At 42.8% G+C, this 112,008-nt stretch overlaps 1 protein-coding gene across 1 annotated transcript; it reads right to left on the reverse strand.

Annotated features, from left to right (window-relative positions):
• Positions 1–30,795: 30,795 nt before the first annotated feature.
• Positions 30,796–101,896, reverse strand: SECISBP2L (SECIS binding protein 2 like). Its single transcript, XM_088472800.1, has 18 exons — positions 101,646–101,896; positions 60,835–61,013; positions 59,241–59,565; positions 55,252–55,390; positions 54,941–55,170; positions 54,571–54,595; positions 53,672–53,787; positions 52,584–52,718; positions 49,582–49,665; positions 49,279–49,446; positions 47,122–47,263; positions 46,433–46,602; positions 44,255–44,387; positions 43,736–43,886; positions 40,488–40,708; positions 39,536–39,690; positions 36,257–36,476; positions 30,796–34,525 (listed from the first exon to the last, which is right to left on the reverse strand). Exons 1-18 carry the CDS (start codon positions 101,661–101,663, stop codon positions 33,960–33,962), a joined length of 3,177 nt encoding a protein of 1,058 aa, XP_088328926.1. The 5' UTR covers positions 101,664–101,896; the 3' UTR covers positions 30,796–33,959.
• Positions 101,897–112,008: the final 10,112 nt, after the last annotated feature.

Consider the following 112,008-nt stretch of genomic DNA (forward strand, 5'->3'; position numbering starts at 1 on the left):
CTAAGGACTATATGACTGTTACAGCCCACTGGGTAGATGTACCACCTTACGCAGCAACAGCAGCAGCGTCACCAGTCGCAGCATCTCAGAAACGCCAGTTCGTTCCAAGGCAGGCTACACTGTGTATCACCGGTTTCAGTAAGAGGCACACCGCCGACAACCTCTTAGAGAAACTGAGGGAAATCATCGCCCAGTGGCTTACCCCACTTAGACTCTCCTGGGGATTTGTGATATCTGACAACGCCACCAATATTGTGCGGGCATTACATCTGGGCAAATTCCAGCACGTCCCATGTTTTGCTCACACAATAAACTTGGTGGTGCAGAATTTTCTGAAAAGCGACAGGGGCGTGCAGGAGACGCTTTGGGTGGGCCGAAAAATTTCTGGCCACTTTCGCCATTCAGCGACTGCGTGCCGAAGACTGGAGCGCCAGCAAACACTCTTGAACCTGCCCCGCCATCACCTGAAGCAAGAGGTTGTGACGCGGTGGAACTCAACCCTCTATATGCTTCAGAGGATGGAGGAGCAGCAAAAGGCCATACAAGCCTATACATCCACCTATGACATAGGCAAAGGAGGGGGTATGCACCTGACTCAAGCGCAGTGGAGAATGATTTCCGTGTTGTGCAAGGTTCTCCAGCCCTTCGAACTTGCCACACGTGAATTCAGTTCAGACACTGCCAGCTTGAGTCAGGTCATTCCCCTCATCAGGCTTTTGCAGAAGCAGCTGGAGAAAGTGAAGGAGGAGCTAAGACGGAGCGATTCCGCTCGGCATGTGGGACTTGTGGATGAAGCCCTTCATTCGCTTTGCCAGGATTCCAGGGTGGTCAATCTGTTGAAATCAGGCCACTACATTTTGGCCACCGTGCTCGATCCTAGGTTTAAAGCCTATGTGGTGTCTCTCTTTCCGGCCGACACAAGCCTGCAGAGGTGCAAAGACCTGCTGGTGAACACACTGTCAGCTGAAGCGGAACGTGACACGTCAACAGCTCCTTCTTCATTTTCTCCCGCAACTGGGGCTGCCAGGAAAAAACTTAGGTATCCTAAGCAACCCGCTGGCAGTGATGCAGGGCAGGCAGGACCAAGTTTGGACTTCTGGTCCGGACTGAAGGACCTGGCAACAATTTCTGACATGTCTACTGTCACTGCATATGATACTGTCACCATTGACAGAATGGTGGAGGATTACATCGGTGACAGCATCCAAGTAGGCATGTCAGACAGTCCATACCTGTACTGGCAGGAAAAAGAGGCAATTTGGAGGCCCCTGTACAAACTGGCTCTATTTTACCTGAGTTGCCCCCCCTCCAGTGTGTACTCCGAAAGAGTGTTTAGTGCAGCCGGGAACCTTGTCAGCGAAAGGCGTAGGAGGTTGCTTCCACAGAATGTGGAGAAGATGATGTTCATCAAAATGAATTATCAGCTCTTCCAGGGAGACCAGCCTCCAGAACGTACAGAGGGACCTGTGGTGGTGGATTCAAGGCATGACCGTGATGGGCTTTTTCATCCCACGGACAACAACTGTCTCCCCCGGAGCCTGATTTAAACAAACCACATCACCATCAGAATCCTCTTCGCCAACTTCCTCCTCAGCGCCAGCTACACCAGTATCCTCATCCTGTTGTACTTCAACAGTGACATCTTCAATTTGCATATCAGCAAGTGGACTGTGGGTGCTCCTTTCAGCACTTGCAGGGGGCGTGCAAATGGTGGAAAGAGCCACCTCTTCCCGTCCAGTGCTGGGAAGGTCAGGCATCGCAACCACCACCACACTTGGACTCTCCTTGGGGATTTGTGATATCTTCTTAGAAAGCACAGTTCTTCGCTGTGCTTTTGCCAGCTTAACTCTTTTGATTTTTTAGTGGGAGGAGGGCTTCCATCGTCATGTGAAGCTGAACCACTAGTCATGAACATACTAGGGATCGACCTTAGCCGTTCCTTGCCACTCCGTGTCGTAAATGGCATATTGGCAAGTTTAGGTTTCTCTTCAGCTGATTTAAATGTGTTTTTCAAGGTCATTTTCCTGAACTTTGTCATTTGGGATTGTATGTGCCCTCTATTATGACATTGGGCATCGGCCTTGGCAGACGACGTTGATGGCATGTTATCGTCTATGTCAAGACTAGTGGCAGCAGCTTCAGCACTAGGAGGGAGTGGTTCTTGATCTTTCTCGATTTTATTTTTATCGGAGAAAGTTTGGTCCTCCATTTATGTTATATCGATTTGATATATACGTGCGGCTAAACACAGAAAATATTTCTTTATTTTTGCTGGAGAGTAGTGCACTTTGTGGGTTACACCACCCTTTAAGAAATGAGCCAGCCGGCTCTTTACTTATGGGACACAGGCGCACGCTTGGCGCTGCTCCTTTGTTGATGCACGTGCGGCTACTGCGCACACAATTCACAAACACAGAAAATAATTTTTTTTTTGGTTTGGACTGGAGTGTACTTTGGGGGTTACAGCACCCTTTAACGGTCAAGCCAGCTGGCCCTTTACTTATGACACAGGTGCACACTTGGCACTACTTTGTTGATGCACGTGCGGCTACTGCGCACACAATTCACAAACACAGAAAATATATAATTTTTTTAGCACTTGGGGGGAGCACCCCTGATGGACAGAGCACCCCCTGGACAACACTACAGCACCCCTTTAGGACTGGGACACTGCACAGGACTTTGGAGTGGACACAGCCCCTATGGAGAACTGACTGCACAACACAGTCCAGCCAGCCCCTATGGACTTTGAAGTAGTGGACAACAGCAGCACAGCACAGCACAGCACAACACTACTCTGCACTACACTACACTACACAGCCCAGCCAGCCCTAACTCCCACCCTCCCTCTTCACTGCCCACAGCCGAGTGAGAAAATGGCGCCGACGCGGGTACCTTATATAGGATCCAAAACCTGCGAGACTCGGAAGGCGGGATGATGACGTTTTGCCTCGATTTCAGATCCGAGTCAGGCGGGAAAAGTCGAGCCTGACTTGGATCTGCCTCGGATCGGGGGGGCTCGGGGGGGTTCGGATTTCAGAAATCCGAACCCGCTCACCCCTAGTTGTGAATACACAGTTTAGTGCATTGGGTTGCACCAACGCAAAGTAGCGTCCTAGCAATACATCATCCGGATCATTTACGACTATATATCCACAGATAATAAGTGTACAACGATGATAACCAATTATTTGAATTTGACAGCGACGTGGGTGGGTGAGACAGAAAGGCGTGTAGAGAGGGGAAGATTAAGCAGTACAAATTGATGCAGATGGGTGGAAAACAGTGGTGCGGATGGGGGGGAAACAGAGTGGCATGATTTGTGGGGACAGAGCGACGTGGATAGGGGGTACAGAGTGAAATGAACATGGGAAGACAGAGCAGTGCAGATGGGTAAAGACAGATAAGTGCGGATGAGGGAATACAGACTAGCACAAATAGAACACACAACAGTAGGGATTGGAGAAGACATATTGGTTCGGATGGGGAGAAAGACAGAGTGGTGCGGGTGGGTGTGGGGTGACAGAGTTGCACGGTTGGGGAGGACAGTGGTGCAGATGGAGGAAGAAAGAGTGCCACAGATGAGAGGAAGACAGAACGGCGTGGCTGGGGGGGAAACAGTGGTGCAGATGGAAGGAAACAGAGAGGCACGGATGCAAGGCGGTGCGGATGGGGAAAGACAGATTGGTGCAGATGAGGGAACACAGACTAGCAGTAGGGATTGGGGAAGATATAGCAGCATGGGGGTGTATAGGGGAAGAAAGTGTACGTGCATAGACAGAATATGACAGTTTTAGCAATTAGGGAGCTGAATGTGTATTCTGCATTATGTGGATGTATGGAGTGAGAAGGATGTTGGAACCCAGTGAGATTGTTGTGATCCAATGGGAAGATTGTGGGCACTGAGTGGAATGTGGATTCCACATAACTGCTCAGAGCTCAGTTGTGTATTCCAATGAGCACACAATTCTGTGAATTAGCAGCTCCACCATTTTGTGAATGACAGCAATTTCACTCTGAGTGCTGAATCTACAGTTAACCACAGGGTCTAATGAAGCCTTAATGGGACATGTGAAACCGTAAGGTTTTTTGTCTATGGCAGTGGTTCTCAAACTGTACACCGCGGCACCCTGGGGTGCCTCAGATTGGTGGTCCAGCACCAAATCAAATTATTTATGATCAATGTAATGTAAATATGTGCACAAACAGAAGCGCAAACCTGTCACCTACTACATAACTGAACCTAAGGATGCAGGTCAGCACAATTTACTTCACTTTACTACTTCACTAAATTTTTTTCTGAATTTCTCAAAAACAAATTTTTGGCTTAGGGATGCCGTGAATACAATTCTGATGCACTAGGGTGCTGCGATTCAAAAAAAGTTGGGAACCACTGGTCGGTCTATGGAATATATATATTCAGTAAATAGATAGATAATTTATATTTAATCTTGCAAAGCTGTTCAACCTGCCTTGGGTGCCATGACGGGTCCGGCAGGGGGGGTTACTGCCCTCAGGGTAGTAAAGATGCAGACGCTGGGATCAAATGTCAGTTCCCAGTGGTGGCAGTCAGTGGCAGCCTACGCTGGGAGCAGGTGTCTGCTCCCAGCACTAGCCAAGAAGCAGCAGCGGGTGAAACTTGGCGCCGGGCTGCGAACCCAGCAGCCATTTGAATTTGGTGGCGGCTGCAAGCCAATAACAGCTTGCGGACTGGCAGCCAATCGCTGAGCGGTGGAAGGAGACCGTTCCCCGGCGGATGGAGGAAGGAGAGGACGTTCCGAGAAGAGCTCCAGAGGCTGCGGAAGATGCCAGAATACTGTTTATAAGGAACACTGCTACTGCGGGGCACATTGTTTATAAGGAGCACTGCTACTGCAGGATACATTGTTTATAATAGGGGTGGACAATACGCGGCCCCCAGATGTTGTAAAACTACATATCCCAGAATGTCCTGCCACAGTTTTGCTATTTGGCCATGCTAGAAATGTTGCAATGCATGCTGGGATTTGTAGTTCAACAACAGCTGGAGGACCGCTAATTGCCCACCCTTGGTTTATAAGGAGCACTGCTACTATGAGCACATTGTTTATAAGGAGTACGGCCACTGTGGGGCACATGTTTATAAGGAGTACGGCTACTGTGGGGCATACGGTTTATAAAAAGCATGGCTACTGTGGGGTACATTGTATATAAAGAGCACGGCTACTGTGGGGCATATTGTTTATAAGGAGCACTGCTACTGTGAGGCAGGGACGTGCAGTCAGGGTAGGCAGAGCCTCTCTGTCATACTTCTGAGATTTTATATAAAAATGATTACAATAAACAAGATGTTTATAAGTTAAATATCTTTGTATTATTCTAATAATTTTTATAGTTAACATCAACCCTCATTGTGGAGCTCCCTGGGACTGCAGGGAGATAAGAGATGAGGCAGCAACAGCTCAGCCTCGCTTCTGTATAGTCAGACACTGCTTGCAGAGCTGGGGGCTGGGCCACACCACGGACGGTAAGCTGCACAGAAAGATAGATAATAGAGGCATGCTTCTGAGTATAGCAGGGGGCGTGCCTTGAGCACTGATGGAAACCTTGGATGTGGCATGTGACCAGGAAGTGCACTGCAGTGTTTAGAGATCGGAGCTTAGTCAGCAAGAAGCAAGAGAAGACACAGTGATGCAGGTAGGAGAATCAATGGACACTGAAACTTAGTTTAGTGAGGGGAGAGTTACAGTGAGTAGGGGGTGAGACAGGCTTCCAGCACTCAGACCCATTTCCATGTGTGCCTCCCCAGCCATTGACTTCACCACACGTCACTGCTGTGGGCACATTGTTTATAAGGAGCACGGCTACTGTGGGGCATGTTGTATATAAGGAGCACTGCTACTGTGGAGTATAATGTGAATAAGGGGCATTTTTATGTGGTGAGATGTAAATATCGGGATATTTTTGTGTGCCATGTGAATTTTGGGCACTGTGTGGCATGTGTATTGGGGGCATTACATTACAGTACATATCATGCAGTGGCGTAACTATGGGGCCCTGTCAGACTGGCGGTACAGGGGGGTCCATTTCAGTGTAGTGCGGATCGCAGTGAGTGTGGTCCGCACTACTCAGTAAAACAAACACTCCACCGCCGGCGCTGGGTAGTACTGTTTTAACAGCCAATGAGAGTCAGACAGACTCGCATTGGCTGCTGCACCCACAGCCGGAGCCGGGCTGGAGCTCACTCATGAGCTTCGCCTTCCGGCTCCTGCAGTGGTTGAAAGAAGAGACGTCATGAAATCTCTCCCATAGTGCCGAGCGGGAGGACGGAGGAGCGGACGGCAACGGGCGCAGGAACGGGGATTCAGCCAAGTATTGTGTTTTGTGTGTCTGTGATGTATGTAAGGGGCATTACTGGGGGCATTGTATAAGGGGCACTGCATAAGTGGACCACTACTGGAGGCACTGTATAAGTGGCACTACTTGGGCACTGTATAAGGGGTACTACTGGGGGCACTGCATAAGGGGGACCACTACTGTGGGCACTACTAGGGGGGACCACTACTGGAGGCACTGCATAGGGGGATCACTACTCAGGCCACCGCATAGGGAGCACTGTATTTGGTGCACTACCGGGTGCGCTGTATTTGGGGCACTGCTTAGGGGGGACCACTACTAGGGGCACTACTGGAGGGACTGCATAAGGGGGACCACCACTGGGGGGAATGCATAGGGGGGACCACTACTGGGGGCACTGTATAACGGTGCACTACTACATGGGGCACTGCATAAGGGGCACTGCTACTGGGGACATTGCATAAGGGGCACTACTACAGTGTGCATTGCAAGAGGGGCACTACTACTGGGGGCATTAAGGTGCATATGGAATGAAAAGGAATGTTCCCAGAGTGACAAGAAAAGGTGGTGTCCCCATTTTTCATTGTCCACGCCCCTTGTGGCATGTCATTATTTTTCCATTTGCCCTGGGAGCCCAAAACCCTAGTTACGCCCCTCTAGTCCCAGGCCCAGCAATTTGTCTGCATCAAGAAATCTTTACCTGCCGGGACACATTCTGCACACGGCCAGTAAGGTAATGTGTGATAGGACACAGGCTACATGTAGAAAGAAGAAAATTGTTTATTAAAAAAAAAAAAAAAACGTTCCTGCACAGGGATCTCTGGGCCTGGTTCAGCAGTTGCTAATATCAGTGGTGAGATGTAAATGTTTGCATTCGCATTGCGATCGCAGCCTAACATAAGGATGCCCACTTCCCCATACGCAGATCCGTAAACTTTGGCAACATAGTGAAACAATCGGTAACATCGGACCAATACACACAGTTAAGGCAGGTCAGACCTCACTCAGGAATTGCTTACTTCAGCACACGCTATGAGTCTTCAGGCTTAGTATGGTATCGCAGTGGATAATTTATGCACGCCCATGCAACACCATCCCAGCGCACTTGCACGCCTGCGTTCGCCCGACCACCCCCCCGTCACCACCCGCAAACACCACTTTCTGTCAATCACTCTGCCATGGGTTTGCGTATCCTCTGTGATCGCAGTCACAATCACAATAGCTAGTTTGCGCATGCGCACTGCGAAGCATATGCATGCGCAGTACGCAACAATCGGCCGATTGCATGCACAATGAATCAGACCCTCTGATCGGTGAGCTGCTTCTATAACTCAGCAGAACCGCGTGTTCCTATGCACAATATTTTCTTCACAATGAGGAGTTGAGTCAGAGTTGCGTACTGCTGCGACTGCTTTAGTGTGTTTGCCGTAGTCACATCTATGACTTTCTCGATGCTAGTATCAGCCCTTCCCCACTTTGTGTGTCAGACGCAATGATCCTGCTTCGCGCGTTTTTACATGCTACTATCGGAACCTCAACCAGCCCCATGTTAGGTGCAGATTCTCCATCATGGTATGGCCTCCAATGTATGTGATTATTAATTACAAACATATAAAGCTTTTATGAATGATATATTAATGATATACACCTGTTTCTAATTAAGCCTGTAAAAAGATTGGCTTTTTTTATGGACCTCCACCAGTCCAACGCTTACCTGCTGCCTTCTTAGGAAACAGATGGATCTGACAGATAAATGCATGAAGGCAAAACTTGGTCAGCGAATGATCGATTGCACAACCATCTATTAGTGAGACACCACGTGCTTCCCGTTAGAGCTGTTGCATTACTCTCCCAGGATGGCACCATGGCTGGAGGACAGAACAAGCTTCCCGAACAGGCATTTGATCCCTAATACAGCCCATATAGTAGATCATAGGATACAGTACCAGTCAGGAGTGCACCTGATCACTATCTCACATTAGCGTGAGAATCTATGTTGTTGACAGTTCTCTATTTTACTCTGTTGCTTGACTCATTTTGGGTGCTTTATACATCTACCCATTATCGTCCGGAGAGCTCATTCACTTATTTTAATACTTACTGTGTGTAGACCCCTAAAGCGGGCTGCTTTATACATCTAAATGCATGCATTGTGCAAAAAGATTGTGCTTTGAAATTTATGGAATTGTGTCAACCTGACAATTAGTTTTTGTCAATTTTTACTGACATTTAATATATTACATAAAATATGTTTCTATTTTAGTTATTGAATGAATCTTTTTATGAACCATTCAGTATTTTTATATTTATGATTCCACATTTCCAGGAGATGATATTGTGTTTATTAAACTAAAGATATTTTAAACACAAGTCTAGTAAATTGATTGTATTAGAGATCCATATCACCACTATACCTAATTTTTAGTCTTGTAGTATCTCCCTGCAGTTTGAACCAACCATCTGTCCTTCAATTCTAAAAAGATGCCCAGAGGCCCAGTCCCTGCTGAATAAAGGCATTCCCACAACATGATACTGTCAGGATGGTGTTTGCTGAGGAATGGACAGCGCTAGGTTTTGTTGGGGCTAAAAAGCTAAATTTTTTAGGTCATCTGACGACAAAACCTTATCCTACATTTTAGTTGGGTCATTCTGATGTTTTCTGACAAACTCCTGCCATGCTTTGATGTTTTTTTCTTTCTTTTTTCAGTTATGGCTTCTTTGTAGCCAACCTTGCATACAGGCCTTTTGTATGCAGATCATTGTAACACCCAGAGGTGTAGCGTGGAGCCATGGCACCCAGAGAATGCTATTGGTACGCGCCCTCCTCTACTGTATTTTGCTAAAGTTGGCGTGGCTAGTATGTGAGGCAAATTTGAAATGAAAAACAAAATCAAGAATTATCTACAGAGAACATCTTTTGCTGGATAATAAATGCACCCTTTGCCGCCCCCAACCTGATTCTGGTTTCCCTGTGGCTTTGTTACCCCAACCCTCTCCGCCCCAGGGCACACAGCTATGAGGGATGTGGTCAGCTCACCTCACAGCTGGCAATATAAATGGCACAGTTATAAAAAGCCTCCCCATAGATGTTTGGTATTTGCGCCTTGGGATAGCAGCAGAGGGGGAAAGAGACCAATAGAGATAGATAAATGGGGGGAGAGAGAGTTTGAGCAAAAGAGTGAGTGTGAAATAAAATGAAAGAAGGTGCAGAGAGAGACATATAATGCCACAAGGACTGGGTAAAACAGACAGGGAGAGAAATAGTAAAAATAGTATATAAATGAGAAGATGATGTATAATTAAATCATTCTCTGGAACGCATGGAAGCCTGATACTCCAGTCCAGTTACCCAAACTTTTATAAGGTTAAATTGCCAGCCTTTGTATTAGTTTATTAAAAATGCCTTCTATGACATCTGTCAAAACAGGAGTTCAAACCTACCAATTGCTCTCTGACTGTCAGGCCATGAAGTAATTACAGTCGCAGGTGGAGAGGCGGGGAAGGACTGGAGGCAGACAGGAAGGCAGGTGAGTAGGTGGGTGGGGACAGGAGTTGGGCGAAGAGATGAGTGAGGAGGCCGGTGAGGAGGCAAGTACAAATGTGTCCACATACATCTATCGTCTTTGTGCCACAAGTCACATTACACAACGCGTGAGTGCTGTGAGACTCTGTAGCATCCAGCGTTTTTAAAGCGACTTTTAGCTTCAAATGCGTCTTATTCACACAGGGATGTGAATGAGAAATGCTACGTTACCGTGTCAGCGGCTGTGACACAGTGTATCTGCATGCAAAATGCTATCTTACACTCAGTTCCACACATAATATACAGTAGGCATGCTGCATATCATTTTAATCAGCAGAAGCTGCTTGTGCATGCTATTCACAATGCCGTGCAAATAAGACACATCTGAAGCACCCCTTTCCTAGCGTAGCACCCCTGGCCTCATCCAGTACCCCTTTCCTAGCACTCCATGCCTCATCCAGCACCCCTTTCCAAGCACAGCACCCCCTATCCAGCACCCCTCTCCCAGCACAACAGCGATGGCCTCATCCAGCACCCCTTTCCCAGCACAGTACCCCCTGTCCAGCACAGCACCCCTGGCCTCAGACAGAATGAGCTTCTGCACCCGTCAGACAGAATGAGCTTCTGCTGCGGCAGTTCTAATCCGCTGCTGGCCCTAGGTTTGGGAATCAAGATGCTCCTAGGGCGTTTGCCTATAACGCATTTGCATAGGGACGGCTCTGGGGCACTGGCTAGACAAAGCTGTCCTTCATAACATCAGAGCAGATTTGTGAGGGAAGCCTCCAAGATGCCAACTATCACTTTGAAGAAGCTACAGAGTTCAATGGCTGAAACTAGAGTGAAGGTGCACTTGTAAGCCATGTCAAGAGATCTGCGTACAAATGGCATGTGATACCCCCAAACCAAGTGTTTTCCCCAGCATGGAAGAGGTTAATGGCCGATAGTTAGGACCCTGCTGATCTCCTGGAAATGGTTCTGCCAGCCTTAGGAGGGAGACTAGAGAGAGGCTGTTGGGGGCAGAGCTAGAGAAGCCTAGTGAGTAGGGATGGCCATTGGTGGTGTAACCATCGATAATAAAATAGCAAGTAACCATCAATGGTTACAAACTATTCACTGAATGACCATCAATGGTTTCACCAACCGATGGGTCATCCCTGTCTTTTGACTGACTGGCCCATATGCCAATCAGAACATGGGGTGGGGCTTCGATGTTGCCAGGGGACAGAGCTATGCTCAGTGTCCCGAAACTTGGTTAAAAAAACCCCATTTGATTATGCTTTTACATCGATGGAGGGAAACCATGTGGTTCTCCCCCATCAATGTTAAAAACATTAGACATTGGCCATAAACCATCAATGATTTTGAATTATCGATGATCAATGGCCATCCCTACTAGTGAGTCCTGCACAAGACTGGGAGAGGGGCAGCATACTGTGAGCAGAGGCTGGGTTTCTGGACACGTGATGTCTGAGGAGAGCTGCAGTAGTGATAGGAGTTACACTGTCTGAGAGGATCCCCAGAGACAGATTGGCCTGTGCTGAGAGCTGGCAGAGGACAGAGGGCCTGATTCAGTGGGTCGATGGTGGTCCAGTGCGCATGCGCACGACAGAGGCGGCTCCGTCATGCGCATGCGCGAGACCCGGTTAGCGATGGGCAAGCCGTCGCTCCGGGTCTCGCTACAAAGGGGGCGTGCTGTCGATGTTGAATGACAGCATGCCCCCTTTGGTGGGCGGGCCAGGGGCGTGGCTGCCCAGACGGAGGCGTTCCCATGGGAACGCCTACTGTCTGGGGCCGGCCCCACTGACATCAAGTGATGTCAGTGGGTGGACTTCTTGCTCTGTAAGCAAGAAGTCCACTGGGACTTGCGGCAATGAGACCCTACCTCAAAGGTCTCGTCGCAAGCCCGATGGTCTTTACCATCGCGACCATCATCATGGCCGCTCGCTATAGCTGTGGGTGGTCACCCACAGCTATACGAGCGTCCATGAGGCCGCTCTAAAAAAAACAGGGACGGCCCTGATTCAGAGTGAGCGCTCTGTCAGAGCGTCCAGCTCTGAATCAGGGCCAGAGCCTCCTGCACAGTCTGACAATTACAGCTGTCAGCTTTAGAGAGCCAGATATTGCTGCGGGGGACTGGCCTCTTGCGGGGTGTTGGAAGCGGCACCCAATTTTCGTGAGGCTCCAGACAGTCCCGGGAGAGTAGGCAAGTATGCTATACAGACAAAGTGAGCACATAGAGAAGTGAGCTCAAGAGCTGATTCATTTGTTTCTGCAACAAGGACAGTCCCAGTGCACACAGGTGCAGGACAGAATTATACCAGTGTGTCAGTGTACCTGCTGCATCAGTGAGCAGCTATCCAGGTACAGCAGCAAGCTATATTGTACCCTGGTGCAGTAAGGGAGACAGCATCATACTGCAAACACCAGTGTACCACAGTGCATGTTCTGAGTGGCCACAGTTACAGGGACAGCACAGCCACTCCAGCATCTCAGTATACAGTAATTCCCTGCACCTCCTTTATATTTATGTGTACCAACAAGAGCCTGTATAGGGAAGACTAAAGGTGGGTACACACCTGAAGGATATATCTGCAGATAGAGTGATCTGCAGATATATCTTTAGATGATGCTCGTTCATACACACTGAACTGCCATCATCTATCAGACAGCCGCGGGTCCTACTGGCAGGGAGGCGGGGCCGCCCCCCTCCCCGCAGCTGCCGCTGTGTGGATGAGGCCAGGGGTGCTGTGCTAGGAATGGGGTGCTGGATAAGGCCAGGGCTTCTGTACTGGGAGAGAGGTGCTGGATGAGGCCAGGGCTGCTGTACTGGGAGAGGGGTGCTGGATGAGGGGTGTTTTGATGGGAAATGAGTGCTGGATGAAGCCAAGGGTGCTATGCTGGGAGATGAATGCTGGATGATGGGTGCTGTGCTGTGGGAGAAGAGGGGCGCTGTGAGGCGGGCAGTGAATAGGGCAGTATGTGGTGCTGTGAGGAGGGTCAGTGAGTGCTGTGAGGTGGGCAGGAACTGGGTCAGGGTGTGTGCTGTGTGTGTATATATATATATATATATATATATATATATACATACATACATACATACATACATACATACATACACACACACACACACACACAGTATTCACCCCCCTCCACTTTTTAAATTTTTTGTTAAATTACAGGTTGTAATTTATTTTTTTTAATCTGAACTTTATGTGATGGATCTGCACAAAAGTCTAATTTGGTGAAGTTAAATGAGAAAAATATACATAAAAAAGAATTTTTATAAATAGCATTCTGAAAATGGTCATGTACATATGTAATCACCCCCTTTGCTATGAAGCCCCTCAAAAGTTCTGGTGCACTAGATTACCTTCAGAAGTTACATAATTAGTGAAATGAAGTCCACCTGTGTGAAATCTAAGTGTCACATGATCTGTCAGTATAATAAACACACTTTTTCTGAAAGGCCCCAAAGCTGCAACACCACTAAGCAAGAGGCATCACACCATGAAGACCAAGGAGCTCTCCAAACAAGTCAGGGACAAAGTTGTTGAGAAGTACAATTCTGGGTTGGGTTATAAAAAAAATATCCAAATCTTTGATGATCCCCCAGAGCACCATCAAATCCATCATCATATGGAAAGAACATGTTACCACAACAAACCTGCCAAGAGAGGGCCGCCCACCAAAACTCACAGACCGGGCAAGGACGTCAATAATCAGAGAGGCAGCACAGAGACCAAAGGTAACCCTGAAGGAGCTGCAGAGTTCTACAACAGACTGGTGTATCTGTGCATGTGACCACAATAAGCCGCACACTCCATAGAGCTGGGCTTTATGGAAGAGTGGCCAGAAAAAGTCATTACTTAGTGATAAAAATAAGACGACCCGGTTTGAGTTTGCCAAAAGGTATGCCGGCGACTCCGCAAATGTATGAAGGAAGGTGCTATTGTCAGATGAGACTAAAATGTAACTTTTGGCCACCAAGGAAAATGCTATGTCTGACGCAAACCCAACGCATCACCCCAAGAACACCATCCCCACAGTGAAACGTGGTGGTGCAGCATCATGCTGTGGGGATGTTTTTCAGCAGCAGGGACTGGGAAACTGATTTGAGTCGAGGGAAAGATGGATGTTGCTAAATACAGGGATATTCTTGAGCAAAACCGGTTTCAATCTGCCTGTGATTTGAGACTGGGACGGAGGTTCACCTTCCAGCATGACAATGACCCGAAGCATACTGCTAAAGCAACACTCGAGTGGTTTAAGTGGAAACATTTAAATGTGTTGGAATGGCCTAGTCAAAGCCCAGATCTCAATCCAATTGAGAATCTGTGGTCAGTCTTGAAGATTGCTGTTCACAAACGGAAACCATCCAACATGAAGGAGCTGGAGCAGTTTTGCCTTGAAGAATGGGCAAAAATCCCAGGGGCAAGATGTGGCAAGCTCATAGAGACATATCCAAAGCGATTTGCAGCTGTAATTGCCACAAAAGGTGGCTCAACAAAGAACTTACTTTAGGGAGGTGAATAGTTATGCACTCTAAAGTTTTCTGTTATGTTGTCCTAAATGTTGTTTGATTCACAGTATAAAAAAAAAAACACAACTTCACAGTTGTAGGCATGTTTTGTGAATGAAAATGATGCACGCCTTCAAACAATCCATTTTAATTCCAGGTTGTGAGGCAACAAAACATGAAAAATGCAAAGGGGGGTGATTACATTTGCAAGACACTGATTATATATATATATATATATATATACATACATACACACACACACATATATATATATATACACACACACACACACACACATATATACATATACAGGGGTGGATTGGGATGACCAGCCCAGGAAATTTCTGGAAGCAGCCCTAATGGGGGTGGGGTCTGTTGAGGGGGGTGGGATACTACCTCCTCATAGGGCCTGATTCTGAGGCAGTCGCTGCCTTTCATGTTTCTTTTGTTGCAGTTGTGTCAGACTTATGCTAATGGAGCCACAAAACTGGCATATCAGGAGCCAGCCTGTTAGTAGAAGGCACCGTGGGTCAGATTTCAAACTAGGAACCAGCTTCCGATATATCCTCTGGAGGAAGCGATTTCTACTAGCAGGTATGTTTTCCCCTGATATGCCAGTTTTTATTTTTTGTGATGTAGGTATGTTTTCCCCTGATATGCCAGTTTTTACTTTTTGTGATGTAGGTATGTTTTCCCCTGATATGCCAGTTTTTATTTTTTGTGATGTAGGTATGTTTTCCCCTGATATGCCAGTTTTTATTTTTTGTGATGTAGGTATGTTTTCCCCTGAAATGCCAGTTTTTATTTTTTGTCATTTATCCGAAGTGACCGATTGTGCTAATTGTGCTTAACATACTACAGTCTCTGCCCCCCTTATATCAATACTAGATTATGTAGGTTTTACTGACTATGGGCCTGATTTACTACGAATCGCTATTCTGCTTATACGCATGCACTGCAGTTGCTAATATCAGCGGTGATATGTAAATGTTTGCATTCACATTGCGATCACAGCCAGACATAAGAACGCTCACTTCCCCTTACTCACATCCGTATAGTAGCGGAACAAAGCAAGACAATCAATAACATCGGACCCATATGCACACTTGCACAAGCCTTGACATTGCACAGAAATTGCTGACATACACGCACGCTATCAGTGCTTTGGCTGCTTACGGCCACGCAGTGGAAAATTTATGCATTACCCTGCAACGGCGTTGAAACGCACTGGCACGCCTGTGTTCGCCCGACCACCCCACCCCATCACCACCCACAAACGGCACTTCCTGTCAATCACTCTGCTCTAGGTCTGCGTAGCCTCTGCAATCGCAGTTCCGATCGCAATTGCTAGTACGTGCATGCGCACTGCGATGCACACGCATGCGCAGAACGCAACAATCAGCTGCTTGCATGCATATTAGCATCTGCGTTCCTTGCTGAATCAGGCCCTGTGTCACTATTAACTGTGTGATGCAGTCAGATCAGTGCCAGCCGCCCCTTACCTCCTGTGTTCCTGCTGGAGGCGTGAGGTATGACTCACAAAGCAGCTCCTCACGGCCATTTCACTAATACAATAAGCTTCCCATCCCCGTGTCCTTGGCAGGTACAGGTAGGATTGCCAGATCATCCCTTTAATAAGTCACACATACAAATTACACAGGTTCTATGGTTGATTAAAACAAGCTGAAATGGAGACTTGAAGTCAGCCAACCACAGACTTTGTGTAATTGATATCTTTATTCTATTAAAGGTATGAGGTGAAACCATAGGTACGGTCTATTAAATAAAATTAAAACAAACACTTATCAGAACTTTTTCATGGATCGGGAAAAAGAAAAGTGGCAATAAAGTAGGAAACGTGTTGGTGCAGAGAACAAAACCATTCGCACTACCCTCTTTGCAGTCTGTAGTACTGTATATACGGCGTTAACCAACAGCAGCATGGTACATAGAAGCCGGCACATGAAACAGCTGTATCAGCTATGGCAATCTCCAGCTTCTAACAGCAGCATAGTACATAGAAGCCGGCACATGAAACAACTGCATCAGCTATGGCAATCCCTGGCTTCTAACAACAGCATGGTACATAGAAGCCGGCACATGAAACAGTTGCATCAGATATGACAATCTCCAGCTTCTAACAGCAGCATGGTACATAGAAGCTGGCACATGAAACAGCTGCATCAGCTATGGCAATCTCCAGCTTCTAACAGCAGCAAAGTACATAGAAGCCGGCACATGAAACAGCTGCATCAGCTATGACAATCTCCAGCTTCTAACAGCAGCAAAGTACATAGAAGCCGGCACAAGAAACAGCTGCATCAGCTATGGCAATCTCCAGCTTCTAACAGCAGCATAGTACATAGAAGCCGGCACATGAAACAGCTGCATCAGCTATGGCAATCTCCAGCTTCTAACAGCAGCATAGTACATAGAAGCCGGCACATGAAACAGCTGCATCAGCTATGGCAATCCCTGGCTTCTAACAGCAGCATAGTACATAGAAGCCGGCACATGAAACAACTGCATCAGCTATGGCAATCCCTGGCTTCTAACAGCAGCATGGTACATAGAAGCCGGCACATGAAACAGCTGCATCAGCTATGGCAATCCCTGGCTTCTAACAACAGCAAAGTACATAGAAGCCGGCACATGAAACAGAAGCTGGAGATTGCCACAGCTGATGCAGCTGTTTCATGTGCCGGCTTCTATGTACTATGCTGCTGTTAGCTGCATCAGCTATGGCAATCTCCAGCTTCTAACAGCAGCATAGTACATAGAAGCCGGCACATGAAACAACTGCATCAGCTATGGCAATCCCTGGCTTCTAACAACAGCATGGTACATAGAAGCCGGCACATGAAACAGTTGCATCAGATATGACAATCTCCAGCTTCTAACAGCAGCATGGTACATAGAAGCTGGCACATGAAACAGCTGCATCAGCTATGGCAATCTCCAGCTTCTAACAGCAGCAAAGTACATAGAAGCCGGCACATGAAACAGCTGCATCAGCTATGACAATCTCCAGCTTCTAACAGCAGCAAAGTACATAGAAGCCGGCACATGAAACAGCTGCATCAGCTATGGCAATCTCCAGCTTCTAACAGCAGCATAGTACATAGAAGCCGGCACATGAAACAGCTGCATCAGCTATGGCAATCTCCAGCTTCTAACAGCAGCATAGTACATAGAAGCCGGCACATGAAACAACTGCATCAGCTATGGCAATCCCTGGCTTCTAACAGCAGCATGGTACATAGAAGCCGGCACATGAAACAGCTGCATCAGCTATGGCAATCCCTGGCTTCTAACAACAGCAAAGTACATAGAAGCCGGCACATGAAACAGAAGCTGGAGATTGCCACAGCTGATGCAGCTGTTTCATGTGCCGGCTTCTATGTACTATGCTGCTGTTAGCTGCATCAGCTATGGCAATCTCCAGCTTCTAACAGCAGCATAGTACATAGAAGCCGGCACATGAAACAGCTGCATCAGCTATGGCAATCCCTGGCTTCTAACAGCAGCATGGTACATAGAAGCCGGCACATGAAACAGCTGCATCAGATATGACAATCCCCAGCTTCTAACAGCAGCATAGTACATAGAAGCCGGCATATGAAACAGAAGCTGGAGATTGCCATAGCTGATGCAGCTGTTTCATGTGCCGGCTTCTATGTACTATGCTGCTGTTAGCTGCATCAGCTATGGCAATCTCCAGCTTCTAACAGCAGCATAGTACATAGAAGCCGGCACATGAAACAGCTGCATCAGCTATGGCAATCCCTGGCTTCTAACAGCAGCATAGTACATAGAAGCCGGCACATGAAACAACTGCATCAGCTATGGCAATCCCTGGCTTCTAACAGCAGCATGGTACATAGAAGCCGGCAAATGAAACAGCTGCATCAGATATGACAATCCCTGGCTTCTAACAGCAGCATAGTACATAGAAGCCGGCACATGAAACAGAAGCTGGAGATTGCCATAGCTGATGCAGCTGTTTCATGTGCCGGCTTCTATGTACTATGCTGCTGTTAGCTGCATCAGCTATGGCAATTTCCAGCTTCTAACAGCAGCATAGTACATAGAAGCCGGCACATGAAACAACTGCATCAGCTATGGAAATCTCCAGCTTCTAACAGCAGCATGGTACATAGAAGCCGGCACATGAAACAGCTGCATCAGCTATGGCATTCCCTGGCTTCTAACAGCAGCATAGTACATAGAAGCCGGCACATGAAACAACTGCATCAGCAATGGCAATCCCTGGCTTCTAACAGCAGCATGGTACATAGAAGCCGGCACATGAAACAGCTGCATCAGCTATGGCAATCCCTGGCTTCTAACAGCAGCATAGTACATAGAAGCCGGCACATGAAACAGCTGCATCAGCTATGGCAATCTCCAGCTTCTAACAGCAGCATAGTACATAGAAGCCGGCACATGCTGCAGGGAGAGGACTGTGCAGAGTGAATAGTGCAAGATTTGGCAGCCAGCTCCGGAGTAAAGTAGAGAAAGTTGTTCATACGGATGCCGAACGCTAATTCCCGCAATCACCAGTTGCACATTGGAGAAGTTTACCCGCAACTAGTTCAGAAAGGAGCATAAACAGTATTGATAGTTTTTTTTTTTCATGTAATTATCCAGTTGGATTGTTTTTTACTATTAGACCTGCCTAAGGCAGGCGAGTTTGGGAAAAGAATCACTATGATCTGTGCAGGCTTCATTAGGGTAAAATGTTAACAAAGTTTTAAAAATATAAAATGTGTGGGATCCGCCGCAAATCGCTAACTAGCCCCAGACCTCTCAGTCTGAGCTGGTATTGGAGAGCAGGGAGCGAAACCAGCATGGAGTTCCCCTTATTTTCCAATAGCCAGCAATGGGCTGAACCAGCCGGGGGGATAGTGCCATAGCAGGGTGACACAGTGTGGGTTATTTCTGCCATCACATTAACCAGCACCAAATTGATCAGCCCAAGGCTGGATTTCTATGGAAACTGGTGACCCCAAAAATAAAATTCAGTTTCCCCTCCAGTGGAACAACCAGCCCTGTGATGAAAGTCCAGGGCAATTCCCTGCACCCCTAGTGGCAATGGGTGCAGACTTAATGGTTAAATAATATTTAATGATATTGTTAATTACAGGTGGACAGCAAGTCAATGCAGCCTGCCCTGGCATGCCCGCACATTAAACGCCTGCTGGCATCTATAGTCTGGTCACAGAAGGGGGGACCTTACTTTATTTTTTGGGTCCCCACTTTGCGAGGAATTCCAGTTTTGGGCTGATTAATGTGATGGCCGGGAGTCCCCATGCTGGTGTCCTCTTGCTCTGCCATTATCCCCCTGGATGGTTCTGCTGGTTGTTGGAATATAGGGAGAATCCCATGCCATTGTCCCCCTATTTTCCAATATCAGCCCAGGCTGAGAGGTCCGGAGCTGGTTATTAATTTTCTTTCTTATTAACATTTTACAGTAACTAAGTTTGAACAGATCAGTTGTGCAGTGCTATTTGGACAGGTTTTCTGTTGTTTTTTAACTTCAATTTGTCATAGGTTTTTAACTGACAGCATTTAGAGCTGCAAACTCCGACTGACACTGATGTTGGATTTCAATTGAAGCTGAGACCCGACGAATGCTAAATAGTTTTTTTTTTTTTACAGCAACACAACGGTGATGTCCGTCATTTACAGTTTGAGGTTTAGAACCAAAACCTTCCTTTAGTAAATTTACCCCTGAAAGAGACAGGGATAGTACTCTATAGATAAGGGGCAGCACAAAGCAGGAGTGCGACGTGGTGATCAGGAGGGAGGAGAGACGTCAGTCACAATCTGACCGGAATGGGCCAAAAGGAGTGTAGAGGGGGAGTTGGTTGGAGCAATAGGTGAGAGCGTAGAGTCCGAGTGCTTTGTACAGGAGTGTGAGGAGTTTAAAATTAAATTCTAAATGGGCTAGTGAGCGAGTGCAGAGATTGGCAGAGTAGGAAGGCAGAGATAGTGCAGCGTGAGAGATCAGTGTAGCAAAATTGTTAAGGAATAGGAGAGAGGCAGTTGAGGGGAAGACCAGAGGGAAGTAGCCTGCAATAGTTTTGGGGAGAGAAAAGGGAGTGGATCAGTATTTTGTTAGCATTGGAGAAACTGTAATCTTGGTGATATTCTTCCCAGGTCAAGATTTCCGTCTGATAGATTCTAATTTAGAGGTAAAGAAAGAGGTGAAAGAAGCCGGAGGGAGGGAGAACAGGGGGGGGGGGGTCATGACAGAGAGGGAGTTGGAGATTGCGAAGAGACACAGAGGGTCGCTGGACTGGGAGGAGATTACAGCCTGAAAAAGTGACTGTTTGGCTATTGAGTAAATAAAAGAAGTCAGCAAGAGTGAAAAATTTCCTCCATAGACATTCAACAGTTTGAGAGCATTTTTGAAGGAAGTGGGCAAGTTTAAAAGTACTAGTGTCAGGGTTTAGAAGGCCAGAGACTGGCATTATTTATTTTCCAATTTACTCATTGGCATTAATTATTTACACCTCATTTGATTTTGTACATGATTCACTTTGACTTATATGAATCTTCACCTCCTTTACATTTATCTTTAAACCATGCTTGCAACTGGAGCTTGCAAACGTGCCTCCTTAATTCAATTGGCTGTCAGGCTGCGGCCTCGAGCGGTCAGACGCCAGGTGCGGCGGCGAGTGACGCACTGAAGATTATACCTTGGGTCTCCTAGGACATCCATGTGCTCGCTCCGTGATTTGGTTCCTGCAGTTACCATCATGGGCGCAGCCATGACAGTCTACAGCACCTGATTGCCCTTTACTCAATGATAGCATTGGTTGCAGTCAGCTGACACTATCCTCCAATGGACTGCTACCTTAGGCAGGGGCGGGCTGGTCCGGGGGGCAGTGTGCCATCTGCCCTCCGGGCTGGTACGACTGTAGGGCCCCCGCTGTGCTCAGTATTCATATACAAGTGACAGCCGAGGAGGTTCCTGTGCCTGCCTCCCGGCTGTCAGTGTGAGGCTGCCCGACCATAACGCCGGGTACACGGTCGCATAGAGCGCACAGTGATAACGGCGGCACCATGCGCAGATGGGGCATTTGGGACACAAAGTGAATAATGTGGAGGGGGCATGTCCTATACAATAGGGTCATAAGGAGGCATGTAGGAAAAATGCTGAAGGAGCAGACGCTAGGGCATGGGGCATATGTGGAACATGCTGTTGGGGGGCACAGCTGGGGGCATTTTGGCCACAGGGGGGCATATACTGCCCGAGGTGAGACAGACAGACCCTGTGCGCAATTGTGGCACAGAAGGCATGTGGGGAGGATGCTGCTGGGGTTATATGGGACAAAAAGTGGGGCATGTCAGATATTTTGGGCACTGGGGGGCATGTTACAAACATGCTGCTGGAGGGTGGTAGATGCTGAGGCACACAGGTGGTAAATAGCCAGCTGTGGAGGGGGCATGTAAGGAGGTACCATGTGAGTCAGATAGCATTTTGAGGGAAAATCTGGTGGGCCATGCATTTGAATGGTTGGGCATGTCAGAGAGAAGGTGGTCTAGACAGGGCTGTGTGTACAAAAAACCGTCTTGCATGCCACCTCTACCCACTATCTTATATATGCGCTCCACTAACCATTCCACCCACTATGTATACTACCACAGTTTACTCTTGTGTTTGTCTCTATATGTAACCCTGTATGTGTATGTCTCTTTTTATAGTATTGGACCTATTTGTTTTGTTTATATTTTCATGTGAAGCCTATAGGGGGAATTGAATTAGGTGCGAGTTTGGTGCCGTGAGGTGAATTACAGAAAATTCGCACTGCAAATTATATTTGCATTTCAATTCCAATCTCGCATTTCTTTTTCAGAGTAAATTTTCCTGTTTTTGTTCGTACCACTCTGAGGATGTGTAAAGGTAGGGAAAATCTTTATTGTAAAGTAAAAATGTCGGGGCACAGTGCAGAACTTTTTGGACACCCCTCTAAATGACTTAATAGTCATTTGAAAGTTTTCAATTAGCTTAATTGGACCAATAATTACATGCCATTTTTGGGGTGAAAAAAAAAAATACACTCTTGCTGCGAGTAGTGCGAAAATGTGTGTATCTCGGGTGCGCGCATGAAGGTGAAGTGTGCAAATTTGAGGTGAAGTGTGCGCATTTAATGGCTTTTACAAACTCGCAGCTAATTGAATTCCCTGTATGTGTTTTATTTTTTCCTACTGTACAGGTATGTGTTTGTTTGTTTTTTTTCCCTGTGTTTTATTACTAATATTGTATGGTCTGATGTATATTGGAACACTTTGAAAAGGGAACCCAAATTTATATAATATTACTACCACCTAGAAAGAGATAATTACAAACTACTCAGCCACAACTATTTATATTGGTTATGCATTCCAATAGTTTAGTTCCAGGTCCAAATTTAAATAAAATGCGATAAGAACATAAATATTAGAGTTTATTCCACCAAGGCGCCCTAAACTCTTTTTTTACTTAACAAAAAATTAGAACTAGAACGAGGAGGGGCCAGGAGACACAGATAGCCTGTCTGAGACAGGGCCTTCAGGGGGTTACAGGTAGCTCTAATGATCCTGACTACAAACTGCTCTTGTGAAGCAGTGGCCAGGATCATTGGTGCCTGCCCTGCTGTGAATCTCCTCTCACACACAGGTTCACTCCTCAGGCCACCCCACCAGATCAGCTTTCCTTCCTTGGCTACCATTGGACCGCACAGAAAAGGGCTGATCCTTGTATAGCTGCGGTGCACACCAAACATAGGTACTCCCTTTCCCCTGCAGTCTCTCTCTCTGGCCCCTTCTCCCCTTCAATTTCTCCCATTGGCTCCTTCTCCCATGCAGTCTCTCACACTGGCCTCTTATCAGATGCAATCTCTCCCACTGGTCCCTTCTCCCCTGCAGACTTTCCCATTGGCACCTTTTCCTGTGCAGTGTTTCCCATTGTCCCTTTAGTCACTGCAGTCTCTCCCACTGTCCCTGCCTCCCCAACAGTCTCTCCCACAGTCCCCTTTCCCCTGCAGTCTCTCCCATGGTCCTCTTTTCCCTACAATCTTTCACTGTCCTCTTATCCCCTGCAGTCTCTCTCAATGACCCCTTTTTCCCCCTAGTCTATCCATCTGTCCCCTTTCCCCTGCAGTCTCTCCCAAGGTCCTCATTTTTCCCTGCAGTCTCTCCCACTATCTCCTTTTCCCCTGTAGTCTCTCCCACTACAGTATCTACTGTCTGCTGTAGACTCCCCCACTGTCATCTTTCCCCTGCAGTCTCTCCCACTGCCTGAATAATTTGAGCTTTACCCCCCTCCCCATCTATGCCTCTGCCCTTCCCATCTGTGTCTATGTCCCCTACCAGCATGTTTGCCTTAATGCGGATGTGATAAATATTTTATGCCCAAATTCACAATTTGTAAAATAATATTTTCATGCAAATTTACTAAAATTTACTCTTGCCAGGAGACTGGTTCCAATAAGAGCCTGTCCTGGTGAAGAGCTGGAAGCAGTGTGATAGCGTAACGCTATCACACGGCTTTCTGGTTTGGGGCCTCTGTGCACACTGTGTATGTGCGGCTGTCAGCCGACGCATATGTCACTGTGGGCTGACGGCGAGTGATCCGAAGCACCCCTCTCTGGAAGAATTTGCTAATAGTAGCGCATAGACTACTACAGGATAATGTCATCTGGAGATTACTTTAGCCTATCGGGACCAAGCTCCACAATATGCTGGTAGAAAAGCTGGGGCCACTTGCTTGTGTTTGCCCCCCAGGTGGAAAGTTGCCTGCCAGCCAGCCCCTGACCTTAGGGTATTTAGCCAGGCTCCAGCCAACAGGGTTGCCTGTACAACTTCGTTACTTCCAGTGTATACTTGCTGTTTCAGTGTTCCAGGCTTTCTTCCAGTCACACTCTCCTAGTGTTACCCACGGTGTGGGTGCGTGTGTACTCAGTACGTCATCCAAGTACAAACTCCTAGTGCCATTCTCCTGTGCCAGTTCTGCGTCTGAAGCCACAGTGTGTGTACTTAATACATCATCCAACTACAATCTCCTAGTGCCATTCTCCTGTGTCAGCCTTGCGTCTGGATCAACAGGGTGTGTACCCAGTACATTACCCAAGTGCAAAACTTCTAGTATTATTCTCCTTTGCTTTCCCTGTGATGGTGTTCTTCCATTTCCCACTTGTGCCGGATATCTGACCACAGGGACGCAACCTGCTTGCTGGGTGCAGCTTGAGCCCAAATCCCGCTTGTAGGGGTCACTGGTGAACACCTCCCAGTAAGTTAGACTCCGCGCCTTTGGTCAGATCTAGCCAACATCTGATACTTGTGGATGAGGAAGGCACATATCCAAGCCCCTCGCCTCAGATTCCATTCTCAACCTGGATCCACGTCTTCTAATCCTCCTACAGGGTACAACCATAGCCCGAACATAACAGTTTGTGCAGGCCCCTATGGAAGTCTCATCTACAGTTAACCTTTTCTGAGCGCTTTGATGGAAACCCCAGACGCTGTTGGGGCTTCATCAATCAGTACGAGATACAGATCAAGTGCCTGTCCCAGAATTTCCCCACTCCAAGGTCAAAGGTGGCATACATCATCTAGCTATGATCTGGAACTGCCTTGGATAAGAGTTTGACGAGGGACACGTACAGTGGGCCAGTACGTGGTTCAATCCAGATGATCGCTTTCGAGTTAAAGTGGAACGATGAGGTGCTTAGGGCAGCATTTCTTCACGGATTGTCCGAGAGAATGAAGAATGAGTTCATTTCAAGAATCAATTTACACCAACTACACGTTCTCTCTCTCATGTACCAACTAAAGAGGAACCTATGCAGGTCAACAGGTCTCGTTTGACTTCGGCTGAGTGAACCCGCTGTGCCTCTACTGTGCAGCCCGACCATATTCTTTAAGTTTGTCCGCTCCTCTCGGAAAACGAGACCCTAACTGGTTTCGAGAGCGTCGGCTGGGGGTGTTAACTAAGTCTTCCCATTGATTGGATAGTCTTTTACCTGTGTTTATTCATTTCAAGACTCAAAACAAAAATATTAAAGCCTTGGTGGACTCAGGAGCCATCAGGAATTGTATTTCTGAATCTGACACATGAACTAGGAATTACAGTTCTTCCTCTTCCAAGTAAGATGGCGCTTTCTGGAGTAGATGGCAATGTTATCCTAGGAGACGTTATATCTTCAGTGACTCTACCTGTTTCACTTCGGGTTGCCTACATCAAGAGTTAGAATCTAGGTTCTACCTAAAACTCCCTATTCTCTAGTCCTAGGTCTACCATGGCTTAAGACTCATAACCCCACACTGAACTGGTCCACCATGCATGTACTGGCTTGGGGATCCAATTGTTTTCATCATTGTCTTCCTCGTGTTGTTCCAGTGCGAACCCAACAAGTCTCTACTGAATCTTCCCCAAAGCTTCCTACATCTGATCAATTGACTTCTAAACCAGATTCTCATCTGCCAAAACCATATCAAGATTTCTCTGATGTTATTTGTGAGAAAGCTGTGGACAAATTGCCTCCCCATTGCCCCTGAGACTGCGGCATCAAATTAATCCCCGGGAAGATGCCACTTCATGGCCGTATACACCCTCTTTCGGTTCCGGAAACAGCTGCTATGACCGACTACATAAAAGAAAACCTGGCTAAGGGTTTTGTAAGACCATCTTCAGGTCCTGCTGGAGCTGGATTTGTCAAGAAGACGGGGGTCTCAGACCCTGCATAGACTACTGTGGGCTGAATCAAATCACCGTAAAAAAATAGATATCCTTTGAACCTCATCTCAGAGCTTTTTGATAAAGGTCATGGAGCGTCCCTTTTCACTAAATTGGATCTCCGTGGAGCCTATAATTTAATCCATATTAATGCAGAGGATGAGTGTAAAACCACTTTTAATATGCGAGATGGCCATTGTGAGTACTTGGTGATGCCTTTTGGTTTGTGTAATGTGCAGCAGTCTTTCAGAGCTACGTCAATAAAAATTTCTGAGATGTCCTTTACAAATTTGTCGAAGTCTATCTGGATGACTTTTTAGTTCTTTCAGAGAACATGCAACCCCATCATCTACATGTCAGAGAGGTTTTGTCCCGCTTTCAAAGTCATCATCTGTTTGGAAAATGTTCTAAATGTCTTTTTGAACAGACTTACGTGCTATTTTTGGGGCACATCCTATCAGGAAATTCCCTTCAAATGGATTCAGACAAGCTAAGAGCCATCCAAGACTGGCCCCAACCGAACTCCTTGAAAGCCATCCAATGGTTTCTTGGCTTCTCTAATTATTATAGGAGATTCATTTTAAACTTTTCTACTATCATTGCCCCCATCACAGCTCTCACTAAGAAGGGTGCTACTATGTTTCGTTGCCGTCCTACAGTGGTGGCTGCCTTCTAAGCACTCAAAACAGCCTTTTCCACAGCTCCAATTCTTTGTCAACCACAACTTGAGAAACTCTTCACGTTAGAAGTCAATGCCTCTTCGGTAGGAGTGGGAGCTGTACTGTCTCAAGTGGCTGAAGATGGGAAAAATCATCCTTGTGGTTCTTTCCTCGTAAATTTTCCCCGGCCAAGAAGAATTATGGCATAGGGGGATCAAGAATTGTTGGCTATGAAATTGGCACTAGAGGAATGGAGACACATTTTGGAAGGTGCATCATAAGAATCTCCTTTATCTCAAGACAGCTCATCGTTTGAGTGCCAGACAAGCTCGCTGGTCTCTTGTTTTTCCAGGTTCGATTTTAAAGTCCAATTTCGTCCTGGCGTACAAAATAAAAAGGCTGATGCACTCTCCCGGTCCTTTTTTGGTTCCACAAGAACAACCACCTCAAGTTCATTATATTCTAGATCTTGTTTTTGGTCAAACTCAGTTGTTTACTCCTCCTCCTGACAAGATCTTTGTGGAGCCTCTGTTACATAACAATGTATTAACTTGGGCTCATGCCTCCTTGTTTGCTGGCCACTCAGGCATCCTCAAAACATTTACGTTTTTACAATGCTCCTACTGGTGGCCCACTATGATGGAAGACATCCGGAATTTTATTGTTTCCTGTGACAAGTATGCACAGCATAAATCCATTCGCAAAAAAATTATTGGCCCTTTGCATCCTCTGTCTATTCCTGATACTCCTGGGACTCGTCTGTCGATGGATTTTATTAGAGTTACCATCCTCTAAGAGAGACAATACTATCTGGGTGGTAGTAGATAGATTTTCAAAGATGGCCCATTTTATTCCCTTGGTTGGACTTCCTTCAGCTCCACAGTTGGCCAAAATGTTTATTTGTGACATCTTCCGTTTTCATGGACTACCCTCGGAAGTAGTGTCTGATTGAGGTGTTCAATTTGTGGCCAAATTCTGGAGGGCTTTAGGTGCCTCTTGTGGAATTAAACTGAAGTTTTCTTCCGCCTATCACCCGCAAACAAATGGCCAAACCGGGAGGGTGAATCAAGATTTGGAAACATTTCTTAGACTCTTCGTATCTTCTTCTCAAGATGACTGGGTCGATTTATTACCTTGGGCAGAGATTGCAGACAATTTTAGGTACCACTTCAAATTCTACACCATTCTTTGCAGTATATGGAATACATCCACGTGTTTCAGATTTCCAAGATTTAGGTCCCATGGAAGTACCTCTTGTAACAAATCTTGTGGAATAATTTTCTGATATATGGAAAAACATTCACTCCTTGAAAAAAAAGCTTCTAGCAACTATAAAAAGTTTGTGGATCGTAAACATCTTGCCTTTCCTCTTCTAAAGATAGGGTGTGGCTGTCAACAAAAAACATTCGACTGAAGGTTCCAAGCATGAAATTTGCTCCACATTTCATTGGACCGTATCATATTCTTTAAGTCATCAATCCGGTGGTGTATAAATTGGAGCTACTTCCTCAGTTGAAGATTTCCAACACATTTCATGTTTCTCTTCTACAGCCATTAATTCTTAATCAGTTCCAGCATTCTCCACAAGTTCATACTCAATTGGGAGTTGAATTTGAGACTGAGAAGATCCTTGACTCTCGACATCTGTTGAATCAGCTTCAGTATCTCATTGATTGGAAGGGGTATGGACCTGAAGAACGAGCATGGATCAAGGAATCCGATGTCCATGATCCACAGCTTGTTCAAGCATTTCATGAAAAAATTTTTGTGGGTGTCCGGAGTCCACCCTGACGGGCTGATTATACCTGGGGTCTGCTAGGACATCCATGTGCTCACTACAAGATATGGTTTTCTGCAGTTACCATCATGGGCGCAGCTGTGACAGTCTACATCATCTGATTGCCCTTTACCCAATGGTAGCATTGGTTGCTGTCAGCTGACAATATCCTCCAATGGACTGCTACCTTAGGGTATTTAGCCGGGCTCCAGACAACATGAAGTTGCTTGTACAATGTTGTTACTTCCAGTGTATACTTGCTGTTTCAACGTTCCAAGTTCCAAGCTTTCTTCCAGTGATGTTCTTATAGTGTTACCCACAGTGTGTGTGTACTCAGTACGTCATCCAAGTACAAACTCTGAGTGCCATGGGGAGGTATGTCTTGCATTTTAATAATAGAATATGGTTATTTTAATTTAATTTCTTTAACATTTACGTGGATATAATGTTTCTATTGTCACGTCAAAGTTTGAACATCTCCCATCAGATCCACCATAAGCCCTCAGACCACAGAAAACACAACTGTGACCACCACACTATAACCAAACCTAAGGATGGCAGGTAAGCACAAATTTTATGTTTGAATCATTTTGCTGAGTATCTGAGAATACTTTTGCCCTAGGGTTTACATGAAAAATGTTCCATGACTCTAGGGTGCCATTATCCGAGACAGTGCTACTAAACTACAAAACAGCACATCAGTTTATAGTTTATACTAGAGATTACTAAACTCTGTTCTCAAGACACCCTAACAGTGCAGGTTTTAAGGATATCCATGCTTGACCACAGGAGACTTAATTTGTACCTCAGTCAATTTGATTTAACAACCTGTGCTCAACCATGGATATCTCTAAAACCTGAACTGTTGGGGTGCCTTGAGGAACATGTTTGGAAACCTCAGGTCTATACTATGAACAGTCATCTGAAGTCAGTAGCTAGAACTGGGTCTAGTACTCTTGCAGCCTTCAGCTGGTTTACAGCTATTTCACATACTGAGGACCATACCAGCTGTCTGGTATACTATTTTTTTAGATATTAAGTTGGATGAAGATGGATTGGGGCTCGACGATGGAGCTATCCTAGCACCCAAACTTGCAGTAGTAGGTGGTTTTCCCAATGAAGACTTGTTTCTGGTTGGAGGGTCAAGGCCAGCTTTGGTTGGCTTGGGACAAATTTTAAGTCCTCCAACCCAGGTATAGCACCTCCGCCATTCCTATTGCACATGTTTTAATAGACTGGTCTCACCTATATGGTGGAGGACTTGCACCCAAGTATCACAGAAAATAGGGAAAATAGCAATTGGTTAAGCCTGAGCAAACCCATATCAAGCTTCCAGGTGGCGATCTACCATCCTCTGAAAGGTGGATGGGACAATCTTCATCTTGAAGTAAATGAGGTGAGAATGGTGGACCACTGTTATGCTTCCTGGGAAGGAGTCTGTTAGTACCCCTAATTAAGATCCATTGTGGACACATAGCAGGACCCCTCCAGTCTATTAACTTAATGGCATATTTTATGTATTGGCTACTATCACCTCTTTCATTTGGTGGTAGTACTTGCAGAACCAGATAGTCCATAATACTCAAATAATAGGTCACTTTCAGCAATCTATGGTTTTTGCTGGTCATAAAACCCTTGACTATTTAAGTTACCAGAAGTGATGAGAGATTCACCTAAAGTAACCCCCATTCCTATAGAACTTGATAGGCTCACCGGTATTTGGTTGTTTCCATGACGTAATCTCAAGTAGTGATAACTTAAAAAGTCAAGGTTGGCACAATAGAACACCATCAAAGATGACAGACTCACTTGAGAGTAGCACTTCTCAGTGCCATGAAGGTAATGACACATGATGCACTTAAAATCGCTGATATGCAGGACACTGGAGATTTTAGCTACACCAACCTTAAGTTCAGACAAATCTGTGCACATCCCCAGGAAACATACTGAGGAGGTGATGTAGGGGATTTTAAACTTGTCCGTACTTTTGACTAGAAGTGAAAGGAAATAACCTCTTATTTTTGGTACTGCCCTGAGAATGAACTAGAAATATTGTTTTTTGTTGTAACAACTTTGTAGACCGTATTGCTTGTTGCAAACTATACCAATTATGTGGGGTTTTTTTATTTTTCAACACAGTCCTGTGAAACTGGGTTTAGTTTTTAGATATTCATTTACTCAAGTGTTCCCAATCAACTCAAAAGGAACTGGAATACACAGAACACAAATCTACAATCATTCTTTTATTAGATAAGGAAGAAATTTCACTAGTATTTACATAGTGCAAAAAGCTGTTATTACTCCAAAAATGAATAAAAATATAATTATCCTTCATACAGAAAAAACCTTCATGTTTTGTTTAATTAGGAAATACATGTTCCTATATAAGGATGAGAAGATTTAAATATTTTGTATCCCCCCCATTAGGAGCAAGGTGATGAGAACAAAGCACAAGTATACAGTACATGCTAGAAACATTTTAACAGTATTTTAGTACTGAAAAAAGAATAAAGCCAGCACATAAAAAAGGATGAAATACAGATAAAAAGAGCAAAAAGCAAGAGAGAACTATATCACAATATAAAATGTTACCCCTAGAAATTAATGTATATATTTTACAAAGCATGCCAATAATAAATGAGCACATTTTAAAATGAAGGACTTGTTGGCACTGCTAATGATATTGCCTGTTTATTGTACCTTATTTATTAATAATTTGAGTATACAGTCATTTATTTCTGGCTGAATTTGCCACACCATGTCTGAGAGGTACAATAATACTTTGCAGGATTACAATTCAGTAAACAATACCAGTAACACTTATGTGAACAAGAGACTGATGTCAAGTTAATTTAATTAGATTCATCCTCAACCAGCACAATCGTTATACACTTTAAGAAACGTATGCAATGTTACACTAATTCATTGACAATCAACATGTAAAAGGTTTAATATAAAAATTTGATCAAAGCCTCTTAGGATTTGTCTGTTTTACCTTTTACAGATACCTTCAACCCTTCACACTTTTTATTTTTAATAACTGCCAATGCAACTATAACGGAAAAATATGGAAGACTATGACAAAACGAACATTCAGACGTAATTTAACTATATACATACAACCTACTGAAATGGATCATTTCCAAATCACTAAATTATATAACATATGCATACTTCACAGAAATAATTAAAGGAGATTGTAAGAAAGGGTTATTTTCTACTGCACTGAGCTGTGATAGAGGTCCTGATACAGCACTAAGCGCCAATTTTCCCTTAAACGGCATTTGCACACCATGCTTAGGGCTGGTAGCAGTGAAGCACAAAGCCCTTTGTGGAGGTCAGATATCTACCGTCCAGCTGGAGTAGAAGGGGGTTCAAGGAGAGGCATACAGGTACATTTGTAAAAAGATTAGTTCATTTATTTTTCATTTAATTTTACATCCACTAACTTACACTGTAAGTAGTCACAGCTCTTTCCCTTTTCTGACATAGTTGCCAAAATAAGGAGGAAAATTGGTTGAAACCATAACCTAGCTAAATATTGCCACCTCTTAAGATCAAGAATTAATTGAACCTGTAGAGACAAAGAAAACACAAGCTGATTTTCTGATTTGAAATGTTACTGATCTGTGTCGCAGATTCACAATTCTATCATTTCTACAAGCAAGAGGACACTTGAAATATACAGGGTTAGGGTCTGTCATGTACCACTTCTATTTAAAATGACCTCAATCCTTACCCTTTGCATTTTCAAGACTTTATTTCTAGTGTAGGTATACTTTAGAAAATCTGTACAATAAAGAAATTGGAAAGTAACGTTTACAAGTGTTCCCATAGGTAATTTAAGAATGCTTACATCCTAGCACCTTACATTTATTTTTCAGATATTTAAATACAGACATTTATGAAAGGTGTAAAAAGTAGAATAACTAGCAAAACACATCTGAATTTTTTTTATTTTTACGGATTTTGAAAATTAGCTTTGTTGAAGCTTGTACTGACGTATTATGTACATGTGTTACATAATTTTCCTTTGTTGATCAATAGCTAGCATCCAACAAGCATGGTTGATAGACAAAGATAAATCGGTCAGCTTACATAAACCGCCTTCAAACCCATTTCAGGTTTTGATACAGATAAAAAAAACAAAACCATAACACGGTGCTACAGGAACCAATTACCAAAGGTTAGTCTAAGAGAGTCAGTCACATTTGGTAAAATATATATTTTAAAACTGATTGCCAATATTTGTTGTTCAGATCTGCTGAATAATGGCATAATGTTTATGGTATGGCATTGAGTAGAAAACACTTTTCTGTTTTTGGTATGGAAGCATGTCTGGTTAATAGGTTAATAATGCCTGTCAATAGCCTAGTTGTATTTGAAAATTATTTACCACTAGTTATATAAGAAGTGCGTATAAATCGAGAACCTAAATGGCTTTAGGGCCAATTATGGGAGATACTGCGGTTACATTTTTATAACATGACCACAAGACTATTTTAACATAACAATGACAACCTAAAATATAAAAATCATGACAGAGGTTAAAAGGGGACAGGATTTTTCAAAGTTGTATTAACAATAGACAATTACAATAAATTAACATTCAATGGGATCAAAAATAAACATATTGAAATGTTTGAATGGAGAAAAATCTCTAGATTTTTCATCATAAGGGAAATGCGCAGGTACTATAATATGTATTCTAAATTCCTCAGCGCTGCCAGACTCATATGATCAGACTGTTCCAACTAACAAACATATTGAGAGCTACACAAAACTGACAGTTAAAAACAAATAAAAAGGAAAAATATAGATGCCGCTCATTCATATTTTACCTATATATTATCTGATTACTTACCTAAAAGGAAACAGGAGTTGTGTATGGGGAATAGATTATTAGGTGCAGCCACATAATCAAACTAAAGTGTAAACATTTATATTTTAAGATGCAGAATTAAAAACACAAAACTCAATTTGTCAAACTATGAAGTCGCTTAATCACTAGTTATCTCCTAGCATGTAAGATGCAAACAGTAAACTGCAGGAATCTTACACTATGGAAGGACCATTGGTGTAGTGTGTGGGTGAGAAAACCTTATGTTCAATAAACAGAAAAAAAAAGCACCCTTTAGTGCTGAAGTACTGATATAGTAGCAAGGATGCAACTGAACAATTAACAAAGAATATTATTTCAATGAAATTAAATATAGATTAAACATTTAAACAGTGCAAAACATTGAGATGAAATAAGTATGGGGATGGCTGCAACTATCCCAATATTTAAGTTGTGTCAGTGGACCAATTCCTGAGTTTCTGGAGCAATGGGGCGTTTCTAATTTTTTGCATTTTTAGTATTTTGTTTTACTTAAAGTAGAGTTAGAGTTCTCTTTTAATAAAGACCTTCCATCACTTTGCTATCCATTTCTGGCAAGCTTTTCTGCTGTCCGTTCCTTGCAATCAGCAACTGCATCCACTTGTTCTGTGGACTCCACATCATCCTCCTCACTCTGCTCAATGTTATCTTCCTCTGGGCTATTCACAAGTTGCAGGGTTTCCATAGTTCGCTGGGTCTCTGACACCCAAGACTCTATCCTGCTGACTGATGTAGGCTCCTGATACGCATCCTCATCTTCCTCCTCCTCCTCGTCCTCATCATCCTCCAGCATTTCTGGCACCAAAGTGCTAGTTGTACTTATAATGGAAGAATTGAGGACGCCTCTACCACTCCCCCATGAACCAGTTTCAGTACTCTGCTGAGAAGCCCGTTCCAGCTTGTCATCTGGTTTTACCTCTTCTTTGTCAATAGGTGTTACCTTGCTGGGTTTCGAAACAGAGGTACTCACATCAATTGCGGTCAACAGTGGTTTATGGGCACTGCTTTTATCAGATTGGGAATTAGTTGTGTGCTCAGCAGCCATTGTCCTCACAGAACAGTCTTCAACACCATCAGATGTTTCTACCATGCTTCTCCAATTTGTTTCTGTGAAAACAATTAAAAATGCACAAAAACACATTAGGTAATAGTCAATAATCCGCATTATAAAATGCCAGTGCTTCCAGACCCGATTTAAAGTCCCTGAAACAGTAAAGTTTTGTGGATATCCTCCCAGAACCTCATGTGAAGCGATCAGTTAGATAGAATAAGAATTTATGCAGGAGGAGAACAACAAAAGATGAATCGGTGAGGAAATCATAGGATAGGCTTGGAGAGAATTCAGAAACACTATCAATAAAGATGCACATAAAATAAATGTAAAAAAGGATATGGTTTTGCCTAAGCAAATTAACATCAATATTCTGCTTCTGTTGAAGATCAAGTGGCTGAAATGGTTGAAATAAGGACATTTTCAGTGAGTATTAGAGGGTCGAACTTAGTGCTAAATTAGGAATCTCATATTCCAGACATATAGTGACACTCGTGTCTTACAAAAAAGCTGTAAGATGTCATTTGTAGCACTAACTTTTTGGCATAGGATGTCCAGTTTTCTCAAACAACATTTACTAAACAAACACTATGCTTGTTTTGAAAAAAAAAAAACATACATACATGCAACCTTCATTACACAGACAGGCCCAACATTCAGTAATTGTACAAACATTAATTACTCTGCTTACTTGGTTTATAGAATAGCACTTCTATAAACAACAAATATATTCATGGTACCATACATTTTACATTTGCTCTTAACAATGATTAAGAAGTGTTGAGCTGCTGCAAATGTATCATAATAGGTTTATAAATACAGAGATACAGTGTGGCTGTATGGAATGCTAATACAAGTACTAATAAAATAAATTTTTGGGGAAGGTCATATTTGACCTTCTATTTCGGGTCAAGTCAAGCCGATATATATTACATTGCATATGTAGGGTGATTTTGACATGCCATAGAATATTTTGCAAAGTTTTTATTTTTGGATATTTAATAAAATGTATTAAAAGGGCGCCATTTTTGTCTTTTGATGATTTTTGTCAAGCCCTGCAGATAAAAGGGTGCTTACAGGGCTTGAGGGACTTTTGACAAGGAAGTAGCTGAATATTGTGTATTACCAGAGTACGACTGTAGATGGCACTGTAGACGAATAAGCCAAGTACGGATAAAAGGCATTTTAGCCAGACTAGGATTGTCTGTCAGTGTGGAGCTATTTAAATAAACAGTGCTGGATCAGCCTGCTCCTCCCCCGCTCTCTCTCTAGACAACACCGAGATACACCTAAACACAAACCTGAGCAGGTGCCTGCAAGAAGTAAATGAGAACTCTTTCACTATAGACAGAAGTGAAGGATGTAGTTGACAAGGGGAGGGCACAGCAATTCCCACAACAGTGAAGCAAGAGTCAAAGTTTGAATTTGCGCCTTTGACTTTGTGGAACAAAGATTTCCTGCTTACAAAATAATTCTAAGCGACAAGATGCAAAAGTTTAGACCTGAAAACATGAGGAAAATGTTGGTATAGTAACATTGGTTTTGTTATAGCAATAGTTTCTATAGTTCCCAAAATCATTTGCATAGTAACTAAACCCTACATATGGGAAAATAGAAGAAAAAAAAAGTGAAATAATAGTGTCAGTAAATAACAGACTTACATTTTTGCTGCATAGACTGTTACAGTTGTGGCAGCTTGTTGCGCGCTTATTTTGGGCAATAGTTTTTGCATAATTTCCTATGTCTGACCATAACACTACATCGGTCACGTCATGGCAAAAACTCACCGTAGTCCTTCTCGTTGACTTCCGAAATAGGCTCAGAGATGACACTGCAGAATGAAATTGCGCTGGCTGCAGAGGGGTTGCGAGAGTGACCCATGTGGTGTGAAACCTTTTTAACATTCTTCAAAGCTTCCTCAGCTTGCTCCTGCTCCATAGATGCCACCATATCTTTATACGCCTTTCTGGCTTCTTCCGTCAGCGACACCAGGTTATTGAAAAAGCTCTAGAAAGAAATAGTCAGTCAATGTCAGCAGTGAACATGGCACCAGTAAAGTTTTATAACCTGGGAGTGATGCAGCGTGTTTGGTATTGCCATAAACATGCATGTGGCTTACACTAGTAAATAATTGGTAAGCAGGGATCTCCAGTTACTGAGCAGTGGTCAGAGCAACGCTGTACAAAGGGTTATGCACACAAGAGGATTGCACAGCGCTTTACTTCTCTTGATGCCAAATCTTGCTCCATTCACTCAAATAAGCAGAACACACGCTCACTTTCTGATCGCCAAACGACCACATTTCTGTGTAACTACATCAACATCCATTGTCAGCACCTTACAATTAGATCGAATGTAAGCAGCTCACAAGATGAATAATGAATGATTGCTTCAAACACACTACAATTTATAGAACCAATAGTCTCAGTACATGTGCATTGCAGGGCAGCTGTGACATGGTGTTTGGTATCCAACAACTGACGTGTCTCTCACCTAAAATACTATTGCTTTGTATGAAATTGTAAAATGAAAAACATGATTAGCAAAACATTTTATCATTATCTTCACTTGGAAGGTTCCAAAAATGAAATAATTCTTTAACAATTTGATTAACAATCGAATTGAAGGATTAAACTGGAAAGTGTGTGGCTAGATTTATTTTGGTCCAGTCTGCTTATCACTAATAAGCAGTAGATGATGTGTAGGCTAATAAGCTATCCATTGCAACAGTGACAGTGACAAGATATCTAAATTGAGCAACAAAAACAACAAATCTTTGATCATGGAAAAATACCTCCCAAATAAAATCATGATGCTCAGAGCACACTTCCCATATACAGATGTGTCCTCATACATCTAGCCTCAATACGCCACACAGCATGACTTGCCTGGCATGAGTGAGCCGGCTGGTCTCGCACTACTCTGCCAGCGTTTTGCCTTTTTTTTTTTTTTTTGGGCTGAAAACACATTTAATTCTGAATACGATGCAAGTAGGACGCACCAGCAGACTGTGGGGGTAATTCAGACCCGGTCGCAAGAACCGATGTGCTCACAACCGGGTCGATGGGTAGCCCTGTGCACGCGCAGCGGCTGCACTGCGTGTGCGCAAGCTCCGGAGCTAAAGAGAAACTCTCTCGCTCCGGAGCTCGCTACAAAAGGGGCGGCTGTCGATGTTGATGGATAGCTCGCCCTGTTTTGTTGGCGGGCTGGGGGGGTGGTTTCCAAAAAGGAACCCCTACCGTTTTGTGGGCGGCAGCATTGACATCAGCAGTGATGTCAGTGGGGAGCTTCCTGCTCGATCAGAGCAGGAAGCTCCCTGGGGCTTGCGAGTGCCCAGACCCAACCTTAGGGTCTCGTTGCAAGCCCCGATGGTCACGATGCTCTTGACCATCGCGACCATCAGCCTGGTCGGTCGCTAGAGCTGTGGGTGGTAACCCACAGCTTAGCAATCGACCAAGAGGCGGCACTACAAGATGCAAGTGGCCGCCCTCATTCAGAGCGACCCAGGATTATAATGATTAAAACCCTGGGTATTACAGGATTCAAAAAACACTATGGATTGGGATGATACTTATGGTCGGTTACGGTTGCGTAGCCCAGTCCTCTCAGGCTCTCCCGGCTACCCATGGAATAAAGGGGGAGTCCCATGATGCAGCTGCTATCAGTCTTTGATAGCCTGGAAGTGTTTTGTGCGGTGATGTGATCACTGCATGCCACCAGCCAATCAGTCACTGAGAGCAGCCGCATTACAGGACTCCAGCTCTTCTACTGTAGCTGGGCCTGGGAGAGGACCGGGAAGTGCTCCTGCCAATGACAGGTCCTTGAGAGGGGATGTAGTCCGGAAGCAGACGGTCGAAATCCCGACTGCCGTCTTCCAGACACTGTCCCGGTGTGGTACTAATGACAGCGTCGAAAAGTCGACGCCTGTCATTAACCAGACGCCGGAAGACAGAAGCCCAGCATACTGAACGAAGACAGCCGCGGGGGGGTTAGGTTTAGGGCTCCCGAGGGGACTTAGGGTCAGGCACCCCCCCCCAGGAGGGTTAGGCTAGGGAAAGGGGGGGTTAGGGTTAGACACCCCCAGGGGGAGGTTAGGGTTAGGCACCCCCCCGGGAGACTTAGGTTTAGGCTGCGGCGAAGGGGGGGGTTAGGTCTAGGCACTTACAGGGGGAGGTTAGGGTTAGGCACCCCTAAGGGAGGGTTAGGATTAGGGGGGGGGGGGGGGAATTAGGTTAGCGATACTTACCTTAGGACGATCGGGATTTTCACCCTTGCCGGGCAGCCGCTGTCTGGATTTGAGCCGCCGTCCATGCGTCCGGCGGTAATACTTACCACACCACTTGAGAGAAGCATTATGTGAATAAGGTAAGTGAAGGGGAGGAGGGAGAGGATGATATGTGGCACAGAGGGTGGGAGGTAGGATGGCAGAGAGGATAGGAAGGGGGTGATGGATGGCAGAAAGGACAGGAGGAGGGAGATGGATGGCAGAAAGGACAGGAGGAGGGAGATGGATGGCAGAAAGGACAGGAGATGGATGGGAGAGAGGAGAGGAGAGGGGGGTGGATGGCAGGGGTGAAGTAAAAATAAAAATATATTTAAAAATGTAATACTTTTATTGCCCCTTTTTCCTTTAATCTAAAACCCGAAATCTCGAGATTACAACACTATTTTGGGACTGGAATCCCTACTCCCGAGTCACACTTACTTTCCACTCCTCACAATTATGAACATAATGATTTCAAATCAGACAATGGGCTAGTAGAACGGTTGATTTGGGGCTAAATGACCAATAACTGCTCGCAGTATGAAGGGATATAAATAAGTGTAGCAGCAGTTTTATTGCCCATGCACTATGAAGATGTGTTTGTGGACAGCAGACTAGCTTTACAATCAAGTGTAGCCTCATATTATGTAGTTATAGATAAGAAATTATTCACAATCCAGAACCAATAAAAGTGAAAAAAATCCTCATTAAAGAGATTTAATGCATTCAGGCATCATTTTATGTAAGCACATAACATTTCATCATAAACATGTTAAAAAATACAGTACATTTTCCATCTCACCTCGGCACCAGAGAAGCTGAAGATACCCACAACACTGACAGGCACCAATTTGTTTACACAGCGCCCCAGCGCTTTCCGTCCCAGTGCGAACACAAAGGGGATTTCTTGCTCCCTGGCCATAGCTATAACATTATACAGCGCCTCATCCAGTCCACCTGTGGGAAAGCACAGCAAATCCTCAGTCTACTAAAGAGTCTGCAATACTTCTCCCTATTGGCACATAATGAGAAATGATAATCACAACGCAATTTTTAATTTATTTGAAAACTCTGCTGCATAGTGGATTATTGCCCATGTACATATAGGTCCCAATACTGAGATGCGCACAACTTTCCATGCGGCCAATTGGGGAGTTTTGTTGCTCCATGTAAATGCATCCCGGGCTGCATACACGTCTCCCAAAAGAATGCACAAGTCACTGTAGCAAAGATCTCAGCCGTTTCTCTGTGGAAGTGAAATGGGCATTTCTGGGTGGCAACTGGGCAGCAACCATGCAATCTCTCACACGTTACACACTATTGTGAGTTGTGCATAAGCCTTCTGGACACCATATTCAGAAGGATCTCCTGCACTCAGCACGGGGTTGGTGTAAGTGTCAATAATAGTGATGCCGGCTGCTCTCGTGTACTGCGTACTAGGACATGTGTATAGATGCATTAGCACTCACTTTGCTATCCATATGCACTCAACCCGTGGCTCAGAATCAGGCCCATAGCTTCTATGTATGTATGAGATGCACTAGATTTGTGGAAAGGAACCATCGCCTTTATACTTCCCTCGGTGAAAGCTCGGCGACACACAGAACTATACCCTGTCCAAGTACAGTGTTAAAAGGAGCCTATTCCAAATTTTGCAATTGGTCTGGAAAGCCCTGGCCGTTCAACTTTAATACCAAATAAAAATCTAAATATTATTTAAAAAAAAATAAAAACCCTAGCAAAGTAGAACAAACCTTTTGACTGTATTTTCTCACAGTTTGGAGAAATAATAACACACTTTATCTTATTTAACTTCATATGCTTGGTGACTTCTCGCAGACCCATAACAAGTCTCCTCTTTAACTTGGCTTTTGTGGAGTCTTTTGTGTACTCTTGCTCTTGGAAACTGACCAGTTCTTGCAGTAACACAGTCACACATTCATCAATTTCCTTACTTAGGACTTGATTGCAATACCTGGTAAGCAAGGGAAGGAAAGAAGTGTGTGAAAAGAGAACTACATTTTCGAATGTAATATCTAAACAGAAATATATATATATATCTACAGTCAGGTCCATAAATATTGGGACATTGACAGAATTTTCATATTTTGGACTCTAGTCACCACCACAATGGCTTTGAAATGAAACAAACAAGATGTGCTTTAACTGCAGACTTAAAAAGTGGGAGGCACATATAGAAACCGTTGTAATTCCTACACCGTTCACCTGATTTGGATGTAATTACCCTCAAATTAAATCTGAAAGTCTGCAGTTAAAGCACATCTTGTTTGTTTCATTTCAAAGCCATTGTGGTGGTGAATAGAGGCCAAAATATGAAAATTCTGTCAATGTCCCAATATTTATGCACCTGTCTGTATATAAATGCAGTGGTTTGCAAAAGTATTCAAGCCCCTAAAAAATTAACAGATTGGACGCCTAAACCTAGGGGCATCTTCTCTCCAGCAATAACAAGCCATCTAGATTAAGATGCTGCCGTCTAGCTTAAGACGCTGCCAACTAGTAGCGGGGAAGAGTCTTAAGCTAGGCGGCTTGTTATTGCCAGGGTGAAGATTCCAACAGGTCCAGGCTGCCGTCTAGTTTAAGACGCTGCCCGCTAGCAGTGGGGCAGCGTCTCAAGCTAGATGGCTTGTTATTGCCAGGGAGAAGATACTCCCAGGTCCAGGCTGCCGTGTAGCTTAAGACGCTGCCGAGACAGCGTCTTAAGCTAGATGGCTTGTTACTGCCGAGGTGAAGATGCCCCCAGGTCCAGGCGACCAGAAATAGCGGGAGCACAGGGAGGGGGTGTCCAGCAGAGCATGGGTGTGCCCAGCAATTAGGGACAAGGGCTGCAGGCTGGATGTTGGGGTTTGTATTGCCAGGAGCGCTTGCAGGGATGTAAGGGCTGGCTGGGACCTGTAATGCCACGGTTGAATGTAGCGGCAGGGGATGTGCTATTAGCGGGGCAGCATCTTGGATGTATCCATTTTTGTATTGTCTAACGTGTCGATCATTTATTTGTCGATCTATTAACTGTCGACCTATTTAGTTTCAATCTAGGACTCGTCGATCTTAGATATGTCTATCTATTAACTGTCGAACTATTCGTGTGTCAAACTTGGACTCTTTCATATGTCGATCTATTAACTGTTAACCTATTTAGTTTTGATCTTTTATTATATCTATCAAGTTTGTTGTCGATCTTCATATTGTCGGTATGCTATGTTTCGATCATATGTAGTGTCGATCTCATGTCTGTGTCGATCTCGTGTTTGTCGATATAGAGGTGCGGCAGATCTATAGTTTGTCGACCTCGATAGATGGTGGTCGATGTATGTATTGTCAATCTAACTGAGGTCGATCAGACAACCGGATGCCAATTTAACCGCAGCAATTAATTTTCTCCCAAAAAAATATTGCTTTTTATCATTTTTCCACACATACAAATATGCATATAACATCCATTTGACACAATTTAAGAACCCCCAAATACTTTTATTAGGGCCACTAATACACTTCTAAATTGATATCCTATGCCAGTTACCTATTTTAAGGGGTACAGACAGATTTCCCCAAATCCACCTGTACTTTTCACAGGATACTCCACAAACAGTTTTCACATGACTTGTAATTGGATAGTGCAAAAAAACGGGAGCTGACATAGACAAAAGACGTGAAAATATCACACCAAAACACACAAACTGTGCGAAAACTTCTCCGATGTTAACTTTTCGCTTTATCGCGTCGAATTTAATTCCCCCTCAGTATGCTGCAACTTCCCCATTTGGCGTCATCTCTTCTAGGCATTGCCTATTCCAGCCAGGGTAACCTATGTAGCGCGCCAAAGATGGCTGTCTCATCTGGTACCTCTTTTGGGTGTGTGATGCAACCTGTGGAATTTATTACCCAAAACGGCTGCACCAGTCATGCATTAAGTACTTTGTACCCATTATGTTCATTGTTTCATCGGTTTGTTTTCTTTTTGCTGTAATACTAAACCTCTGTACTACGCTTTTTAAACCTATAAAGCGACTGTCCTGCTGCAGAAATAATTATATAAATAATAATAATAATTTTATTACTTCCAAGACCCTGATGTGCTTTGCAAGAAATTACTTAAAGTATTATTAATCTACACATAAGTAGACACCCCTTTCTAACCCATTCACAGTACCAAAGCAATATGCAGTGGCAAGGTTAGTGCAGAAGGACCTTGTGCTCATTCATTCTCATTAGGCTTTGCATCCTCCATTCACAAATTACCACTAGCAATCTCTCTTTTGGAAGTGACTCTGTCCCCATCTAGCAACGGCAGTTAAATGTACTGTTGTTTTCCTGAGGCAGATTAAGCAACACATTAGTGAGCTCTAGCAGATCAATTTGCCAAAGGAGATATATGGTAGAACAGAAATAGGCACTAGGGGGAGGGTTAGGGATTAGGTTCGGGGACAGGAGGAGAATACTAACGATAACCGCCACTCCGTCAGACATCTGCGCCGGAAGAGATGGTCACTTGACCACCAGGACCCGGAAGCCACACTAGATGCAGCCATCAGAACCGGGTAAGTGACCGCTGGGCCACTAGGGATGTTATGTGGACATGTCACCCGTGTAGACATGATAAATGTCGACATGATGTATACAGACATTTCGATAATGTTGATCTGATGCATGTTGACATACAACTGCTGACCTATCATACCACACCCAATGGAAACAAACATTGTATTAGTGACCTACTGTATTCTCATGTTTTGTTATGCAATCAAAAGATTATATTGTAAATGGTAAACCGCAGGTTCTCTTTAATCCATAAACTGTATATTGCAGCTGTCTTATGTTTTCAATGTTGAAAAGAAAAATAGCTTCCAGGAACGTAAACCTTAAATCACACAATTTATACATACAACTCACAGTAACCACTTAATTTATGTGGTTACCAAAAATAAAAGCTTAGTGTTTTCTCTTTCACATATTAAAATAAATTCATGCAATATTCACTTACTCTCTGAACCTCTTGCTGTGGATTTTGGTAATGGCAGAGGAGGCCATGGGACTGCCAATGCCGGAACTTGCCGGGGAGCCCTGAGATACAGGAGTCATGCAGTAGGGGGAGTTCTGACTTGCTGGGGACAGAGAGGTATCACTTGGTGCATCTGATGGGAAATACAATAAAAAAGATCAGCATGCTTAATTATGGAGCTTGATTGAAAAACAAAAATGATCTTACAAAAAGCATAACTTCTTTGCAAGAGTATTAACTGAATAACAGCAATACACAATCTGCTCTGGAGAATCCTCTACTCTCCTAAATTTGGTAATGATGCGATCTCCTGGTAGGGCCACATTAACCACACAATATACATATAGTGTTATCTAAGACAAATGTAAAAACTTTCTAACGGAAGGGTGATTTTATTTTCTTAATAGGAAACTTGTAGTCTCCAGAATCACAGGAACTGAATAACCTGGCATTCTAACATGAGAGCGTTCACTCCACTTTTAGATTTTTCACTCAGGTTACCTTCTTGTGAAGCCAATTCCTCAGACTGATCGTCAGCAAAACTTAAAGGGATATCTTTTTGTTCATCTGAACCTAAAACACTTTGATCCACTGTTAAACGTACTTTCTTTTCTTCCCTTTCTTTTAATATAATCTATAAGGAGACATAATTACATCACATTATGGTTAATAAGTTTCAGCTCTGTGCCAGCCACCAGCGGAATGCGTCAATTTAATTATAAAACCAACAAAGCCCCATGAGCCACAAGGATATACAGATAAAGAAAAAAAAAGCTAGGGTGGAGTATTTATGTTAAAATAAATGAAATTGGGGAGCCTATCAACTTTCTACAGAAGGACTACTGTATGCTTATTCATTAAGATACACACACTCATAGGCAAATGCAGGGGGGGGGATCAGGTTGCCTGAAAACCCCCCTCCCCAGCCTACACTATGACCACAAAAGAAATAATACAATTTTACTAGTGCTACATGTTCTCCTCAGTATCACAAATGAAATAATTAGCACCACTAGTGGATCTTTTAACATGTGTCAGCAAGTAATGAATACATGTGCACCAACCAGGAAAACATGCAGATAGGGTTTCACTGCAATTGACCATCTATAACAGTGGTTCCCAAACTGTGCGCAGCAGCACCCTGGGGTGCCTCAGGACACTTGCAGGGGTGCCTCAGATTGGCGGTCCAGCACCAAATCAAATTCTTTATGGTCAATGTAATGTAAATATGTGGACAAACAGAAGCGCAAACCTGTCCCATCACATAACTGAACCTAAAGGCACACATCCACTAGACTATTAAATTGAGCGAGTGAACGATAACTATATTGTTATCTTTCGATAATCGTTCAATAATCATTTGAAAATAGCTTGTTTAAAAAATTTCTAAAACGACCAGCGATGCGCACTTCCAATGGTCGTTTAGACATCTATCATCATACAAATATGTTGTACAACCTGACGATATGGTCAGGGTCAACATGTTTGCAGATGATTGATGTGCCTTCCACTGAACGACTGCTCGTTTAGTGAAGGCACATCACAGACAGACAAACGACTGCACAATTACAATGTTGTAATCGTGCAGTCTTTTGCCTATCATCTAGTGGATGTGTGCCTTAAGGATGACAGGTCAGCACAATTTTCTTCACTTTACTACTTTCACTAAAAAAATTTTCTGAATTTCTCAAAAACAAACTTTTGGCTTAGGGGTGCCGTGAAAATAATGCTGCTACACTAGGGCGCCATGATAAAAAAAGTTTGAGCACCTCTGATCTATAGAGTTAATTATTAATACTGTTATCCAGTGCATAAGGACATCAATATGTACATATATGTCCGGAGCAGTGCTAGGTTCTTCTGCTGCTCCCCCAGACTCCCGTTTTGCTCCCATGCTCTGGAATGATGCCCACATGTGAAATAAAAACAAACATTCAGCTCAGACAGGATGGCCCTACTGCAGCATATAATGATTTACTGGGATTGCTGGTCCTGTATATGTTGGAACTATGACGCACAGTAACTTTGTATGATGCATATTAAAGCTGGATAAGTGCTAATTATGTCCTCTTCATGGACTGGCCTCTAAAATCAGGCATTTGGAAACCCCCTCTGGAAATCCTGCGTTTGCCCCTGAAACTACATATATGTCAAATATATATGTTACTAGAATGTGACCATATCCTGGCTTCAGCAGATAAAAATGATTTGGCAAGTGCGCCTCTAGTTGGTAAATAATATCTGAACAGGCCAGGAATTTACATCTTCTATACTACTTTGTCTTAGGGGTCTTCACAGATGTCAGTGCAAGTCCCCTTTGGAGAAAGAATTATAGTTTACAATATATTTGACTACTAGATAAAATAAATAAGTCAGTAGTATGCTTTATAAAAAAAACAACAACAAAAAAAAACAGTCATACAGTAGGCATATCATTTAGAATACAGATGAGTGAAACATGGTGACATGCTATTCAGGCATTGTAACTTGGAAGCCATGCTGTAACATTGTAGATAATCTGTAACATTCACAGGCCACATGTCTGCATACGCTCTCACTTGTACATATGTCGATTCGTTTAAACTAAAAAGACATTCTTATTTAAAGATAATTGCAGTATCTGGTTTTATTTTTAAGTAACCCTGGAAGTTACTGTGCACATATCCCATGCTAAATTACCTTTTTTAGTGCAGTTGGACGTTTTAGTTTTGGAACTTCTTTTTCTTTTCCTCTTTTGACCCGTGGAGCAGTGGAGTCCAAAGGGTTAGGGGAACCCACCAGTGTCTGTGCCTTTGTGAATAGGTTTCGGTTTGTATGTTCTTTGGTGTGAAATGGGACCGCACTACCAACTGAACAAAGACATTTGCTTGTAGTCAATGTATCACAGTACTTTTAAATCAGAGTACAAAATATCTAAACCAAAAGCCAACTTATGAGCTCAACCAACCAATTCACTAGCTACTTCTGTAGTCCCGTCACGAGGTACGAGGCACAGAGTGAAGGCTGAGATGTAATGTTCTCTCATAGCATTTTTGGAAGCCGCATATGTTTGGAGACCACATGTTTTCAATTAAGTACTGATAATAGTAAGTCGTTTCTAAAATGACAATGTAATAAACTCTACTAGATTTTCCTTTAGCTATTCATCTGTACTGTAACTATGACTGGAAAAAAAATCCTCATAGGAGCTGTGTAGTATAATATACAATTTGAAAATATAAATCTATACTATACGCCATGATTTGAAAAGATAAAAGCATAAGCAAATAAACACGTTGGATTTTTTTATCCCAGACACAGAAATATAGGAAGACACATAACATACCCCCCCCAAAAAAAAGACAGATAAAATAAATAACATGTAATACCAGTGTAGGATAAAGGTCTGGTGTTAGTGATCTGACGAGCCTTCATAGCTTGTTGCTGTCTCTCCAGTTCTGCCAGCATGTCCCCTAGGTCCAGCTGTACCGGAGTCTTGCTCTTCTTTCCAGATGCTTTGGATAAGGCTTCCTGCAGTACAAACATCAAGGCCATAAAAGTCACAATACTACAAAGAGCTATTCTTTAAAGGTGCTCAGTTTGCATTAATCAACATTATATTAGGACACAATGTGACTGTTAGTAATCTGGAAAGTCAAGCCTCAAAACAAACAAAAAAAAAAATCTACTATATGTTAAAGACTTAGGGCGGGATTCAATTAGCCCCACTAACTGGACGGGTGCTAATTGATCGCCGGCCCGTATTCAATTAGCCCCGCTTATCGGGGGGAAATTTCTTTTCAGGTCTTCTGAGACCCGAAAAGATATCCCCGTTAACTTGAAGTTGTCGGGTGATAACTGGCAGTTAACGCACAGGTCCGTTAAGGATCCATGATAAGCTAACATGGTGCGTTTACACCCGATAAACCGTGTCTAACGTGTGTTAACAAGGCTATCTGGCAAATGTAGGAGGCCAATTGAATAGAGTCGGGCGTTAAAGTCTGAGGCTACCTCCCGTTATTACCCACGATAATTTACTGCGGGTAATTGAATTCCCTCCTAGGACTGAAGGTTTTTGATTGAAATAAACATGAAGGAGACTAAACCATGAGGTGTTTCTCTTTAATGTGTTGGAGTGGTTTACCCTTTAAGATTGAGAATATAAATTGTGGTTTTCTCCTGTCCTATAGGACTGTTAATGGCAGGGCCGGATTAAGGCTTGTGGGGGCCCCATATACTAAATTTCCACTGCCTCATGCAGCGACTACTATGCCCCTTAAGCTGGGTACATCTATAGTGCGGGGGGTCCGGCATTGGTACCTCTCCATCTAGTTCACCCTCCCTATTTCTCTGTCTTGTGTATTTACTATATTGGTTCAGCATACTCAAATGAAGACCACAAGCAAAAGGAATGTGAAATGATACCAGGGGGATTCCCTTTATAATAGGCTTTTTTTTTTTTTTAGGAAGTCACAGCATAATAAAAAAATAATCTATATAATAAAAACCTGTGCGTTAACTGCACAGTTAACAGGGATTTCTTTTCTCGTCACAGGAGACCTGAAAAGAAATCACCAATAAGCGGGGCTAATTGAATATGGGCTGGCGATCAATTAGCACCCGTTCAGTTAATAGAGCTAATTGAATCCCGCCCTTAGTCTTGCTCTCTTTTGAGAGGAAACAAGAGCAGAAAAGGATGTAGAGCCAAGTGCAAAGGCCTGTAAGGGCTAAATTTACTAAAGTGAGAGTTTTTAGAAGTGGAGATGTTGCACATCGCAACCAGATTCTAGCTATTCTCTTCTAGAAGGTATTCGTTCAATGTTAAGTAGAATCAGATTGGTTGCTATGGGCAACATCTCCACTTCTAAAAACTCACTTTAGTAAATATACTCCTAAGTGTTTAATGCCAGTGGCAGGCCCGTGCCAATGCTTTTTGGATGTGTGTTTCTCTGAAAAGTGCTTTTGCATTTTCCATTTTGTATTACTAATCAGATTAATAAGTAGGACTAATGCTTAACATTAAATTACTTTTACTTTCAATTTCATCTATATCTGAGTGTACTTTGTATGTTTTAATATGTTTAGTCTATCTACATATATTCAGATGTAATAGGAATAATAAGCAGTAAAAAATTGGTTTTATTGAAAGGTAAAAATAAATCATATCAAAGCTTAATAACCTTGGATTGTTAATGTTAGAAAACATTCAAACATGGCTAATCAAAAGGTTTCCAATAACATAGCAATGTTTCACAGTATTAATATAATAAGCAGGATTAATTTTTTTTCCATTAAAACATTAATACAAAAAAAATAATCTTTTTTTCTTCTAAAAAAATTAAATAATTTGTTTTGTTTTTTTAATCTAACTCTGCATTGTTGGCATTTACACACCACTGCAACTCTCTCCCCACGCATGCTGGTGTGAGACAATCACACCTAATTGATCTCTTCTTTCCAGCAGGTTAGCTGTATTAAGCAATGGAAAGTTGTGTGGTTAGAGAGTGATGACACTGCAACGTTTTTAGGACGCATGTGCGACAAACCTGGAGTTTTTTCTGTTCCATGCTAATCTCAGAGTATTCCTGGGCTGTGGCTAATGCAGCAGCAAGTGCCTTCTTCTTCTGACTTTTAGCACGCTTTGGTACAGAAGTGGTAATGGGGATTGGGGTCTGAACGATGTTAATGGGGGAATTGTCAGGTAAGTCATCCAACTGAAAAGAAAATGAACAGAGTTAATAAATGACTTTGGATTTTCCAGTGTATATTCTCTGTTTACTTTTGCACAAATGTAGAAGAGGTTATCTAAAGGTTACTAAGAAAGTCACATCATGGCTACCGCCACTTACCACTTTAGCAGCTATCTTTGGCTGAGGGTTTTCATTTCTAGAACTCCCACTGCTGCTGTTTAGTTCTGGAAATTCATCTTCATCCTAAACAAGGAAAACAGATGATAAATTGAAATAAAAATGACACAAAATTGCTCCAATAAACGCCAATTCCTAACTTTTCCCACCAGTAGCATAGAAAAGTGAACATGTCGAAAGAAACATGAACACAAAACAATAATAGTTAATATACTAGTAACATAATAAACAGTTAAGTGTACAGCTCAAAAGTAAGGCCATAATCGATCCCCAAACAGAAACAAAAACAATTAACAAGAAAAGAGGTCTCTCTACATTATATAAATCAAGTGTGTGACCCAGAAGAGTGAGCATTTGGAATATGTAAACTATGAACAAAATCTATGGCTTATGAGGATCATCAAACATATGAGAGCGACCATCAAACCCTAATTTTTGGTCAGGAAGGGAACAGAAGTATGTGGTTATCAAGCAGGAATTTACACACCTGAGAAAATGTCCTTCTTTGAGAGACAGAGGCTGAAAAGTCCTGAAATATCAGGATCTTGTTGCCATTAATACGAGGGGTGGGGGGGGGGGGGGTGGAGACAGGGACACCTTGTTTTCTATAGGAATGGAGCACCAGTTGTTTGTCCTGAAAGTTAAATATTTGGCTATCACCAGTACGGGTTTCATGTGCTCTACACATCGTCCCCGAATAAGCAATTTAGCATCACTCCTAATTGAATTGGTCCCCTAGATTCAGTTCTCATAAATAACAATGTAGTATGAAATGCCTGTATAGGAGAGAACTATGGGTGTGTGAACTACCTGACAGTCAGACAAAGGTATTAGATTTTATAGCCTGACTTTAGTCAAATTAAGATATATTTATGTCAATAGCTGGCACTACAGGAATTGATTGGTATAGTCTATGCACAGAGGAATAAACTATTTTCCATTTGGGTAAATTTACTATAATAAAGTTTAAGGACTTAATTTTATTAAATATGCATGTTACTTGTGACAATACACAGACTATGAAATATAATATCCTACCGTATGTTTAATTTTTAAACTCTTCCAAACTGAAAAAATAAGGACTGTGGCCTTTGTTGACAAGTGACTTTTATTTAAAACATTTACAGTGAATCCAGCCAATCCTCTTCCATTGTGCTGAATGGACCTTCTCTGTTTAGGAGGACTGGGTGGATTCAGGCATCCTGAGCTGTAGATCCTTGAGGAAAATTAGGAGAAAATACAATCTCTTATAATAACTCCTTTACATCGATTTTACTTATTTTATGGTGCATTTTTGTTGCCTCTTGAAACATAAATACAGTCAGGTGCATAAATATCGGGATATTTACAGAATTTTCATATTTTGGCCTCTATTCACCACCACAATGGCTTTGAAATGAAACAAACATGATGTGCTTTAACTGCAGACTTTCATATTTGATTTGAGGGTAATTACATCCAAATCAGGTGAACGGTGTAGGAATCACAACGGTTTCTATATGTGCCTCCCACTTTTTATGGGGCCAAAAGTAATGGGACTATCAACGCAAAAGCTATTTCATGGACAGGTGTGGGCTATTCCCTCGTTATTTCATTATCAATTAAGCAGGTAAAAGGTCTGGAGTTGATTCTAGGTGTGACATTTGCATTTGGAATCAGTTGCTGTCGACTCTCAATATGAGATCCAAAGAGCTGTCACTATCAGTGAAGCAAGCCATCATTAGGCTGAAAAATCAAAACAAACCCATCAGAGAGATAGCAAAAACATTAAGTGTGGCCAAATCAACTGTTGGAACATTCTTAATAAGAAAGAATGCACTGGAGAGCTTAGCAACACCAAAAGACCCGGAAGACCACGGAAAACAACTGTGGTGGATGACAGAAGAATTATTTCCCTGAAGAAAAACCCCTTCACAACAGTTGACCAAATCAAGAATACTCTCCAGGAGGTAGGTGTATATGTGTCAAAGTCAACAATCAAGAGAAGACTTCACAAGAGTGAATATAGAGGGTTCACCACAAGATGTAAACCATTGGTGAGCCTCAAAAACAGGAAGACCAGATTAGAGTTTGCCAAACAACATCTAAAAAAGCCATTACAGTTCTGGAACAACATCCTATGGACAGATGAGACAAAGATCAACTTGTACCAGAGTGATGGGAAGAGAAGAGTATGGAGAAGGAAAGGAACTGCTCATGATCCAAAACATACCACCTCATCAGTGAAGCATGGTGGTGGTAGTGTCATGGCGTGGGCATGTATGGCTGCCAATGGAACTGGTTCCCTTGTATTTATTGATGATGTGACTGCTGACAAAAGCAGCAGAATGAATTCTGAAGTGTTTCGTGCAATATTATATGCTCATATTCAGTCAAATGCTTCAGAACTCATTGGACAGCGCTTCACAGTGCAGATGGACAATGACCCGAAGCATACTGCAAAAGCAACCAAAGAGTTTTTTTAAGGCTAAAAAGTGGAATGTTATGCAATGGCCAAGTCAATCCCCTGACCTGAATCCGATTGAGCATGCATTTCACTTGATGAAGACAAAACTGAAGGGAAAATGCCCCAAGAACAAGCAGGAACTGAAGACATTTGCAGTAGAAGCCTGGCAGAGCATCACCAGGGATGAAACCCAGCGTCTGGTGATGTCTATGCATTCCAGACTTCAGGCTGTAATTGCCTGCAAAGGATTTGCAACAAAGTATTAAACAGTGAAAGTTAGATTTAGGATTGTTTAGTTTGTCCCATTACTTTTGGCCCCTTAAAAAGTGGGAGGCACATATAGAAACCGTTGTAATTCCTACACCGTTCACCTGATTTGGATGTAATTACCCTCAAATTAAATCTGAAAGTCTGCAGTTAAAGCACATCTTGTTTGTTTCATTTCAAAGCCATTGTGGTGGTGAATAGAGGCCAAAATATGAAAATTCTGTCAATGTCCCAATATTTATGCACCTGACTGTAAATACAACTATAATACCTCAAAGAAGAGGTTTTCAGGGCTTTGATCTGTTCTGTTTAACTGTGCTGTGGTCCCTGCTTTATTGTCCGGCTTCCTCTGGGTATTCTGTCTTCTTTCTGATGATGTGCTCTGCCCTCTCATACGATATCCAAGCTATGGTCAAAAGACAAATACTAGTACTTTGTGAAGGAAAAGGAAATGCATACAAAATAAAATAAAGCTTGTGTATAATAATCATTCTCTGTCCATTTTCATGGGGGACAAAGGAAAACACTGTCACTCACGTTTGTTTCTCTCTCAATGGCGAATTAAGTGCAACAGACACACCTATAGACTTGTGACTTGATCGCAAAAGACAAATGGTCCACCTGCATTAGCTAATCACAGAAACATGCCAAATGCTTTCACAAGACTGGTACATAGCATGATCTTCAACTAGCGACCATTGGCAATCAATGTAAATGGACTGTCTGTAAACAAGTAGCAGTGGAAACTCATGGTGGAGCAAATACTTGTAATAGGTTTTCTTCCATACCCCAATTGTGGTTTCATTATCAGTGAGCAAATAAATATCAGAAATAAGAAGAAACTAAAAAATATTTCACAATGTTGCTTAAAGTGCTTCCTAATCCAAGTAATAGTTATACAGGTTAAGGCTACCATATCCAAAATGCTTGGGACCAGGGGTATTTTGGATAACGGAATATTTGCATATCATAATGAAACGTCTTGGGAATGGGACCCAAATATACACACAGAATGCAGTTATGTGTTATATACACCTTATACACACAGCCTGCAGGCAATTTTATACTATATTTTCAAAAAATGTTGTGGCTCAAGCAAAGTGTGTACAGAAATTAAATTCATTTATGTTTCATATGCACACAGCCTGAAGGTAATTGTATACAATATTTTTAATAATGTGTGCCTTAGACAAAGTTTGTGTACATTGAACCATCAAAAATCAAAAGGTTTCATTATCTCATTCATGCCAAAATAATTCCGTATTTTGGAATATTTGGATATGGGAGACTCAACCTGCATTCTGCAAGCATCTGTAATTGGCGAGATGCAAATATATTTGCCTCATGTTAGAATGTTACCTGATTATTATTTCGTAGTTCAGCCTGTCTGCCCCCTCTAGAAAAAGCTTGGCTTTTCTCATTCCAAGGCCTTTTCTGAGTAGCTTGTGAGGCTACAATTGTCCAGTTTCCTCCGGCTTTGGAGAGAGAAAGAGAGAGAGCGAGAGAGAGAGAGATTGTAGTCATACATTTATGCAACCTATTATTCACTTTAGTTTATTTCTAAGATATTACAGTACTCACGGTGCAAAAACAATGGGAACATGGAGCACACTTATGGTGCATACACACGGTCAGATCAGACAACGATAAAGCATGTTCTGGATAACAGTTATCGAACATCCAGCACAGCACCAACCCCCAAACGACTAAACGTGATCGCGGGTCCCTATAGTAACCTGGTCGATATCGACCAGGTTGTACTGCATGCACGGGCAATGGTCGTTATCGACCATCCGTGCCAACGCATCATCTGTCGTTTGAGGGTTGGAATGCGCTAAACAATGGACGATATAAACGATCTAACGATAAAAGATATCGTTTATATCGTCCTGCTAAATCTAACCGTGTGTATGCACCATTAGAATATGGGCATACAAGACAAAATAAAGGCAGATGTAAAAAAAACCCCAACAAAACAAAATCGGAGGAAAATGAAAGAACTTACAATACAGAAAGTACAGTCTAGTACGAATAGTCATTAACAAAACAAAACCCTTCTAATATCTGCTTATAAACAAATCATGTCTATGAGGGCTGTCCCTACATTATGTACTTGCTCCCCCTCCTTCCCCATTTAGCAAATAGTGAGGTTTCTTACTTAAAGCAGAAACCCCAAATCTTTACAAGAACAAGCACTTTCCCGAATGGAAGCCTTATTTAGACAGATCAGTGTTATACAAGGGAAAAGGTAATGTTACCTGTACATACTGCTGGTTCTGCTATCTGGAATTAGAGAGATGAATATTACAACCAACTGATAAGAAACAGACACTGCTATATAGGAATAACATATAATCAAGCCTTAACATGGCTATGTATTTGAGATTTTAGAACACAGCATAATACATATTGAAAATATCTTGTTTGTAAGACAAGTAAGAAAATATTAGCTTTTGTGTGCACACCTAAAGCAGAATGGATATATCAGGTGCCTAATAAAATGAGACAATAAATATAATGCTGAGCAATACTGGAATTGAACTTCTGATTACAGAGTGACTACAGTTTATTATATAAAATACATGCTATTTAATACTGTGCACTGGAGACAAGTTAAATAGAACATACGTTGACAGCAGAAGCAGTACAATCTGTGTGCCTTGAACACATTGCCGCTGCCTGGCAGTGTTTCGGACTGCAGTACCCACTGTCGCTGTCAATATCTGCTTCACTTGCGCCCTGCTCACTGGAAGATTCTGCGGTGGGGTGAGAGGATCGCCTGCGTCTTGCTTTAGTTTTCCAGAGTGCTGCACCCATACTTTCAGAGAGAGATTTGTTGGCGATTTCACTTGGAAAATCTAAAGTAATAACATTAAAAAAGAATAAATGTAGTCTTTAGATTCCAACAGTCAACTGTCTCAGCAGCGAGAGAATGTTACCTGTTTGCTGACAAGCATCCATCAAGAGAACAATTTTGGAGCGAGTTTCTCTTACAGATGAACAGGTTTCCTTCTGTACGGCCACACTTTTCATGGGAGGCCTCTTGCAATTTATTTGTGCCATTAATTGTTGTGGTTGCTTCAGATTAAAAAAAAATATATATAGATTTTTTTTAATGAATATTTAGGTTGTAGCCATATCATTATGGATTATTTTCTTACTGACAAGGGATTAACTGTAGGTGCATGAAAATTCAAATAGTTTTCCTGCAGGTATTTTTCCAGTTTTGACTCTACAAATATTTTTCAGTCACATGTGGGGAATGCGGATCTGCACCATGTCCACCTAGGGAACTAGGTCCAGTCAGTTAGTGGATTTTGCCGCCTTGAAATGGTAATGTGTAGTCCAGAACGGCTTTCTTAAAATGCAAATAAAAGCAAAATCCTATCTGGTGCAGTTTCCACCATATTAAAAATTAGTAGCAATTCTTTAAAACCAGTTTATTTATTTAACAGTCATCACAGGCTAATGATTCAATTTAATCTGTAATATATAGAGGACCATCAGATACATCTTACAGGAAGCATGCATAAACTTGTATCTGATGGTGGAACCTGCACCAGATAGGATTTTGCTTTTATTCAAATATTTCATTAATTCAGTCTGGTTATTGCAGTTTCTTGCAACATTTAGACCTAGAATTCTGCCACAAAGTATGAATTAAAATTCTACATTGCTAAATACTTAAGAAACAGCCAATGCTATACTGTACATGAAATATATTAGCCAAGGAGCAAACATAAGAGTCCCACAATATGTCCTATAAACCCATATAGAGATGAATAGAAAGGCTCTTCTAGTCTATCCCACTTTATTCCAACAGCATAATTAGGTTAGTCCCTTAACTATAATCTGTGAAAACTGTCAGAATTTGACACGCCTTCCCTTATACAGTATATCACACTGCTATCAAGTAATCAGAAGCTGTATTTGCTAATAAAATACCATCTGATAGATGACAGAAAACATGAAAACAAGAACTTAAGAAATATTCATTCTAATCTCAGTGGAAAAAAGGGATGGCAATGCAAGAATCAGCGAGGAGTACAAAAATCCTCTGTACACTCACAGTTTTAGAGACAAGGTTTGATTATGCAGCATAATGTAGTTTTTTGTATATGTATAATGTTCTCCCCATTACAATGCTTGGGTAAATCCAATAGTAATGTCTGCCAAGGAGTCTTGAAGACGAAAACTGCACATTATACCTGTACTCAAGGATTATTCCTTATATTCCCCAGTACTCCATGGCAGCCCAGTTTTCCCACCTGTGGTTTTAGATGTTAGACGTGTTAAGAGGGGAAGTAGAGGAGCTGCATGTAACGCAATCCAGGGTGCATTTCTATCTACCTGTCTCTACCTAACTAAGAAGGCCATCTACCCATTATAAAGGCTGCCATGTAATATAATTACTAACTAGAATTCAGTAGTTTCCATCAACTGCATAGGACATAATTTTGTCCAATTCAGGACTGAGGGGATAATTCAATTAGCTGCGAGTCTTTCTTGAGGCTTTTAGCTCCTGGGTTAAGTGCCCAGAAATATTCAATTCTAAGTCCCGAGGCTAACATTTAGAAAGGCATAGATTCTTAACCCCAGGAGCTAAAAGCCTACAGCAAGTCCTACAGCTAATTGAATTCCCCCCAGAGATTCAAGAATTTTTTGGACTTTGAATCAGCTCCACAGAATCTCAGCTCAAGTATCCGCCTGGCAGCCACAAACAAATTAGGGATTCTGGACAGGAAAGGCTCAGAAAAAACAAACAAAAAACCACTAAAGCTGCACACACACAACGATTTTATTACCAACGATTTTATGAACGATTCTCTGTCGGATTATCCGTCAGATTTTTTGAAGTGTAATGAACGATTTTTGTAACTTCCCTTAACGAAAATCGTTCAGTTGAACTACAAACGGGAATGCGCATGAACGATAATCGATTATAACGCAGAAACTGAACGATTTTTTCAATGATTGAACGATAACGACGTCGTTATAGTTAAATCGTTCAAAAAATCGTTACGTGTGTATGCAGCTTAACTCATTGCTACTCTTATTGTAAAAAAAATACTGACTCAACGCTACTCATTCAGTTTCAAGGTAACTATCAATTTCAACACAAATGCACATCATTGAACGGAACAGATTACATTCCATTTCTTCTACATTTTCCATTTCCCTTCGTAACTTACAATCCTGTCTGTTTTCTAACAAATCTTCCCAGACTCTTCCAATTCTACCTACTTTCTATCCTAACACTTGTCTTATTTGGCTCTCTCCTTCCCTCCCTAACTCCTTCACATTCCATTGTACATATACTTTAGCCCACTTGCACAGTCTTTAAAAGTGATAGGTGACAGTGCTCTTGGTTGCCTCTCCTCTCACACTTCATCAACAGTAAAGCTTCCCCACAACCATACAGATCCCAACTCCGGCTCGATATCCCCCCAAAAAGAAGTCTAAAAGTACATCAGGAAACTACACACAGCGGCTCAATGGACCACAACAGCTAATCACTTTCTTTTATTCAGTTGGAGGACACTGGCCTTATTCAGCAAGGATCGCAGTAGCAAAGACGCACGCAAACGATCGATTAATTTGCATTGCGGAAGCATCGCAGTGCGCGAACTAGCAATTGCGATGGGAATTGATTGACAGTAAGTGCCGTTTGTTGGTGGTGATGGGGGATGGTCGAGCGAACGCAGGCGTGCTAGTGCGTTGCAACACCATTGCCGAGGTGTGCATAAATTATCCACTGCAATACCATACGCAGCATGAGGGCTCATAGCGTGCGTTGAAGTAAGCAATTCCTGAGTGAGGTCTGACCTGCCTTAACTGTGCGTATGGGTCCGATGTTACCGATTATTCTGCTATGTTGCCCAAGTATACGGATGTGTGTAAGGGGAAGTGGACGTCCTTATGGGAAGCTGTGATCGCAATGTGATTGCAAACATTTGCATTTCACTGCTGATATTAGCGGTGCGTGCGTTCTAGCAGAATAGCGATCCTTACTGAATCAGGCCCACAGTGTGGATAAAAATTGTGTCTTTTTAAATTTTGCCTGAAGAACTTTGTTAATCCTATACTCTTCGAATGCATACGAAGAGATGCTGAAATGTTGTAATATATATATATATATATATATATATATATATATACATATATATACATACATACACACACACACACACACACACACACACACACATACATATACACACACACACATACGCCCACAATGTCTATACTTCAAAGTAGGGATGTGCAGGCTCGGATAGGTTCGAGTTTGCACGTGGAGTTCGGATTTTTCCCTCCAAAAAAACGGAACTCAGAACGAGGCAAAACGTCATCTTACATGGACGAACATCATCATTCCTGGTCTTTTGTCCAGGAATGATGATGTTCGTCCATGTAAGATGACGTTTTGCCTCGTTCTGAGTTCCGTTTTTTTGGAGGGAAAAATCCGAACTCCACGTGCAAACTCGAACCTATCCGAGCCTGCACATCCCTACTTCAAAGACAGCCTCCCATTCTACAATAGTGGTCTATTTACATGTCTCTTATGGCTTTCATCTGTGTTAGCAAGTCTTGTGACCAATGTGTTTCTTTATTTGCGATGTGGAACGGATGTTCTATGTCCTGTTTCGTATGGGTGCATATTTAGCATTTTTTACTTATACAGTATAACTTATAACAATAATACACTTTGTGGATTTCTGTTAATTTCTTCTCATTTGAGGTTGTTTGTGACACTTGAGAAAATCATTTGTTCCCCAGAGATGAAAACTGCGAATATCTGCACTAAAAAAAAAACAAAAAAAAAACCTTCTACTTTGGTGTGTATATTACTGCTCAAAATTTCATTATCCTGTTTTATCCCCTAAAAAATAAATTAGATATTTGTGCAAGGAAGATGGTATATACATACCTTGTGAATAAGAGGTGGTCTGGTGGCATTTCGGCTCCGCTGACTGGTTAATACATTGATTTGAGCCTGCTGGTTTGTGCGGTCATTGCAATCAATAGATATTGCATTGACAGGGTTTGTTGTTTGAAGGGGAGTGCTGTAGGTAGTGGGAAAAGGATGGTAAAATCCCATGACTTGAGCACAAGGTGCTGGCATCAGTTGGTAGTACATATACTCCGTGGACACAGGTGGTTGTGTAGGAACAATGGGATAAGCAAGATATGGCCCAGGAGGGTTTGAGCTAGACTGTTGCCACCTTACATCATTAATGTATAGTGGAAATTGTCTACAATAAATAAAAAAGGAAAATTACTGGCATTTTATCAGTTTTTATGACATTTTAACTTTTGATACAAAAAATGGAAAGAACAAAATGTATACAAAACAATATGCAGCAAATTTGCACCACAAACACAAACTTTTTCAAAGTGGCTAAATTATTGTACACAACATTTACAAGGAGATTGCGAGAAAAGGAAAAAAAAGGATAGAAAATGGCAAATTACAGCATGTCCAAAAGGGAGAATAATACCATAGTTATGGGATAGAGAAATGGGAAAAAAAAACAAAAAAACAAAAAAAACCACAAAAAACGTTTATTAGAAGCAAAATATTTTTTTCCTGGCAATTTAGATGTGTTCTGCCAAACTGCCTAGATATTGGTCGGTGTGCAGCCTAAAACAAACCAATACCTGGAGCTGTCAAATATGCCCACCCACATTTTTAAAAAGGAAGAGAAAAAAAAAAATAATAATAAGGGCCAAAGCATCCACTCTACCGGTATAACTGGTAAAGCCCTGGATGAATCATTTCTTACAGTTATATAAGACCTTATATGAAGATCTTATGGGCAGCAGGATTATTATTATCATCATTTATTTATATGGCGCCACAAGTGTTCCGCAGCGCCTTACAAAGTACATAAACAAATAAGTAACCAGCGACTTACAATACAATACATGGACAAGGATAATAAACATTGCTATATTAGCGACCTTTACACCCACATAAGCAGCCAAGTGTTAGTTGCCCTAGTGGGGAGTAAGAGATATATGAAAATACAGTAGGGAGAAGCACAAGAGGGTAGAGGGCCCTGCTCAAAATAGCTTACATTCTAAAAATGTTGATAGAACACTTAAATGTAAGCACATTTTTTTCCAATGTTTATGTAGGGGAGACTCCTACGTCACCATGAATGGCAGACTAGAACTGCTTAGGAATGCATAGAGATCACTTTTATATGCAGATTTATTAGTATTTTGAGAACATTTCAGATTTGGTAATATTCCTATTATCTAAAATAGGCTCTGAAAACGCACTTATGTAGTGACTAAGCAAATACAATCTATTTTAAATTGAAGACATTAGCATATTATTTACACAGAGAAGGAAATGAAGTTCAATTATTGTCAATCATAAGACAGAACTTCAGGTGACCTATGCCTGGAGGAAAAACAAGCTATAGCTCCTATTTATAGAATTGTCAGCACAAGTCATAAACAGCAGGTATGTATTTGCATGCAGTTTATAGACTGAAGAGAAGAATGCAAATTACCTATTAGACTGGTTTTCCTGTACAAATGGGTAGCAGGTTATAAGGTAGCTTGGAATAGGAGTAGGTTCCAGTCCACCTACATTTCCACCATCGCCAGAAATAGACATTGGAATTGCAATGGCTTCAGCCCCCTTCTTCTGAGGAACGAATGGCTCAACCTCGGCAGATAGTTTTCCATTCTAAAAATATCAGAATGCACAATCAATTCATTACTAAGCCGTGATGGCACAGAGACATTTTACGGCTACCATTTCTGACAGGTGACTTTAACATGAGACAGCTGCCATACTTCTTACTCAAACCCACCAAATGGAACAGTGTCTTTACTGGCCAAATTATTAAGGTAAATTATAGACCACTTGTTCATCTTTACTAAATTATTGAACAACAAAAGATCTACAAATACCTACTATTTGGTGTGATCCCCTTCAGATATCTAAGCATAAGAATTGCGCTTACCAAATGGCAAAATATTGGCTAGCAAGGCATTAACCCACAGCTTGCACCATGGCACAGACAATTGTTATGTGAAGCAGTGGTACTGCCCACTTAAATTCATTTTCCCTTGAGACAGCAGCAAGTGGTTTTATTTAGCTGAAATGGTCAATGCTATTCAACAAGTCAAAGCTGCAAGGTTCCACAGGAAACCACTGTACATGAAATTGTTTATTTGATTGAAACCAACTGCAATTTAAGTGGACAGAAGCAACTGACCAACTAGGGGACTGAAAGGAGGCACGGGTCATTAATAGTGGACATAGGCTGCATAGTTTGTACAAAATGGGCCATGGTGGGCTTATGACTGAATGGAGGTTAGAAGAGAATATTTTTAGGAGTAGATGACTGCTTATGGTGGTTATGGCATGAGGTAGTTATGTGGATACAGGGCAGGGGTCATGTGACTGTGGAGGACCCAAAAGTAATGGTGGGTACGAAATTATGAATGATAGGTATAGTGCAGTTATTCTTGGCTATAAATAATGGGCACAAGAATGTAAGTGATGGGCATGTGACTTCACAGATGTATATTTGTATATGATGGAATATGGTGGAATAGGCCTGGTGAGCAGCAAGTTTGCTTTTATGTCTTGCCATGCTGTGCATGCAAAATATTTAAATATTCTCTGTATCCATATCATGCAACACACAAAGTACACCCATCAAAGCATGCATGCAAAACGGTTACCTTCCCACTGTTCTATGATCCATGCAAAACTAGTTATTTAACTGCACTACAGATGCCATTTAAAAAAAATAAAAATAAATTACAAACCAAGATCCCCGGTTCTCCGCCATATGGGATTAAAATATAGAGTTATGGTAGACTTACCTAGATAACTCCTTTTCTTCTAGGTCCATAGAGTCCACAGGGATACCATGGGGGATATTATGGTTGGAAGACCAGGCACCAAATAGTTAAAGCTTTGGCTCCCAGAATGCCCTGGGTCCTCTTCCATATATACCCCGTCCCTAGCCATAGGACTTCAGTTTAGTTAACAAGCCTAAAAGGCAGGAGAAGGAAAGAGGAGAAGGAAGAACAATCGTACTCCAGAAACACACTTACAGAAGATGAGGGAATTTGTGACCGAAAGAAAAATCACCCAATGAAGCCAGGTGCGTCAGGGTAGGCGCCCCGTGGACCCTATGGACCTCAAAGAAAAGGAGTTACGTAGGTAAATCTACCATAACTCTATATTAATTCTTTGGGGTCCACAGGGATCCCATGAGGATGTCCTAAAGCAGTTCCCCTAGGGTGGGGGACGCTCCTGAGCAGAAAGGAGAACTTGTCGTCCAAAGGAAGCATCCTGGGAGGCAAAAGTATCAAAGGCAGAAAAGTGTGGACAGAAAACCATGTGGCAGCCTTGTACTATTGTTCAGCAGAGGCACCATGACTGTATGTCCATGATGGCCCTACAGACAGAGTAGGATGTGCCGTCACTGTGCTTGGGACAGGAAGATCAGCCTGTGTGTACACCTGAGAGATAGTCATGTATAGCCATCTCGCCAGAATCTGCTTATTAGCTGGCCATCCTCGTTTGTGAAAACCATGTAATACAAAAAGAGAATCTGATTTTCTAACAGTTTGTACGCTCCACATAAAAACGGACAGCACAAACTACATCCAGGGAGGCTTCACCTACAGAAAGGTTTGGAGCCTGAAAAGCTGCAACAACAATTTCTTCATTTACATGAAAACGGGACACTACCTTAGGAAGGTAACCCTCCTTTGTACGAAAAACAGCTTTATCCTGGTGAAAAATTAGAAATGGGGAGCAACAAGAGCGCTGCCAAATTAGAGACTCTGCGAGCAGAAGAAATGGCAAGAAAAAGGGTCTTTGCTGTCAACTATTTAAAATCTAGAGTCTAAAGGTTTAAATGGGGATGCTTGTAACCCCTTAAGAACCAAAGACAAATCCCATGATTAACATGGGGCTGAACTTGCAAAACTCCTTCGAAAAAAATTCTAACATCTGGTAATGAAGCAATCTTCTTCTGGAACCAGACTGACAGTGCAGAAACCTGCACTCTCAAAATGGCCAGTCGGAGACCATTGTCTAACCATGCCTGCAGAAATGCAAGTGTCCTGGAAATCCTAAACACCTTATGATCATATTCCTTATGAGAACACCATTGACCAAAAGAAGAATGCCAAACTCTGTATTAGATGCGGGCAGAAGTAGGCTTCCGTGCTCTAAGCATCAATTGAATTACAGAACAGGAAAATGCCTTCGCTTTTAGGATGGAAGATTCAAGAGCCACACCATCAAAGCCAGACGGGGCAAGTCCGGATGTTGGCAGGGACCCTGCGTTAGCAGATCCTGCCAGAGGAAGAGGATATGGACTGTCTACCGACAGATTCTGTAGGTCGGTGAACCAATGACATCTGGGCCTAGCCGGAGTCACCAGTATTACTGTTCTGCCTTCCTGCTTGAATTTCCTGAGAACTCTTGGGAGCAGGGAAATTGGAGGAAAGAGAGAACTCCAACTTGAAGTCCACGAAGGCTGCTGATGGGTCTCTGAACCTGGCCCTGTACCTGGGGACCTTGTGGTTGTGGCGTGACGCCATTGAGATCCATCTCTGGTAGTCCCCATTTGTTTACCAGGAGCTTAAACACTCCCGGATGGATAGACCACTCTCTCCGGCGTGTATGTCCTGGCGACTTAGGAAGTCTGTTTTCCAATTGAGTACTCCCAGAACGAATATTGCTGAGATGGCCGGAAGATGACGTTCTGCCCAAATGAGATCCTTTATCACTTACTTCATGGCCGCATAACTCCTTGTGCCTCCCTGATTGGAGGTAGGTCACTGTAGTCGGACTGGATTTGGACAGGCCTGCCCTGGAGCGGGTCCTGTGCCCTGACAAGTGCTGTGTATACTGCTCGCAGTTCCAGAATGTTTATTAGCCGACAACTTTATTGACTTGCCCCCCATCTGCGAAGACTGACGTCCATGGTGAGAAGCACTCAATTTGGAATTCAGAATGGACGCCCTTTGTTTAGATGCTCCTTTCTCCAACACAGCAGATGGTACATCTGGGAGCATTTCTAAATTCTCAGGCACAAAGGGTGTTTCTGCCAGAGGACAAATTTGGGGCCTTATCAAAGCGGATACACATGTTGCTACGCAAGAGTATCCATTCTGTCAGCAATGCAGGTGCTTGGATCAATGGTATCGACCTTCGACATGGTGGGGTATGCTCAGTTCCATTCCAGGCCTCTGCAAAGGTTGATTCTCTCCAGGTGGAATGCACAGCATCATTTAATACGGTCCCGATAATCTCTCTCACTCCAGAGGTTAGTCACTCCCTCCTGTGGTGGCTAAAAAAAGTGATGATTTCTTCCAATGGATGATCCAGCCGTGCCTCTGTAGGCGGCTATGGTCAGTTGAAGATGGTGTTGCAAAACCACCGGAGTCCGTGCCAATATCAGAAGGTCATCCAGATATGGCAGAATTCTGACTCCCTGATGCTTGAGATAAGCCGTCATGACTGACATTATTTTGGTAAATACCCGGGGAGCCGTAGAAAAGCAAAAGGGTAGAGCCTAAAATTGGTAATGTTGCTGACGGACAGCAAATCATAATTTGCTGGTGGGATGGGATAATTGGAATAAGCAGATATGCAACCGAAATATCCAGGGAAACCATGTAATGTCCCTGCTCCATAGCCAAAATAATTGACTGGAGAGTTTCCTTGCGGAATTTGGGAACATGGATAAACCTGTTGAGGGTTTTAGATTCAATATAAGGCGATATGTCCCATACAGCTTCTGGACCAGAAATAGATTTGAGTAATAACCCCTTCCTTGTTGGGACAAAGGAACTGGGACTATTACCCCTTCCTGTAGCAGGGAATGAATGGCTTCCTGAAAAGCCAAGGCCTTGTCCACATCTGATGGAGGCTTTGTGGCAAAAAACTTTTGGCGGCGATGTCTCTTGAAAGTGATGGCATACCCCTGAGAAACCACTTCTCGGACCCAGGCATCTGTAGTTGTTTGATGCCAATAATCCGCAAACTGGAGAAGTCGGCCCCCCACCCTGGCCCGCTCCATGAGGCCAAGGGCTTGTTGTCCGGCTTAGAGTCTTGCCTTAGTTTGTCGTTTTGACTTACGAAAACTAGTCGGCCTAGAAGAAGTCTGTACTTTACCTCTTCCCTCAGGATGGAAGGACTGAAAAGCATGGTTGGCTGGTTTAAACCAAATTTTTTTTTTTTTTCTAAACACACTTTTTTTTATTATGTTGTGACTACTAGCACAACACCGTGACTGATATTATTACACATTCTCGTTGCTTGTGGTCTTTATCTGAGTAAGCTGAACCAATGCAGTACATCACACACACTACAAAGATTTAGGGAGTATGAACCAGATACGAGTTGCTAAACTTGCCTTGCATCAAGCAAAGACTTCTCTCCCATCAATCCGATAGGGCAAGAAAAAAAAAAAAACACAGCTAACATTCTCAATCTTAAAGAGTAAACATCAACACATAAAACAGGCAATATACAGAAAAACACCTCATGGTTTAATCTCCATGTTTAAAGAGGGAACCAAATAAAAGTTATATTGTAATTATGCATATTTCCTGATTTCAATTATATCAATTAAGTTATTATAAAAGAGTGCCCCACAAAGGAATCACTTTCTGCACATTGGCCGAGGCCAATGGAAGGTTTTTTTCTGAGTACTTGATATTCGATTCCAGGGAGCACCTCCAGCTATATACATAATTTGGTAACTAATTATTAGAATGTACTAAATTGCTGGTCTATAAATTTAATTACATTTTTGTCCTCTGCATTATATTATTTGTGTTTCTTGTTAATCTCCATGTTTACCTTTGTATTTCAATTCAAAACCTTCAGTCCTATTGAGATGAGTGCTAGAAAGAAAGACTTACGCTGGCCACACACTAGACAACTTTCATCCAACTAGTTAATTGGTTGGAATGAAAATCTGGTAACGTATGGGAGTAAATGATGATCAGGAATTTGCTCCTGAATGCCAGAAAACAGATGAAAATGGTCGTCAGACAAGTTTGTTAAATGTGTGATCTAAACAATTTATTCAAACAACAGTTTTTGTTCATTTTCCAACGTTTGGGAGCAAATTGCCGATTGTCATTTGCTTTCATACCTTATCAGATTTACATTCCAACCAACTAGTTGGCTGGTTGGATGTAAGTTGATCTAGTGTGTGGCCAGCTTTAGTCTCTGTGGTGTCACAAGTAACATCTTATGAATGGTGGACGGAAAAGTTAACTTCTGACTGCTCATGTATCTTCAGCTAGTGTAGAAAGAAATTTTTCATCTTTCGGTTTAGTTCATTCGAAGCTTCGAAACAGACTGGGAACTGAGAAGTCCTCTAAACTAGTGTTTTTATTCAAAATGTTTAATGCCAGTGACATTTCCAGTTCTAATCCTTAACTCCTTTTTTTGTGTTTGTGTGTTTCTCTGAAAAGTGCCTTTGCATGTTTTAATTATGCTTAGCCTAAAATTGGTTTTATTGAAAGATGTCACATAAATCATATCAAACCCTATTAACTTTGGTTTGTTAATGTTAGAAAGCATTAAAAACGTGATCAAGGTTACATAGCAATATTCTTTTTTCTTTTTTTCCCATTTAAACATTAATGCAAAAAAACGGGTTTAAACCAAAAAAAACAGGGTTTTTGTTTTTTTTTTTAAAACGGTTTTTTTTCCCAACCCTGCTGAAAAGAAACCTGCCTAGCTCTAGTATTTGATTTAGATGGCAGACCTGCTGACTTTGAAGCCGCCAGAGTAGATATTAAGTTATCCAACTCTGCTCCAAAAAGTACCTTTCCATGAAAAGGTAATACTTCCGGCGCCCTCTTTGATCCTGTATCAGCTTTCCAAGAATTTAACCAAAGGGTCCTGAGTGCTACTATGGATGCTGCTGATGCCTTAAGCTGCCCATCCACTAGCAGACCTCAAAACGACTGCACGATTACGACATTGTAATCGTGCAGTCGTTTGTGTCAGTCGGTGATGTGCCTTCACTGAACGAGCAGTCGTTCAGTGTAGGCACATCAATCATCTGCAAACATGCTGAACCTGACGTTATTGTCAGGTTGTCCAGCATGTTTGCCCGATGATAGATGTCTAAACAACCAGTGGGAACGCGCATCGCTGGTCGTTTTAGACATTTTTTAAACAAATTTTCAAACGATTATCGAACGATAACGATATCATAATCGTTCAATCGCTTAATTTAATCGCCTAGTGGATGGGCACCTTAAGAAGCTAAAATTCCAGCATCTACTGCAGCTCCTCCCAGATAGGAAGCGCTTCCCGTATGTGGGAGATATACATCCTCTGTTCTCTGGTAGCATTTGGAAGAGAATTTTCCAATGCCTCAATCCATTCTTCAACAGTCTTGGCTACCCAAGCTCCAGCTATAGCTTAGACAGGTAACAGCTCCAGATGACAGGCTTCAATCTTTTTATATGTGGAATCCCTCAGAGAAGATGTTGATGGAATAGGCAATGTAGCATTTCTGATTAAAGTCCGTATTCAATTAGAAGCGAAAAGCAGACATCCGCGAGAAAGTATCGCCGATTACGACTTTTCGCCAGTCGGAAACTTATCTCTGTATTCAATTCCAAATACTTTTCACGTACGCGGAAAGTCAATGCAATGTAATACGCGAAAAAGATTTGCCTCTGAATAGCATAGAAAAGAAGTGCATTTTTGTATTTTGGGGTGCAAAGGTGGGGAAACCACTCAGAACCTTTGGGACAGCCCCCCAAAGGTTAACCGCATCAAAAAATCCCTAAAACAAAAAAAAAAAAGTGAGGAACACACCTAAAAAGTAGTTTGAATTTGGTTGCGAAAAAGTACAAAGTGGGGGTACAAACATAAAAAGTAGCGAAAGACTTTTTGGGGGTCTGAAAGTATGGATGAGATGTTTTTGGATTGCAGGTGCTTGCTTCAGGTGCGTTTTTTAAAACTTCTCTTTAGCGACTGTAAAATATGCTAGCACCCATTTTAAAGTACCCCAAATTTGGCAGGACTACTTATTTTCTCCAAAAAAAAAATGCTTAATGCTATTCTTCACCACTTGTGCAAGGACGCTAATTAGAAGCAATTGACAACTTAAGTACCCCAAATAGCTTTATTAGGGCTATTCGGGCACATCTATATCGATCCCCAATGTTAGTGCATCTTTTTGGGGTGACAGGCTGGTTTCCCCAATTCTGTCAGCACTTTTCATCTGTTTCACATTCGCCAGGACGCTTTTTTGAGTCTTTTAGAATTGAATATGGCGAATAGAGGATGCGCACAATAAGTTTCCGTGTCCAAAAGACGCGATGTAGGCGAAAAGTCCTGTAGGCGGAACTTTATTGCGTACGCGAAACTAATTGAATACCGCCCTAAATGTGTTACACGAGTAGCCACAGTAGGAGGTACCTCCCACTTAACACATACAGAAGGTGGGAACGGATACAATGATTTTATCCGCTTATCTACATAAAACTGCTTATCAGGGTTACCCCATGCTGCCTCAATAAGCTCAGTGAGCTGTTCAGACACAGGGAACTCAGTTTTGACCACCATTCGGTGGTGATTAAACACCGGAGTCTTCTTACTATGAGTTGGTTCATCATCCTGAATATCTAGGGCTGATTTAACTGCTCTCACCAAAAGCAGTAACATCCACAGTAGATGGATGATCCTCCTCCCCAGAAGTAGATCCTGAAGAGGAATCCTGTGCATCATCAAATTCCTCTGATGATGCGTCTAAATCCATATGTTGGGCAGACTGAGAAAGACAACTTGCGTTTAGGCGCTTTAGGTCACTACTGGTCTGTTATCAACATTAGATGATGACTAGAATGGCCATCAACATCCCCTAATGCGGAATGCATATGAGGTTAAAACATATGTGGACACTCCATCCAAAAAGGTCTTGTTCGAGTAGCCAAATTATCCACCACCTGCATCATAACCTGGGACAAAGAGGTAACCCAAGATGGCTCTTGTCCAACAACAGGTAAACCGGACTGGTAAGGTGGTACTTTATAAGTGTCAACACACTAACCCTCCTTTATGTCCTGTGAGAACACACAAGCCTTATATAATTTACATGACACCAGCACAGGTGGCTCCCCCTCCTGTTTCCTTTTATCTTTTGACACATTCAAAGCAAAGGCACAATCACAAAGTTAAGTGACAGCCTTCACAAAATCTCAATGAATGTGATGCACTTCAGAAAGATAGTTATCATTGACAAATAGAAATAAAAAACAGTATCAGTCAGCAGCTAGCAAACAGTCACATACAATGCACATGTAATATAATTACAATTGGCTCTAAATCAGCTACAGCAAAGGAATAGTAGGACATAGAGCACCGTATACCTTAACGAAGGGAAAGGTATACAGGGAGACTGAACCAGACCCTCCTGAGACCAACAGCTACCGGGTGCATTGCGTGGACCGTGAGTGTCTCATACACGTGGAGGGTAGGCGGAGCAACCCAGACGCGCAAAACCCTTTGTAGGGACTGCGTATGGGTCGGAGCTGTTGGGGAGCACCTACCTTCCCTAAGCTGCATTAACCAGCTGGCCTTGTGGAAGCAGATATGCCTCTGCTGCCGATCCCTGGCGTTGGACGATAGGGCCCCGGTTAGTGTAGTAAGGAAGCGGACAATCCCTGGTCCTTACAGCAGCGGCTTCTGGTGCATCTCTGACACCAGATGCAAGGACTGCCGCGCCAGATTCCCCATAAGCAAAGAATCTCCTTACTGACATCTCCGGGCATCCGACGTAGTCCAGGTCACAGCATCGTTGCTAGCTAAGCTCAGCCACGACCCGCCAAAATCACCAGAACAATTACTGATGATGCGGCCCGGCAGAGGTAGATGGAGTCGCAGTGCATGCGTCTTAATACAGATACTGCCAACTCAAAAAAAAGAAAAAAGGCTTAGGACTGCCTGAGCAGTCCCCTGTTAGAACAGTGCGCCTGAATCCTGCTGCACCAAACAAACTGAAGTCCTATAGCTAGGGGCGGGGTATATATGGAGGAGGACCCTGGGTATTCTGGGAGCCAAAGCTGTTTGGTGACTGGTCTTCCAACCATAATATCCCCCATGGTATCCGAAGTCCTCAATACAAGTTAAAGAGTGGTTCATAAAACGTGGATAACCTATATTCAGAAAGTGACTTGATGTGTAGTAGTTTGGTGTAGACCAGCAGTTCTCAAACTCGGTCCTCAGGACCCCACACAGTTCACGTTTTCCAGGTCTCCCAGCAGGTGCACAGGTGTATTCATTACTCACTGACACATTTTAAAAGATCTACAGGTGATGTAATTATTTCACTTGTGATTCTGTGAGGAGGCCTGGAAAATATGCACTATTTGGGGTCCTGAGGACCGAGTTTGAGAACCTGTGGTGTAGACAGTGACCTGAACTGAAGACACTCTTTACTAACAGCCGATATTTCATGGTTCAGCTATAATACATCATTACACACTTCTGGGCACACCTAATATTAGTTATATTAAAAAGATTACTCTGAAATCACTGTAATCCATAAATGGATAAAAATAACCATTCTAAGCTTGTCTTGGTTCTAGAAGAAAAAATGAGCTGGTATTAGTAATGGCTGGATATTTCCTTATTCCTGTTAGAATAAGGAAATACCCAGCCATTAATAATACCAGCGCTATTAAAATACCTGTGGTGGAGCTGTGGACCAGAGACCTATTGGATCTCCATTCTGGACTGCATTGTGGGAATCCTGGCAGTGGATTAATAGGAGAGACTTATTTCATGATATATGATGGTCAGAAAACAGCGTTGATTACACCATGTATGGTAATTATAAAAGTTCAAAAGAGCATGCTTGAATATATATTGGACTGACAGTTTCTTACAATTGCAAGTTGGATTCGCTCACCAATTCCCATTAACTGGACTGAGACTACTAACATACAGGGGCTGAGTGGCTGAGATTACTAATATATAGTGGCTGGACTGACATTAGAAGAACAAATATATTAAATTATTATTCATCATTAAGAAGCTTGTTTTAAGCCTAAGATTTATAGTGGTCTTATTTAAGGTTATTAACAATTATATGTACATTTTATGTGAAATTGTTTTAAATTGTTTTTATGTATATTGAGACAATGTCAATAAATGTTGTATATTAATAATCATTGTAGAGTGAATTATTTGAACAGTGCTTCTTACCACAAATAATTGTTTGTTTTTTCTTACAGTCGGTACAATTTTAGCAAATACCGACCATTTAAAGCAGCAGCTCAAATAAAGTTGACAATTTAGCAGAATAGGCGCTGAGTGAAATTTGTTGTTCATTTTAAGTATAGTTAAAACCTATCTACAGCACTTCAGTGTGGAGAACAAAGGGACTCGTCTTCAGCATTTCTGACGCACATGCTGAAGGAGAAATTGTCCTTAGCACTTAACCCCTTAGCTGTTAAGGACGAATGTAGCTCATCCTTAGGATATACAGCAAAACAGCAATGGATGAGCCCTACTCGTCTTCTGCAGCAAGGGACTGCATTACAAAAAAGGATAAGTGGGGACTCTCAGCCAAGACGTGAAGTGCTGCCATCGCAAGCTTGCGCGCCAACATGATTTTTGAAATGAAATACAATCAATAAAAAATGCTGGGGGGAAGGGACTTTAAGGGGGCGATGCAATTGCGACACGCGCCACTTGCTGGGCGTCTATGCGAATATGCGCCTGACGGAGCTATTCAATAGTTTCTCCGTTTGGATGTCCATTAGCATTTACTACGCCCACAAGCACCGGGTTTAGCCACACAAAGCGGCTAAACCCATCTAAAGAGGAGGTTAGGGCGACCAAACGGCATTTCAGACACTTTTTTTCTCGCACCTTCGGAGGCTGTGAGAAAAAAAAATGTGACTGCCGCGGCTAACGGACATCAGAGGAACAAATGAATTGGTCCGATAGACACCCATTACTTTAGACAGTCACAGGGCACAATTGAATGCCCCCCCTCAAGATGGCTGTCTTGAAGTCTCTCTATTTCTCCAGCCCTTTTTTTATAATCAGGCAGGGCGCGGTGCACTGCTAAAACAGTGTAGAGCACAGGTTTTCAAACTCTGTCCTCAGGATCCCAAACAGTGCATGTTTTCCAGGTCTCCTCACAGAATCACAAGTGGAATAATTAGCTCCACTTATGGATCTTTAAAAATGTGTCAGTGAGTAATGACTACACCTGTGCACCTCCTAGGTGACCTGGAAAAATGTGACCTGTGTGGGGTCCTGAGGATAGAGTTTGAGAACCACTGGCCTAGACGGAACACTACATGCACATAGGGGGAATTCAATGGTTTTCTGCTCATATGTTCTTAATGGGCGCCCGACGGAGCAATTAAATTCTTGCTCCGTTCGGTGAGATAACCGGAGACATCCACATTTCCGCTCACACTCTCCTGGGGAAAGGAGCAGAAATGCATTTGAAAAGTAGGTCGTTTGGGCGCCCATTAGTTTAGATTGGTTTAGCCACTTTGTGCGGCTAAACCTGGTGCTTTAGGGTGCGGTGAGCATGATAATTAATGGGCGCCCAAAACATTCAATTGCTCCATCGAGTGCCCATTAATTATTGCAGCCCATAAAAACTATTAAATCACCCCCATAGAATGCTAATGTTTCCGGTTTTGAAAACGTGGATTATTGGCAAAAGTGTTTCTTTGTGGGGATTCTAAGGCGAAAAAAAAATATAAGCAAAAAGACAAGGTAAACGGTCGACAGGGAGAAAAGGTTGCCACAAAAATGGGCGACATGTTTGTTTTTGTATTTTATGTCTAATCCTAAACCTCCCCCTAGTGCCTAACCCTCCTCCTGATACCTAAACCTAACTGTAGCCTAACCCTCCCCCTAGTGCCTAAACCTAACCCTCCCCCTGATACCTAAACCTAACTGTAGCCTAACATTTATCCTCCTCTTAGTGCCCAACCCAGAACTGTCCCTTCCGGCAGACTAACATCAACACTAAAAATGTTGAAAAAAAACAGAACAAAAAAAAAAAAATTATGTATCAACCATTTTTGTTTCAACCTTTTGCATCTGTTGACTTATTGCCTGGTGACCATTTGGTGTCGACCTGTCATCCGGATAACGTGGGATTTTGGTCATACAAGATACAAAAAAAGTATTTTGAAAGTACCCATATCTTGTCAGATATTTGAAGAATGTTTCTGGATTCCTGTGTATTGTATGTCATTGTGCATTATAGTATATGTACTACACAAAAGACTACTAAATAGTCTTTTGATTCAACAACATGATAATAGCTGTTGATTTGGTTTTATACAACAGTCTGATACTGGCTGATGGTTTGGCTTTGTATCTGGGAACATCTAGCAGTGCTATAGTTGAAGCTAAGGGCACAGAGGAAGGTGTATAGCAAGGTCTTAAGAACTAAATGACTTTCAAAGGTTCCATAAACTTTCTCCCTTACTCCCTCCCACACTAAATATCTGTAAAGTATCATTTTCGATCTAACCTAATGATGGGACTATGGTACTCACAGCTCATAATTGTCATGTGTGGCTTAAATATTGTACACAACTGATGCTTATCCCATATAGGTGTCTTTTACCTGTACTAAAGTTGTATATTGTTGTAAATTGTACTTTGTGAAAAGCAGGAAATCAGCAGCCTACATATGGAAGACTTTATAGGAACAAAAAAAGAAAACTTCTAATATAAGAAGTCCTCTCCTTCTATCTTTCCTGCTTTCTCCTCCATCCACAAGCCATTATACTCTTACTGCAAAAGATTTGATTCCAACATAAGTACAGCTTTACCAATAAAGGGGGCGATTCAATTCAACGCGAATTGAATAGCGCCGGGAGCATTGAATTGAATTCCCCCCAAAGACTCTTGTCTAGAGACAAATACTGTCAGAATGAGTTATGTCACACAAGTGGGTAGGGTTTCTCTGAATTACTGGACAGGTTCTGGGTAAAATGCAAAATAAGTGTTTATAGCCTTTGGCAAGAACACACCTAAAGCTCCAAATACAAACTAATTTCCCACAACTCTTCCTCCTATGTTACCACTCATCAATTCCTTTTCACTAAAGCAGGCCACACATCAGACCAACTTTCCTCCAACCATCCAACTTGTCTGTCCATCTAAAGGGGCCTATCCATTACGCGACCTGAAAGACTGAACGTCTAACGTTCAGACCTTCTGGTCGCTGAGGTGTGGTGCCCGCGCTGAACGGCATTCACTGAACGTCATTCAGTGCAGGAGCCCGACCTCCTGTCTCTGAACATGAAAACCTGACGAGCATGTTCAGTAGATAGTCGGGGACGGCAAGGACCCAGCGTGCACGCGCATCACTGGTCCTTGCCTGCTATCCATTACACGACTGTGAACAATGTGACCAAAACCTCCTGGATTTGGTCGGATTGTTCTCAAAGTCGTGTAATGGATAGGCCCCTTTAAACGCTTCCCTACACATCTAACCAACTTTTCTCTATATGACCAGCCAACTTCTGTCCAACTTGTGATGTCACAAAAGTGCCTGCCTACTTCTGCATGCTTTGAATAAAAAACGTGTGTATGTGTATATTATATATATATATATATATATATATATATATATATATATATATATATATATATAAAGAAAGACGAAGAAATGTTAATATCCGCAATCAATGCAAATGTAAGGCAGCAGTGTGGTGCTCCTCAAAGATCCAATAGGAATCCAAAACATACAGTTTAACGGAGAAGGAGGGCACTCACCAAGTAAGGTAGTAGAGTAAAATCACATCTTTATTACTTATCTTGAGTAAAACAGAGTTGACGTTTCAGTCCGCCTAGGGACAGTCATCAGGACACAAACACACAGGTCTCTCCACAGCCATTGATCAATGCTGTGTGAGAGCCACCTTAAATAGCAAACAGAATACATTTAGACCCTCCCCCTAAGATGACTCACTAGGATACACCCAGAAATGAGAAATAAATAAAAAAAACAATTATATAGTATAGCTGTGAGGCAGTTCATACAACCAGTGGATGTAAATATCAACTAAATAGAACATCCTTGAAATAAGATGCCAAGGCATGCATGCATGACGAGAAAACACAAAACAAACGGGTTCATGCCACAACAAAGATGGCGCCCGCTAATCTGTTTTAAACTCATGTGCCACCTCCAAGATGGCGTCCAACAATAGGTAAACCATAGACATACTCGTTTGTATCAAATAACACCAAAATTGTACACACACATTGAAAACAGGATCGCGCCCCACCAGAGATGGCGTTCATGAATCTAAAACCACCTCATAATGTGTGCATATAATGTAAACGGGATTATGCCACAACAAAGATAGCGCACGTAGGTCTAGGTTAAACAGCATAATAGAGACATCTGCCACCTTCAAAATGGCGCCCGGCACCAGCTGTGTCATAAATAGCCTCATAAGGATTTCCGTAGCCTGCATCATCAGGAATGTCCACATACATTAAAAAATGTATTATATATATACATATATACATATACACATACATACACACACATATAAATTAATAATTTGACACTGGACACACTGCTGAATGAGGGGAGGAGATTCGAGTTGGATCGTCGGGTACGGAACCGTGATGGTGCGGGTAGAGGGTCGCCGGATGCAGTAGAAGTCTGGATGGTCAAATAAAATAGATAGGGGCCCATATAGAATTCATAGTGTATTCCCTGAAAACACCAGTTTTCGGGGAATAGCCAAAAGTATTAAGTATCCCCCTAATGTATTATGGAGGGATCGCAGCAGATATCTCCGAAATCTGCTGCTGTCCATCCATTTCCGATGGCAACGCAACCCCCATAGGTTTCTACGGGGGATGCAAATATGTCAGATTTATCAAGTTCCGTAATGGTTTGCATTCCAAACCTTGATGCCCTATGGACTACACGTCGCAAATCTGTCGAAGAGAGGGTTCCATAAAAACCCTCCCTTTGCAATAGGCGCAGAATCCCCGCCACTGCAGTGTAGTGACCACTATCACCTCACTCCCGACACCCTGCCCGAATGTATCAAATTTGCAAATTCATACATCCGGGCGGTATTATCGCATCCTGCAACGCGATCATGGGTGCTAATATGGAGCTCAGATCACATTGCAAATGCGATCATTGATAAATGAGCTACAGTCAGGTGCATAAATATTGGGACATTGATAGAATTTTCATATTTTGGCCTCTATTCACCACCACAATAACTTCGAAATGAAACAGACAAGATGTGCTTTAACTGCAGACTTTCAGATTTAATTTGAGGGTAATTACATCCAAATCAGGTGAACAGTGTAGGAATTACAACGGTTTCTATATTTGCCTCCCACTTTTTAAGGGGCCAAAAGTAATGGGACAAACTAAACAATCCTAAATCTAACTTTCACTTTTTAATACTTTGTTGCAAATCCTTTGCAGGCAATTACAGCCTGAAGTCTGGAACGCATAGACATCACCAGTCGCTGGGTTTCATCGCTGGTGATGCTCTGCCAGGCCTCTACTGCAAATGTCTTCATTTCCTGCTTGTTCTTGGGGCATTTTCCCTTCAGTTTTGTCTTCATTAAGTGAAATACATGCTCAATCGGATTCAGGTCAGGGGATTGACTTGGCCAGTGCATAACATTCCACTTTTTAGCCTTAAAAAACTCTTTCGTTGCTTTTGCAGTATGCTTCGGGTCATTGTCCATCTGCACTGTGAAGCGCCGTCCAATGAGTTCTGAAGCATTTGACTGAATATGAGCATATAATATTGCCCGAAACACTTCTGAATTCATTCTGCTGCTTTTGCCAGCAGTCACATCATCAATAAATACAAGGGAACCAGTTCCATTGGCAGCCATACATGCCCACGCCATGACACTACCACCACCACCATGCTTCACTGATGAGGTGGTATGTTTTGGATCATGAGCAGTTCCTTTCCTTCTCCATACTCTTCTCTTCCCATCACTCTGGTACAAGTTGATCTTTGTCTCATCTGTCCATAGGATGTTGTTCCAGAACTGTAATGGCTTTTTTAGATGTTGTTTGGCAAACTCTAATCTGGTCTTCCTGTTTTTGAGGCTCACCAATGGTTTACATCTTGTGGTGAACCCTCTATATTCTTGTGAAGTCTTTTCTTGATTGTTGACTTTGACACATACACCTACCTCCTGGAGAGTGTTCTTGATTTGGCCAACTGTTGTGAAGGGGTTTTTCTTCACCAGGGAAATAATTCTTCTGTCATCCACCACAGTTGTTTTCAGTGGTCTTCCTGGTCTTTTGGTGTTGCTGAGCTCTCCGATGCGTTCTCTCTTTTTAAGAATGTTCCAAACAGTTGATTTGGCCACACCTAATGTTTTTGCTATCTCTCTGATGGGTTTGTTTTGATTTTTCAGCCTAATGATGGCTTGCTTCACTGATAGTGACAGCTCTTTGGATCTCATATTGAGAGTCGACAGCGACTGATTCCAAATGCAAATGTCACACCTAGAATCAACTCCAGACCTTTTACCTGCTTAATTGATTATGAAATAACGAGGGAATAGCCCACACCTGGCCATGAAATAGCTTTTGAGTTGATAGTCCCATTACTTTTGGCCCCTTAAAAAGTGGGAGGCACATATAGAAACAGTTGTAATTCCTACACCGTTCACCTGATTTGGATGTAATTACCCTCAAATTAAATCTGAAAGTCTGCAGTTAAAGCACATCTTGTTTGTTTCATTTCAAAGCCATTGTGGTGGTGACTAGAGGCCAAAATATAAAAATTCTGTCAATGCCCCAATATTTATGCACCTGATTGTATGTATGTATGTATGTATGTATACACATTTGTGTATATATATATATATATATATATATATATATATATATATATATAAAAGTTTAATCATCATCATTGATATTTCGGAGGTGGACACTCAAAGATAAGTTCTGAGGAAGGAGGTTCAGACTCCGAAACGTCGATGACAACTCAAACTTCAATTTTTCACCTTCATCTAAATCATTGCCACCAGTACACGCCGCGGTACTGGAATCCTGTGCGAATGGCTAGACTACGTCCAACGGGCAATCCCACCCCTTCCAGTGACGTCACACGTCCCCCCAAATGCAGCATGGCCCCCGCCGTCGCTCCTGTCATCACAAATGTGTATACACTTGCTGATGCCAGGATCTTCGCCAGGTCCCATCGCGAACGAGATCGTGCTGGGTAAACATAGTTTAGTGTGTACCCAGCTTAACTGTGCATCTTGGTAAAACCATGCTGTACTGCAGGTGGGCCAGATTTAAAATGGGCAGAGAGGTTTAGTATTGGGAGGGCTGTGTCCAAACTGACATCTAAATTGCGGTGCAAAAATAAAGCTAGTCAGTATTTCTGGGCTACATGCAAAAGACGACAGTATTTGCCCGACACGCAAAAAAAAAAAAATTGTATGTAATTGCACCCCCCTGCATTGCAACATGGTTTATCCAGGTTCACAGTTACTTGCTATATCTTACTCTATTCCCAAAGCTGAATCAGGCCCGTAATCCCAATTATGCATTTTATGACTATACGTGCTACATCAACCAGGGGTTAATTTCCCACATTTGAAACGTTACCTATTGGCATTCCTTATGACTTGAGTCTAGCATTTAGTTCCATTAGGTCAGTGCTATTGCTCCCTTGTTTGTTAGCGAAAATCAATTGTTTCAGATAGACAATATTGTGCTAATCTGCACCCCCAAACCAGCATTCAATACCACAGAGTTTAAAAAGGATACTTTTTTTTAATGGGATATGTAATACAGTGAATATAGTCTAAGATGTGTTTGTTTTGAACTTACATTTGTATTATTCAAAACCCAGAAATATCTTTTTATAGGAGCAGCTTTGACTCCCAGGGACGTTTTTTGGGTTTTATCACTTCTCAAAGTGCAGTCATGGTGAGGGCAAGGCAGTCTGCAATTACATGTACACCAATTGTGGCAATAAGCTTCACCTTTCATCAATTACAAGCATCACTAAACAGTATATGTCTTTCCCCTGTGATGTCATGATAATCTGCTTGGCTGCATAAGCAAGCAATTGAGCTAACATTTACAGAAATGGAAAGATAAAATGCAGGGCTGGGGCTTACCAATGACAGCCAAACTCATCAATATTACTCCACTGGACATCAGGCTTTGTTGGACCTACTTAGTTTCTCACCTCCGCCCATATGCACCCCACAAAGCAAGTTTCGTGCGCTGTGCGCATAAAACAAGGGATGTAATCAAGGAATGGGTATGATATACCGCCGGCCGCATGGCCGGCGGTTCGATTCCTGTCAGCAGCAGCCCGACAGGAGCAGAGTTCGAAGCAGTGGAAGCCCGACAGCACTGGAAATCCCGATCGTGGATAGGTAAGTATAGACTAACCTAACCCCCCTAACCCTCCCCATGTGCCTAACACTAACCACCCCCTTCCCCGCTGCCTAAACCTAAGTCCCCGGGGAGGGTGCCTAACCCTCCCTCCCCCTAGCCTAACCCTCCCGGGGTGGTGCCTAACCCTGTCCCCCCCCCCGGGAGCCCTAAACCTAACCCTCCCCCCCCCGCGGCTGTCCGCTCGCGGCGCCCGGCATCACTACGATCGTGATGCCAGGCGCCGGTCTCCCGGCGTCTGGGAAATGCGGGTGTCTACACATAGACGCCTGACATTTCACCCCTGCCGGGATAAGACAGTCGGGAAGCCGGCTGCCGGTATTTAGGGGAAATTTAATTGTTTTGTGAGCAGCTGTTTTTTGCACGCCTATCTGAGCTATTCAATTGTTTCTGCCAACGGGTGCATATTAATGATTTCTGCTCGCAGCATCCTGAGGTGGCAAGCAGAACTTAGTCAAAAGTTACTCTTTTGGGCGCGCTGAGCAGGACTTTAAATGGGTTTAGCCGCTGAACACGTCTAAACCTGGACCATTTGGGCGAGACATGAGCAAAAAACTGAAAAACAATTAAATATTGCCCCGTCAGTGTTGATGGGCGATCTGGCGCGCAAAAATAAATATTTATGTATATATGCCAATCAAATATTATTTAAGGCCCATGTCACTCATCCTACATAAGATCTAGTACATTAGTATTAGATCTATTCACAAGTGTGTTGATTAGACCAGTATTGAGGAATAAAAGCTTCTAGTCACCTCTTAGTTAGTGCCACTGTTAGATAAACTGTAATAATTTGCCGACAGTCATTTTTAAATAGAGATGTGCGCCGGACCCCGTGTTTTGGTTTTGGATCTGGATTGGTTTTGCCAAAACCTCACCTCCGTGTTTTGGTTTTGGATCTGGATTAGTTTTGCCAAAACTTCACCTCCGTGTTTTGGTTTTGGATCTGGATTAGTTTTGCCAAAACTTCACCTCCGTGTTTTGGTTTTCGGTTTGGGATTTTTCTTTAAAAAAAAATTAAATAAAAAATCATAAAAACAGCTAAAATCACATAAAATGGGCCTGTGTTTATTCCTACAGTATTATTAACCTCAATAACATTTATTTCCACTCGTTACCATTCAATTTTGACCTCCTCACAGCTCACAATATTGATTTTTTTCATCTAGTTAAGGGCCAAAAGGTTGCATCCAGCTAGAGTGGAGGACTGTGCAAAGATGATGGTTTGGGTGCCCCTTGAGGATTGAAGAATTGATAGGGATAGTTGGCGCAGCCATTGGCTGAAGTAAGAAGAGTTGATACTTGATAATTGGTGCAGCCACTGGCTGAAGAATTGATAGTTGATAGTTAATTGTTGATGCAGCTTTCGGGCTGAGTAGTAGTGGAATACAGAGCTATGATTAGGAAGGAACCAGTCCTGCAACAGCCTTGAGGGCTGGCACTCTTGGCAAGTTGCGGCCGTTACAGCCTTGAGGGCTGGTGAGGAGTGACAATCACAAATCCCGATGAGAGTCCAACTGGGGTAAGCTATTTGCAATGATTTCCCTGAGTTTTTCTAAGAGGTTCTCAGCGGTATGCCTCTTAGTGAAACCGGTGATACACAGAGTAGCCTGCCTCTGAATGAGCCAGCATTTGTTAGAAGCTGCTGCTGCTTGCACTGTTGGAGGCAATACACCTACCCAGTGGGCTGTCAGTCATGTAATCTTTAAGTTTGCCCTGTCCCACTTGTCCACATATCTGTGGTTAAGTGGTTAGTGGGCACAATGGCATTTCGGAGGACATTAATAAGGTTTTTTTTAATGTCCTTGTACAGATTGGCAAATTGCTATTCTAGAGAAGAGGAATCTAGAAGGACATGATAGCGGGGACACTGGACCTCCATTAACTGTCTAAATACCACTGCATCAATGGCGGATATTGGATGCACATCAAATACCAGCATAGCTGTTATGGCATAAGTAATCCGCTGTGCAACTGGGTGTCTGCTGTCATACTTTCTCGCAAATGCAAAGGATTGTTTGGTTGAACTACTAAAAGTAAAAAGTAGTCTTCTTCCAGGTCCTCTTCTGGGATGAAGATCCACTGACAGCAACAGCAGCAGGCGTAGCACTGAAGGATCCTTCTGAGGAACAACGGATAGGAGAGGAGTCAGTCCTTATGAAATTGGATGCAGGACTACTTCCGATCACGAATGAGGATGATGCAGGTGTTGGAGATTGCAAGCACTTGGATCCAGATAGAAGGGAGCAGCTAGGTGACACTGGACTGATTGTGGTTTGGTTTTTTATCCCCAAAGTTTCAGAATTTGAAATACCCTTTCCAATTTGATGAATGCGCTGCAAGTGACGTAACAGGGAGGAGTTTCCTAGATGGTTAAGGTCCTGACTTCTACTCACTGTTACATGGCAATGGTTACAAATGGCTTGGCAAAGGTTGTCTGGATTTGGGTTGAAATAATGCCACACAATGGAAGTGGATTTTTTGGTCCTTTGCCCAGGCATGGCACCAATGGGATATTTCCCACCATGGGCAACAACTGTTGCCCGATTTACAGTTTTTACACAAACATCCACAGCAACATCCTCATCATCCTTGTTGTTATCGCCAACTACGTAAATATCCTCCTCATCCTCCTGGTGCAATTCCACAGAAGCATCCTCGATTTCTACATTAGCATGTTGACTTGTGTTGCTCATCCCCACATTTGCAGAGAGCACACAAATGGTGGAAGAAGGATCCTCTTCAAGTACAGTATTAGACAGGTCAGGCTCACACATATCAACCGCGGACACACTTGGACTCTCCTCGGGGATCTGTGACTTTTCAGAGACAAAATTTATTTTTTTTGTACCTCTTCTACAAGCAGAAGGGCTTAAGTCACCACAACTAGAACCACCAGTCAGAAATAAAGGTCAAGGCCTTATCTATTCCTTGCCACTTCGTGTAGTGAATGGCATATTGCCAATTTATTTATTTTTTTCCTAAAGCCGATAACCTTAGATTTTTTTTTTTTCTTAAACAGGGTAAAAAGTTTCCACTTTCCACAGCTGGAATGAAAAATGGCAGCGATCACGGGACCTTTTATACAATCCAAAACCCGCGAGAATCCGACTGCGGGATGACAACGTTTTGCCTCGTTTTGAGATCAGAGTCAAGCGGGAAAACACAAGCTGGCTCAGATCCCCTAAGTTCGGATCTCAAAAGGACTTTAGCTTTAAATTAGCCACCATTCCAGTTCAAATTTTGTTTGTTTTGACTCTAGTGTATTGTTATAATTAAGATTTGACTCTAGCGACCTAGTGATTTTTTGTGGACATAGTAAAAAAAGAAAATGCAGAAAGTAAAATGATGGATGATACTTTGCAATTCCTTGGTTGCTTAAGGAGCCTACACACTAGATGACTTGCAACGATGCAATGTCGTCAGTGATTACCCTTGAACTCTCCCCGGCAGCTCCCGTCACTCCAGGACAAGATATGGCGCGTAAGCTGTACAGGTGTCCGTGGATTTCTACTTGGACAAGTGGACATGATTAGCTTCAGGGATACTAGGTGAGTATGTGTTGCATGTTTTAATAAAACTGTACAGCCACGGCCAAAAGTTTTAAGAAAATGACAAGGTTTGGTTTTCATAAAGTTTGCTGTTTCAGTGTTTTTAGACCTTTTTGTCAGATGTTACTATGGCAGACTGAAGTATAATTACAAGCATTTCATAAGTGTCAAAGGCTTTTATTGACAATTACATTAAGTTTATGAAAGTCAATATTTGCAGTGTTGACCCTTCTTGTTCAAGACCTCTGCAATTCGCCATGGCATGCTGTCAATCAACTTCTGGGCCACATACTGACTGATGGCCGCCCATTCTTGCCTAATCAATGCTGTGGAGTTTGTCAGAATTTGTGGGTTTTTGTTTGTCCACCCACCTCTTGAGGATTGACCGCATGTTCTCAATGGGATTAAGGTCTGGGGAGTTTCCTGGTCGTGGTTCGTGTACGAGATTGCCAGATCTTACCTGCTGTAGGTAAGATCTGAATATACGATGAACGACCCGCGGGTACGCACATTGGCATCGTAAGTGATCACTCGATCGATTGTTCCGATGAGTCGGAAACAGCCAAATCGTTCATAATATGGACTAGTGTGTAGGCACCTTTAGAATGATTTAATGAACTGGATTAGTATACATAACATTAACGTTATCTTTTATTATATTAATTAGGTTTGAAAGGAGACTAGTATTACATTTGTACACATATTGGTTTACAAAATATTGTATTAATCAATTTTAGAGTTAAGTTATGTAATATTAATGTGGGAATTTTACATTACTGAGCATCTTACTTTGTGCCTTTTTTATTTAGCATACATATTTATTTACTTTTCAAATTCTAAATGTTAACGTCTGACTATGACACTACTGGCTAATTTATGTTCTCCATACAATTCTAATTTGTTTTGTTATGTTGCATATACAGACAACTGCACGTAATCACTTCTCTTTATGACATTTTCAGCAGCAACTATGCGTGGCCAAGTGCACTTCTATTATTCTACATATTCAGGTGTAGGATTTTTATGCAGAGCTGTAGTACTATGGGTGTATTTGAAAAAGTTCCCCTTTACTGTAAAACAAGCGCTGAGGTTACACCACATAGGGCTCTATTTAAGAACCCCCCCCTAGCACTCACAAAAAGATTGTAAAAATCGTTCGGTATTTAGCAAACAGCGGTAAGCTCAGCTTACCACCGTTTGTGACAGTACCGCTTACGCCATCTATAGATGGAGTTATTGGTATATTCCCTATTGCCAGCATGGGGATCAACAAAAAGCCCTTCCAGCTGCATGTGTATGAGTTAACCTGTTGCTGACAGCAGTAGGCTCCCGGAACCTCGGTAAAGGACACTGCTGAACATGCCAGACAGATAAGTATGCCTGTGGTATATTTGTATCACTGTGATACTAAATAAAACATGCCGTCAGTATTTTCTGTGAGTACTGCTCACCAGATAAGTGTCCAACAATATCAATTACCAGTTGTTAGCAGATAAAATCTTACACTATGTGAATAAATCGCATGCTACTGTATTTACAGCAAAATAATTGGACTAGAAAATGTGTGGATTTTGGGGTAGCTTTTCCTAAGGAAACCTCTCTCCAGAGAACTCTGTTTGGCCATTGGACCTAAGTTACATTATTTGATCAATGAATGTCACACCACATCATCATTATCATGTGATCAGCACAGCATTCTCCACTAAGCACGTCACTAGCTTCTGGTTTATATGACAAGTCATGCTTTGCAGTCAACAAACAATACAGAAAATGTCATTATATAATAAACATTCCACTCCCCAAAGCAAAAGTTCATTTCATGTTCCCTAGTTCCCTTCCAATTTACTAAGTTGTTGAAGTTGTTGTTTGCTGGAAAATGTTTAGATTCACTATATACCCATCATTACAGTTTCCCTTCTTAAAGTCCTGCTGAAAACATGGTTTTATTAAAGAAAAAAATAAAAAATCTTCCATTTTCCTGAAAAAATATTAACTTCAATTCACTTTACTTAGATGTATTGCAAAAATCAAACTGGTTATATCCTTATAATACAAGTGTTAATGTATGAAAATACTCATGTTCATACACTGACAATGTTATCACTGCAGTGCTCATTAAGAGAATGTATACAATACGGGAACACAGCATACAGAAAATGAGCATTATTCGATACTTATGAAAAATGTATTTCTCAAGAGAAGATAGAGAGATATATATATATATATATATATATATACACACACACACACACACACAAATGTTAAAATTTATTACACTAAAATCAATCCATTCTGAAATTATGCACCAAGACACCAATACTAAAAGCAAACAATATGCATTGCAGAGTGGTATGGTGCGTACACACGTAGCGATTTTAAAGAACGATTTGAACGATATCATTACCGTTCAAATCGCTAATCTAAAAAGGACCCTACCAACTTACCATCGACCAGCGATGCGTGGCCACGTATGGACGATAGCGATATCGTCCATCGGCCCTGCATGCAGGTCAACTTGCTCGATATCGAGCATGTTACTATAATATATATATATATATACACACACACACACACACACACACACACATACACACATTGATCACAGGTCGCTATAGTCGCTGGTAAGTATGTGGTGTGCTGGGTGATCGATATCAATCACCCAACAGACCAGGGAGGGTGCATGATGATCAGCCAGCATTATCATATTGCTGGCTTATCGCTACGTCTGTACGCACCATTAGATATCATCACAGCTGTTTAATATCAATAAAGCAGTACTTCCAATAATGTATAAAATCTTGTTAGAAAAATAATAAAAATAAATATTTTCCATAGACAAAAACCCTTACGGTCCCATTAAGGCTTCTTAGACATGATCTGAAATTTCACAAAACCTACTGAATTTCTGCCACTCAAACTCAAAAAAGCAATGAAATTCCGATCATTAAGGCTGACGCCTTAGTGTTCCTTGCGCAATACAGATATGGTATGCCATTACACCCTTTGGTTAACTGCAGATTCAGAACTCTCACAGAGTGAGATTGCTGTCACTCATAAAATGGTGGAGCTGCTAATTCACAGAACTGTGTGCTCATTGGAATACACACATGCAGTCTATGCTACTGAGGTCTGAGCAGTTATGTGGCACACACATACCATTCGTTAACCACAACAATCCCACTGGGTTACAAATCCTTCTCATTCAGAATACACATTCAGCTCCCTAAAGTCTAAAAGTATCATACTCCGTCTATGCATGTAAATGTATGTATCTGCGCCTCCATGCTGCTCTTTCTTCCCCAATCCCTACAGCTGCGTGGTCTCCTAACTGTGCAAGTTCTTTATTCCCTAATCCGCACCAATCTGTCTTTCCACATCCGTGCCACTACCTTCCCCCCAGCCACGCCACTCTGTCTTGCCCCATTTGCACCACTCTGTCCCCTACAACCGTGGCACTCAGGGCCTGATTCAGAGCCGCTCATAAGCGGCCGCTCGTTCGTTCCGAGCGATGTTTGCCCAACTGCTCATGCGTACAGATTTTAATACACATGCGCGAACCAGTCAGTGCGGCCGAAAATCGTTTGTTCGCTAAATAGCGAATGCCTGCTATTTTGAGTGACAGGAGGAGGCGTATGTGGGTGGTAACAGGGGAAGGTGCTTGAAAACAGGGAGTGGAGATCCAAACGCAGGCGTGCTTAAAAGGTCAAAACGGGCGTTTTATGGGTGTGCATAATTAATACAGCAGCGTCATTGACCACGTCACTGGGTTATTTTATAGTCAGAACTGCTCGCAAGATTGTGGTAGGAAAAACCAACCACAGGAATAGCAAGCAGTTCATACGCTGGTCGATGTACTCGATTAATCTAATAAATAGCGGACATGACGTAGGATGCGAGCGGCCAGGGGGCGTAGTTATCCAAAAAACGACCGCAAGTTTTGTTCGCTCGTTCAGACATGGAGGAGTCAACAGTCCGCAAATAGCGTCCGGCTCTGAATCAGTCCCTCAGTCTTCCCCTGTCCCCTACAACCGTGGCACTCAGTCTTCCCTGCACCACTCTGTCTCCCACCCCATCCGCACCAATCTGCCTTCCGCAATCCCTACTGATGTGTGTTGTCACATTGGTAGGATGAGGGAATACAGACTAGCGCAATCTGTTATTACCCATCTGCACTGTTGTCTTCCCGCGTCCATGCCACTCTGTACCCCCCAACATTACTCTGTTCTCCGAAACCATGCCACTCTGTCTTCCCTGCATCCGCACCACTGTTTTCCACCTATATGCATCACTTTGCTCCCTCATCCGCACCACTCTTTTCCACCGATGTGTCATTCCATGCCAAATCATCACAGCTTCCAACCCAACCGTCTCATGTTTTCATGAAGTTTGGTAGGATGATAGACGGCATAAATTAACTTTCGTATGTAAAATTTTAGCCCTCAGTGATACGCGGTGTTCATGCTACAGGGTTTCAAACATGACAAAAAATTTTAATTGCATGCTTGCAAGGTCACCTAAAACAAATCATAACTTTGCTTCTAATTGTGGTTTAACTTTCATGCTGTTCTTGTTTTGAAGCTAAGGGATCATAGTTTTCATAAAATTGTTTTATATTTAAATATTGACTTTTACATTTCAAGATCACAGGATGTGACCTTTGACCTTGAATATCTAAAAAAAAAATGTGTGTTTAATTTTTTTGTATATAAAGTTATACACTTAAATACAATCTCTCTTTGGTAGAAGTTTCAAGTTTCAATATGGGAAGAGAAGTAAAAAAAAAAAAGTATTAAAGTACGGCAGTTAAACCCTTCTTACACCAACCATGCAACTGGCAAATTCTGAATTATCTTGTAGAATTTCTCTCTGTGTTCTAGGGATGGCCATAGGTGGGTTTCCATTGATGACGGAATTGCACCCCCAGCCCCAAGCTTTTCACTGCCGGTCCTGGTTGTGAAAATACAGGGGACAATAAGCATAGGGGTTCCCCGTATTTAGCACAACCAGCACCGGGCTTTTCAGAGCCAGTCCTGGTTGTGAAAATACAGGGGACAAAAGACGTATTTAGCACAATAAATATTGGGCTCAGTCGAGCCGGTCCTTGTTTTGGAAATACAGGAGACAAAAAGCATAGGGGTCCCGTGTATTTTCCATAACCAGCACCAAGCTCTTTCTAGGGGGGGGGGGGGGGGGGGGGGAGATAATGCCACAGCCAGGGAAACCCTTTCACCGGGTCCCCCAGCCGAAGCATTAACCCTGACCGATAGTCAGCCCGGGCCGGGGATCCATGTGGACCTCCCCTTTCCAGGTAACCCCAGGCCTGGGCTAATAGCCCGGGGCTATCCCTGGCACCCTTGGAGCAGTGGGTGCCTGGTTGATTTAGAGGAAGGGGGGGGGGGTTGTCACTTCACACAAACACAACCAGCCCCAGGCTTTTCACTGCCAGTTCTGGTTGTGAAAATACAGGGGACAAAAAGCGTAGGGGTCACCCATATTTAGCATAACCAGCACTGGGTTCTGAGCCGGTCATGGTTTTGGAAATACAGGGGAACAAATTTAGTAGGGTACCCCTGTATTTACCAAAACCAGCACCAGACCCTTTCCAGCGGGGAGGAGCCCTTTCACCATGTCCCCCAGCCAAAGCATTACCCCTGACCTCTAGTCAGCCCAGGCCGAGAATCCTTGGTGAGCTGGGGACTGACACCCCCCCCCCCAATAAAGTGCACCCCAGAAACTGTGAGGTGTCCGTCAAGAAATTTTTTTGTTTAACAATGAGTGGTTGTACTAGGTAGTCCAGGAATTGTGCAATTGGTTGAAATAGAGAACACCAAGCAGATATAATAGGTCTGCCCGGGTTTTTTTTCTGTCTTTGTGCAATTTAGGCACCGTGTAGAGCACTGGAACTAATCGGGAAAGGCTGCAGTAGAGCTGAATATTCCTTTTTTGGAAGCAAACCTCTGTGTATGCATTTTGAAGAATAGTATCCAGATTTTGTTTGTACATTCCAGTAGGATCTGTAAGTAATTTCGTATATGTATTATGATCCTCCAATTGGTTATCAATCTTCTGTATATATTTGTCTAAATCTTGTAGGACTATTCCGCCTCCCTTGTATGCTGGTCTTATAATTATTATTTGATTATTCTTCCTTTAATTTTTTATGGCTAATTGCTCCTCCTTTGATAAATTAGGATGAAATTGTTGTTGTGTCTGTTGATATATATTAACTGATTCATCCAGCAGACGGGAGAAAGCTTTTAATGATGCATTGTTAGAAGGTGGGTCGAAGGTAGATGTTTTCTATTGATCAAAAACTGGGAAGGTTGCTTGACGTCATGTTCTGAATGCTGAAAATACTTTTTTAATCGCAAAGATCTATTTCGGCGATGTAAATCAAATTTCCATTGTAATCCTTTGTACTTATTCGAAGGGACAAAAGAAAGACCTCTAATGAGGACACGTGACTCTGTGGAGGCTTTAAGAAACCTTTCGTTCTGGCCCCCGCGTTTCGTGGGCTTCCTGATGGGCTTTCTGCCTTGGCCCTGTTAACCCTTTCTAAAGGGACCACTTTAGGGACAGTGTTGTCATCCGAGTCGACTAGATTGAAATCACTATCACTGTTTGATATGGCATTATCCCTTCGGGCTTTCTGTTGTCTACGCTCTTTCCACGATGGTCTGTTGTATTGCCGTGGATATTGATATAGCGGTTCTGTACCATTGAGGCAGCGATAGACCCTAAATTCCTCGTAATCTGTTTGGACTGTATTTCGTTTTTTCTTTTAAAAGTTGTTTAATTCCTGTCAGTATTGATTACATAGAATCTCAAATTTTTCCCATAAGGCTTGATAGATTGGAATCTACCCATGTATTAGATATCTTAGACAAGAAACCATACGGTTTCACATGTCCCATTAAGGAGTCTTATAAATGATCTGAAATTTCAGAAACCGTTGAAACTCTTCAACTCAAACTCGAAAAAAGCAATGATAATCCATTAATTGCACAATACAGATATGGTATACCAAAACACCCTATAGTTAACTGCAGATTCAGCACTCTCATGGGAGGAATTCAATTAAATGCGATGTTATATAGCGCAGAGAATGAGTTCCCAGAGCTATTCAACTGGCCATGCTGTTAACAACGACTAGATGATTAAAACAAGTGACTAAACTAGTGCCACGATGCTGGTTTCTGGTTTAGCACGTGTGTGCCAACAGCATCGCAGCCGGGACTTCAGTCGGAGCTTTGTTTACAGACTCAGTTGCACACAGATACACAAGTGTCACATATCAATTTAATCAGTGCAGTCGACCAAAATACATCTTCAGGCCAAAACAAAAACAGACAGTCCTTCATACAGTAAGAATGCTTACTTGTTAGCAATATGATGCATACACATAAAAGGTTTCGTTTATCTTCCTCCAAAGTCTTAAGCTGGCCACACACATAGCGATTTTCTTTCCCCGATCTGGCCGCTTCCGACACATCGGAACGACAGATCGGGTAAAAGATGACCAAATCGTGAGTCTCCACTCACGATCATTATGCGATGCACGCCCCCCGCAGGTTGCACATCGCATCTTCAAATCTGCCGTGCTGTAGGGCAGATCTGACGATCTAGACTCAAATGCACTGTGAAAAAGTCTGGCTGCAAGAGATCGGATGAAGATTGGACGGCATATCTTGTGCAGAGCTGCCGGGAGAGTTTCAAGGGAAATCGGACACATCATCGGAACGTGAGTATAGTCGGTATGTGTGTGGCCAGCTTTAGTTTATACGACCAAATTCCTCATGGTGATATATATGAACAGCGTCAAATAAAAGGAATGTAATCAGATGGTGTGGATATTGAAGATAAAAGTATATTTTACTAATCAAAACTTAAAGGGGTATTGCATACCATATGTGGTTAACACCAAGTACACTATAGGTAGATGGAGCCCAGGTATATCACTGCAGTGGCAATGTCAATCCAGACAGGCATGCGATCCCCCCATGTGAACAGACTATCAACGCGTTTCAACACACTGCGGCGTCTTTATCAAGATAAGTGTCTCTAAAACACAAACTTCAACACATTTCATATAGTCACCATATTATAATGGTAGAATAAAGTTTTAGCTGGATGTTCTCAAACACCAGCTGCTTGACAATAGCAGTTCCGACTGGTGATGTGAGCCGGCATGTCGGACAGGGGGTCCTGAGCCATCAATTAACTGTAATGACCGAGCCGCTGCGGGTCCTTCTTGTGGGGCTGATGCAACTGATATACTTTGGTCCCCGGCTGCAGATGATGTTCTTGGCTGCCAATTGCCTAGGAGTGGCAGAGTGGCCATTGTAGTGAGTCCGCAGTAGGGCGGATGTTATGTACCTTTGGGGTTTGGAGTAGCTGTGGGCCCCGGTGATAGTAGGGCGACTGCGGCTAAAGTTGCCTTGACAGAACAGCTGTGGCTGATGTTTAATGCCGGTGGGTGGCCATTTGCGCTACAAAAATTGCAGGTAGCTACTTGATATGCCCAATTTGGTTCATTGGTTGAATGATTAGGGAGCAATGACTATTTCACATAGGGCCAGTTGTGGTTGCATAAATTAAATTATTTAAAAACTGTATTTGTGTTTACTCAGGCTATCTTTGTCTTATAATCAGTTTTGCTTGAAAGTCCGAAACAAGTGTGACAATCATGTAAAAAGAAGAAATCAGGAAGGGGTAATTTTTGCCGTATTAAGGAAATTACTTTGAACGGAGGGCCACAATTTTTTCTTACTCACCGTTAAGCTGGGTACAAACCTCTATAATCATCGGCCCGATTACCAAATATCGGCCCGATGATTGTATAAGTATGTATGTAGGAGCGTTAGCCGATAAACAGCTTAAAACACTCCTGCAAACATTCGGATCAGGAGGTCGCATCTTATGAGTTTATTATTTAAAATGCCCAACCTCCTGATCCATTAAAGAACATACAAGCACTGAGCTAGAAATAGCTCATTGTGTACGGGGATGACACTGATCGTATAAACGCTCAGAGGTTCACAAGGTTTATCTGATCAGCATAAATGTGTACCTCAGCTTTATCCTCCCAGCAATTGGGTAAAGGTTCTTTGCGGAGTAAATATTATTCTAAAAAAAAAACCAGTAAAAAACTAATAACAAACCTCTTTAAATTAATGTATTTTAAACGATTTTACGCACTGAAATGAAGAGCTGTTTTAATGTGAATAATGGAGTTGTGACTATCTGCAGACTAGAGTTCCCGTTCTGTATTCTCCTGAGATACTGTCCCTCAGAGAGTGTCTGTGGTTTGCATTATCCTCAGTTTATGGTATCTCTCCTCCTCAGATACTGTTCCAGGTCCATATTCCCCTCAGATAATGGCCCTGGCCTCACACTCTCCTCCTTAAAATTTGCTCCGTTCCCATCCTCCAGGATTCCTCCTGATATACAGTTCCCAATGCTTGTCCTCCCTCAGTAAAAAGCCCCAATCCCTACCCAGATCCCTATGCTCATCAGAAGCAGCCACCAGTCCTTATACACACTGTATCTGTGTCTAAGTGGGAGGTTCGAGGCTGAGTTGGGGGACACCCAAGGGGCAAGATACCTATACAGACTGCTGCTTCCACTCAGGGGGTGTTGCTCTGCCTGTCTTTTGCAGATGTGCAAGAGTGTATCGGCGTATCAAAGACTCCAAACTAAGGTTCAATCAGAGGGACACATTGGAACAGATGGAGGGCCATGTTTGGCCTGCGGATCATAGTTTGGACATTACTGCTGTAAAGTAAAGGTATTGTGTTCTAATAAGGTAATGTGACTTGCAAAAAGAACCGAGGCCTGTAATTGCAGTGTGATCGCTGCGTAGGGCGGCTTATATGCATGCGCAATGGCAATTTCTCCATCTGCGTACTTAATTGCCATTGCGTCCATCTCAGAATCAGGACCATGGTTTGCAAAGAGCTTGTTGATGCAACTCATTAAATGACATAAAAATCCATGTAAAAAAATAAAAGAACAGGTTTTTTCAAATCATGTGATAAACAACTCAGATTTTACATCCTTGTGATTTATGCAACAAAAATTCAAAAATAAGCAAACAGGAAGAACTCAAGTACATTACATGATGCAGGTGCTTGTAAAACTACATGTAGCAGCAATAATTTGAAATAATGTATTCTGTAGGAGAAGATCATTCTCTTACATAGTATTTGATGAATTCTGGTCCATAATCCTTGATTCTTTTCTTTTTCAGTCGTTCAATTTAAAATTTGCTTAGGCTCATTCTCTTGTTGCATAATCCAATTAGATTTCCCTCTAGAATATTGTGGTTTATATGAGTTAATGAGGGATTCAAAGGCTCTGCCAGTGGCTTTTTTTATTTTATTTATTAACCAGAACTTTAAACGGGTTTAGCCGTTTTACACGGCTAAACCCAGGGCGAAGAGGGCAATAAGTAATGAGCGCCCAGAACAATTGAATTGCAACACTGGGTGCCCATTAATTATAACGGCTTAAAAACAAATTTGAATCGTCCATAATAACTGTAAATCGTCCATGTTCTGTGGCTGAAAAACAACCATACATTACCACTCTTCCACTTTCTTGTGGTGTGCTCTGTTCTAGAAATGGGCATCGGAAGCTGATAACTAGCAACCATCGATGTTCCATGATTCAATGGTAGTACCTTTCCCATCAAATTGCAGGTTTCCGATGGTTGCCAGTCGGATGCAGTTTTCTGATGCCCATCCAATGTCTGGCCATTCTTTTTCAGCTGTGGACATCCGGAAGTGGTGTCCGCAGTTCAGTGTAAGGCCACATGTGCGAAGCTCTGACTGCGTCTGTGCACAACATAACCATCGATGGTTATACCGTCAAATGGCTTTGGTGTGTAGATGTATTATAGTGGCACGGATCATGCCGTGTTAACTTCTCGTCTGCCGGAGTGGGGGAGTGAGAACTCCGCCCTCCAGTGATCCCTGCCAGACCCCACAGCGCATCAGCCTAGTGCTGCTGCGCTGTCTCACCTCACCCAGCACCAGTGGGCATAGGCAAGATCTTCTGTGGACAGCCCAAAGCCCAGCAGCTGCTGCTGACAACAGCTCCAGCTGTCAAAATCGATAGCTGCAGCTGTCTGAATGGTCCGTGCCACTAACCGTTCATACATTAGCTTATACATCGGCGCATCTTGTAGATAGAAGTGGCGAAAATTACATGAGTGCAGCTAATGACAGGGGCGCACAGCACACCAATGATTTCAAACACAAATCCACGTTAATACATGGGGGAGAAGCAGTATCAGCGTACATACCACTAAACACAATAACGCCCCTTCATACATCCCCCCCCTCCCCCCCCTGAGTGCTTTATGGTTTTCTCTGAGCATCACATAATTTGATGTTGAGAGAATTTGCTGGAACGCACAATCCTTGGATGATTGGCACTTCAAATTGTTAGAAAATATCTTTAAAACCTTTTCAAGACCATTCCATGTATTTTCACCTTGGCATGAATGCTGCAGACCGAACTCAGAGGTTCTGCTTTTATATAGAGGTGGTATGATGATTAAATAGTGAACTTGATAAGCAGCACTTGGCTCTAATTATCTTCTTTACCAATAAGGACAAAACTACTTTTTCATACACAGCTTCTTTAGTTGGTTTATTTTTTATTAAATTACGAGTCAAAAGCCTCTTTAAAGCATTGTTACATGAAATTATATTTGTACATTTTAGGACTCATTGAATACTAGCCATTGTCAATTAAATCCTTTTAGCATTAGGTCTGAAATCAGGATAGTATGCAGGAGCGGATCGGGAACTTAAAAGTGGTCATGGAAACAGATTTTGAAAGTGGCAGGACCAAATCAAATATAGGCAGGGTCTAATACAAATGTAGGAGGAGAAAGGAGGATGGAGTATCCCACTAGATAGTTTCCTCTCTCATCCTTTTGTTTCCCACACACTTTCTACACAACATTTACCCAATCAGTAGTACAGCCATGGTCAAACGTTTTGAGAATGACACAAGTATTTGTTTTCACAAAGTTTGCTGCGTTAGTGTTTTTAAACATTTTGTCAGATGTTACAATGATATACTAGTGTTCACTCTAGGCCCGGCGGCAGACAGGGTGCCGGACCTAGAGCTAGGGAACTTTTGCACGCGTGCAGAAAGCGCGTGCTTGAAAAGGGGACATGTCTTTATGACGTGTCCCCTTTTCGTCACACTTGGGGGCGTGTCCGGCACTTACGGACACTCTGGGCAGTCCCCAAGCGCCGCGATCACTGTGAATGGATGCCGGGCGCATGCCAGACCTTAATCCCATTGAGAACTTGTGGTTAATCCTCAAGAGGCGGGTGAACAAACAAAAACCCACAAATTCTGACAAACTCCAAGCATTGATTAGGCGAAAATGGGCGGCCATCAGTCAGTATGTGGCCCAGAAGTTGATTGACAACATGCCAGGGCGAATTGCAGAGGTCTTCAAAAAGAAGGGTCAACACTGCAAATATTGACTCTTTGCATAAACTTAATGTAATTGTCAATAAAAGCCTTTGACACTTATGCAATGCTTGTAATTTTACATCAGTATACCATAGTAACATCTGACAAAAAGGTCTAAAAACACTGAAGCAGCAACTTTGTGAAAACGAATACTTGTGTCATTCTCATAACTTTTGGCCATGGCTGTATATCATTGAACCACGTGAGCACTATTATTTTCCCCCACCACCCTATTTACTACAGTAGTATTTATTAGAGAGCTGGACCTCTCTTTAGTAGTATTGCAGCTTCATTTAACAACATATATAAGAGTACAGGTCTATTCCTTTAGTAATACATAACAATGCCAGCTATCAAATAATGCAGTTGGCAAAGTCTTTCTGAAGCAGGCATTACACACAAACAGTATTTACTGTAAACTCATCCAAAATCTAGTTATCCTCACATAGACCATGCTCATCACGTGGAGCTAAAATATGAGGCTGGATGTTTTCATAGAGGAGGTGAGAGTGTTTCTAATAAGGAGTGTTGCAAATGTAAACCTATGTCTTATTGATGGCAATTATTAGATGGAGCTATACCTTGTGTCCCATAGGGAAAATCCCAATTGTAGTTACCACTTCACGCTTTCTCCAGTCACCATTTCCTCTTTACCCCACCAGAAACACTGCCTAAACCACATTTGCATATCTCCAATGCCATTCTCTGTGCTGTTCCTGGCACTCCCCTGTACAGTAAATGGTTTAGCATTGTTCCTTATGCGGTGACTGTAAGATAAGGTACAAGGTGATCATTTCTGGCTGAATTACTATGACGTACTTTTCTTTCTTCCTGGAACCCTTTGGACAAAAGTATCCAAGTAATAGATCCCAACAATGTATTTCAAAACGTGTATAAATATATTTTACAGTAATATCTACATGATTCTATGCAAACATACAGAACAAGCATCCGATCTTAACCCATGGCAGGCACTCTTACGCATGTTTGTTGCCAGCAGTCAGCCATTGCCGGGGCACACTGCAGAGGCCGGACGCAGGGGGTGGAAGATGGCACTGTAACATCAGCACAGCTCGACTTTCGGACGCGTCACAGTGCAGGGTGGCGTCAGGCTGGAGAGCAGAGGTCCCTCCTCCTAAATAAAAGCAAAGGTGCACTGACAGACGGGAACAGTTGCCTGTACACAAAGAAGAGAGTGGTCATCCTGCGTCCACTCTCTCATGTCTGTCTAGCCAGCAATTGGGGGACAGTATTATTATCATCATTTATTTTGTATAGCGCCACAAGTGTTCGGCAGCGCCTTACAAAGTACGTAAATAGGTGACCAATGACTTGCAGTACAATACAATACAATACAATACAATATGAGGACAAGGATAATATACATTGCTACATTAGCGACCATAACATCCACATAAGTAACAGAGCATAAGCAACCAAGTGTTAGGTGCCCTAGTGGGGAGTAAGTAGATGAAAGTAATGTAAGGAGAAGCACAAGAGGGTAGAGGGCCCTGCTCGTAAGAGCTTACATTCTAAAAGGGAGGGGCAGACAAACAGGTGCGACACAGATGGGGTAGACAGTGAGGAAGGAGCAGGTAGCAGCAAGTTAGGACGAGAGCTGGAAGACTTTGATGAAGTAGTGGGTACTGAGAGCCCATTTGAAGGATTGTAGAGAGGTGGAGAGTCTGATAGGGAGGAGTATCTGGGAACTGTTAAAAAAAAAAAAATCTGTGTAGGCAGCAAGTGGGGACAGTATGTGGGAGCTGTTGAAATAAATAAATATTAGCATCCACAAAGCAATTGGGCAGTATCTGGGCACTTAAAAAAACGTATTTGTGTCCGTGACAAAGCAATTGTACCCGGCTACTTCTTCACACCTCCTGGCTGGAAAGAATTTCTGGGGAGAACACTGAATAGTCAATCAGGAGTACAGCAATAACAAGCAGTCTGACCCTACAACTGGCAATGGAGATTACCACTGATCACTTTATTAAGCATCTGTACCCAATCACTGATCCCCAATCAGTACAGTTACCAGAATGACAGACATACTGTAGAGCTGAAGCTGTAAATGACTTTACGATAGTCTAATTAGTAGTGAAAGTACTGTGTACTGTTGTTATTTCAATCCCTAAAGCTGGGCACACAGACAATTAGACTATCCAACAGGTGAGGCAGACATATCTTCAAAATTGTCTAGTGTGTACCCACTAAGTCAGCCATTGTGTGCTCCCGTGAGCTCCGCCCTACATGCAGCTCAATCTGACAATGCGACTGACGATCCCATGCATATGATGCGGAAAGGGCCGACATATCGAGCAGTCGGGCACAGGATCATCTAATGTGTACCGGACGCCCAATATGTCAGCCCGTCGAGGGGGGCGGGTGGGGGGTCTTCAGTCGCATTGCTGGGTACACTCAGCTTAACTCTGACACTACTTATGCTATCAAAAAGAATAAAAAGTATTTATGGCAATGTGAGATTATAAATACTACAAAGCAAAGACAAAAAATTAAATATACCTAGAAAAAAAAACTAAGAATGAGCTTACACCAATAAATAGCCATAAGCTGATTTAGTTTAGGCAAAACACAGCATTTGGCTCCAAACATACCTATAAAACTGTCCAATATATTTGATTTGAATTAATATTTCAGCAGATGCCATCACCCAATTTATTGTGCGAATCGATTCAGATGTTAAAATATATAACTTTCCCAGCTATTTCCTGTATCCGTTTGGGGCTGTCCTGAGATTTGCTGAGAGATCAGAAGACACTGAGTGGGTGATTCAATTGTTCAATTGTTATTACTGTGACTAGTTCTTTTGGGCGGCTAACGGAGCAATTTAATTGTTCCGTTCGGGCACAAACAGTCGCGGCTGCATACATTTTGCAGCCTCCTGAGGTGGCAAGCAGAAATGTGCGATAAGTCGGCACTTTGGGTGCCCAAAGCAGAGTTTTAGACGGGTTTATCGGCTTTGAGCTGTTAAACTCGGTGCTTCTGGGCAAGCACACGGCACTCAGACACTGTGTGTATTCACGCCAGAATGTACCAACAATTGAATTGAACCATCGGGTGACCAAAAGAAATAGCTTCTGTAAAAACAATTGAATCGTCCTAATAAACTGTAAGATCACAAACATACTTTGTATTGTAACATTAATTTTCATAAATGCTACGTCCACATAAATAGTTTTCCATTCACTTTGGAGCAAATTAGAGAATGTTTACGGTTTCATTACTCTTAACAGAAAAACAAGGAAGAATATATAGTTATATACAGATTTTGCACCCCAGCCCATTAACTGTATCGCCTTTGTCTTTACAGTCTGACAGCTGCACACAGACGATGTCACTAGCAGGAACAGGCTGGTAAAGCTGCCCACATGGAGAGGGTACTGTATATATACAGACAAATGCTTTTGTTTATTGTCACTTAACCTTTTCAGCTGGATGTCAGTATGTGTAGGCCTTTGTATGACCAATCATGTAAAGATCAGTGTCAGAAAGTTATTTTGTAGTTTAGCAATCGTAATGGCATAAAAAGAAATAAGTTACTACAGTGTGTGAGTCTTGGAAATGATCTCTAAAATTCTTACAGAAAGGCCATAATAATATGGACAATGACACCACATTTCTGAAACACTTCACATTCCTTTCAATCAAAACTAACTGCCTCTTAAAGCAGACCAAAAATCTATTTATAGGCTAGGAGTTTCATTTACTTCCTTGTTGGTGACTTAGACTAAAAGAATGATAGCCATCTAGCCAAACAGGAACACAACACGGTTCTCTATAAAACAAGTCATTATACAAACAAAAGCAACCAGCCACCTATTGAACAAGTTATGGAAGTGAATACCCGTTACTGTATACAACGATAATGCAGACACTAAACCAAAGAAACAGAATAAAATAATCAACAAATAATCAAAAGAAAAGAAAATATTAAGTTTAATCAGCTTCAAATAGGAGATTATTACTACTATTACTATGTATACTAGATATAATAGTATTGATTTATTAGTGAAAGAGTAAAACATCTCACTTAGATATAAACAGAATTATTAAAATTAATAGAAATTTGTTAATCACTTCACCATGTTTTAATTTCAAACATTGGGATCAAAGCTGTGGAGATAGGAATTAAAAAAGACTAGTGAATAGAACAGAAATTAGTGCAAAACAGATAATTACACTAAATCACATGATGCTTATGAAGAATACTGCAGTATGTAAGAATACACACACTGCAGATATTGATTCTTATATGTCAAATGACAGATTGAATGGATGCTGACAAAAATGTACATCAATGTGTGTGTTTGCTTGTGTGTAATGGTATTTAGACTGTAAGCTTCAATGGACCAACGTGAATGACAAATACAGTAGTCTCTCTGTACTGTGCAGTGTAAGTGGTGTTGCTATGTAAATAACTGGCCACAGCATTTCTCACTTCACATAAAAACATGACAAATAAATAAAACATGGATGATGTTCCTTGTATAGTATAGTAAAACCACATTTCACACACAAATCTAGTTCATATGCTAGATTATAGGTAGACAACATCTGGTGATCCACCTGTTGTGAAAGACATCCCTGTATGCCCCGCCAGTTTTAGCATGCCCTAACAGCAAAACTGTGGCAGGGCCCATGCTGGGACGGTTAGTTTCACAGCATCTGGTGTTCCACAAGTTGCCCTGTGCTATATGTTGCACTGTGCGGATTCAAGAATAAAAGTTGTTCTCGAGTGGCAACAACATGCAACAGATTTGGCATGGGGGCGTTCTGTTATAGATCTAGTTCAAATAAAGAGGCAAGTTCAAATCAAAGCAATGTGCTGCCAGGCATTCTGGCGATGCACGGTTGGGCACATATTAGCCATTTACAGCAATGCAGATATTACAAGTTATACGGAAATGTGCGATAACGACAGACAAGATATGTCAGTCTAGAGCGGGTAATTGCATTCTTTACGCAGAGCTGAACTCCCTTCAAAGTATGAGGGGTTGTGGTGAACAGGAATAAAAGACTCTACCCAGCATTCAGTACACATCCAACTTTCTTTCATATGTAAAAATGAAAAAAAAAATTATGTCAAATCTTAAGGTGCGTATCCACTAACCGACTGAGGAACGTTTATCGGTCCGCATCCTGTAGGTGCGCACTCTGCACTGATATATCGTTCAGTGGAGGCACCCTCCCTCATCCCTGCACATGCCCAATCTGTCGTTATCGGCAGATTGACCGGCATGTGCAGACGATAATTGTTGTCGGAAACGACCAGTAGGAGTGCGCATCGCTGGTCGTTTGACATTTTCATGCCCGATTCATGCACTATTAAATAAGCGATTGAACAATTACAATGTCGTAATCATTAGATCGCTCTGTTTAATCGGCAAGTGGATACGCTGCTTAATATGATTAAACCCTTAGGACTTTCATTAATTAACATGTGATTAAACCTTTATCTCTTCGTTATTGTCAAAACAAACAAAAACACAACAGAAGCCCACTAATAAGCCATACTATCACCACTCCCCTGGACCAAAATACTGCATTACTGGCTGACAGGCATTAGCCAGGGAGAAGGGTCATAATTCTCTGTCAAATCAATGATATTAGGCTCTGGGTCACAGGTAGAGGGAGTGGATACGATATATACTTGCATTACGGAATAGAGGAGACAGGTGACAGCTGGCACGGGTCCTGGATGTGCCCAGGTCAGGGAGGGCACTATACCTTCATGCACACTATACAGCACAGCAGGGGGCGAAGTGCAGCCGGGATGGCAGTGGGGTACGGGAGTGAGGACAGCCGGCTTACCTGCTCGTTTATCTCCATGGCTCCTGGGCCTAGCTGTCAGCAGCGCCCCGAGTCCCGTCAGATCTCTTCTTCTACTCGGCCTGGTCGGGGGACAGACCGGGAGCAGCTCTGCCCATCTTATTCCTCCCAGTGCCGCTTACTGCACTCGAGCTGCCCGTTCACCCACCCCTACCTCTCTCCACACCCCACCCCGAGCCGCCCAGCTATATGTAACGCCTGCTAAACCTGCGGCCCTGGGCGGAGCGGCGGCAGTGACAGGGAGTCAGCTGCGACGGAGGCCGCCAGGGCCATTTCCAGCCAAACGCTCAGCAGCAGCAACGCCCCTGTCACTGTCATCAGTCATCAATCATGTCTCATTTCCTGGTATCAGTGCTATGCTCTCCTCCTGTCCTTAGGTACGGAAACTTGTGGTTATCAGGCCGAGGGATGGGACATTGGAAGAAAACATTGGAAGTACCGATGGTTTTAACAATGAATGCAAAACATTATTTAGATACAAACATTGAACTGATGTTTACCGATGTTTGTGTGGGGGGGGGGGGGGGTTTAAGCAAACTATGGGCCTGATTCAGGTTGGTTCGCAAGCCTACGTTCGCACACATCCCGCTCGCTGCAAAAATATGCTAATGAGTGCAATTGCACAGCAACCGCAGCACAATACCAAGACGCCCATCAGTGTATAAAGCCTGCCCACTTCCCATGACATGAATCCGCAAGTCAGCGAAAACATCAGTACCACCGAATAACATCGGATCCACCTGTACAGTTGTGGTTGACCTGACCCAACCACAGAAACTGCTAAAATTCCTGTCGCCATCTAGACTTCTGCCAGCGTGTGCAATCACAGGGGCTTAATTATGCACTCCCCTGTAACAGCGTTTAAAAGCACAAGCACGCCTGCGTTTCTTTGACCACCCCCCGTCACCACCCTCAAATGGTGACTTCCTGTTACTGTATGAAGCCTCTGCGCACTCGCTGCGGTCGATTCCCAAACGCAGCGGACGGTTCGCGCACTGCGATGCATACGCATGCACAGAATGCAAACATCGGTTGCCTGCGTGCGAACCAACCTGAATCAGGCCCTCTGTACTTAAACATAAAAGACTAACAAACTTTTAAAATAATTCTTATACTATGTTTATCTTCATAGAGGCAGAGTGTGTGTGTATATATATATATATATATATATATACACACAGCAGGGCCCTCTGACCTCTATGTCTGTCTGTTATTACCCTGTTTTGTTCTATAAATGTTTCCAATTGCAAAGCGCAACGGAAAATGCTGCGCTATATAAGAAACTGTTAATAAATAAATATATATATAAATATATACATACACACAAACACATACGGTGCAAAAAATGAGAGGATATATGCATTTTTAGAAGTAAAACATGTTTTGCGGTAAATCAAACTTGTTGAAAAAATAAGACATGATCCATTAACTAATAAACCTTTAATGAAACAGCTCACTGCTGCTTACCAAGAGCTGCAGCAGCCAGACACCCCAGCAGCCAACCAGTGTTCACGGAGAGCAGCACCAGTGACAGTGAACCAGGGGTGGGACTGTCCTATGTGCTGATGCTAATTGGCTGACCAGAGTGTCTTTCACTCTGTCAGCCACCACATCCAGCAGCAGCATGCACGCAGCAGCAGTAGCCCAGTCAGTGTGTTTTGTACGCTCTTAAGTTGTGATTGAATATAAAACTAGGAGAGAGCCAGCTGGCAGCCCAAAGCAGTGAAAGCACTACACAGTGTCACAAAAAAAAAAAACATTGGAAAAGAAGGGAAAAATTCTGGGGGAGAAATCTAGTGATAGTGATGAAACATCAAATGATTCCTATCCCTACAGTGGCAAATGCAGGATTTTAAAAGGGGGATTTCCAAATTCTTGGTTACTGAAAAAACATCTAGCCACAAATAAATATATAGATGCCCCCAGTAATGCCCCTTATACAGTGCCCCCTATGAAGTGCCCGCAGTAGTGCCCCTTACACAGTGCCCCCAGTAGTAGTCCCGCCTATGCAGTGCTCCCAGTAGTGCCCCTTATACAGTGCCCACCAGTAGTGCCCCTTATATAGTACCCCCCTATGTAGTGCCCGCAGTAGTGGTACCCCTATGCAGTGCCACCAGTAGTGCCCCTTATATAATGCCCCCTGTAGTAGTCCCTAATACTAACACTTTTATAATAAATTGTTCTACAGTGTACATACTCCTACAAGTCCTGATCTGAATCTCTTGCCATGCTTTTCTCACTCCCCTCCCTTAGCCTACACACATACACACAGACACATACACATACATACACACACTGACAGACACACTCATACACACAAACACATACACCAACACAGACACACACTGCAGCGCAGCCAGCACTTACCTAAGAACATGAATACAGACTTAGCCAAATAAATACTGTCTGGCACCACCCACTCAACCCCCCCTCCCCACGCACCTCCACCAACTGCGTACGGCTACGGGACTCGACAGGGCTGGCAACAGTGGATTACACTGTGTCACCCGGCAGCAGGCGCGCTCATCCTCATATGCCGGTCACGATGATGCCCCTATGCGGGAACTGACTGGGAGGGGCTTGCGCGCTGAGCTCCCCCTACAGCCAGCCCAGGCAGTCGGGACTCTTGAAAAAAAAAAAAAGCAAAATTGCTCAGCCGCTCGGGCCAGCGGCGAATGGAGCAACGGGACGGGTTTCTAGGTACTCAGAAACCCCCCTTGCGTGCACGTGTGCCCTAGGCAGCAGGTCATGCTGTAATATTTATCTTTCTAATTTTACATTGCTTTCCTGCAAAAGCACATGGCGGTTGTGAAGTTTACAGTCCTACTTTATTCCACCGTTGTTTAAGTGGAGAACTGTTTCTTTTTTCTTTAATGTTCACCTGGAACCTATAGTATTAAAATTATTTTTATCAGGGGTAGGAGATCTGTGGCATTCCAGCTGCTGTGGAACTACACATCCCAGGATGCTCTGTCACTGTTTTAGCATGCCCTAACTGCACTGCAGAACTGTGGCAGCATCTGGAGTAGGGATGGCCATCGATGGTTTCAAAATATCAATGGTTAACAACCAATGGTCTGTGGTTTTGCTATGGATGGTGGAAAGCCAATGTTTCTCTGCCATCGATGGCGCATAGCCTCCCCACCAGGGACAGACTGGGGCTGTACATCAACCCTGGCAGTCCATGAAGGGGGCGTGGTTTAGTTTCCAGGGGGGCAAGCCGCGAGTCACGAGGGCCTGTCCTCACAGTACGCCCCCCCCCTCTCTTTCCGGCCCACTGGCGCCACCCCTTCCCTCCCCTGGAGCTAATAGCATGTATCAGGTGGTGTGGGATGGAGGACAAGGGGTACTTATGCCCTCCTCGAACCGGCCCTGAAACCATCGGCCCTACTGGCAAATGCCAGAAGTGCCAGATGGCCAATCCGATCCTGCCCCCCACTGTTTCTTTTCTTCCCTACCTGGTACCGGGGCTAAAAGTATAGCTACCCGTAAAGCCTTGCCCTCAAATCTGATGGACTCGCTGACCCATAGAGCAGTGCTAACCATGGATGGGTGAAACAATTGATGATTTCTTGCAGATGGTTATATATCATCGATGTTTATCACCAATGGTACCATTGATGGTAACCATAGATGGTTAACCCACCAATGACTATCCTTAATCTGGATTGCTACAGGTTGCCTACCCCATGTTTATCTGGTGATGATTTGAGTTTTCAAAGTTAAAGCAGGGCTACATCAGGACATTAAGCAGCACAAATGTTCATTTTATATCTTTGTTATGTTTATGCCATATTAATTACATTTTACCATAGGAAATTTACCAAACAGGTGTAATAGCAAACACAGAAAATTTATATAAAAATATATTTTACAGAGACACCTTGGGAAGTTACTCAAAGAAATAACGGAATAAGAGTTGTATAATATTCCATCTTTTGACACCTTTCACCTAACTGACTTCTCAGATGCATATTATTATCATTATTATTACATAAAGTGATAAGGTAATTGGGAAATGCAGCAAAACCGTTGGCTGCAGGGGCGTAATCATAATGGGTGCAGGGTGTGCAGTGCTCACACCACACACCTTGCACCCATATTATACTTACCTCTCTGGAGTCCCACGTCGGTGCCGGTGTCAGCGCCACCGTGGCCATTTTCCCGTCGTTTTGCACATGCGCAGTACAGGGAAAATGGCCGTGGCGGACATTTTCCCGGTGACCTGCGCATGCGCTATAGACTCTGGGCACACTCTAGTGCCCAGAGTCTATCAGTTCGCTGCCGGCCACCGGACTGAGAGGAGGGGGCCCGTGATGGAAACTGCACACGGGCCCCTCTTCTCTTGAAACGCCCCTGGCCGGTTGCCAATTCTTATTTTATTATTTACAAGAGTATTTGTTCAAATGCAATGACCAGAGCCTCATTGTTCCAGCCTAAGACTAATGCTGCATATCCACTATACGATATCGCTCCATGAGCTTTATCGTGTAGCGTGTCCCAAGCAGTGGTGTGCTCAATGTCCTTAACGACATTGAGCACACACTGAACAATATCATTCAGGATATCGTTCAGTGCCGGCACCCTCCCTGATCCCTGGACCTGCACAACCTAACCATATCGTCAGGTTGGACAGCAGGTTGGGGTGATGAGCGACGTCATCAACGACCAGCGCGAGCGCGCATCGTCGGTCGTTGACAGCATATCCACTGGCCGATATAATTAACGATATCGTTATCGTTCATTATATCGGCTAGTGGATATGCGGCTTTAAGCATACAGTATGTTTGGGATTATACCATGTATTTTCCAATTGTTAATGTTCCTTTTATGAACCGTGGCAGATATAAGCCAATGTAGTTAATCAAATACATTTCCAAAAACAGATGAAAGTAGTTGAATTATGGGCCTGATTCAGAGACGCTCGTAAGCGGCCGCTCGTTCGCTCCGAGCGATGTTCACACATCTGCGCATGCGAATGGGTCGCAATGCGCATGCGCCAACCAGTCAGTGCGGTCGGAAATCGAGCGCTCGCAAAATAGCAAGTGCCTGCTAATTTGAGTGACAGCATGAGGCATTTGTGGGTGGTAACAGGGGAAGGTGCTTGAAAACGGGGAGTGGAGATCCGAACGCAGGCGTGCCAAACAGTCAAAACGGGCGCTTTAAGGGTGTGCATAATTAACAAAGCAGCGTCATCGGCCACGTCACTTGGTTGTCTCTTAGCCTGAACTGTTCGCATGATTGCGGTAGGAAAATCCAACCACAAGCACTGCGAGCAGTTCAGACGCCTTTCGATGTACTCGATTAATCTAATAAATAGCGGAGATGACGTAGGATGCGAGCGGCCATGGGGCGTCCTTACAAAATAGCGAGCGCATGTTTCGTTCACTCGCTCAGACATAGAGGCGTCAACAGACCGCAAAGAGCGAGCGCTCAATTTAAATAGCCGGCCCTTTTTTCTGAACGAGCGAGCGCAAATATGAATCAGGCCCTATGTTCAGATGCAAAGTTCCCAGACTAAGTTGAAGTCAACATATTATTCACAAGTTGACCGCAGTTGATGCTGGGTGAGATTGAATTAGCACTTGAAAATGTTACGCCAAACAAGCTCGCTATAAGTCCTGAATCCAATCAAATGCGGTTTTGTTTTGTTTTTTTCATGTATCTCCACTTCAAGAATCCTGCAGTGTTGAAACTTGAAGCAGATTGTCCATTGGGCGCATGGCCTGAGCAGATGTGGACTCTCTATGATACAAATTATTTGCATTGGCTAATCTGCACTATGGACGGTTTGTGGCTGGGATGCTAGCACTCGGTATCCTGGCGGTCAGAATCCCGACGCCGGCATCTCAACAGGGTTAGGATACCACCACCTGTCGGTCAGTATCCTAACCCTCCGCCTCTCCCTACGTCTAACCTTCCCACCCACCCCATGTGCCTAATTCTAACTCTCCCCCCTTAGTGCCTAACCTTAACCCTTCCTCTAGTGCCTAACTCTCATCCTAACCCTCCTTCTAATCCTAGTACTTACTGACGGGATGCCAGCGATGGGATCCTGACTGTCGGGATTATAACTACATACCCTATGGACTCTAAAGAACCCCTTAAATAAGTAATGTATTCTGCTGTGGGGGAAACGCACACTTTGTGGCCCCCAGACTGGTTCACTAAACAGCTGCTGACTTAGAAGAAGGTTATAAACAGGCTGGGGTCAGCATCAGAAGCAGAGTAATTTAATTAGAACAAGTGGGGTCAGTAGACAATGAACACGTTATCATTATGAAATGATATGTCTAAGTCAGTGGCAGTTAGAAGAGAAGCAACAACCATCCAAGTCAAAGCACCCAAGGAGAGGTGCTCACAGACAGGGAAACACTTTCTGATGGAAAACAGGTAGACACTGTGATGACATGGCATCACTGCAGAGTTCCTATGAGAATCCAAAGAACAAGACAAGTTGTACAATGCAACTGGTCAGTATTATAAAATAGAAATACAGCACTGTAAGGGACAATCTTTAAATCAATTCAAATAGATCATCTTGCTTGGACTTTTGAGTCTGGCCATGTTACAAGATGATGCAGTGGGATTTCTTTGCATGGCACAGTTGGTCACAGAGTGGTCTCTCTGATGCGACATTTTTGAGTCAGGTGAGCAAATTAGGTGGGTCTAGTGAAAGCTATATAGGTCTGTTGGTCAACATAACCTTTCAATTATAGGACTGTCTATGGCAGCGTTTTTCAACCACTGTGCAGCAAGCGGATGTCAAGTGTGCCGCGGCGGTCAGCTCAGTACACTTGTACTGTAGTGTGTTTTATTCCTGTGGAGGCCAGTGTAGTGTGTTTTACTCCTGTGGAGGCCTTTGTAGTGTGTTTTAAGATCAGCAACTTACTTCTCTGTCAGCTAAGACATTTAACACTGGGGTCCTCTTCCTGGCCCCAGCTGTACCACCACTGGCGATATTGGAGTTTTTTTGCCTTTCAGATAGACCACTTACGATCCGCATGCTGCACAACATGCTTCAAGCCTTCCAAGCTGATCTCACTGTGGAATTAACCTCTGTTCAACAGGTCAAGAGCATAGTCACGGGCCTGAGGGACTGCATTAACCAGCTATAGAATAAAGTGCAGGGGTTGGTGGCCTCAACAATCTTATTACAACTCAGTCCTGGTGGAGCTATCTGTTGTTATGGATAAGCTTGTAGATTTGGAAGACAGCTCCCGCAGCAACAACATTAATATCCAAAATCCCTGACTCCATGACTAATGATGCCCTTTGAGACTTCGCTATGACCCTCTGCCAGATGCTGCTCCATGTCTCGGACGATCACTACTTGCTCATTGAGTGCATTCACTGGATCCCAAAACTGAGATTTGAACCTGGAAATACACCCCGTGATACACACCTTCGGATTCACTTCTGCCACTTTAAGGAACACATTCTCAGAGGTTGTCATGGGTGATCTTCAAATCTTCTCAGACCTCTCTATTCATACTATCAACAAACACTGCTCTTTCCATCCCATCAGAGTGGCACTCCAGGCTCAGGATAACCAGTACTACTAGGTATCTTATCAAGCTCCTTGTTTGCAAAGACTGGTCCAAAGATATCATTTCTTGCATCAAACTTCTAGAGGAATAGCGTATCCCAGTCTCGTTTGCTCCCCTCCAAGCAGGGCTTACCTCTTCAAACTGATTGGATTCAAGTGGAATGATAGAATTTATGTTTTTCAGCTGGACTTTTCTCCATTTACTTGTTCATGGATTCCCTCCCATAGCTAGAGGGCAACCTTTTCCCCTGGTGCTTATGTCTTGCCTCAGCCCTGCTCAATGTAGGTGGTGGTTGGTGCTAATCACCCTTAGGACTCTGGACTGCCTAGCTTTACCTCCTCACAAATTCCTCCTAAGTAATAAGATATGAGATTCTTGACCATAGAAAACTCTCTGTTACTACTCTTTTTTTTCCCCAAATATGTAATTGGAGAACTGCACATGATAACAAATATGCATACCGTACAGCGCAATTATCTGCGTGAAAAGTTACATCCATAGCAATACTAATACAAAATTCACACACAGCATATTAAAGAAAACAAAGAGGTGAGAGAACCTCACGTAGCTCACTGAACATATAGGAACATAGAGGCAGGCACTCTAGAATGGTGGACTTCCCATTGAAATAACTTCTAAGTTGCACCAGGAGGTTAACGGTTACTACTCTTTTGAATTATATAGACAATTTAGGCTTTACTCCTTCACTTATTTAGTACTGGTTAGGCTTGTTGGAAGTTTTATTGTAGTCCACTTTGTTCTGCTCTGTTATTTGTTTGTGTATGTTTTGTTCTTTTCAATTTCTATGTGCTTATATGGTATTTTGTTTCTATGTATTGCTATATGTTTGGTCTCATGGATAGGCCTACCCCCACATGTTAGCCATTTTTGCCGTATTTTATCATTTCGGCAACTGCTGTAGTCTTATGGGCTATTGTTTTTTTTCCCCTCCTCCAGTTTAATCTCCTGTCTCCTTTTTGCTCCTACTTTTTCGGAGACAAGCTCTTCCATGACTTTCCATTGTGCCCCACGTGGGTTTTCAGTTTATTAGGCTAAATGTTCCTGCTACCCCTATTCTAATTTCCCATGATTAAACTGCTTACCTTTATCATAAAGGGGCTTAACCCCCCCCCTCCCAAAATAAAAGGTTAACCCTATCAAATTTCCATCATCATAAAGCAGATATTGTTGCACTCCAGTAGACACATTTTTCTTCTTTGGCCTCCCGTGTATTTAGAGATCATAGATATCATACCTGTTATACAGCTAATGGTCTCTTTAAGTGTAGCCATTCTTTTGCATGTTAACACCCCATTTACCCTTAAAGGGAAGGTGGAAGCTAAGAATGACAGGTACCTTATTATGACTGGCAATGTTGAGGTTATGTTAGTCTCCCCTTATGCCCCAAACTCTAGCCAGGTCGCCTTCATTTGAGAGGTGTTTGAAGAAATTCAGAAGGTCTGTCAGGACAGAATCTTCCTGCTAGGTGACTTTTTGGTTCCTGATCTCAGAATTGATAACACGTACCCCCGAGGACATAACCCCTCTTCATAAGGTCTAGATCTGTGTGATGTCTGGCGTACCTATTTGCCAGTGGAGAAGGATTATACTTTCTTCTCTTCTGTGCTCAACTCTTAGTCCAGGATTGACCTGGTCCTGCTAGCTAAATGGACACTTCAGTGCACTTAGTGGGTCAATATTTTTCCCATCTCCTCATCTGACCATTCCTGACCTGTGGGATTGGAACACAGGTCAGCCCCTCAACCCCTCCTCGACCTTTGCGTCTCCCTGAGTACCAATTAACCAACACTGAAATGTTACAAGCATCAATTTCCCTCTACACTCAAACTAATTCCCCTATCTTCACCTACTGGTGTACTCTGAAGGCAGTGCTTAGAGGCACTTCTGTTCAGAAGGGAGCGCAGTCAAAAGCTTGCTCCACCAAAATGCAAGCCGACCTGGAGTCCACTCATTGGTCATTAGAACTCCAAAACTAATCATGTCCCTTTAGTTCACTGCAACAACAACTCCAAAAGCTCTATATGCAACATATGCAATCTGCTGTTATCTGTCTCCACAATAGGTTTTATACAGGATTTTGGCCCACAAGCTGCGTGGACATCAGACCCGCAACAGAGTCAAATGTCTTCTTGACCCTTCTGGTACTAAATGTCTTAAACCCTTAAATTTTGTTATCTTGCTCTCCAATTATTATGCCCAGTTATACAACTTACAAGAAGGCTAATCTATCTCTCATCTGTGGGTTCCATATCCTCCTTCCTTGAGACCATTCTATTGCCGTCATTGGATCAGGAAATCCAGGCTCTCTTGAATGTCCCATGGTCTCTGGAAGAATTACAGTCAGTGATCAATCTATTACCTAATGGCAAGGCCCCCGGCCTGGATGGCTATATTAACTCATTCTATTCTATGTTCAGTGACATCCTAGGTCCAGTGCAAATGGTTGATGCTCAGATCATAACAATACCAATACAGGTAAAGACCTCACTGATCATAGAATTTCATAAGACCAAAGCACTCTTCAATACTGAAGATTTTTTGCTGAATTGATAACCTACTGTCTCAAACCCATACCCTCCCAGCTGGCCCACCCTGACCAGGTGGGATTCATTCTTGGATGCCACAACCCTGACAACACCTTTAGGGTTCTGGACTTAGTGGACTGGGCATCAGACTCACAGATGGAGATGGAACCTCTGCTTCTCTCCCTAGAGGCCAAAATGGTGTTAGATGGGCTACATTGAGGGTATATGCACCAGGTACTCTTAAAACTT

Source organism: Taudactylus pleione, unplaced genomic scaffold (genome assembly GCF_031769625.1).
Source record: "Taudactylus pleione unplaced genomic scaffold, aTauple2 ptg000129l, whole genome shotgun sequence".
Taxonomy (NCBI): Eukaryota; Metazoa; Chordata; class Amphibia; order Anura; family Myobatrachidae; genus Taudactylus; species Taudactylus pleione.

Bases quoted from the DNA above. Each gene is read 5' to 3' on its own strand.
- SECISBP2L (XM_088472800.1), bottom strand. The intron at 52,719-53,671 runs GTAACATTCTAA...TTTTGACCATAG, and splicing joins AACTACGAAATAATAATCAG to CTTGGATATCGTATGAGAGG. The intron at 43,887-44,254 runs GTAACCTGAGTG...ATTTCCCATCAG, and splicing joins GGAATTGGCTTCACAAGAAG to ATGCACCAAGTGATACCTCT.